General features: G+C 47.3%; 2 protein-coding genes across 2 annotated transcripts; one reads left to right on the top strand and one right to left on the bottom strand.

The window, feature by feature from the left end:
- Positions 1-33,744: 33,744 nt before the first annotated feature.
- LOC149435353 (uncharacterized) lies at positions 33,745-47,518 on the bottom strand. The gene is made up of 7 exons (XM_089662753.1): positions 47,439-47,518; positions 38,513-38,622; positions 38,276-38,392; positions 38,066-38,189; positions 37,714-37,961; positions 37,459-37,600; positions 33,745-37,359 (listed from the first exon to the last, which is right to left on the bottom strand). Exons 2-7 carry the CDS (start codon positions 38,594-38,596, stop codon positions 36,125-36,127), a joined length of 1,950 nt encoding a protein of 649 aa, XP_089518879.1. The 5' UTR covers positions 38,597-38,622; positions 47,439-47,518; the 3' UTR covers positions 33,745-36,124.
- Positions 47,519-47,662: 144 nt separating this feature from the next.
- On the top strand, positions 47,663-128,179 carry LOC149435352 (uncharacterized). The gene is given in 4 exon segments (XM_089662746.1): positions 47,663-47,847; positions 81,854-83,965; positions 84,070-84,151; positions 126,662-128,179. Coding segments are annotated over 3 exon segments (3,009 nt in total). The 5' UTR covers positions 47,663-47,847; positions 81,854-82,556.
- Positions 128,180-136,479: the final 8,300 nt, after the last annotated feature.

Below are 136,479 nucleotides of genomic sequence, written 5' to 3'. Positions count from 1 at the left end.
GTTCCCACAAAGTTGGGAGCATGAAATTGTCCAAAATGTAACCTTAAGAGCTCCCTTCACTGGAACTAGGGGGCCAAGCCCAACCCCTGAAAAACAACTCCACACCATAGTCCTCCTCCACCAAACTTTACACTTGGCACAATGCAGTCAGGCAAGTACCGTTCTCCTGGCAACCATCAAATTTAGACAGAGAAGTGTGATTGGTCACTCCAGAGAACACATCTCCTCTGCTCTAGAGTCCAGTGGCGGCGTGCTTTACACCACGGCATCCAACGCTTTGCATTGCACTTGGTGATAGAAGGCTTGGATGCAGCTGCTCGGCCATGGAAACCCATTCCATGAAGCTCTCTACGCACTGTTGTTGGGCTCATCTGAAGCCCACACCAAGTTTGGAGGTCTTTAGCTATTGACTCTGCAGACAGTTGGTGACTTCTGCGCACTGTGCGCTTCAGCATGCGCTGACCCCGCCCTGTCATGTGACGTGGCCTACCACTTGGTGGCTGAGTTGCTGTTGTTCCCAGTTGCTTCCACTTTGTTATAATCCCACTAACAGTTGAGCGTGGAATATTTAGTAGACAGGAAATGTCACGGATGGACTTATTGCACAGGTGACCACCTATCACGGGACCACGCTGGGAGTCACTGAGCTCCTGAGAGCGACCCATTCTTTCACCAATGTTTGTAGAAACAGTCTGCATGCCTAGGGGCTTGATTGTATACACCTGTGGGCATGTAGGGGATTGGAACACCTGAATCACATGATTTGGAGGGCGGAGCCAATACAGTATGTGTGCAGGACCTACATGTGTGTTTACATTTATATTTCTTTTTTTTCACACTTATTTTTTTTTTACTTTATTGATATCACAAGTGGTGAACAAAACCTCTTATGATAGCTGAGGGCAGTGACAGGTACTCTTTACTGAGGCTTCAAGAGTCTATTAACCCCGGATACCTCTCCTGCCCTTCAAAAGCAGCTAATCAAGCTCAGATAGTGTTTGATCATACGCTTCCCAAGCCGTACCGGACAGCATGGACACTGGAGGTGATGAAATCCTCGCCGTGCCCCTGCTTCATTCATAACAGTGGAGATCGGGGACCAGATGTTCCTCCATCTCCTCCATGTACAGCTGACCCGAGTTCCTACCATGATGGAAGAGGAAGAGAGCCAGAGAATGGTGGCAGATGGGGGAGGGGAATATCTGTTCTGAGAACTGTAAAGGTGATTGGGAGGTTGTAAAGCCACTCGGATCACTTTTACAGTAAAGCTGATTGCTGGCTCTAATAAATGATACCAGAATCATGGATGCAGCTAGGATCCAGATATAGATCACTACCCAGGATGTCTATAGACATATTATGGGCAGCAGGCGGCAAGACATTCAGATTTGACCCTCACATTACAATGTACACAATACCCGGTACACCCAGGAATGATGCTTCCTTCATAGAATCCCATAGACTTGTATAGAGCTGTGATCTGCACCATTACTCTACAATCTGCCTGATCACTTCTTGTCTGGGTGTGACAATATCACCTGACTCCGCCCTACGCGTTACGTCACATCATGTGACTTCTTCAGGAACACTTAAGGAGTGTATTGATGTGGATCATAGTGAACATTGGATATTTATGAATTAATTTGGACTCTTCATTGAAGACAATACATTTAAGGAAGGAGGTAGGTGATCTGTGTGTGTAGCGGGGTAGGTGATTGGTGAGTTGGAGGGAGGAAGTAGTTGGTCTGTTTGTGAGTGGGGGAAGGTAAGTGTCGGGGGGAGGTAGATGATCTATGTAGGGGGAGAGGGAGGTGATCTGTGTGGGGGGGAGGGAGGTGGTCTGTGTGGGGGGAGAAGGGGTGAGTGAGCTGTGTGTTAGGTGGGAGGAGGTAGGTGATCTGTGTGGGGGGAGGTAGGTGATCTGTGTGTGGGGGACCTAACACACAGCTCACTCACACCACCCCCCCCACACAAATCACCTACCTCCTCCACACCTACATGGAGATCATATCCCCCCTTATGTATTATACACGGAGATCATATCCCCCTTATGTATTATACACGGAGATCATATCCCCCTTATGTATTATACACGGAGATCATATCCCCCCTTATGTATTATACACGGAGATCATATCCCCCCTTATGTATTATACACGGAGATCATATCCCCCCTTATGTATTATACACGGAGATCATATCCCCCCTTATGTATTATACACGGAGATCATATCCCCCCTTATGTATTATACACGGAGATCATATCCCCCCTTATGTATTGTACACGGAGATCATATCCCCCCTTATGTATTGTACACGGAGATCATATCCCCCCTTATGTATTATACACGGTGATCATATCCCCCCTTATGTATTATACACGGAGATCATATCCCCCCTTATGTATTATACACGGAGATCATATCCCCCCTTATGTATTATACACGGAGATCATATCCCCCCTTATGTATTATACACGGAGATCATATCCCCCCTTATGTATTATACACGGAGATCATATCCCCCCTTATGTATTATACACGGAGATCATATCCCCCCTTATGTATTATACACGGAGATCATATCCCCCCTTATGTATTATACATGGAGATCATATCCACTACCACCCCACTGTCCATGGTTTTGCTCGCCTCCTGATAACAATAAATCATATTTGTTTGATTCAGATTTCTAATATTAGAGGAGAGGACGGCACTATTGCAGTACAGGGAAGGGAGGGGAGGGTGCAGTACAATGGATGGGGGTCATGTGATCAGACGGATTATTTATTTCAGGTACGCCGTCAATTTACACAGCGCTTTACAGTATATATATTGTACATTCACATCATTCCTATACCCTCAAGGGGCATACAATCTAAGGTCCCTAACTCACATTCATACATACACATATTGGGGACAATTTAGACAGGAGCCAATTAACCTACCAACAGGTCTTTGGAGTGTGGGAGGAAACCAGAGTACACAGAGGAAACCCACACAGGCACAGGGAGAACATACAAACTCCAGGCAGGAGGTGCCATGGCTGGGATTCCAAACAACGACCCGAGTACTGCCAGGTGGAAGTGCTGACCATTTATCCAATGTTTCTGTCTGGTGACGTCCTGTATGAAAAGTTTTCCATCACCAGATTGTCGGTCTTTCCTGTATTGCCCCTCCCAAAAATGGTGCCCCCCCCCCATCTCAGTGTCACCCCTGTACTCCCTCCATGCTGCCCCATCTTACCTGATCTCTCCAGAAGTTTGTCCTTCAGATTCTTGTCTGTGTCTGCCTACAGCTGCATGGGAGAGGGGGAGGGGTGTCCTCCATTGTCTTGTAGCTCAAAGAGGGGGAGGGGTGTCCTCCATTTTCTTGTAGCACAAAGGGGAGGGGTGTCCTCCATTTTCTTGTAGCTCAGAGTGGGGGAGGGGTGTCCTCCATTTTCTTGTAGCACATAGAGGGGAGGGGTGTCCTCCATTTTCTTGTAGAACAAAGGGGAGGGGTGTCCTCCATTTTCTTGTAGCTCAAAGTGGGGGAGGGGTGTCCTCCATTTTCTTGTAGCTCAGAGTGGGGGAGGGGTGTTCTGTGGGAGTCAGTCTTCCTATAATGACAGGATGCTTTCTCATTGTTTAGAAACAATTGCGTCCTGTACGTGATACTTTTTTATTTGCACTAACATACAATTTTCAGGACAGGCTACAAGTCCCGGCATGTCCCGTATACATTGTATATTATACACCGGAGGACTACAAGTCCCGGCATGTCCCGTATACATTGTATATTATACACCGGAGGACTACAAGTCCCGGCATGTCCCGTATACATTGTATATTATACACCGGAGGACTACAAGTCCCGGCATGTCCCGTATACATTGTATATTATACACCGGAGGACTACAAGTCCCGGCATGTCCCGTATACATTGTATATTATACACCGGAGGACTACAAGTCCCGGCACGTCCCGTATACATTGTATATTATACACCGGAGGACTACAAGTCCCGGCATGTCCCGTATACATTGTATATTATACACAGGAGGACTACAAGTCCCGGCACGTCCCGTATACATTGTATATTATACACCGGAGGACTACAAGTCCCGGCATGTCCCGTATACATTGTATATTATACACCGGAGGACTACAAGTCCCGGCACGTCCCGTACACATTGTATATTATACACAGGAGGACTACAAGTCCCGGCACGTCCCGTATACATTGTATATTATACACAGGAGGACTACAAGTCCCGGCACGTCCCGTATACATTGTATATTATACACCGGAGGACTACAAGTCCCGGCACGTCCCGTATACATTGTATATTATACACCGGAGGACTACAAGTCCCGGCATGTCCCGTATACATTGTATATTATACACAGGAGGACTACAAGTCCCGGCACGTCCCGTATACATTGTATATTATACACCGGAGGACTACAAGTCCCGGCATGTCCCGTATACATTGTATATTATACACCGGAGGACTACAAGTCCCGGCACGTCCCGTACACATTGTATATTATACACAGGAGGACTACAAGTCCCGGCATGTCCCGTACACATTGTATATTATACACAGGAGGACTACAAGTCCCGGCACGTCCCGTACACATTGTATATTATACCCCGGAGGACTACAAGTCCTGGCATGTCCCGTACACATTGTATATTATACACCGGAGGACTACAAGTCCCGGCATGTCCCGTACACATTGTATATTATACACAGGAGGACTACAAGTCCCGGCACGTCCCGTATACATTGTATATTATACACAGGAGGACTACAAGTCCCGGCACGTCCCGTATACATTGTATATTATACACAGGAGGACTACAAGTTCCGGCACGTCCCGTATACATTGTATATTATACACAGGAGGACTACAAGTCCCGGCACGTCCCGTACACATTGTATATTATACACAGGAGGACTACAAGTCCCGGCACGTCCCGTACACATTGTATATTATACCCCGGAGGACTACAAGTCCCGGCATGTCCCGTACACATTGTATATTATACCCCGGAGGACTACAAGTCCCGGCACGTCCCGTACACATTGTATATTATACACAGGAGGACTACAAGTCCCGGCATGTCCCGTATACATTGTATATTATACACAGGAGCACTACAAGTCCCGGCAGATCCCGTATACATTGTATATTATGCACAGGAGGACTACAAGTCCCGGCACGTCCCGTATACATTGTATATTATACACCGGAGGACTACAAGTCCCGGCACGTCCCGTATACATTGTATATTATACACAGGAGGACTACAAGTCCTGGCAGATCCCGTATACATTGTATATTATACACAGGAGGACTACAAGTCCCGGCATGTCCCGTACACATTGTATATTATACACAGGAGGACTACAAGTCCCGGCATGTCCCGTATACATTGTATATTATACCCCGGAGGACTACAAGTCCTGGCACGTCCCGTACACATTGTATATTATACCCCGGAGGACTACAAGTCCCGGCATGTCCCGTACACATTGTATATTATACACAGGAGGACTACAAGTCCCGGCACGTCCCGTATACATTGTATATTATACACAGGAGGACTACAAGTCCCGGCATGTCCCGTATACATTGTATATTATACACCGGAGGACTACAAGTCCCGGCATGTCCCGTACACATTGTATATTATACACAGGAGGACTACAAGTCCCGGCATGTCCCGTATACATTGTATATTATACACAGGAGGACTACAAGTCCCGGCACGTCCCGTACACATTGTATATTATACACAGGAGGACTACAAGTCCCGGCACGTCCCGTATACATTGTATATTATACACAGGAGCACTACAAGTCCCGGCACGTCCCGTATACATTGTATATTATACACTGGAGGACTACAAGTCTCAGATGCTTCTTCATTAACCTCCCTGGCGGTAATCCCAAGTGTGGCTTGGGGTTAATTTTCAGTACCAAAAGCAATAACCCCGAGCCACACTCAGGATTACACTCCCCCGATGTTCTCTCACTGTGTCCTCCAGCCAATGTCCTCCTGCTGTGTCCTCCGACCAATGTCCTCCATGTGATGTCCTCCCGCTGTGTCCTCCAGCCGATGTCCTCCAGCTGTGTCCTCCGGCCGATGTCCTCCAGCTGTGTCCTCCGGCCGATGTCCTCCCACTGTGTCCTCCGGGTGATGTCCTCCCGCTGTGTCCTCCGGCCGATGTCCTCCCACTGTGTCCTCCGGCCGATGTCCTCCCACTGTGTCCTCCGGCCGATGTCCTCCCACTGTGTCCTCCGGCTGATGTCCTCCAGCTGTGTCCTCCAGCCGATGTCCTCCAGCTGCGTCCTCCGGCCGATGCCCTGCAGCTGCGTCCTCCGGCTGATGTCCTCCAGCTATGTCCTCCGGCCGATGTCCTCCAGCTGTGCCCTCGGCCGATGTCCTCCCGCTGTGTCCTCCGGCCAATGTCCTCCCGCTGTGTCTTCAGGCCAATGTCCTTCCACTGTGTAATCCGGTCGATGTCCTCCCGCTGTGTCCTCCAGCCAATGTCCCTCTGTGAGGAACTGTCCCTGTGTGATAACATTTTTACTCGGGTATGATTTCCTCGGAAGATCCTGACCGACCAAGGCACGCAGTTCACGGTCGAGCTTACCCAACAACTTTTGAAGTTGTGTGGGATCAGACCGCTGTACAGCTCTCCCTACCACCCCAGACCAATGGGCTCTGCGAACGGTTTAATGGTACGCTGAAGCAGTTACTCTGAACGTTCACCATGTCCCATAAGGACTGGGAGCGGCATCTTCCCCACCTCCTGTTCGCCGACCGAGAGGTACCGCAGGAGTCCACTGGGTTCTCTCCCTTCGAGCTGCTGTACGGACGGAGGGTTCGGGGACCCCTGGATCTCCTACGCGAACACTGGGAGGGAGCAGTGGCCAAGGAGGGGACCTCGATGGTGGCCTATGTGCTGGAGCTCAGGGAGAGGCTACAACAGTTGACGACCCTAGTAAGAGACAACCTTGATGCCGCCCAGAGCAGACCGAAACTGTGGTACGACCGGTCTGCCCGAGACCGAACGTTTCAATTAGGACAGAAAGTGTTGGCCTTGAAACCAGTCAGGCATGACAAATTACAGGCTGCCTGGCAGGACCTGTACCAAGTGGTGGAGCAACTCTGTGATACCACATACATTGTAGTTCGGATGGAAGGATCCGGCGAACCTTCCATGTGAACATGCTGAAACTGTTCATCGAACGACAGGAGGAGAGTGTAGCTGCTATTTGCGCTCCGGCTACCGATGACTCAGAAACGCTTCTTCTGCCGGGGATGCCGAGGGACGGACAGTCCCAGCTGAGTGTAGCGGATGTAGATATCAGCACACGGCTGCCTCCCAAGGCCCAAGAACAGGCCCGCCAACTGCTCCAAGAGCACCGAGGGCTGTTCTCGTCTCTGCCCAGTTACACCACCACAACTGCCCACCGTGTAGGCACGCAGGGTCAGGCCAACCTGAAACAGGCAGCCTACCGAGTGCCCAAGTTCATCAGAGAAGGGATGAGAAGAGAGATTAAGGAAATGTTAGATTTAGGTGTGATAGAACCCTCTGACAGTCCCTGGGCCTCCCCAGTAGTCCTGGTACCCAAGAAGGATGGAACCGTCCGGTTCTGTGTGGACTACCGCAGGCTCAATGACCGGACCGTGACCGATGCATACCCCATGCACCGGATAGATGAGCTGCTGGACTGGATGCCCAGAAGTAATTTCCTTACCACTATTGATCTCTGCAAGGGGTACTGGCAGATTCCGCTGGATGCGGACGCGGTACCAAAGTCAGCATTAATCACCCCTTTCGGCATGTACCAGTCCAGGGTCATTCCGTTTGGGATGAAGAAGGCCCCGACTACCTTTTAAAGAATGGTAGATAAGCTGCTGGAAGAGCTGCAGGACTTCTCCTGCGCCTATCTAGACGATATAGCTATCTACAGTGATAGTTGGGAGGATCACCTCCGACACCTCCAGGAAGTGCTTGATAGCACTGGGCAAGCAGGGCTGACCATCTGACCTGACAAATGCCATGTTGGGGTGTCCAAGGTCCAATATCTAGGACATTGGGTAGGATGTGGGAAGCAACGACCGGCACCGGCAAAGGTGGAAGCGGTAGCAAATTGGCCCACTCTGCAAACCATGCCCCAGGTCCTTGCCTTCCTAGGCACTGCAGGGTACTACCATAAATTCATCCCCAACTACAGCGCCATTGCTAAACCCCTAATGGATCTGACCTGGAAGAATCTGCCCCGACAGGTTGTGTGGTACCCAGAGTGTGAAACGGCTTTCCAAAAGCTCAAACATGATCTGATCCATGCTTCCGTTTTGGCTGCTCCTTACCCTTCCAAACGATTTTGTGTTCACACAGATGCCTCCACCTTTGGATTGGGCGCTGTTCTGAGCCAAATCGGGGACGACGGGAACGACCATCCAGTGGCCTACCTAAGTAGAATGTTGTTACCCTGGGAGGTGGCCTATGCTGCTGTGGAGAAAGAGTGTCTTGCCTTGGTATGGGCCCTCAAGAAATTGCAGCCCTACCTGTACGGGCGCTCCTTCACCGTACTCACCGATCACAACCCCCTGGTATGGCTAAACCAGGTCTCTGGGGACAATGGTCGTCTGCTGCGGTGGAGCTTGGCCCTCCAACCCTATAACTTTACAATCCAGTACCGACCGGGGAAGCAAAATGCCAATGCGGATGGGTTGTCCCGGCAAGCCGAGTTGGAGAAGTGACCCTCCGAACCGACCAGTCCCAAGCGGACCCGTTTGAAGGTCTCGCCGGGTCTGGCGGGTGTTACACAATGGGGGAGCCTTGTGAGGAACTGTCCCTGTGCGATAACATTTTGCCCTTTCTGTTCCAGCTTTCTCCCCTTTGTAAAGATGTATATGTTTCACAGACATTCTACACTGTTTGTTTAGGGAAATGTGACCTTGTAGTCTTTCACTTCTAATAGAGTTCCTACTGTATTGTTGTATTGTAGGGTTTGTTGTGGGTGGGGAAAACCCGGTGCCAGGCTGTCTGGTGGGGGTGAAGTTGTATATAATAAGCTGTGTTTAATAAAGAGTCATTCATTTTCACCCTACACGAAGTTCCGACTCGTGGTTTGGGAGAGCAGGGAAGGGAGTGTTTTGAGCTATAATACCTGCCTTGGCAGAGTGCTGGAAGACTTGCTGGAAAAGGGGACCATTGGCTGGGACGCACTGCTCCACATGAGGAAGCCTAGACGGAACGGTTCCTCCACATCCTCTCACTGTGTCCTCCAGGCGATGCCCTCCCTCTGTGTCCTCCGGGTGATGTCCTCCCGCTGTGTCCTCTGGGGTGATGTCCTCCCGCTGTGTCCTTTGGGTGATGCCCTCCCGCTGTGTCCTCCTGCCGATATCCTCCCCCTGTGTCCTCCGACCGATGTCCTCCCTCTGTGTCCTCTGGCCGATGTCCTCCCTCTGTTTCCTCCTGCCAATGTCCTTCCACTGTGTCCTCCAGCCGATGTTCTCCTACTGTGTCCTCCAACTGATGTCCTCCAACTGTGTCCTCCAACTGATGTCCTCCCGCTGTGTCCTCCGGCCAATGTCCTCCCACTGTGTACTTTGGGTGATGTCCTCCCACTGTGTCCTCCGGCCAATGTCCTTCCGCTGTGTCCTCCGGCTGATGTCCTCCCACTGTGTCCTCCGGGCGATGTCCTCCCGCTGTGTCCTCCGATCGATGTCCTTCAGGCGATTGTCTTCCTTCCAGATAAACCCAAAGCAAAATAATAAATAGTCGGAGGGCTACATGACAAGGGGGAAAGGGGATACAAGGCAGGACAGGGTTAAGCTATAGTTGGTCAGAAAGGCAGTCACTTACCGGATTAGGAGTTGCAGAGAGTAGGTGGAGCTGCTGGGAGGGTACACGAGGAGGAGACCCAAAGAGCATCAAAATTCTTGGGAGAAGCAGACATGTAGGAATCTTCCCACCCTCCCGTTGTTTGTTTTGTTCGGGCCCTAGGGCCTTTGGTGGTTGGGGTCTTTGGAGGTGTAAACATTTCAGAACAGTTCATAGCAGTGACCCATCTAAGGTTTGGCGTCCTCTGTTGGATTCCAGTTAATGGGGCCTTTGGCAGTTGGGGTCTTTGGAGGTGTAAACATTTTCAGAACAGTTCATAGCAGTGACTAGAGATGAGCGAATCGAACTTGGCGAAGTGGAATTCGTTTCGAAGATTAGGAAAAATTCGCGAATCAAAATTTTCCAAAAATGGCGGCGACATGTGTGGCGACGGAGCGGGGATCTCTGGGAAGGGCGCAGACAAGGCGCGCTGACCCATAATGCATTCATTCATGACATGTGATCGCATTAGCCAATCAGCAGCCAGCCAGCACTGTGTAATGGTCGAGCTATAAATTGCGGCCATCTTAGAATTCTCCATTAGCCTCCGGTCATTCAAGAGAGACAGACCTCTCTGTATTAGGGACAGAGTTAGGGCCAAAGAGACTTTAGGGCCACAGAATTGTTACTCAGGGACACAGAACTGTTACTCAGGGACACAGAATTGTTACTCAGGGACAGACACAGAATTGTTACTGAGGGACACAGAATTGTTACTCAGGGACACCGAATTGTTACTCAGGGACACCGAATTGTTACTCAGGGACACCGAATTGTTACTCAGGGACACAGAATTGTTACTCAGGGACACAGAACTGTTACTCAGGGACACAGAATTGTTACTCAGGGACAGACACAGAATTGTTACTGAGGGACACAGAATTGTTACTGAGGGACACAGAATTGTTACTCAGGGACAGACACAGAATTGTTACTGAGGGACACAGAATTGTTACTGAGGGACACAGAATTGTTACTGAGGGACAAAGAATTGTTACTCAGGGACACAGAACTGTTACTCAGGGACACAGAATTGTTACTCAGGGACACAGAACTGTTACTCAGGGACACAGAATTGTTACTCAGGGACAGACACAGAATTGTTACTGAGGGACACAGAATTGTTACTGAGGGACACAGAATTGTTACTCAGGGACAGACACAGAATTGTTACTGAGGGACACAGAATTGTTACTGAGGGACACAGAATTGTTACTCAGGGACACAGAATTGTTACTCAGGGACACAGAACTGTTACTCAGGGACACAGAATTGTTACTTAGGGACACAGAACTGTTACTCAGGGACACAGAATTGTTACTCAGGGACAGACACAGAATTGTTACTGAGGGACACAGAATTGTTACTCAGGGACAGACACATAATTGTTACTGAGGGACACAGAATTGTTACTCAGGGACACAGAATTGTTACTCAGGGACACAGAACTGTTACTCAGGGACACAGAATTGTTACTCAGGGACACAGAACTGTTACTCAGGGACACAGAATTGTTACTCAGGGACAGACACAGAATTGTTACTGAGGGACACAGAATTGTTACTGAGGGACACAGAATTGTTACTCAGGGACAGACACAGAATTGTTACTGAGGGACACAGAATTGTTACTCAGGGACACAGAATTGTTACTGAGGGACACAGAATTGTTACTCAGGGACACAGAATTGTTACTCAGGGAAACAGAATTGTTACTCAGGGACACAGAACTGTTACTCAGGGACACAGAATTGTTACTCAGGGACACAGAACTGTTACTCAGGGACACAGAATTGTTACTCAGGGACAGACACAGAATTGTTACTGAGGGACACAGAATTGTTACTGAGGGACACAGAATTGTTACTCAGGGACAGACACAGAATTGTTACTGAGGGACACAGAATTGTTACTGAGGGACACAGAATTGTTACTGAGGGACACAGAATTGTTACTCAGGGACACAGAATTGTTACTCAGGGACACAGAACTGTTACTCAGGGACACAGAATTGTTACTCAGGGACACAGAACTGTTACTCAGGGACACAGAATTGTTACTCAGGGACAGACACAGAATTGTTACTGAGGGACACAGAATTGTTACTGAGGGACACAGATTTGTTTCTCAGGGACACAGAATTGTTACTGAGGGACACAGAATTGTTACTCAGGGACACAGAATTGTTACTGAGGGACACAGAATTGTTACTCAGGGACACAGAACTGTTACTCAGGAACACAGAATTGTTACTCAGGGACACAGAACTGTTACTCAGGGACACAAAATTGTTACTGAGGGACAGACACAGAATTGTTACTGAGGGACACAGAATTGTTACTGAGGGACACAGAATTGTTACTCAGGGACAGACACAGATTTGTTACTGAGGGACACAGAATTGTTTCTGAGGGACACAGAATTGTTACTCAGGGACACAGAATTGTTACTCAGGGACACAGAACTGTTACTCAGGGACACAGAATTGTTACTCAGGGACACAGAACTGTTACTCAGGGACACAGAATTGTTACTCAGGGACACAGAACTGTTACTCAGGGACACAGAATTGTTACTCAGGGACAGACACAGAATTGTTACTGAGGGACACAGAATTGTTACTGAGGGACACAGAATTGTTACTCAGGGACAGACACAGAATTGTTACTGAGGGACACAGAATTGTTACTGAGGGACACAGAATTGTTACTCAGGGACATACACAGAATTGTTACTCAGGGACAGACACAGAATTGTTACTCAGGGACACAGAATCGTTACTCAGGGACACAGAATCGTTGAATTAAAGAGTATGTCAGACAACATGCAGAGGAGTGGCAGAGGAGGCAATGTTTCAGGAGCGAGCAGACGTGGCAGCAGAGGAAGGGGTCGAGGCAGCACTAGTCGCAGCCAGAGGCCAGTGCTCCCGGTGTCATCCAGCGGTCGTGTCTCCACCGACAACCCTGCCGTCATCGATTGGTTGGCTCGGTCGTCTTCCTCTTCCCAGGTCACCTCTGACACCTACAGCCAACGGTCGGTGGGTACGTCAGACACAACCGTTAGTTGGCATGGCCCGGGAGCAAGCCCACTGAAATCACGTGTCCTCTACCTGCCCCTGTCCTTTGGTGTTCCCTCACCAAGCGAAGTATCGCATGCTGTGGGCTCAGCCCCACTGTACAGTGAGGAAGAGCTAACAGAGGGCGGTCAGGAACGGGGGGAGACATCCGCCTCTTCAGCAGCCAGGCGAAGAAGTACTGGCGAGGAGAGTGGCTCGGTAGCCGGTCTAGAGACAGGTCTGTCTCCTGACCCACACGCAGCCAAGGGGGCTAGTAGTGAGGCGGAGACCCTAATTGATGATGATGAGGCTGATCGCACTTGGCAGCCTCGTCGTCATCAGGCTATTGCTTCCGCATCATCAGGAGAAGAGGGTGCCAGCTTGGCAGCGAGCAAAACAGTCGGTGGGTTGCCCAGGAGGCAGCAGGGTCGCAGCAGTGTCAGTGGAGGCAAACGGCCACGGAGTAGAGCACCAGCTCCACTGCAGCCTACCACCACGGCCAGTAGTGGTGCCGGTGTGCACGGAGGAAGCAGCAGTCAGCCAGTGAGGAGTAGCGGGGGCAAAGTTTCCTACTCGGCGGTGTGGCAATTTTTCGTCAAGCCGCCCAAGGAAGTAAACGTAGCCGTATGTCGACTATGTGGCCAGAAAGTCAAGCGTGGCCAGGGGGCCCATGTCTCCATCACCACACTCTGCCATGTGCCACTTTCAGGTCTCCTCACACTGCTGGTGGGTTCCATTTTGTCATAGGGTGCTGGCAGATTACGGGCCTCCCATTGCTGCTGCCAGGCCCGTAATCTGTCATGGGTCCCTGTACGGCCTCCCATTGCTGCTGTCTCCATCGCCACACTCTGCCATGTGCCACTTTCAGGTCTCCTCACACTGCTGGTGGGTTCCATTTTGTCATAGGGTGCTGGCAGATTACGGGCCTCCCATTGCTGCTGCCAGGCCCGTAATCTGTCATGGGCCCCTGTACCGCCTCCTCATGCTGCTGCCAGGCCTGTAATCTGTCATGGGTCCCTGTACGGCCTCCCATTGCTGCTGTCTCCATCGCCACACTCTGCCATGTGCCACTTTCAGGTCTCCTCACACTGCTGGTGGGTTCCATTTTGTCATAGGGTGCTGGCAGATTACGGGCCTCCCATTGCTGCTGCCAGGCCCGTAATCTGTCATGGGCCCCTGTACTGCCTCCTCATGCTGCTGCCAGGCCCGTAATCTGTCATGGGTCCCTGTACGGCCTCCCATTGCTGCTGTCTCCATCGCCACACTCTGCCATGTGCCACTTTCAGGTCTCCTCACACTGCTGGTGGGTTCCATTTTATCTTAGGGTGCTGGCAGATTACGGGCCTCCCATTGCTGCTGCCAGGCCCGTAATCTGTCATGGGCCCCTGTACCGCCTCCTCATGCTGCTGCCAGGCCCGTAATCTGTCATGGGTCCCTGTACGGCCTCCCATTGCTGCTGTCTCCATCGCCACACTCTGCCATGTGCCACTTTCAGGTCTCCTCACACTGCTGGTGGGTTCCATTTTGTCATAGGGTGCTGGCAGATTACGGGCCTCCCATTGCTGCTGCCAGGCCCCTAATCTGCCATGGGCCCCTATACCGCCTCCTCATGCTGCTGCCAGGTCCAGAGTCTCTCATGGGTCCCTGTACGGCCTCCCATTGCTGCTGTCTCCATCGCCACACTCTGCCATGTGCCACTTTCAGGTCTCCTCACACTGCTGGTGGGTTCCATTTTTTGTCATAGGGTGCTGTATGGCCTCCCATTGCTGCTGCCTCCACCGCCACACTGTGGCTCCACACTCTGGTTTTGGCCCCGTGACTGCCCAAATGAGTGAAGTGTGCGGTGATTCTAAGATCGACGGCACTCATCTGCATGTCATACTGACTGACAGTATTATTTCTCTTCCCCAGCAGACTCCAAGGGCATTTAAATTAAAGGTACAGTGTTCTGCACTAATATAAAGGCTCTCTGAAGCCTAGAAACACCCTTTTTATAAGTTAAATTCGCAGCGAATATATTCGCCTCGAATCGAATTTATTCCTCGAATTCGCCAAATCAGCCGAATCGAATTTTTGAATACTTCGCTCATCTCTAGCAGTCACCCATCTAAGGTATGGTGTCCTCTGTTGGATCCTAGTTAATGGGGTATTATCTGGGAATCGGTAACAAGTTGTTATCTGCAGAGAAGTGGGTTTGACCCTGAGCCGGTGTTTTGAGGCTGGGGATCGTGAAGTAGTAACACAGATACACAACCAGATGTTGGTCCTCAAGTGCCACCCAAGACCGGCAACCTGTATGTGTGACGGATAGCAGAAATATGATTTTATTTTTGTGTTCTTTTGTTGAACTCAACAAGTGTGTCAAATCTAGGAGTTCCTGTGCCCCAGAGGGGGTGGGAGATGAGGTCGATCTCAGCGGGAGGCACAGACAGCATGGTGTCCTGTGGCTGTGAAAAGCCAGACGTGTCGGCACCGAGTGTTTGAGGTTGGGTTGAATTGAAGGAACAATATATTTTCCCTATGCTGGCAGAAAGGTTCAGACCTTTTTCTGAGTGAACACACAGGAGCTGAGGGTTCCAAGTCTTCCTAGAAGGAAGTTAGAAGATAAGCAGAACTGCTGAGAAAGATAGTTTTGTGTGGGCTGAGCTTCACTTTCTGAACTGCTGGGAATTGTAGCCACATATGGTCTATGTGGCTTCCTGGACACTGGGACTCTGCTGTCCTCTCTGCTCTTCCTGCAATTGTTGCCTGTGTGGTCTTGAAGCTGCGGCCAGGACACCACAGCCCTCTGAAGACCAGTGATGAGTAGGTGAAGTCCCTGAATTGCTGCCCTGTGCCCCTGGACTTTGCTGTACCAGTCTATGGCCTGCGACTCACTGTGCCTGGATGGATTGTTGCTTTTGACTCTGGACCTAACCCTATCCTGCCCAGAACCTGTGTGCTGGACTTAACGCTGCTCTGCCTGGAACCCTTTTGCCCTGCGTGCTGGACTTAACCCTGTTCTGCTTGGACCTTTTGCCCTGCGAGCCGGACTTAACTCTGCTTGGACCTTTTGCCCTGCGTGCTGGACTTAACTCTGCTTGGACCTTTTGCCCTGCGTGCCGGACTTAACTCTGCTTGGACCTTTTGCCCTGCGTGCCGGACTTAACTCTGCTTGGACCTTTTGCCCTGTGTGCTGGACCTAACCCTGCTCTGGTTGGACCTTTTGCCCTGCGTGCCGAACTTAATTGTGCTTGGACCTTTTGCCCTGTGTGCTGGACTTAACTCTGCTTGGACCTTTTGCCCTGCGTGCAGGACTTAACTCTGCTTGGACCTTTTGCCCTGTGTGCTGGACCTAACTCTGCTCTGGTTGGACCTTTTGCCCTGCGTGCCGGACTTAACTCTGCTTGGACCTTTTGCCCTGTGTGCTGGACTTAACCCTGCTCTGCCCGGAACCCTTTGCCCTGCGAGCTGGACTTAACCCTTTGTCTGCTGGAGTCCTGCCATCCCTGCAGTGTGTTCAGCCCTGTGTTACAGATTTCTCCTTTGCCTACCAGAACTCTGCTTTCCGTGCCTTTCAGTAAACAGATTTTAAAATAGCAAACTGCGCATTTGCTCTGGAAGCAATAATCTGCGGACAGGTAACCACGGCAACAAGACTCCACTATACCCTACTCCTCTTTAATAGGCTCAAAGGAAAGAATGCAGCCAGAGAGAAGGAGAAATGTTTGATTTTACAGCCTTTATGGGTGTAAAAGCAATCAGTGTAAAAAAAAAAGAAAAATCTTCATCACCCCCCACAAGTAGTACAGTGTCACCATGTACTGCTAGGGTGACAGTATGTAAAAAAACAAACAAAATAAAAACAAATAATAATATAGAAAAATAAAATAAAAATGTAAAACAAAATTTTGAAAAATTATAATTTTTGGTTATACACTAATTTGGTTTTTTTTTTTTTTACTAAAAAGATAACTGAATACATTTTGTCCAAGATTTATGAAGAAAGATTATTTATTTGCAATTTTTTAAAAGAAAGACACTTTCAAAATTTTGGGCTTTTTCATTTATATAGCAAAAAAAAAAAAAAAAATCCCAGCAGTGAATAAATACCACCAAAATAAAGTTGTATCTGTCTAAAAATTTTTTTTTTAAATTCATATGTGTACAGTGTTGCATGACCGCGCAATTGTCATTCAAAGTGTGATAGCGCTGAAAATTGGCCTGGGGGCAGGAAGGGGGCGAAGTGTCTGGACTGGAAGGGGGTGAATGTGTCCGGACTGGAAAGGGGTGAAAGTGTCTAGACTGGATGGGGGTGAAAGTGTCCAGACTGGAAGGGGGGAAAGTGTCCAGACTGGAAGGGGGGGAAAGTGTCCGGACTGGAAGGGGGGGAAAGTGTCCGGACTGGAAGGGAGTGAAAGTGTCCGGACTGGAAGGGGGGGAAAGTGTCCGGACTGGAAGGGGGGAAAGTGTCCGGACTGGAAGGGGGTGAAAGTGTCCGGACTGGAAGGAGGTGAAAGTGTCCGGACTGGAAGGAGGTGAAAGTGTCCGGACTGGAAGGGAGGGGAAAGTGTCCGGACTGGAAGGGGGGGAAAGTGTCCGGACTGGAAGGGGGGAAAGTGTCCGGACTGGAAGGGGGGAAAGTGTCCGGACTGGAAGGGGGTGAAAGTGTCTGGACAGGAAGGGGGAAATTGTCCGGACATGAAGTGGTTAAGATCAATATCAATATTTAACCCTTGAGGTCTCAGGGTATCTACAGTAAGTTATAAATCCAATGAGTTTCCCTTCTAGAAACCTCCTTTAACATATCTATTGCTCTCCAATGTTGATCAGTTTTATCAATACCCCAGAAAGTCAGTAAAATTTGGATCACAATTATGATGCAACTTAAAGTGTCTGGAGACACTATGTTTATCAAATCCTTTTTTTAATATTATTGATATGTTCTCCTATTCTAGTTTTCAAAGACCTCACTGTTCTTCCTACGTACTGAAAGTCGCAAGGACATTCTAAAATATAAACCACATGCGTAGAGTCACACAATATCAGTGATTTCATCTTATACTCTCTATTTGTTGAAGTCGATCTAAATTGCTTTATCATTCTATTCCTATTTTTTTAAGTATTTTTACACGCCTTACATTTTTTTTGCAGTAATAAAACCCTTCTAAGCCTGGGAAAAAGACTAATAGGTTTTGCTGGTTCTATAATATTATGCATCATTTTTGCTCTTAATGATTTATTTTTCCTGTAGACAAAATTCGGTCTATTCGGAATAATATTCTTTAACCACTTCAAGTCCGGCCACTTTCACCCCCTTCCAGTCCGGCCACTTTCACCTCCTTCCAGTCTGGCCACTTTTACCTCCTTCCAGTCTGGCCACTTTCACCCCCTTCCAGTCCGGACACTTTCACCCCCTTCCAGTCCAGACGCTTTCACCTCCTTCCAGTCTGGCCACTTTCACCCCCTTCCAGTCCGGACACTTTCACCCCCTTCCAGTCTGGACACTTTCACCCCCTTCCAGTCCGGACACTTTCCCCCCTTCCAGTCCGGACACTTCCCCCCCCCCTTCCAGTCCAGACACTTTCCCCCCTTCCAGTCCGGACACTTTCCCCCCCCTTCCAGTCCGGACACTTTCCCCCCCCTTCCAGTCCGGACACTTTCCCCCCCTTCCAGTCCGGACACTTTCCCCCCCTTCCAGTCCGGACACTTTCACCCCCTTCCAGTCCGGACACTTTCACCCCCTTCCAGTCCAGGCCAATTTTCAGCTTTCAGCGCTATCACACTTTGAATGACAATTGCGCGGTCATGCAACACTGTACCCATATGAATTTTTTAGCATTTTTTGAGACAGATAAAAGCTTTATTTTGGTGGTATTTATTCACCACTGGGATTTTTGCATTTTTTTTTGCTATATAAATGAAAAAGTCCAAAAATTTTGAAAAAAAGTTTTTTTCTTATAAAATTTTGCAAATAAATAATATTTCATCATAAATCTCGGCCAAAATGTATTCTGTTATCTTTTTAGTAAAAAAAAAATAAATAACCCAAATTAGTTTATAACCAAAAATTATAATTTTTTTTAAAAATTTGTAAAAATTTTTATTTTATTTTTTTATATTATTATTTATGGGTTTTTTTTGACACTGGTGACACTGTACTACTTCTGGGGGGTGATGAAGATTTTTTTTTTTACACTGATTGCTTTTACACCCATAAAGGCTGTAAAAGCAATCATTTCTCCTCTCTGGCTGCATTCCTGCAGCCATTGAGGAATACTGTGTGAGCTGTCATTGGTCACAGCTTGTCACATGGTACAAGGCTGTTGTGAATGGCCCTGTACCATGTGATCTCTGTGATCATTCGCAGATTTCACACGTAGTAAGCAATGATGCCAGAAGTGACATCTTGCTTACTACTCAGCATGTGATCACTGATTGGCCAATGAGTGATCGCATGATCGGGAACTCGCACAGAGGTCCCGTCCAACGATTGGTGTTTAACTGTGTCTAGAGGACACAGCGGGCACCAGATCGCGGTGCTGCGCACTCCCAGGGAGCGCGCACAGTCCAGAATGGCGGGCGCAGTTTATGAATGGCAATCCGCCCCTGGACTGCCACCGTCCGGCCGTTTATATACAGTGGCCGGACGGCAAGTGATTAAAGTTTCATCCCTCATTAGAATCGGCCAATATTTTTTTTTAAAGTTTTTCTATATCTTTGTATTGGGCATTGAAATCTGTAATAAACATAACTCCTTTATTAATTTTGCTGTCATTCTTATTTTTCTCAAAAAGGGACTCTCTACTTTTATATACCCGTACCCGATCTCTTTCTTTCTCTAAAAATGTATCTTTGTATCCTTTCTCAATAAATCTGTCTATCAGTGTGTCAGTTTGTACCAAGAAATCCGATTCCAAGTCACAGTGTCTCCTAATTCGAGTAAATTGACTCCTAGGGGTCCTATAGAGCCACCTCGGATGGTGACAGCTGGATACGGGTCTATAGCTATTCCTGTCCACAGCTTTAAAAAATGTTTTAGTGTAAGTTTGACCTTCACACTTGAACAAAGCGAGGTCCAAAAAAATCTACTTGATTCAAATCGCTGGTCTCCGACTTTTGAGACGGCCTATGTGTTTTGTGCGGTTCATGCTGGTGTCGGCTTGTGACACTTTACCATGTGAGTGGTTTGGAGATGTTTTTATGAAGAATAAACCTGCTATACAGTATTACATCATCGCCTGCTTTGTTTCTCTTCCCTTTGAGCCTATATACAGTGAAGGAAATGCGTATTTGCTCCCCGGCTGATGTTGAATGTTCGCCCCTCACACAGAAATGATCGGTCTAACAATGGAATGTTCGGTGTAACACTGAGAGACAGAATACAACAACAAATTCAGCAGAAATGCGTCTAACAAATGATGACTGATCTGCATGTTCATGAAGGAAAGAAGGATTTGATCCCCTATCATTCAGCAGGATTTCTGGCTCCCAGGTGTCTTTCATACAGGTAACAAGCTGAGATTAGAATCAGTCTATTAAAGGGAGTGCTGCTAATCTCATTGTGTTACCTGTATAAAAGACACCTGTCCCCAGGAGCAATCAAACAATCAGATTCCAAACTCTCCACCATGGCAAAGACCAAAGAGCTGTCCAAGGATGTCAGGGACAAGATGGTAGACCTACACAAGGCTGGACTGGGCTACCAAACTATGGCCAAGCAGCTTGGTGAGAAGGTGACAACAGTTGGTGCAATCATTCACAAATGGAAGAAACACAAAACAAGTGTCAGTCTCCCTAGGTCTGGTGCACCATGCAAGATCTCACCTCGTGGAGTGTCAATGATCATGAAAACAGTGAGGAATCATCCCAGAACTACACGTGAGGATCTTGTCAATGATCTCCAGGCAGCTGCGACCACAGTCACCAAGAAAACAATTGGTAACACACTACGCCGACAAGGACTGAAATCCTGCAGTGCCCGCAAGGTCCCTCTGCTCAAGAAAGCACATGTCCAGGCCCGTCTGAAGTCTGCCACTGAACATCTGAATGATGCAGAGGAGGACTGGTGGAAAGTGCTGTGGTCAGATGAGACCAAAATTGAGCTCTTTGGCATCAACTCAACTCGCCGTGTTTGGAGGAGAAGGAATGCTGCTTATGACCCCAAGAACACCATCCCAACTGTGAAACATGGTGGTAGAAACATTCTGCTTTGGGGGTGTTTTTCTGCCAAGGGGACAGGACAAATGCACCGCATCAAAGGGACGATGGATGGGGCAATGTACGATCAAATCTTGGGTGAGAACCTTCTTCCCTCAGCCAGGGCATTGAAAATGGGTGGTGGATGGGTGTTCCAGCATGACAATGACCCAAAACACACGGCCAAGGCAACAAAGGAGTGGCTCAAGAAGAAGCACATTAAGGTCCTGGAGTGGCCTAGCCAGTCTCCAGACCTTCATCCGATTGAAAATCTGTGGAGGGAGCTGAAAGTGTGAGATGCCAAACGTCAGCCACCAAACCTTAATGACTTGGAGAGGATCTGCCAAGAGGAGTGGGCCAAAATCCCTCCTGAGATGTGTGCGAACCTGGGGGCCAACTCCAGGAAACGTCTGACCTCTGTGATTGCCAACAAGGGATTGGCCACCAAGTACTAAGTCATGTTTTGTGAAGGGGATCAAATCCTTCTTTCCCTCATGAACATGCAGATCAGTCATCATTTGTTAGACGGATTTCTGCTGAATTTGTTGTTGTATTCTGTCTCTCAGTGTTACACCGAACATTCCATTGTTAGACCGATCATTTCTTTGTGAGGGGCGAACATTCAACATCAGCCGGGGAGCAAATACACATTTCCTTCACTGTAAGAGGAGTCGGGTATATTGGAGAGCCTTGTTGCCGTGGTTACCTGTCCGCAGATCATTGCTCCCAGAGCAAACGCACAATTTGCTGGTTTATAATATTACTAGCCACTTGCTCTGGTGAGTTCATTTATTTCTACCGGTGAAGGATTGTTACACATTGGTGATGGATTTCTTCACATCGCATTATTTGAATTGAAAGATATCAGAGACTTTTTTTTGCAGCACATTTATTAATGATATTCACAAATATATATATATATATATCTATATCTATATTTATTATATTATTTTATCACTGTCACAAATATGATTTATTTATTTATTTTGTGATTATTATTGATTTAAATAAGCGCTAATTTTTTTGATTTATACGGTTACCTTTTTTTTTAGAGGCTGAAGTTTAGCAGCTTAGCGTTATCATTTAGTTTTTTTGGCGCTGTATTCACTGACATGTTATTTTATAATAAAAGATTTGTGTGTGCTCCTGCTCCCCTTGTGTGTTCTGTTCTCCTCCGGCACAGTAGGTTATGGCAATTGGTTTAAGTATATCAATTAAATGGGGGTGGACTCCTGCGCTGCCAAACATCCTCACAAGGGATGAAGTAGCTGCTAACACCCGAAGGAAATGAGCTGAAAATTTTATTTTGAACAAATGGTGAAATACATTCCAAAGCAAGTTTAAAATCAAAGTGACCAATTATAAAACCGTGACATATATCAGTTGATATAAATAAATAAAAAAAAGTCCCAAGAAGTTAAGAAATAAGTCTCAACTAGTGAAAAAAAAAATTATTATAGCACAAAAAAATATATAATATAAAAATCCAGATTTTTCAATTCTTCAACTTTTATATTCCCACTTTTTATTGCGTGCTCATATTTATGGTGCCAGTTATATCCATCACCTTCTAGTGTGTGCGCTCACCTCAAAAATTCGACCCTCAAGGAGTCAGAGAGCAATCAATATCCCCGGATGATCCCTGGTTGGATAGATCTCTCCCTTTAAGTCAGTGTTTCTCAACTCCAGTCCTCATGGACCCCCAACAGGTCATGTTTTCAGGATTTACCTCAGATGAAACAGCTGTGGTAATTACTAAGGCAGTGAAACTGATCAAATCACCTGTGCAAAATAATGGAAATCCTGAAAACATGACCTGTTGGGGGTCCATGAGGACTGGAGTTGAGAAACACTGCTTTAAGTGGACACAGGAACAGCTCCAACCGAAATCATATAAATGATCAAACACATATTTAAGGGGTCTTCAGATGGCTCAAAAAGAAGTCAAAGCTAGAACTTCCATAGTTTAGTACTTAAGATATTTATTTAAAAAATTTAAAAACTGCCAAATGGCTACTCACATAAAAACAAGGGTCACAGACCCAGCAGGCATGTACTGTGTAACCCACAGTATATGTTTTCCGTTTTAAGGAATGTTATTTTTTGGTTTATTTGGTAATAAACGGCCAAGCTGGCCAATTTTCTCCAGATCGGGTCTTTGGTCATTTGTTAAGTTGGGAAGGGTATGTATGGTGAGATGTAGAAGGACTTGGAGACATATGGGTTACCCTAGTCAAGTGGTAGGTCAACAATTTATTAGCGCCCCTTCCAATCTGAATTGGAAGTTGCAGTTGCAAGCTTCCCGAATGGTAAAGCCCTAGGGGTAGATGGTATCCCGATTGAAATCTATAAGAGTTATGGAAGAGTGCTGCTACTGTCCCTACTCCACACGTTTACCATGGCTTTGTTGGAGAGTCACCTTCCTGATCCAATGTGTTAGTAGCTGTTGACATCAGGGGGGCACACTGTACCTTTTTATGCCGATACCAGTTACCAACTCAACAGATCGCACTCTTTTTGGCCTTGGATGCCAATAGGCCGTCGACATGTAGAATGGCCTTATCTATGGGCTGTTCTAGAGAAATTTGGTTTTGGTTCCACTTTTCGTCAATGGGTCCAACTATTGCTATGCAGCCCCTAAGGCGTCCATTAGGGTCAATGGCCTGCAGTACTCTCCCATTTTAAGCTTTTTTGTGGCACTAGGTAATAAACAGCCAAGCTGGCCAATTTTCTCCAGATCGGGTCTTTGGTCATTTCCTAATTAATATAAGTTGGGAAGGGTATGTATGGTGAGATGTAGAAGGACTTGGAGACATATGGGTTGCCCTAGTCATGTGGTACATCAACAATTTCTTAACGAGCCTTCCAATCTGAATTGGAAGTTGCAGTTGCAAGCTTCCCGAATGGTAAAGCCCTAGGGGTAGATGGTATCCCGATTGAAATCTATAAGAGTTATGGAAGAGTGCTGCTACTGTCCCTACTCCACACGTTTACCATGGCTTTGTTGGAGAGTCGCCTTCCTGATCCAATGTGTTAGTAGCTGTTGACATCAGGGGGGCACACTGTACCTTTTTATGACGATACCAGTTACCAACTCAGCGGATCGCACTCTTTTTGGCCTTGGATGCCAATAGGCCGTCGACATGTAGAATGGCCTTATCTATGGGCTGTTCTAGAGAAATTTGGTTTTGGTTCCACTTTTCGTCAATGGGTCCAACTATTGCTATGCAGCCCCTAAGGCGTCCATTAGGGTCAATGGCCTGCAGTACTCTCCCATTTTAAGCTTTTTTGTGGCACTAGGTAATAAACAGCCAAGCTGGCCAATTTTCTCCAGATCGGGTCTTTGGTCATTTCCTAATTAATATAAGTTGGGAAGGGTATGTATGGTGAGATGTAGAAGGACTTGGAGACATATGGGTTGCCCTAGTCATGTGGTAGATCAACAATTTCTTAACGAGTCTTCCAATCTGAATTGGAAGTTGCAGTTGCAAGCTTCCTGAATGGTAAAGCCCTAGGGGTAGATGGTATCCCGATTGAAATCTGTAAGAGGTATGGCAGGGTGCTGCTACCGACCCTACTCCACATGTTCAACTTGGCTTTGTTGGAGGGTCACCTTCCTGAAATAATGTGTGAGTAGCTGTTGACATCAGGGGGGCACACTGTACCTTTTTATGCCGACACCAGTTACCAACTCAACGGATCGCACTCTTTTTGGCCTTGGATGCCAATAGGCCGTCGACATGTAGAATGGCCTTATCTATGGGCTGTTCTAGAGAAATTTGGTTTTGGTTCCACTTTTCGTCAATGGGTCCAACTATTGCTATGCAGCCCCTAAGGCGTCCATTAGGGTCAATGGCCTGCAGTACTCTCCCATTTTAAGCTTTTTTGTGGCACTAGGTAATAAACAGCCAAGCTGGCCAATTTTCTCCAGATCGGGTCTTTGGTCATTTCCTAATTAATATAAGTTGGGAAGGGTATGTATGGTGAGATGTAGAAGGACTTGGAGACATATGGGTTGCCCTAGTCATGTGGTACATCAACAATTTCTTAAAGAGCCTTCCAATCTGAATTGGAAGTTGCAGTTGCAAGCTTCCCGAATGGTAAAGCCCTAGGGGTAGATGGTATCCCGATTGAAATCTATAAGAGTTATGGAAGAGTGCTGCTACTGTCCCTACTCCACACGTTTACCATGGCTTTGTTGGAGAGTCGCCTTCCTGATCCAATGTGTTAGTAGCTGTTGACATCAGGGGGGCACACTGTACCTTTTTATGCCGATACCAGTTACCAACTCAACGGATCGCACTCTTTTTGGCCTTGGATGCCAATAGGCCGTCGACATGTAGAATGGCCTTATCTATGGGCTGTTCTAGAGAAATTTGGTTTTGGTTCCACTTTTCGTCAATGGGTCCAACTATTGCTATGCAGCCCCTAAGGCGTCCATTAGGGTCAATGGCCTGCAGTACTCTCCCATTTTAAGCTTTTTTGTGGCACTAGGTAATAAACAGCCAAGCTGGCCAATTTTCTCCAGATCGGGTCTTTGGTCATTTCCTAATTAATATAAGTTGGGAAGGGTATGTATGGTGAGATGTAGAAGGACTTGGAGACATATGGGTTGCCCTAGTCATGTGGTACATCAACAATTTCTTAACGAGCCTTCCAATCTGAATTGGAAGTTGCAGTTGCAAGCTTCCCGAATGGTAAAGCCCTAGGGGTAGATGGTATCCCGATTGAAATCTATAAGAGTTATGGAAGAGTGCTGCTACTGTCCCTACTCCACACGTTTACCATGGCTTTGTTGGAGAGTCGCCTTCCTGATCCAATGTGTTAGTAGCTGTTGACATCAGGGGGGCACACTGTACCTTTTTATGACGATACCAGTTACCAACTCAGCGGATCGCACTCTTTTTGGCCTTGGATGCCAATAGGCCGTCGACATGTAGAATGGCCTTATCTATGGGCTGTTCTAGAGAAATTTGGTTTTGGTTCCACTTTTCGTCAATGGGTCCAACTATTGCTATGCAGCCCCTAAGGCGTCCATTAGGGTCAATGGCCTGCAGTACTCTCCCATTTTAAGCTTTTTTGTGGCACTAGGTAATAAACAGCCAAGCTGGCCAAATTTCTCCAGATCGGGTCTTTGGTCACTTCCTAATTAATATAAGTTGGGAAGGGTATGTATGGTGAGATGTAGAAGGACTTGGAGACATATGGGTTGCCCTAGTCATGTGGTACATCAACAATTTCTTAACGAGCCTTCCAATCTGAATTGGAAGTTGCAATTGCAAGCTTCCCGAGTGGTAAAGCCCTAGGGGTAGATGGTATCCCGATTGAAATCTATAAGAGTTATGGAAGAGTGCTGCTACTGTCCCTACTCCACACGTTTACCATGGCTTTGTTGGAGAGTCACCTTCCTGATCCAATGTGTTAGTAGCTGTTGACATCAGGGGGGCACACTGTACCTTTTTATGCCGATACCAGTTACCAACTCAACAGATCGCACTCTTTTTGGCCTTGGATGCCAATAGGCCGTCGACATGTAGAATGGCCTTATCTATGGGCTGTTCTAGAGAAATTTGGTTTTGGTTCCACTTTTCGTCAATGGGTCCAACTATTGCTATGCAGCCCCTAAGGCGTCCATTAGGGTCAATGGCCTGCAGTACTCTCCCATTTTAAGCTTTTTTGTGGCACTAGGTAATAAACAGCCAAGCTGGCCAATTTTCTCCAGATCGGGTCTTTGGTCATTTCCTAATTAATATAAGTTGGGAAGGGTATGTATAGTGAGATGTAGAAGGACTTGGAGACATATGGGTTACCCTAGTCATGTGGTACATCAACAATTTCTTAAAGAGCCTTCCAATCTGAATTGGAAGTTGCAGTTGCAAGCTTCCTGAATGGTAAAGCCCTAGGGGTAGATGGTATCCCGATTGAAATCTGTAAGAGGTATGGCAGGGTGCTGCTACCGACCCTACTCCACATGTTCAACTTGGCTTTGTTGGAGGGTCACCTTCCTGAAATAATGTGTGAGTAGCTGTTGACATCAGGGGGGCACACTGTACCTTTTTATGCCGACACCAGTTACCAACTCAACGGATCGCACTCTTTTTGGCCTTGGATGCCATGAAGGCCTTCAACGGTGTAGAATGGCCGTATCTATGGGCTGTTCTAGAGAAATTTGGTTTTGGTTCCACTTTTCGTCAATGGGTCCAACTATTGCTATGCAGCCCCTAAAGCGTATATTAGGGTCAATGGCCTGCAGTCCTCTCCATTTTAAGTGTTTTTGTGATACTAAGCAAGGGCGCTCTTTTGTCACCGTTGCTTTTTGCCGTTGAACCCTTGTCTTGTCTTTTACGGGCTGCTCAGGATGTAGCTGGTTTGATCAGAGGAAATGTGGAAGAAAAGATAGCATTGTGCGTAGGCGACGTTCTTTTATTTTTATCTATTCTTTAGTCATCTCTGCCAGCTGTTACGAAATATATACTGGAGATGAGTTTGCTAGATTCTTGGGGTTAGCTATTAACCACTTTCCCGCTGCCCTATAGTAGAAGTACTGCTACAGGGCTGCGCAAAATCATATATACAGTGGATATAAAAAGTCTTCACACCCCTGATAAAATGTCAGCTTTCTGTGATGTAAACAAATTTGACAAAGATAAATCATTTCAGAACTTTTTTCACCTTTAATGTGACCTATAAACTGCACAACTCAGTTGAACAACAAACTGAAATCTTTTAGGTGGAGGAAAGTAAATATAAAAAACTAAAACAATCTGGTTGCATAAGTGTTCACACCCTTACACTAATCCTTTGTTGAAGCCCCTTTTGATGTGATTCCAGCACTCAGTCTTTTTGGGGAGGAGTCTATCAGCATGGCACATCTTGACTTTGCAAGATTTGCCCGCTCTTCCAAATCTGTCAGATTGCGAGGTCATCTCCTGTGCACAGCCCTCTTCAGGTAACCCCACAGATTTTCCATTGGATTCAAGTCTGGGCCTTTCCAAAACTTTCATTTTCTTCTGGTGAAGCCATTCCTTTGTTGATTTGGATGTATGCTTTGGGTGGTTGTCATGCTGAAAGATGAAGTTCCTCTTCATGTTCAGAAGCCGGAAGGTTTTGTGCCGATATTGACTGGTATTTGGAACTCTTCATAATTCCCTCTACCTTGACTAAGGCCCCAGTTCCAGCTGAAGAAAAACAGCCCCAAAGCATGATGCTGCCACCACCATGCTTCACGGTGGGTATGGTGTTCCTTTGGTGATGTGCAGTGTTGTTTTTGTGCCAAATGTATCTTTTGGAATTATGGCCAAAAAGTTCCACCTTGGTTTCATCAGACCAGAACACTTTTTTCCACATGATTTTGGGAGACTTCAGATGTGTTTTTGCACAATTTAGCCAGGCTTGGATGGTTTTCTTCATAAGAAAAGTCTTCCGTCTTGTCACTCTACCTCATAGCCCAGACATATGCAGAATACAGGAGATTGGTGTCACATGGACCACACAGCCAGGACTTGCCACATATTCCTGCAGCTCCTTTCATGTTGTTGTAGGTCTCTTGGCCGCCTCCCAGACCAGTTTTCTTCTCACCTTTTTCATCCATTTTGGAGGGATGTCCAGTTCCTGGTGATGTCACTGTTGATGATGTCACTGTTGATGTCACTGTTGCGTCATATTTTCTCCACTTGATGATGACTTTCTTCACTGTGTTCCATGGTATATCTAATGCCTTGGAAATTCTTTTGTACCCTTCTCCTGACTGATACCTTTTAGCAATGAGACCCCTCTAAAGCTTTGGAAGCTCTCTGCGGACCATGGTTTTTGCTGTAGGATGTGACTAAAAAAAATGTCAGGAAAGACATACTAGAACAACTGATCTTTATTTGGGGTTAATCAGAGGCACTTTAAATGATGGCGGTGTGTACTGACTCCTATGTAACAAGATTTTGAATGTGATTGCTTCATTCTGAACACAGCTACATCCCCAGTTATAAGAGGGTGTGTACACTTACGCAACCTCATTATTTTAGGTTTTTGTGTTTACTTCCCCCCCAAAAAGATTTCAGTTTGTTTTTCAATTGAGTTGTACAGTTTATACGTCACATTAAAGGTGGAAAAAGTTCTAAAATGATTTATCTTTGTCTAATTTTTTGACATCACAGAAAGCTGACATTTTAATAGGGGTCTGTAGAATTTTTATATCCACTGGGTATACGTGATTTGCATTTCCGGGTTAGGGTGCATGCGCACACGCTGCCTTGCCCGAGGCACCATTGGGGCTAGGGATGTCAATCACCTGGTCCCGGCTGGAGATTTCCCCCCGGCACAAGGCGATCGCCGAGTAAAACTGACAGGGGAGAGATCTGTGTGTAAACAACTCTCCTGGCTCTCTCCTTTCAGCAAGGACATGCTGCTTTGTATCTCTCTGCACAGCAGCATGTCTCCCTAGTAAACCACACACAGCACACAGTTAACCCTTTGATCACCCCAGATGTTAACCCCTTCCCGGCCAGTGCCATTAGTACAGTGTCAGGGCTTTTGATTATTATTATTATACAGGATTTATATAGCACCAACAGTTTGCTCAGCACTCAGGAGACAATACAGCAATGATACAGTTCAATACAAAAGGGATAGGAGGGCCTTGCTCCTTGGAGCTTACAATGCCGATAAGAGGGAGGGGCTGGTGGTACAAAAGGTAGTAACTCTGGGGGATGGAGTGGTAGGAGGAAGAGAAGATTCCGTTATTAGCTGAGGGCAGGATAGGCTTCCCTGAAGAGATCGGTTTTCAGAGATTGCCCAAAAGTGAGCAGAGTAGGCGATTGTTGGATAGATTGGGGTAGAGAGTTCCAGTGGATGCGAGAGGCTCTGGAGAAGCCCTGGGGAAAGCATAGGAAGAGGAGACAAGGGAGCTAGAGAGTAGGAGGTTGTGGGAGAAGTGGAGAGTACGGTTTGGGTGATATTTGGAGAAAAGATTGGTGATGTAATTTGGGGCAGTGTTATAAATGGCTTTATATGTTATTGTTACTGTTTTAATTTTATTTGTTGTGCAATGGGAAGCCAGTGGAGGGATTAGCAGAGAGGGGTGGAGGACACTGAATGGAGGTCAGTGGAGGGATTGGCAGAGAGGGATGGAGGACACTGAGTGGAGGCCAGTGGAGGTATTGGCAGAGAGGGGTGGAGGACACTGAGTGGAGGCCAGTGGAGGGATTAGCAGAGAGGGGTGGAGGACACTGAATGGAGGTCAGTGGAGGGATTGGCAGAGAGGGGTGGAGGACACTGAGTGGAGGTCAGTGGAGGGATTGGCAGAGAGGGGTGGAGGACACTGAGTGGAGGCCAGTGGAGGGATTGGCAGAGAGGGGTGAAGGACACTGAGTGGAGGCCAGTAGAGGGATTGGCAGAGAGGGGTGGAGGACACTGAGTGGAGGCCAGTAGAGGGATTGGCAGAGAGGGATGGAGGACACTGAGTGGAAGCCAGTGGAGGGATTGGCAGAGAGGGGTGGAGGGCACTGAGTGGAGTCCAGTAGAGGGATTGGCAGAGAGTGGTGGAGGGCACTGAGTAGAGGCCAGTAGAGGGATTGGCAAAGAGGGATGGAGGACACTGAGTGGAGGCCAGTAGAGGGATTGGCAGAGAAGGGTGGAGGACACTGAATGGAGACCACTGGAGGGATTGGCAGAGAGGGATGGAGGACACTGAGTGGAAGCCAGTGGAGGGATTGACAGAGAGGGGTGGAGGGCACTGAGTGGAGTCCAGTACAGGGATTGGCAGAGAGCAGTGGAGGGCACTGAGTAGAGGCCAGTAGAGGGATTGGCAGAGAAGGGTGGAGGACACTGAATGGAGACCACTGGAGGGTTTGGCAGAGAGAGGTGGCATATACAGAATGGTTAGTAAGGTGGATGAGTCTGGCAGCAGCATTCATGATAGACTGAAGAGGGGATATCCTGCGATTAGGTCGGCCAATGAGGAGGGAGTTACAATAGTCAAGGCGTGAGATAGCCAGGGAGGGAATACGTTGCTTAGTGGTTTCAGAGGTTAAGAACGGTCGTATCTTGGAGATGTTGCGGAAGTAAAGTCTACAAGATTTGGACAGTGATTGGATTTGGGGCTGAAAGGACAGATGGGAGTCCAGGATTACACCTAGTACCCTGGCATGGGGGGAGGGACTTATGGTTGTATTATTGATCTTGATGGAGAAGTCAGGGGAGGGGCACGGGCTGGAGGGAACAGTATGAGCTCCATTTTGGAAATATTTAGTTTGAGGAAGTGGAGTGACATCCATGCCGATACGTCACTTAGTAGGTTAGTAATGCAAGAGGAGAGTGAAGGGGTGAGGTGAGGGGTAGAGAGATAGATTTGTGTGTCATCAGCATAGAGATGGTACTTAAAGCCATGGGAGTTTATCAAGTGACCAAGGGAGGAGGTGTAGATGGAGAAGAGAAGAGGTCCAAGGACAGAACCTTGAGGGTCCCCTACAGAAAGAGGAAGTGGAGAGAAGGAGACAGTTATAGGTAACACTGAAGGAGCGCTGCGGTAGGAGGAGAACCAGGAGAGAGCAGAGTCTCGGAGGCCAAGAGAGTGGAGTTTTTTGAGGAGGAAGGGATGGTTAACAGTATCAAAAGCCACAGAGAGGTCACGTAGTAAGAGTACGGAGTAGTGGTCATTGGTTGGGATGAGTATGGAGCAGTGGCCATTGGATGGGAGGAGTACGGAGTAGTGGCCATTGGTTGGGATCAGTATGGAGTAGTGGCCATTGGTTGGGATGAGTATGGAGTACTGGCCATTGTTTTTAGCAGTTAATAAATCATTAGTGAGTTTTAGTAGGGTGGTTTCAGTGGAGTGTAGTGAGTGAAAGCCAGACTGTAAAGGGTCAAGAAGGTTGTTGTCGGTGAGGTGGGAGCTCAGGCCATTGTAGACTAAGCGTTCTAAGAGTTTAGAGGTAAACTGGAGCAGGGAGATGGGTCTTATGTTGTTCAGGTTGTTGGGGTCCCGGGAGGGCTTTTTAAGTATGGGAGTGATGTGTGCATGCTTTAGAGGGGAGGGGAAGGCACCAGTAGAGAGGGAGAGATTGAAGATGTGAGTGAGGGAGCATATATATGGTATACTCCTGACCACCGCAATCTGTACCCTAGGTTGTATATGATATACTCCTGACCACCGCACTCTGTACCCCATGTTTTATATGATATACTCCTGACCACCGCAATCTGTACCCTAGGTTGTATATGATATACTCCTGACCACCGCACTCTGTACCCCATGTTGTATATGATATACTCCTGACCACCGCAATCTGTACCCTAGGTTGTATATGATATACTCCTGACCACCGCACTCTGTACCCTGGGTTGTATATGATATACTCCAGACCACTGCACTCTGTACCCTAGGTTGTATATGATATACTCCTGACCACCGCACTCTGTACCCCATGTTGTATATGATATACTCCTGACCACCGCACTCTGTACCTGGGTTGTATATGATATACTCCAGACCACCGCACTCTGTACCCTAGGTTGTATATGATATACTCCTGACCACCGCACTCTGTACCCTAGGTTGTATATGATATACTCCTGACCACCGCACTCTGTACCCCATGTTGTATATGATATACTCCTGACCACCGCACTCTACACCCTGGGTTGTATATGATACACTCCTGACCACCACACTCTACACCCTGGGTTGTATATGATATACTCCTGACCACCGCACTCTGTACCCCATGTTGTATATGATATACTCCTGACCACCGCACTCTGTACCCCATGTTGTATATGATATACTCCTGACCACCGCACTCTGTGCCCCATGTTGTATATCATATACTCCTGACCACCGCACTCTGCGCCCCATGTTGTATATAATATACTCCTGACCACCGCACTCTGTGCCCCATGTTGTATATGATATACTCCTGACCACCGCACTCTGTACCCCATGTTGTATATGATACACTCCTGACCACCGCACTCTGCGCCCCATGTTGTATATGATACACTCCTGACCACCGCACTCTACACCCTGGGTTGTATATGATATACTCCTGACCACCGCACTCTGTACCCCATGTTGTATATGATATACTCCTGACCACCGCACTCTGTACCCCATGTTGTATATGATATACTCCTGACCACCGCACTCTGTGCCCCATGTTGTATATGATATACTCCTGACCAACGCACTCTGTACCCCATGTTGTATATGATACACTCCTGACCACCGCACTCTGTGCCCCATGTTGTATATGATATACTCCTGTCCACCGCACTCTGCACCCCATGTTTTATATAATATACTCCTGTCCACCGCACTCTGTGCCCCATGTTGTATATGATATACTCCTGACCACCGCACTCTGTGCCCCATGTTGTATATAATATACTCCTGACCACCGCACTCTGCGCCCCATGTTGTATATGATACACTCCTGACCACCGCACTCTGTACCCCATGTTGTATATGATACACTCCTGACCACCGCACTCTGCGCCCCATGTTGTATATGATACACTCCTGACCACCGCACTCTACACCCTGGGTTGTATATGATACACTCCTGACCACCGCACTCTGAGCAATGTTTTGGGATCCCACAGTTGTCATTGCACCGACACACAATATTTTTGTTCAATACATTTTTTATTACAGTTTTATTTATTTACAAGATTGCAGCCAAAACCAGGGAACAAAGCAGAAGATGAAGCCGGATATTCTGGTGAAATGTGTGTGCCGTTGTATTCTCCAGGGCCTCTGCTGTCAGGAAATGATATATTTGGGGGTTTAGCTAATCTTCAGGCCCAAAAAAGGAAAAAAAAAAAAAAAAAGCAGAAACATCTCCGGCAGTGAAAGGGTTAAGGTGCGCTAGATGGAATCACAGTCCTGTGGTCACCACAGCTCCCCCTAGCTGCAGGCCGGTAATAACATTGCTAGGAGGTCTATTCGTTCAGCTGCTGAATACTTCCCATGTTTAACCACTTGCTGACAGGCTACAGCGCGGTCGCCCAGATCTGGGAGGGCGTCATATGACGTGCGCACCCGGCGCTCTCTGGGTCCTTTGGACACGGCTGCAAAGGGCCAATCACAGCTGCCTTTTACCACATGATCAGCGGTGTCCAAACACCTACACTACTAGATGCTGCTGATGACCGGCAAGTGTGAAAGGAGAAATCTACACTGATAGCCAGGGCACTGATGATCAGTGCAGCCCCAAAGGTGCCCGTCAGTGCTGCCTATCTGTGCCCATCAATACTGCCTGTGCCCATCAATGCTACCTGTGCCCATCCATGCTGCCAATCTGTGCCCAGCAGTGCTGCCAATCTGTGCCTGTCAGTACAGCCATTCTGTATACATCAGTGCTGCCAGTCTGTGTCCAGCAGTGCTGCCTAGCTGTGCCCGTCAGTGCTGCCCATCAATGCTGCCAATCTGTGCCCATCAGTGCTGCCAGCCAGTGCCACTTATCAGTGCCCAGCAGTGCTGCCAATCTGTGCCCAGCAGTGCTGCCAAGCTGTATACATCAGTGCTGCCAATCTGTGCCCATCAATTCTGCCAATCTGTGCCCGTCAGTGCAGCCAATCTGTGCCTGTCAGTGCAGCCAGTCTGTATACATCAGTGCTGCCAATCTGTGCCCATCAATTCTGCCAATCTGTGCCCGTCAGTGCAGCCAATCTGTGCCTGTCAGTGCAGCCAGTCTGTATACATCAGTGCTGCCAATCTGTGCCCATCAATTCTGCCAATCTGTGCCCAGCAGTGCTGCCAATCTGTGCCTGTCAATGCAGCCAATCTGTGCCCGTCAGTGCTGCCAATCTGTGCCCGTAAGTGCTGCCAGTCTGTGCCTGTCAGTGCTGCCAGTCTGTTCCGCTCATCAGTGCCCTTCAGTGCTGCCTATCAGAGCCCTTCAGTGCCATCTATCAGTGCCTCCTCATCAATGCCCACCAGTGCTATCTCATCAGTGCTGCCAAAGTGCGACAGCGCTGAAAATTGTCCCTGGGCAGGAAGGGGGTGACAGTGCCCGGTAGACGAGGGGTTAAATGTCTCCTGACATTTCCGGGGTCCCCTTTGGGGAAGGAAGGGGCTGATAAATGTGACATTTTCCCAGATCCTTCCTCTACTCTCCATCCTGAAGGATCCTTTGGTGTGCTGCCAGTGAGAAGGAGAGGAGGGAAGCCGGCAGCACAGCAGGGCACACGGGGGGCTGGGCAGCAGGGGGAAACGTATGGTGCACAGGGAGGGCGATGGGTGTGGCAGGAGGGGCAATTACTGGAACCGATCCCCTGTACGGCTCATCTCTGCAGCAGCTGAAACCAGTGGGAGGGAGAGGAGAAGAAGCTGGCTTTCAGCTGCTGCAGAGAAGATCCATACAGGGGATTGTTTCCAGTCATTTCCCCCCTCCTGCCGCACCTCTGCAGCAGCTGAAAGCCAGTAAGAGGGAGAAGCCGGCTTTCAGCTGCTGCAGAGAAGAGCCATACAGGGGATCGGTTCCAGTAATTGCACCTCCAGCCATGCCAATCGTCCTCCCTGACCCCTGATGTCCAGCAACATTCCTATAGAAGACATTTCCCGCACTCCAAGAACTAATACACCTCGAGGGCTGTGTGTGATCCCTGACGTCCAGCAACATTCCTATAGAAGACATTTCCCACACTCCAGGCACTAATACATCTTGAGGGTTGTGTGGAACCCCTGATGTCCAGCAACATTCCTATATAAAACATTTCCCATACTTCGGGCACTAACACACCTTGAGGGTTGTGTGGTATCCCTGATGTCCAGCAACATTCCTATAGAAGACATTTCCCGCACTCCAGGCACTAATACACAACCACAGCCTGCCCTTCTGCTGTGTGCTCGGACTTAACCCATTGTCTGCCAACCTGCCCCTCTATAAAACTTATCAGAAAAACATTTCCCACACTCAGGGCTACGGCACCTACGGCTTCTCCCCCGGCCTGAGATCTCAGATGTCTGTAAAGATGAGACTCATTGGAAAAACATTTCCCGCACTCAGGACAGGGCTACAGCTTCTCCACCGGTGTGAGATCTCTGATGTCTGTAAAGATGAGACTTATCGGAAAAACATTTCCCGCACTCAGCACAGGAATACGGCTTCTCCCCCGTGTGAGATCTCTGATGTTTGTAAAGACTGGACTTCTGTGAAAAGCATTTCCCGCACTCGGGGCAAAAATGTGGCTTCTCCCCCGTATGAGATCTCTGATGTGTGTAAAGATTGGATTTCTGCGTAAAACATTTCCCGCACTCAGGACAGGTATATGGATGCTCCCCCGTGTGAGATCTCTGATGCTTGCAAAGGCTGGACTTATCTGAAAAACACTTCCCACACTCAGCACAGGAATATGGCTTCTCACCCGCGTGAGATCTCTGATGTCTGTAAAGATGAGACTTATCGGAAAAACATTTCCCGCACTCAGCACAGGAATACGGCTTCTCCCCCGTGTGAGATCTCTGATGTTTGTAAAAACTGGATTTGTCTGAAAAACATTTCCCGCACTCAGCACAGGAATACGGCTTCTCCCCCGTGTGAGATCTCTGATGTTTGTAAAGACTGGACTTCTGTGAAAAGCATTTCCCGCACTCGGGGCAAAAATGTGGCTTCTCCCCCGTATGAGATCTCTGATGTGTGTAAAGATTGGATTTCTGCGAAAAACATTTCCCGCACTCAGGACAGGTATATGGCTGCTCCCCCGTGTGAGATCTCTGATGCTTGCAAAGGCTGGACTTATCCGAAAAACATTTCCCGCACTCAGGACAGGAATACGGCTTCTCCCACGCGTGGGATCTCTGATGTGCGTAAAGATTATACTTCTGTGAAAAACATTTTCGGCACTCAGGACAGAAATAAGGCTTCTCCCCCGTGTGAGACCTCTGATGTTTGACGAGTTCTGACTTTTTTACAAAACATTTCCCGCACTCAGAACAGGAATACAGCATCTCCCCCGTGTGAGATCTTTTATGCACATTAAGATGGGATTTAAAACGGAAACACTTCCCGCACTCAGTACAGGAGAAGCTCTTCTCTGTTGGAAGGTCCCGCACAGTCTGAGGTTCCTCAGGATATGAGGAATCCGATGGTCCATCTACAGTGTGTGGTGCCGGACGGACATTGGAGGGAGCCGGGTTTTCTCCTGGACTGGACTGTGTGATGTCCTCATCTTCTACTCTACAGTCTGGAGACAAAGTGAGACAATCCTCAGAGGTTTTCCTCGTCTCCCGGCCATGGACTACAATAGAAAGACAAAGAGGATTATTACACAGGAGCAGATTGGTTCCCCTAGACCAGGAGTATGGGTGGGGGAATGTATTTGGTGGTAATGCCCCACCTGTGCTCATCTCTGTAGGAGTGTCCTCCTCTATAAATGTCCCCGTTATTCCATCCTCCTCCATAGACTGCTGATCATCCCTCACATACTTCTCGTCTTCTTCAGCTTCACCCTCAACTCCTCTCTCGCTCAGATCTTCACCCTAAACCAGGACAATGATAGAAAAGATCAGCTTTAATATTGTGACATCACATCCAAAAAAAATCCACACATCACCTCCACCAGTCCACGGTCTAAATTCTCTGTCCCACCAACCTTGTAATGTTGAGGGATCTCCTGATCTTCCTGTGTGGAATCCCGGGAATACAGAGGACGGGGACATCTCTCTGGGGGGTTTTGGAAGCTGGATGACTCCACCATGGTGTCCTGGTACAGATCTTTGTGTACGTTCTCCATCACCCCATCCTCCTCTTTTATCTCTTCTTTAATATTGATCTGTGTGGAATCCCGGGAATACAGAGGACGGGGAGATGTCTCTGGTGGGTTCCCATTCCTGGATCCATCTGTAGGAAACACACACACTGACTGAATACATTTTATCAGATGATGGGGGATCTAGGTGGACCCTCCGTACTTGTCTCTCCTTTACAATAAAGTCTCCTCTTACCTGGTGATGTGAGGGGCGGATGATTGTCCATCATGACGTCCTTGTAGAGATCCTTGTGTCCTTCTAAATACTCCCACTCCTCCATGGAGAAATAGACAGCGACGTCCTGACACCTTATAGGAACCTGACACACACAATGATACAGTCACCATCCAGACACATCCCTTGTCTGTTACTGGAGAATGTCCCAGAATTCCCGTCACCGCTCACCTCTCCCGTCAGCAGCTCCATCATCTTCATGGTGACTTCTAGAACCTTCTGCATGTTGCGTCTCTCGGGTTTTAGGGAGTCCCATGGAGGCACTGTGATGGTCGTATGGTCACCTGACTTCAGAAGAGGAAAACCAATAGAGACATCATGTCACCCTCCCAAAAACCTCCTCACCTCTACTGTCAAAATTTGGGTTTTATCATTTTATGTCATGTGACCTCACAAAATCTTTCTCACCTCTCCGGTCAGCAGGTAGATGATCTCCAGGGTGAGGTTTAGTATCCTCTCAGTCACATGACTCCGGCTCCCCTTCATTCTCATTGGTCATGTGGTCTACACCGAATTCCCTGTGAACCAGTAATGGATAACAGAGAATTATCTGGACTGTACAATGTTAGGATGGGGGTGTAAAATATGAGGGTTTCTATCGTGTAAGAACAGCCCACAGTAGGGAACAGTTTGGCGTTCGCTCTGCTCAATGTAAACCTATTTTGTTTTTTTTATTGGTTCATGTTTAGTTTTTGATCTGCTGGCAAAGAAAGCCGAATAAGATCCCTTTATGTTGAAAACAAACTGGATTTGTGACTTACTGTAAAAAAAAAAACATTTCTTGGAATATATCACAGGACATAGTCGGCCTTATAAATCCTTACTCATAGGGTTTATGTGCCACCTACAGATGATTGGACCCTCCAAAGAAGACAGGAAGTCCTCTCCTATATAACCCCTCCCATACAGTACATCAGTTTGGTAGAAAGCTTTGAACCACAACATGGGGGGGATCTCTTCGTCCTGTGATGCACTCCAAGAAATGGATTTTACAAGGAAGTCACAAATCCAGTTGTCTTTATCGGACGTCACAAGGACATAGAGCTGTCTTATTAATCCTAACCAGGGGCGGACTGACCATTCGGAAACTCCCCGAGGGCCCGAGGTCAGTAAGGGGCCCCATGAGATGCCCCTGGTACCTTTCCTAGGCTTTTTAGGGTGTGGTTTGAGTGTGGGCGAGGACACAGGGGCCCCATGATCCCCTATTGCCCGGGGGCCCCATGAGTTGTCAGTCCACTCCTGATCTTTACTCATAGGAATGTCCTAAAGCAATGCTCATGGGGGAGGGTGACACAAAAACAACCAACAAGCCAAAAAAGACCTCACACAGCAGCCTGCAACAAAAAAACCCCCAAAAAAACATCTCGGCGGCTCTATCATCCACCTGGCAAAAGCTTGGAAAAGTGTAACCGAATACCAGGTTGCTGTCCTGCAGATCTAAGCGACTGAAGTTGGATGGTGGACAGCCCAGGAAGCATCTATACTTCTGGTAGAAAGAGCCATTACTGGGAAAGGCAGTCTTTTTTTCACCCCATAAGCTTGAAAGATTGGCTGATGGAAGCAAATAGTAGATTTTGTAGTCACTTGACCCTTCTTTGGTCCTTCAAGAGGAGCAATAGAAAGTCTAACCGCCAGACCGCAGCAGAAATGTGGAATTGTGTTCCCCGGTGGCTGAGACCTAGGAAAAATATCCGGTCAAACACTCTCCTGGTTGAAAAGAAAAGCTGAAAATGCTTTAGACAAAAATGACGGCTGAAGTCAAAGGACCACCTTGTCATGGAAATGGATCAGGAATGGCTTCCAGCAAGAAAGAACTGTCGCAAAAGCGCGTATCAGAGATGGACGCAGTTCAACCATTTTGGTTTCAACCTCCATCTTGGCGAAGGGACTAACCATCCTGAAATATATTTTCCTGCATCCTCCCCCCTTCCCTCTCTGTTCAGCTACAGTGATATCTGGGTGTGGGTCACTAGCAGGCTAGAACAGCAGGGGGCCCAGAGCTACAAAGCCCCCCATGAGAGACAGGGCCGCTCTGCCCAAAAACCTGTGGAATCTCTCACCTCGTAACAGAGATAAGGCAGCTTCTCCCAGAACTTGAAAGAGGTTTTAACCTCATAAAACCTAGCAGCGTAGTTGACAGAATTATATGAACATTCCTCAAGTCAGTTTTTCCCCTATGTTTCATATCTTGAACTAAGAAAGATGTTGGTTCTAATTCAGAGTTCCGCCCAACGATCCCTCCCTAAACAGAGTATTGGTCAGTTACCCAGAGCCACCCCCCTGCTGGGGGACTTTAAAAAACAGGCTAGCAGGCCTAAAAAGTAAGTTAAAGACATCTCCCAATTCTTAACATCAATATACCACCTGGGGAGACCTTTCGCTCTGAAACGTGATCTGCTTCCATTCAAGGCTTAAATGGCAAGTAACTTAACCCTTTAACTTCTCCCTGTTATCTCTTTGCTGTGCTGTTTTCTATATATATATATATATATCTTAGTTACATCTTCTTTGTAAATATTTTTTATTGCACCTGTTTGACCCTTTTAGTAATAAATCTTTCTTCTGAAAGTGTTGAACTGTTCCTATAGTTCTTAATTGCAATTTATGAATCCCTGCCATTGAAGAGACGCTACTGTTTGTTTTAATCTCTGTATAACCGGCCTGCGGACTGTTTTATACAGACGATTATTTCAATCATTATAGTGTATTAACTGATAACGTGAGTTTCCGCTTTCTCTGTACAAAAGGAGGTGGTGGCAGTAGAGGGTTAGTTGCGTAATTAACCCGACCCAGTAACAAGCGCATTCAGGCTGCAGGCACAGTTTTTAGTCCATTAGCTAGAAAATCGTTGTGCAGGGTGCAGCTGTTTGTGGCATTGTTACGCACGTCACATCGAGATTTCTGACTGGCCGGTCCTTCGGTCGTGAGTTTGGTGAGAAGGTCTGGGGTCTGACTCCGCGATTGTGACAAGAACCACCAGTTCGGAAAGCCTTGAGGCAATTACAACCAGGACACCGACTTCCATATCTAAAAACTAAGGGAAGGTCCCAAATAAACTAAAAATGGAGGTCTTTGTAGAACAGAAAAACAAAAAAAATAAAATCAACAATATGTATAACATTTTGGACAAAGGCACACGCCAAAGCTATTAAGCTCTGAAAGAGGACTGCCAAGGCTGACCTCTGACTTATGATTGTTCTTAGAGCCAAAATCATATCAACCCTTATTTGGGGAAAAGCTAGGACACAACCCACAACATACTTGTGAGGATGAACTTCCTAGCCTCACTTCAGGCCACATAGAATTTTCAAGTCCTGTGGTAAATCTTGCTTGAAGTAGCCTTTGATGGCCCTCATAAGCATGGTAATAATGGCTTCAGATATACCCTCGTCCTTCAGGATTCTGGCTTCAATAGTCATGCCACTAAAGTCAGAGACTGGAAAAGAGGATGGAAGGTTGGCCCTTGTGAGAGGAGATCTGGGCAAAAATCGTAAGAGTCAAAAGATCGGCCACCAACATGTTAATGCTGTGGGAACACCATGTCCTCCTGGGCCAGGCTGGAGCCACCAGAATCACCGGCATTACACATGTGAAGTAGAAGCAGAAGAAACTACGTCAGTGAAAGACATAAATCAGAGACAGCCGATCCCATAGCTGCAACACCTGCAGATCCCTGGCCCTGAAATTAAACTCGTCTAGTTTTGTACTGAATCCAGATGCCAACAGATCCATATCCAGTGTACCCCACCTCTGACAGAGTGCCTCAACACTCTTGAGTACAAATCCCATTCCCCCAGAGACAACTGCTCAAAGTTGAGGAAAGTGAACTGTGGACAGAACAGTGACCTGAAGATCTGCCCAAGACAGAATGAGGTCCACCTACTGATGGGCCACTCACCTCCTGGTGCACCTTATTTATGCCACAGCCTTACAATTGCCTGACTGAATTCTTACAGAGAGACACTGCAACTGAACTGAGCAATGCAGGCAAGCTGAGGATCCCCCCCATAGTTCTATAATTTTAAGGAGAACTAAGAATAATACTTCTCTATAAAAATAAGCAGTAACTTCATGAGAGATCCCTCACCCCCCAAAAACTGTTAAGCTGGCATCTGTTGTCAGCACCCTAGGGGGAGGAAAACTTTTCTGCTCTCAACTGCTCAGGATCCCTAGAATCCTTACTCCTCAGCCTTTTAGACACCAGTCTAAAAGGCTCAGGAGAAAGGATGCTAGGGAGTTCAACTACAGCATTCTCCTGTCCCATACCACCAGAATATTTCCCTGCAGGAGACTAGAATATAATTGCACCAAGGGAACTGCCTCGAATAAGACACCATCTTCCCCAAAACTCTCAGAAGAGATGATTCGAGAGATAACACATGCCCCCCCCCCCCAAAAAAAAAAAATTCTTGAGGGTAAAATCACCTTCACATGAGCAAATTTTGCTCTGAGCTGGCAACAATGCTGTTTTCTGGAGACTGAGCACCCTTGAGTGCATATTGTAAGAGATAAGTTTTACTCCAATGCTTCATGGATTGCTCCTCAAGCAGGAAAGCATGTAGGCATCCCAGAATAGGCACCCCATGGGTCCTTGGAATACATAAAAATGGCGCCAGGAGATTTGAAAACAAAAAACCAAGGTCAAAATAGCAATGCCATAAACTTGGTTTACAGCTAGTCTTCTCTACAGTCTTGCGGCCAGGTCCTGGGTCTCCTGGTGCCAAAAACTTTCACAGCATCTGGTGATGAAGAAAAAAATTGGGCATACAGATAGTCATCTTTATGTCCACCTACACCCAGGAATCCACTGGACGGAGAGCAGCCAACTGATTGATGAGATACTGTATGTGAGCTCCTATATGGGATTAACACTGGTGTAGAACATGAACCTTATGTGTTCTAGAACTGGAATGATCGAGAGCCTGCAAAAACAATAGTCTTCTTTGTGGATTCACATAACATGTTAAACAAAAAACAAAAAAAACAAGTTTTTTTGTTACTCAACATAAAATCCTTTTCTCTGAGTTTATAGATGGACACAGCTCTTCTATTCTTGACCATAGGGTTTATAGTGCCAGCCATAGGAGTAAGACACTGGGCAGAAAAAGAACAAAAGAGGGGTGGGTGCCGTCTTCATCAATGAACTCAGAGAGAGGGATCTTATGGGGAGTAACAAAAAACCCTGTTTTCTCTCACATTCATTGACACAGTTCTTCTATTCTTGACCATGGCAACATTCCAAAGCAGTGCCCCAATGAGGGATAGGCAGCCAAAGAAACTGGAGCAACCAGAAAAAAACAAGCCACCCACCCACACAAAATTGCCCTCTGGGGAACAAGGAACCTAAAACAGCGGCCTGTAAAACCAAACGAGCATCCGAAGGGGCAGACACAGTAACTGTGCAGGAGGTGGTAAAGGTTTGCACAGATGACGGGGTAGCTGTCAGCCTTCACTTCAAGCTGAATACCAATTACATTTATGTACTTGAGATTAAGCTGGACTGAGATGATTCAACCACACTGGCTCATTAGCCCTCAAGCTTCATTATTATTAGTCTGTCAGCCTTCACGTCAAGCTGAATATCAATGACATTGATGTCTATAACTGGATTTGGATACCATCCAGGGGCGGACTGACAACTCATGGGGCCCCGGGCAATAAGGGATCATGGGGCCCCTGTGTCCTTGCCCAAACTCAAAAAAGCCTATGAAAAAGGTACCAGGGGCATTTCATGGGGCCCGCTACTGACCCTGGGCCCTCGGGCAGTGCCTGAGTTTCCAAATGGTCAGTCCGCCCGATACCATCATCTTTCAAATACCTGTGGTCAGGTTAAACGGGCATTAGCCCTTATTTTCAACTGTACACCATTGACATTGCTGTCCACTGATGTCCATTGAATTTGGATACTATTGGTATTGGTGGGTTAACTGGCTGAACTGACCAATAAGCTTCCTTCTAACTGTGAGCTTTTGCTCAATTGCTCATCTAAGCATATCTCTGTGGCTAATAGGGGATACAAAACGCACCGAAAGTTCATTCTTCACCCATTACAGTGGGTAATGTCTCCAACGACCTTCAGGGACTTGATCCCCCTGCTGGGGTACACTGCCCTGGATCTGTATACACCCTACCAGGAACACCTCGTCAGCTTTTGCTATGCAGGGTTCCGCAAGGTCCAGCGCTGATCGGCAACTCTAAAGGCTTTCCCATCCAGTGTGGGGTCCGGGTACCGTTCTTCTAAGCAGAGGTAGCTGTAGGAATGGATCCAGATAGCACCAGTCTGCTGATCCTAAACAGGACCGCTAAGAATCTGGTAACATTGTGGAGAGACCATCATCATCTTCAGACACTGGCGAAAAATCTGATTATGGAAGGGGATATATAGGTGAGGACTTCCTGCCTTTTTTTTTTTTTGCCAGTGTCCAATCATCTGGAGATGGAACAGATCTCCTATGACACAAGCGCCAAACTGGTGGCCCTCCAGCTGTTGCCAAACTACAAGTCCCATGAGGCATTGCAAGATTGTCAGTTATAAACATGGCTCCGAAAGGCAGAGGCATGATGAGACTTGTAGTTTTGCAACAGCTGGAGGGCCACCAGTTTGACACCCCTTGTCCTAGGGGTAAGGAATAATAAGGCTTCTCCGTGTCCCATTACGTTCAATAGAGAAAAAGCCTCATCACTGCACCCAGTGATGTACGTAGCTTTTGTGCTACCCTAGGAAACACTAAAATTGAGTCCCAAATTGGGAAGCCCAAATCCCAAATAAACATATTTCCTGTAAATGGGAAGATAAATTCTTTCCTCTCCTACTTGCACCATCGAACAACGCTGTGATGGAGACCGAATGCTGGATGGAGTCTTATAAAATGGCCACCAGCGGTCAGTGGTTTACCTGCCAACGTTAATACGGTTTTCTTGAATTCTATCCTGTAATGTGTCCCTCTTCCCCATCCTTGAACAGTGTCCTATACTATGTCCCTTCACTGTGTCCTGAATCATCTGTCTGAACTGTGTCCTTATATCATCTTCCTGTTATTTGTCCTGTACCATCTCATTGAACTGTGCCCCTATATTGTGTCCCTGTACTGTATCCTGTAGTATCTCCCTGTACTGTGTCTTCATACCTTGTCCATGTATCCTTTCCCTGTACCATCTCCGTGTACTGTATCCTGTACAGGCCTCTCTGTACCATCTCTCTGAACCGTCTTCTTGTACAGTCTCCCCAAACCGTCCTTTTGTAGTCTCCCCAAACCGTCCTTTTGTAGTCTCCCCAAACTGTCTTCCTGTACCATCTAATCGAACCATCTTTTTGTACCGTCCTACTGTACCATCTCCCTGAATCGTCTTCCGGTACCATCTCCCTGACTTGTCTCTCTATACCTTCTGCCCAAACTGCCTTCCTGTACCATCTAATCGAACCATCTTTTTGTACCGTCTTACTGTACCATCTCCCTGAATCGTCTCCCTGTACCTTCTGCCCAAACTGCCTTCCTGTACGATCTCCCCAAACCATCTTCCTGTACCATCTCCCCAAACCATCCTTTTGTACAGTCCCTTCAAACTGTCTTTCTGTACCATCTAATCGAACCATCTTTTTGTATCGTCTTACTGTACCATCTCCCTGAATCGTCTTCCTGTACCATCTCCCTGAATCGTCTCCCTGTACCTTCTGCCCAAACTGCCTTCCTGTACGATCTCCCCAAACCATCTTCCTGTACCTTCTGCCCAAGCCATCCTTTTGTACAGTCCCTTCAAACTGTCTTTCTGTACCATTTCTCCAAACTGTATTTGTGTACCGTTTCCCCCAACCGTGTTCCTTTACCAGCTCCCTGAACCGTGTTCCTGTACCATCTCCAAGAACCGTCTTCCTGTACCATCTCCCCATACTGTCTTCCTGTACCGTCTCCACATACAGTCTTCCTGTACCATTTCCTCAAACCATCCTTTTGTACAATGTCCCCAAACTGTCTTCCTGTACCGTCTCCCCAAACTGTCTTCTTGTACCATCTATTCGAACCGTCTTTTTTGTACCGTCTCCCCAAACCATCTTTTCTGTACCGTCTCCCCAAACTGTCTTTCTGTACTATCCCCCAAACCGTCTTTTTTTGTACCGTCTCCTTCAAACTGTCATCCTGTACCATCTACCCAAAGTGTCTTTTTGTACCATCTATCCAAACCATCTTCCTGTACTGTCTCCCCAAACTGTTTTCCTGAACTGTGCCCCTATATTGTGTCCCTGTACTGTGTCTTCATACCTTGTCCATGTATTCTTTCCCTGTATCATGTCCTTGTACTGTATCCTGTACAGGCCTCTCTGTACCATTTCTTTGAACCGTCTTCCTATAGTTTCCCCAAACCGTCCTTTTGTACAGTCTCCCCAAAATGTCTTCTTGTACAGTCTCCCCAAACCATCTTCCTGTACCATCTCCCCAAACGGTCTTCCTGTACCATCTCCCCGAACCGTCTTCCTGTACCATCTCCCCAAACCATCTTCCTGTACCATCTATCCAAACGGTCTTCCTGTATCATCTCCCAAAACAGTCTTCCTGTACCATCTCCCTGAACCGTCTTCCTGTACCATCTCCCCAAACCATCTTCCTGTACCAACTCCCCGAACCTTCTTCCTGTACGATCTCCCCGAACCTTCTTCCTGTACCATCTCCCCGAACCGTCTTCCTGTACCATCTCCCCAAACCATCTTCCTGTACCATCTATCCAAACGGTCTTCCTGTATCATCTCCCAAAACAGTCTTCCTGTACCATCTCCCTGAACCGTCTTCCTGTACCATCTCCCCAAACCATCTTCCTGTACCAACTCCCCGAACCTTCTTCCTGTACGATCTCCCCGAACCTTCTTCCTGTACCATCTCCCCAAACTGTCTTTTTGTACCATCTATCTGAACCTTCTTCCTGTACCATCTCCCCGAACTGCCTTTCTGTACCATCTCCCTGAACCGTCTTCCTGTACCACCTTCCTGAACCTTCGTCCTGTATCATGTTCCTATGTTCCATGTCCTTTTAATTTATGTCCCTCTATTATCTGGGGTTAATGTTTGGTGACAATGTGATCAGTTAAACCCAATTATGTTTTATTCCACTGTTACTTTTTTTTTTATGCCAATGTTTTCACTTCAATACGTGACGTAATCTTAAATCTGTGGAAAAATTGAGAGTGATATGAAGACGTTTGGGGCCATTATGTAGAATATTCATAGGTCTGTATGTACATCAGACTGAAAAAAGGGAGATTTAAAGGGCAAAGAGGGACAGAGAAATATGATGTCCCACAAGGGAGAGTGAGGGGAGATATGATAAAATATAATCTCATTACCTCCTTTGCGCACACTTCCAGCAACGCCTCTTCTATATTTCTTCACACATGGAGCTTTTTGTCTGTGCCTGACATCACTTCCTGTCTGTACCTGGCATCATTTCCTCTCTGTACCTGGCATCACTTCCTGCCTGCCATAGAGACTTCCTGTCTCAATATAACTGAGATCACCACCTTGTGGAGCTCAGAGGAACTGCGGCTTCGAGAAACGTCACACAGCGTGAGCCCGTCTGTATGGAGATGCGGTGTGCATGGATCCAGCACCAGCAGGGGGGAGCAGTTCAGTGTGGCTGGAATTAGGAAACTGAAACCAGACTGTATGATTTATTAATAATGAAACAAAAACCCATTCAACACCAACAAACAGCATACCCAGCAAAAGTGAAGGCCTACAGGATCCATAAACCAGGTGACAAAATACCGAACTAGCAATCTAAATATAATGTTTTAATAAATGTTCAATATTTTATATAGTATATGTATGGTGTTTATATAATAAATGTACAATGTTTTCTATAGTATATGTATGATGTTTTATATAGTATATGTATGATGTTTTATATAGTATATGTACGGTGTTATATACACAGCTCAAAAAAATTAAAGGAAGACTTTACAATCCGAGTCTAGCATCAAGTCGATGAAACTCCTGGGATATTGATCTGGTCAGGTAAGTCGCAGAGGGGGTTGTTCATCAGTTTCAGCTGCTTTGGTGTTAATGAAATGAACAACAGGTGCACTAGATGGGCAACACTTAGACGACCCCCAAAACAGGAATGGTTTTGCAGGTGGAGGCCACTGACATTTTTTCCCTACTTATCTTTTCTCACTCCTTTTGCCTTTGGCTAGGGTCAGTGTCACTACTGGTAGCATGAGGCCATACCTGGACCCTACAGAGGTTGCACAGGCAGTCCAACTCCTCCAGGATGGCACATCAATACGTACCATTGCCAGAAGGTTTGCTGTGTCTCAAGAGCATGGAGGAGATTCCAGGAGACAGGCAGTTACTCCAGGAGAGCTGGACAGGGCCGTAGAAGGTCCTTAACCCATCAGCAGGACCGGTATCTGCTCCTTTGTGCAAGGAGGAGCAGGATGAGCCCTACCAGAGCCCTACAAAATGACCTCCAACAGGCCACTGTTGTGAATGTCTCTGACCAAACAATCAGAAACAGACTTTATGAGGGTGGCCTGAGGGCCCGACATCCTCTAGTAGGCCCTGTGCTCACTGTCTGGCACCATAGAGCTGGATTGGCATTTGCCATTGAACCCCAGAATTGGCAGGTCCACCACTGGCGCCCTGTGCTTTTCACAGATGAGAGCAGGTTCCCCCTGAGTACATGTGACAGACATGAAAGGGTCTGGAGAAGCCGTGGAGAACGTTCTGCTGCCTGTAACATAGTTCATCATGACCGTTTTGGTAGTGGGCCAGTGATGGTCTGGGGAGGCATATCCATGGAGGGACACACAGACCTCTACAGGCTGGACAATGGCACCCTGACAGCCATTAGGCAACGTGATGAAATCCTTGGACCCATTGTCAGACCCTACGCTGGTGCAGTGGGTCCTGGGTTCCTCCTGGTTTGGTGGGTCCTGGGTTCCTCCTGGTGCGGTGGGTCCTGGGTTCCTCCTGGTGCGGTGGGTCCTGGGTTCCTCCTGGTGCGGTGGGTCCTGGGTTCCTCCTGGTGCGGTGGGTCCTGGGTTCCTCCTGGTGCAGTGGGTCCTGGGTTCCTCCTGGTGTACAACAATGCCTGGCCTCATGTGGGGAGAGTATGCAGGCAGTTCCTGGAGGATGAAGGAATTGACACCATTGAATAGCCCCCACGCTTGCCTGACCTAAATCCAATAGAACCCCTCTGGGATGTCATGTTTCAGTCCATCCGACGCCGCCAGGTTGCACCTCAGACTGTCCAGGAGCTCAGTGATGTCCTGGTCCAGATCTGGGAGGAAATCCCCCAGGACACCATCCGTGGTCTCATTAGGAGCATGCCCCGACGTTGTCAGGCATGCATACAAGCACGTGGGGGCCATACAAACTACTGAGGCCCATTCTGAGTTGCTGCAATGACATTTCACCAAAATGGACTCGCCTGCTGCATCATTTTTTTGATTTTCGGGGTGTCTTTGAATTCAGTCCTCTGTAGGTGGTTTATTTTCATTTCCATCAAACAATGGGACATCCTTATGTTCCTCACCCATCCCCCGTCCATGTCAGTATAGAGATCCAGCAGGAGATTTATCCCCATTGAAATCTGATGGGTTTTCAAAGTCTTCCTTGCATTTTTTTGAGCCGTGTATGATAAATGTGGAGTCTTATATAATGAATGTACAGAGTTTTAAATACTGTGCAATGAGGATTCCTAATTCTTTCTGAGCGCCATTTCCTGGAGGACCTGCTAATTGCTTTCTGGAAAATGTGGAGATCCAGATCCCTAGTGATGATTAGGATCTGAGTACATCTGGAGAGGTCCGGAGAGCTGTTGCAGCCTGGGTAAAGGGAAAGGCGCTTGTACATACATGACTGAGGTGAGCTGTTGGTGTGATTGTGTATTTTGGAAACACAAGGCAAACACGCATCACGCTTGCGTTGCCATTTATGCTGCGGTCGCATCTGCGCATTTTTGAACAAACAACAACCCACACATTAAACATGCGCTTCTCTGTGTGTTTTGGAAATGCGTGACAAATGTGCGTCACGCTTGTGTTGCCATTTAGGCTGCGTTTGCATCTGTGAAGCGACACCAATAATAGAACAGCACTGACTGACACCAATTCCGGTATATAGAGAATATAAATTCTCCTAGCAGACCCCATATTGTCACATGTATGGTGGTCATAAATGGTTCACATGACTCCTTACTGTTCTGTATGAGGTGGACATAGTTTGTCCCGTGTGGCTCCATATTGCCTTGAAAATGGTAGACTTGGTTTGTCCCATGGGACTCTATATTGTCTATGTTGTCCATAAATTGTTCCAAGAGATTTTAAATTATCCTGCATTCTCCATCAAAACATTGTCCCATGGAACCACGTATTTTGGTGCATATGGTAGGCAAGGTTTGTCCCATGGGACTTGGCTTGTCCATTGACTCCTCTTCCACCTGATCCCATCCAGCTACTGCTCGTTACTGACCTTTAGGCTTGTTCACTGTCTATACTTCTGCGTGTTCCCTATCAGCTTCATTTGCTACGTGACCCCACTCACTCTCTTCCTGTTGGGGCAATCCAGAGGGCCGTGACCTGAAATTAGAACACACCAAAACCTATCTCCACCATCAGGAGGTCTGGTGAAGACGGGCTAGTGCTTAGACCCCATGCCTTAGGTGAGCCCTCTTCATCCGCTTTGGGGATCCTCTTGTATATTTCCAGCTGACTACTCATGAACCTGTCTACTGCTACAGCCATTGGTCTCCGAGCCTGATCCCAGACTGGGACTGACACTGACATAGATTGTCCTACATGACTCCACATTGTCCTTTACATGACTCCATATTTTTCTGTATATGGGGGACATAGATCTTCCTATGGAACTCCATATTTTCCTGCACATGGCGATAGAGATTATCCCAAGGGACTCCACATTTTCCTGAATATGGTGGACATAGATTGTCAGAGACGACTCCATATTGTTCTGCATATGGAGGACACAGATCGTCCCACATGACTCCATATTGTTCTGCATATGGAGGACATAGATTTTCTTACATGACTCCATATTGTTCTGCATATGGAAGACACAGGTCGTCCCACATGACTCCATATTGTTCTGCATTTGGAGAACACAGGTCATCCCACATGACTCCATATTGTTCTGCATATGGAGGACACAGATCGTCCCACATGACTCCATATTGTTCTGCATATGGAAGACATAGATCGTCCCACACGACTCCATATTGTTCTGCATATGGAAGACACAGGTCGTCCCACACGACTCCATATTGTTCTGCATTTGGAGAACGCAGGTCGTCCCACATGACTCCATATTGTTCTGCATATGGAGGACGCAGGTCGTCCCACACGACTCCATATTGTTCTGCATATGGAGGACGCAGGTCGTCCCACACGACTCCATATTGTTTTGCATATGGAGGACGCAGGTCGTCCCACACGACTCCATGTTGTTCTGCATATGGAGGACGCAGGTCGTCCCACACAACTCCATATTGTTCTGCATATGGAGGACGCACGTTGTCCCACACGACTCCATATTGTTCTGCATGTAGAGGACGCAGGTCGTCCCACACGACTTCATATTGTTCTGCATATGGAGGACGCAGGTCGTCCCACACGACTCCATATTGTTCTGCATTTGGAGAACACAGGTCAACCCACATGACTCCATATTGTTCTGCATATGGAGGACGCAAGTCGTCCTACACGACTTTATATTGTTCTGCATATGGAGGACGCAGGTCGTCCCACACGACTTTATATTGTTCTGCATGTAGAGGACGCAGGTCGTCCCACACGACTCCATATTGTTATGCATATGGAGGACGCAGGTCGTCCAACACGACTTCATATTGTTCTGCATGTAGAGGACGCAGGTCGTCCCACACGACTCCATATTGTTCTGCACACGGAGGACGCAGGTCGTCCCACACGACTCCATATTGTTCTGCATGTAGAGGACGCAGGTCGTCCCACACGACTTCATATTGTTCTGCATATGGAAGACGCAGGTCGTCCCACACGACTTCATATTGTTCTGCATATGGAAGACGCAGGTCGTCCCACACAACTTCATATTGTTCTGCATATGGAGGACACAGGTCATCCCACATGACTCCATATTGTTCTGCATATGGAGGACACAGGTCATCCCACATGACTCCATATTGTTCTGCATATGGAGGACGCAGGTCGTCCCACACGACTTCATATTGTTCTGCATGTAGAGGACGCAGGTCGTCCCACACGACTCCATATTGTTCTGCACACGGAGGACGCAGGTCATCCCACATGACTCCATATTGTTCTGCATATGGAGGACGCAGGTCGTCCCACACGACTTCATATTGTTCTGCATATGGAGGACGCAAGTCGTCCTACACGACTTTATATTGTTCTGCATATGGAGGACGCAGGTCGTCCCACACGACTTCATATTGTTCTGCATGTAGAGGACGCAGGTCGTCCCACACGACTCCATATTGTTCTGCACACGGAGGACGCAGGTCGTCCCACACGACTCCATATTGTTCTGCATGTAGAGGACGCAGGTCGTCCCACACGACTCCATATTGTTCTGCATATGGAGGACGCAGGTCGTCCCACACGACTCCATATTGTTCTGCATACGGAGGACGCAGGTCGTCCCACACGACTCCATATTGTTCTGCATGTAGAGGACGCAGGTCGTCCCACACGACTCCATATTGTTCTGCACACGGAGGACGCAGGTCGTCCTACACGACTCCATATTGTTCTGCATGTAGAGGACGCAGGTCGTCCCACACGACTTCATATTGTTCTGCATATGGAAGACGCAGGTCGTCCCACACGACTTCATATTGTTCTGCATATGGAAGACGCAGGTCGTCCCACACAACTTCATATTGTTCTGCATATGGAGGACACAGGTCATCCCACATGACTCCATATTGTTCTGCATATGGAGGACGCAGGTCGTCCCACACGACTTCATATTGTTCTGCATGTAGAGGACGCAGGTCGTCCCACACGACTCCATATTGTTCTGCACACGGAGGACGCAGGTCATCCCACATGACTCCATATTGTTCTGCATATGGAGGACGCAGATCGTCCCACATGACTCCATATTGTTCTGCATATGGAGGACGCAGGTTGTCCCACACGACTCCATATTGTTCTGCATATGGAGGACGCAGGTCGTCCCACACGACTTCATATTGTTCTGCATGTAGAGGACGCAGGTCGTCCCACACGACTCCATATTGTTCTGCACACGGAGGACGAAGGTCATCCCACATGACTCCATATTGTTCTGCATATGGAGGACGCAGGTCGTCCCACACGACTTCATATTGTTCTGCATATGGAGGACGCAAGTCGTCCTACACGACTTTATATTGTTCTGCATATGGAGGACGCAGGTCGTCCCACACGACTTCATATTGTTCTGCATGTAGAGGACGCAGGTCGTCCCACACGACTCCATATTGTTCTGCACACGGAGGACGCAGGTCGTCCCACACGACTCCATATTGTTCTGCACACGGAGGACGCAGGTCGTCCCACACGACTCCATATTGTTCTGCATACGGAGGACGCAGGTCGTCCCACACGACTCCATATTGTTCTGCATGTAGAGGACGCAGGTTGTCCCACACGACTCCATATTGTTCTGCATATGGAGGACGCAGGTCGTCCCACACGACTCCATATTGTTCTGCATATGGAGGACGCAGGTCGTCCCACACGACTCCATATTGTTCTGCATGTAGAGGACGCAGGTCGTCCCACATGACTCCATATTGTTTTGCATATGGAGGACATAGATTGTCCCACATGACTCCATATTGTTCTGCATATGGAGGACGCAGGTCGTCCGACATAACTCCTTATTGTTCTGCATATGGAGGACGCAGGTCGTCCCACACGACTCCATATTGTTCTGCATATGGAGGACGCAGGTCGTCCCACACGACTTCATATTGTTCTGCATATGGAGGACGCAGGTTGTCCCACACGACTTCATATTGTTCTGCATATGGAGGACGCAGGTCGTCCCACACGACTCCATATTGTTCTGCATATGGAGGACGCAGATCGTCCCACACGACTCCATATTGTTCTGCATATGGAGGACGCAGGTCGTCCCACACGACTCCATATTGTTCTGCATATGGAGGACGCAGATCGTCCCACACGACTCCATATTGTTCTGCATATGGAGGATGCAGGTCGTCCCACACGACTCCATATTGTTCTGCATATGGAGGACGCAGGTCATCCCACACGACTCCATATTGTTCTGCATATGGAGGACGCAGGTCGTCCCACACGACTTCATATTGTTCTGCATATGGAGGACGCAGGTCGTCCTACACGACTCCATATTGTTCTGCATATGGAGGACGCAGGTCGTCCCACACGACTCCATATTGTTCTGCATATGGAGGACGCAGGTCGTCCCACACGACTCCATATTGTTCTGCATATGGAGGACGCAGGTCGTCCCACACGACTCCATATTGTTCTGCATATGGAGGACGCAGGTCGTCCGACATAACTCCTTATTGTTCTGCATATGGAGGACGCAGGTCGTCCCACACGACTCAATATTGTTCTGCATATGGAGGACGCAGGTCGTCCCACACGACTCCATATTGTTCTGCATATGGAGGACGCAGGTCGTCCCACACGACTCCATATTGTTCTGCATATGGAGGACGCAGGTCGTCCCACACGACTCCATCTTGTTCTGCATATGGAGAACGCAGGTCGTCCCACACGACTTCATATTGTTCTGCATATGGAGGACGCAGGTCGTCCTACACGACTCCATATTGTTCTGCATATGGAGGACGCAGGTCGTCCCACACGACTCCATATTGTTCTGCATATGGAGGACGCAGGTCGTCCCACACGACTCCATATTGTTCTGCATATGGAGGACGCAGGTCGTCCCACACGACTCCATATTGTTTTGCATATGGAGGACATAGATTGTCCCACATGACTCCATATTGTTCTGCATATGGAGGACGCAGGTTGTCCCACACGACTTCATATTGTTCTGCATATGGAGGACGCAGGTCGTCCTACACGACTCCATATTGTTCTGCATATGGAGGACGCAGGTCGTCCCACACGACTCCATATTGTTCTGCATATGGAGGACGCAGGTCGTCCCACACGACTCCATATTGTTCTGCATATGGAGGACGCAGGTCGTCCCACACGACTCAATATTGTTCTGCATATGGAGGACGCAGGTCGTCCCACACGACTCCATATTGTTCTGCATATGGAGGACGCAGGTCGTCCGACACAACTCCTTATTGTTCTGCATATGGAGGACGCAGGTCGTCCCACACGACTCAATATTGTTCTGCATATGGAGGACGCAGGTCGTCCCACACGACTCCATATTGTTCTGCATATGGAGGACGCAGGTCGTCCCACACGACTTCATATTGTTCTGCATATGGAGGACGCAGGTCGTCCCACACGACTCCATATTGTTCTGCATATGGAGGACGCAGGTCGTCCCACACGACTCCATATTGTTCTGCATATGGAGGACGCAGGTCGTCCCACACGACTCCATATTGTTCTGCATATGGAGGACGCAGGTCGTCCCACACGACTCCATCTTGTTCTGCATATGGAGGACGCAGGTCGTCCCACACGACTTCATATTGTTCTGCATATGGAGGACGCAGGTCGTCCTACACGACTCCATATTGTTCTGCATATGGAGGACGCAGGTCGTCCCACACGACTCCATATTGTTCTGCATATGGAGGACGCAGGTCGTCCCACATGACTCCATATTGTTTTGCATATGGAGGACATAGATTGTCCCACATGACTCCATATTGTTCTGCATATGGAGGACGCAGGTCGTCCCACACGACTTCATATTGTTCTGCATATGGAGGACGCAGGTCGTCCGACATGACTCCTTATTGTTCTGCATATGGAGGACGCAGGTCGTCCCACACGACTCAATATTGTTCTGCATATGGAGGACGCAGGTCGTCCCACACGACTCCATATTGTTCTGCATATGGAGGACTCAGGTCGTCCCACACGACTTCATATTGTTCTGCATATGGAGGACGCAGGTCGTCCCACACGACTCCATATTGTTCTGCATATGGAGGACGCAGGTCGTCCCACACGACTCCATATTGTTCTGCATATGGAGGACGCAGGTCGTCCCACACGACTCCATCTTGTTCTGCATATGGAGGACGCAGGTCGTCCCACACGACTCCATCTTGTTCTGCATATGGAGGACGCAGGTCGTCCCACACGACTCCATATTGTTCTGCATATGGAGGACATATTTTGATCTTCTTGACACCATACTGTCTTGCACATGGAAGGTTTGATTTGCACCATGGAGCTCCATTTTGTGCTGCATTTGGTAGACATGGCCACTGGCCATATGGTCATACTGTCCTGCATAATGCAAAAGAAGACCATCCCACAGAAATACTGTATATGTTTTTTCTTGCATATGGTGGCCATGAATTGTGACATGGGACTTCATATTGTCCTGCAGATGGTGGACATAGATTGTCCCATGAGTGTCACAGATACCAAGTGTTTGGTTTCCTGTGAAACAGGCGTGGCCAGAAATGTGTGGACTTGCACAGAGGACTCCGGACACAGGTATAATGTAAAATATGATTTATTAAGAACGTATCAGAACTGCAGAAATCAAACCAGAGAATCTAATAAGTGAGTGAGCAAACAACGAACAACTACCTAAACCAAATATATACAGATAGCAAGATCTGAGAAGTGGATACACGGGAGATCAGGCAAAAGGAGCAGGGAGCAAGCCAGGACAGGGAGAAGAGAAACGGGGAAGGAACAAGTAAGCAGGTAAGGGATCAGGCTGCAGGGTCAGGATCAGAATCAGGCTGCAGGGCCAGGGTGGAGGGTCAGGATGCAGGGCCAGGGTGAATGGTCAGGATCAGAATTAGGATCAGGCTGCAGGGCCAGAGTGCAGGGTCAGGATCAGGCTTCAGGGCCAGAGTGCAGGGTCAGGATCAGGCTCCAGGGCCAGAGTGCAGGGTCAGGATCAGGCTCCAGGGCCAGAGTGCAGGGTCAGGATCAGGCTCCAGGGCCAGAGTGCAGGGTCAGGATCAGGCTCCAGGGTCAGAGTGCAGGGTCAGGATCAGGCTCCAGGGTCAGAGTGCAGGGTCAGGATCAGGCTCCAGGGTCAGAGTGCAGGGTCAGGATCAGGCTGCAGGGCCAAGGTGAATAGTCAGGATCAGGTTGCAGGGCTAGGGTGCATGGTCAGGATCAGGCTGCAGAATCAGGGTCAGGGTACAGAGTCAGGATCAGGATGTAGGGCCAGGGTGAATGGTCAGGTTCAGGCTGCAGGGTCAGGATCAGGCTGCAGGGCCAGGGTGCAGGGTCAGGCTGCAGGACCAGGGTCAGGATCAGGCTGCAGGGTCAGGATACAGGGTTAGGTTGCAGGGCCAGGGTGAATGGTCAGGTTAAGGCTGCAGGGCCACGGTCAGGATCATGCTCCAGGGCCAGGGTCAGGATCAGGCTGCTCTTCCAGGGTCAGGATCAGGCTACTGGATCAGGATCAGGCTGCAGGGTTAGGATCTGGGTGCAGGGTCAGGATCAGGCTGCAGGACCAGGGTCAGGATCAGGCTGCAGGGTCAGGATACAGGGTTAGGTTGCAGGGCCAGGGTGAATGGTCAGGTTAAGGCTGCAGGGCCATGGTCAGGATCATGCTCCAGGGCCAGGGCCAGGATCAGGATCAGGCTGCTCTTCCAGGATCAGGATCAGGCTGCAGGGTCAGGATCAGGATGCAGGGTCAGGGTGAATGGCCAGGATCAGGCTGCAGGGCCAGGGTCAGGATCAGGCTGCAGGGCCAGGGTCAGGATCAGGCTGCAGGGCCAGGGTCAGGATCAGGCTGCAGGGTCAGGGTCAGGATCAGGCTGCAGGGCCAGGATTAGGATCAGGCTGCAGGGTCAGGGTACATGGTCAGGATCAGGATCAGCCTGCAGGGCACATGGACAAACACCAAGGCAAAGAGGAGAAGTGCAGGCAAGGCTTAAATACACTTTCAGCACCGAGCATCAGGTTGATGCCTGATTACCATGAGCTTCTACCTGCTGAGAGACACCTGCTGGTGAACACCAGAACTGCAGTCTATAAGTCTTGGAGCCCCAGTGCCATTGGCAGGTGAATCTGTTCCTGACAATGAGACCCCACATTGTCCTGCATTTGGTGAGCATGATTTGTACTGTCCCTTATATAACGGATATAAATTGTATCAAAGGACGTGTCTGCCTGTGTCCTGCAGATTATCGCACAGTACTCCATATTGTTTTTCAAAATGCAAACTGAGATTGTCACACAGGAGCAGGGCCGCTATCAAGGGGGTACAGCCCATACATATGTAGGGGGTCCAGGCCCCAACCAGGGCTGCAGGGGGGTTCCCAGGAGAGTCTCCCAGTACACAGTACCTTTGTCCCGATGAACCTGTGCTAAATCCCGGAACAAGTTCTGGCGTTGGGCTCTGTTGGGCCTGAAAGGGGAACGCTAGTGAGGGCACCCGCTCCACATCTCTTGCAGGGATCCCGGAGGTTCCTCACATGGTGATGGTCCCTCTTTGGCAGCATCTCTCCCCACTGAAGGTCCACATGCCTCCCTGAGGACCCTTCCACCTGACCTCCGCTCCAATGGTCCCATCTATAAAGACGGGAGGGGGAGGAGGGACATTTCGCTGTTCTGAGCCAGGTTGGTGTTCAGTTTATGGATGGACAGGGAAGGGGGTAGGTAATGAGGATGCAGGGAGGGGGTTAGAAGATATGTGCTGGGGGGTGCTTTGGGACTGGGAGGGGAGAGGACTGGTGCAGGAAGGTGGGGTGGGGGTATTTCAAATCCAACTCCCCCCACTAGCACAAGTCCACTTCCCTCCCGAAGCATCCCCCAACGTGTATTCTCTCCCCCCCCCCAAATCAAATCTGCCACAGAGGGGCAATGGACAAGGGGAATGTGAGCAGGTTAACTATCTGTCCTAATCTCAGGGGGCCCTCTCTGTCCTCATCCCAGGGGTCCCTCTCTGTCCTCATCCCAGGGGTCCCTCTCTGTCCTCATCTCAGGGGTCCCTCTCTGTCCTCATCTCAGGAGTCCCTCTCTGTCCTCATCTCAGGAGTCCCTCTCTGTCCTCATCTCAGGAGTCCCTCTCTGTCCTCATCTCAGGAGTCCCTCTCTGTCCTCATCTCAGGAGCCCCTCTCTGTCCTCATCTCAGGAGTCCCTCTCTGTCCTCATCTCAGGGGCCCTCTCTGTCTTCATCTAAGGGGGCCCTCTCTGTCCCCATCTCAGAAGTCCCTTGCTATCCCCATCACAGGGGTCCCTCGCTGTCCCCATCACAGGGGTCCCTCTCTGTCCTCATCTCAGGGGTCCCTTTCTGTCCTAATCCCAGGAGCTCCTCCCTATCCTCATCTCAGGGGTCCCTCTCTGTCCCCATCTCAGGGGTCCCTCTCTGTCCTCATCTCAGGGGTCCCTCTCTGTCCTCATCTCAGGGGTCCCTCTCTGTCCTCATCTCAGGGGTCCCCCTCTGCCCTCATCTCTGGGTTCCCTCTCTGTCCTCATCTCAGGAGTCGATTTTTGTCTTCATCTCCGGGGGCCCTCTCTCTCCTCATATAAGGAGTCACTCTCTGTCCTCATCTCAGGGGTCCCCCTCTGTCCTCATCACAGGGGTCCCTCTCTGTCCTCATCCCAGAAGTTCCTCTCTGTCCTCATCCCAGAAGTTCCTCTCTGTCCTCATCTCAGGAGTCCCTCTCTGTCCTCATCCCAGGAGTCCCTGTCTGTCCTCATCTCAGAAGTCCCTCTTTGTACTCATCTCTGTTGTCCCTCTCTGTCCTCATCTCTGGAGTCCCTCTCTGTCCTCATCTCAGGAGTCCCTCTCTGTCCTAATCTCAGAGGTCCCTCTCTGTCTTTATCCCAGGAGTCCCTCTCTGTCTTTATCCCAGGAGTCCCTCTCTGTCCTCATCCCAGGAGTCCCTCTCTGTCCTCATCCCAGGAGTCCCTCTCTGTCCTCATCCCAGGGCTCCCTCTCTGTCCTCATCCCAGGGGTCCCTCTCTGTCCTCATCCCAGGGGTCCCTCTCTGTCCTCATCCCAGGGGTCCCTCTCTGTCCTCATCCCAGGGGTCCCTCTCTGTCCTCATCCCAGGGGTCCCTCTTTGTCCTCATCCAAGGGGTCCCTGTCTGTCCTCATCTCAGAAGTCCCTCTTTGTACTCATCTCTGTTGTCCCTCTCTGTCCTTATCTCTGGAGTCCCTCTCTGTCCTCATCTCAGGGGCCCTCTCTGTCTTCATCTCAGGGGCCCTCTCTGTCTTCATCTAAGGGGGCCCCCTCTGTCCCCATCTCAGAAGTCCCTTGCTATCCCCATCACAGGGGTCCCTCGCTGTCCCCATCACAGGGGTCCCTTTCTGTCCTCATCTCAGGGGTCCCTTTCTGTCCTAATCCCTGGAGCTCCTCCCTGTCCTCATCTCAGGGGTCCCTCTCTGTCCTCATCTCAGGGGTCCCTCTCTGTCCTCATCTCAGGGGTCCCTCTCTGTCCTCATCTCAGGGGTCCCTCTCTGTCCTCATCCCAGGAGTCCCTCTCTGTCCTCATCTCAGTAGTCCCCCTCTGCCCTCATCTCTGGGTTCCCTCTCTGTCCTCATCTCAGGAGTCGATTTTTGTCTTCATCTCAGGGTCCCTCTCTGTCCTCATCTCAAGGGGCCCTCTCTGTTCTCATATAAGGAGTCACTCTCTGTCCTCATCTCAGGGGTCCCTCTCTGTCCTCATCTCAGCTGTCCCTCTCTGTCTTCATCTCAGGGGCCCTCTCTGTCCTCATCCCAGGGGACTCTCTCTGTCCCCATCTCAGAAGTCCCTCGCTGTCCCCATCACAGGGGTCCCTTGCTGTTCCCATCACAGGGGTCCCTCTCTGTCCTCATCTCAGGGGACCCTCTCATTCTTCATCTCATGGGTCCCACTCTGTCCTCATCTCAAGGGTCCCTCTCTGTCCTCATCCCAGAGGTCCTTCTCTGTCCTTATCCTAGGGGTCCCTCTCTGTCCTCATCCCAGGAGTTCCTCTCTGTCCTCATCCCAGGAGTTCGTTTCTGTCCTCATCCCAGGAGTCCCTCTCTGTCCTCATCCCAGAAGTTCCTCTCTGTCCTCATCTCAGGAGTCCCTCTCTGTCCTCATCCCAGAAGTTCCTCTCTGTCCTCATCTCAGGAGTCCCTCTCTGTCCTCATCCCAGAAGTTCCTCTCTGTCCTCATCGCAGGGGTCCCTCTCTGTACTCATCCCAGGAGTCCCTCTCTGTCCTCCTCTCAGGAGTCCCTCTCTGTCCTCCTCTCAGGAGTCCCTCTCTGTCCTCCTCTCAGGAGTCCCGCTCTGTCCTCATCTAAGGAGTCCCTCTCTGTCCTCATCTAAGGAGTCCCTCTCTGTCCTCATCTAAGGAGTCCCTCTCTGTCCTCATCTAAGGAGTCCCTCTCTGTCCTCATCTAAGGAGTCCCTCTCTGTCCTCATCTAAGGAGTTCCTCTCTGTCCTCATCTCAGGGGTCCTGTCACGTACCTGTATAGTGAGCCTGATGTGAAGAGGCAGGCCTCCCGTACAACTCCGACTCAAGGACCGCTGATGGTGAGACAGCGGTCACAGGGGCACGGTGGGGTATGGGTGCCTGTGATCAGTCCGGTAATAGCAGGTGAGCTGATTAGTTGTAGGCGGGGAGCAGGGTTCTGATGTAGCCGTGCAGGATGGATGGATACTCGAGCGCAGCGTGCTGAGGATGCAGGGTCAGATGAGCCGGGTTCGGTATCGGTCAGGCAGATCAGGCTTACAGCGGCAGGAGGAAGAGTAGTCGGGTCACAGGCCAGGTCAGCAACGGAAGATCAATCAGACAGGAGAGGAGACAGAAGAATAATCGAAGACAAGCCAGAGGTCAGGGCAGGATGCAATCAAGCGGAGATCAGGAACAGGCTGGTTCAGTATCAGGAGACAATCACAGGAATCAGGGGACATGAGCAGGGAAAAGACCATACGGCAATGGGACAACTACTGCAGCCAGTTTAAATAGCCCTTTTGGTGCCAGCATTAGTGACAGGCGCGCGCCCGAATGCGGGAGCGTGCATGCGCGCACGTGCGCCGATGTCCAAGTACCTGCACATCTGTTTGACTCGTAAGGTATCTGCGCATGCGCATAATTGTTCTCCGCGGAACTTCACCTACACTATGGGCAGGCCTTCCCTGACATTGCCCCCTCCCTATGGGCAGCCTCCGGATGCCCAATTGGTTCCTTCTTTGTGGGTGATTGAGAAAGAACTCACAAATTAAATTTGTAGCATGCACATTCTGTGCAGGTTCCCAGGAATTCTCCTCTGGCCCATACCCCTTCCATTTGATTAGATATTGCGTCTGGTCCCTCCTTTTCCTACAGTCCACAACAGCCTTGACTTCAAATTCCTCCTCTCCATCCACAATTATAGGCTCAGGAGGCCTTGACCTTCGATCAGAAAAGGGGTCTGGTACTGCAGGTTCTAGTAATGACACATGGAAAACTGGGTGGACTTTAAGGGATTCCGGTAATGCTAATTCGTAAGAGACATTGTTCATTTTTTGTCTTACCGGAAATGGTCCCACAAAGTTAGGTGCTAGTTTCCTTGAAGGACACGCCATCTTCAGGTTGGTTGTGGCGAGCCAGACCTGGTCTCCTGGGTGCAGGATCAGTTCTCCCCTTCTCCTTCTATCGAAGACCCTCTTGTTGTCCTCCTGGGCTTTTGTGAGTCCCTGTAACAATTTGTTATTAGTAGAAAAAAAACTTATAGAAATAAATAGGAATGTGCTAAATAATAAACAGTGATTAACCATTTGCCGCCCGCCCTATGGCCGAATGTCATCAGCATTCCGGGTGGACGCATTCCTGGTGGACGCCGTCCTGACGTCACATCCATTAGGCTCCGCCGCTCCATGAGGACGTCGTATTGATGAAACACGTAGGGCGGAGCCTAATGGATGTGACGTCAGGACGTTCCCTGTGACTGTTGGCTGTTCGTCCACGGTGAGCGGAGCTCGTCCATTCATGTGTTTATGCTGACTTATGCTGGTGTCGGCCGGGACACCTTGTTTGTGAGTGCTATTTCGTTTTTAAAGCTGAGACTTTCTGCGGGTCCATCTCAATTCCAGCTGTGGAGATGATCAGCCCAAGAAATGGAATATTCTCTTGCTCAAATTTGCATTTCTCAGCCTTGGCGTAAAGTCCGTGCTGACTAAGTCGTCTAAGACATTTTTAACATGCTCTCGATGGATCTCCAAGGTTGTGGAAAATATTAGAATGTCATCCAGGTAGACTATGACAAAGATGTCAAGGTAATCTCTGAAGATATCATGGATAAAATGTTGGAAGGTAGCAGGTGCATTGCACAATCCGAAGGGCATGACCAAATACTCGAAATGGCCAAATCGGGTACAAAAAGCAGTCTTCCATTCGTCCCCCTCCCAGATACGGAGCAAGTTATAGGCTCTTCTTAAATCTAATTTTGTAAATATGACTGCAGTTTTTGGAAGACTTCGGGAACCAAGGGAAGGGGGTAACGATTCTTTTCCGTAATTTTGTTTAGTTCCCGATAATCCACACAAGACCCTAGGGAGTCGTCTTTCTTTTCCACAAAGAATATTCCCGCTCCTGCTGGAGATGTGGAAGGGCGAATGAATCCCTTTTGAAGGTTTTCTTCAAAATATTCCTTTTAATACCCCTAATTCCCGTTCAGATAGGGGAAAAATGCGCCCGAAGGAAATTTCAGATCCTGGAAGCAGATCGATCGGGCAATTGTAAAGTCGATGAGGAGGAAGGTTATCTGCTCCTCGCTTGCTAAAGACATCCAGGTATCCATGGTAGGCTTACGGGACTATTTAGGCAAGTTTAGTATCTGAGTCTATGCAAAGTAGTGTAGAGGTGGATGGAGGTGCTATGGACAGGCAATGTTTTTTGCAATATGGGGATGAAAACTGGATTTTCTCGATCTTCCAATCAATCTGTGGGTTATGAGCCTGTAGCCATGGTAGGCCCAAGACGACAGGAAACAAGGGAGAGGCGATCGCATCTAGGCGTAATAGTTCCTGATGGAGAGTAGTGATGGTAGTCAGTAGTGGCGGGGTCTCTTTATTTACCAGCCCACATTTGATGCAGGACCCATCAGCTAAAAATATATTAAGTCCTTGTTCCTTTAGCTGCAGAGGGATGTGTTGCTGGGCTGCAAAGGATAGATCGATGAAGCAGCTACAGGCCCCAGAATCAATAATTGCGGTCACCGATACGGTTCTTCCGGTAAGGTGGAAGGAAATAGGAACAGCCATATGAGTTGAGCTGGCAGGTAATGATGAATGATTACGCAGCTTGGCAGGGCAGGAACGCACATAATGGCCAGCTTCTCCACAGTACAGGTAGAGATTGTTTACTCGGCGGCGTTGGTGTTCCTCAGGGGTTAGCGACAGATGAATCGGACCAAGCTGCATAGGTTCGGGTGTGTCTGATGTCACAGGATCAGAATTTCTGGGTAATGTACTGGGCTGGATCGGAATTTTGGGTTAGCATCCATGTAGGCCTAGGAACTTGGGTGGCCCTCTCTAACCTGCGTTCACGTAGGCGACGGTCAATCTGAATGGATAGTGTGATCAAGTCCTCTAGAGAATTGGGTATGCCCACTCGGGCAAGTTCATCTTTGAGGGCCTCAGTAAGACCCAAGCGGAACTGTCACAACGCTCTTTCAGCGTTACCTATAATGCTACCACCTCCCCCTCACTCCCCCTCTCTGTTGGGGTCCCTCAAGGCTCCGTCCTAGGGCCCCTTCTCTTCTCCATCTACACCTCCTCCCTTGGCCAACTCATACACTCTCACGGCTTCAACTACCACCTATATGCCAACGACACACAAATCTATCTCTCAACCCCCCACCTCACCCCCTCAGTCTCTGCCCGAATCACACACCTACTGAGCGACATATCTGACTGGATGTCGCTCCACTTCCTTAAACTGAACCTCTCCAAAACCGAGTTTCTTGTCTTCCCCCCAGCCCAGTCACCACCCCCCATTGACTTCTCCATCACATCCAACAACGCCACCATCAAATCCACCCCGCAAGCCAGAGTACTTGGTGTCATTCTGGACTCCAACCTATCCTTCCAGCCCCATGTCCAATCTTTAACAAACTCATGCAGACTCCACCTCCGCAACATGCAGACTCCACCTCCGCAACATCGCCAAAATCCGCACGTTCCTAACCCCAGAAACCACTAAACAGCTCATCCACTCCCTCATCATATCACGACTGGACTACTGCAACTCCCTCCTCACTGGCCTGCCTCGCCGCTGGCTATCCCCGCTTCAGTCCATCCTGAATACGGCTGCCAGACTCATTCACCTTTCCAACCGCTCCGTTTCCGCCACCCCCCTCTGCCAATCCCTCCACTGGCTTCCGATTGCGCAACGAATCAAATTCAAAATCCTAACACTGACTGCCAGGGCAGGGCTGTGGAACGGACAGGTAGGCCTAGTGGCAGGATAACGCACTGACTGACGACAACCACCACCAACAGACCGAAGTCCCTCGGGGCGTGGAGTCTAAGTCCCAAGCTGCCCTTCACCAGGGCCCCTGATGGTGGGGATGGACTTGACGCAGCCAGGAACCAGGTCGCGGCCCTCGAGACACCCCGGCTGCGGTAATGGCCACCGCCAATGGCGTGTAACTGGTAGGAATGACAATAGCGTAGTCAGGCGGGCCGGGTCGACAACAACGGGACAAAACGGTACAGAACAGTAGGCAAGAATCACAGGTCACGGGCCGGGTTCAGCAACGGAAGGTCAGATCAAAGGAAAACACAAAGAATGGTCTAGTCACAAGCTGAGTCAGATTCCAGGAGAGTCACGAGAGTATACACAGAGCTGTAACAACACAAAGACACAAGTGCAAAGAGCATGTGCGGATCGCAGGCTTATATGTACTCAGCCACACCCCTCTGGGGGATGGACCTCAGAGACCTGAAGGCATAAAAGACTCCCACCATGCTCTGCAGAAACCCAAGATGGACGCCAGTACATGAAGCCGCACAATCTCTGGGAAAAGGTAGGACCTTGACACTGACGTACAAAGCCGTCCACCACACTGCCCCGAACTACATCACTGACCTAATATCCAAGTACCGCCCAGCACGCACACTCTGCTCCTCACAAGACCTCCTTCTCTCTAGTTGCCTGGTCTCCTCCTCCCATGCCTGCCTCCAGGACTTCTCCAGGGTGTCACCCATCCTCTGGAACTCCCTGCCCCAACCCATCAGATTATCACCTACTCTCCTCTCCTTTAGGCGCACCCTGAAAACCCACCTCTTCAGGGAAGCCTACCCCACCCCCTGCTAACTTGCCGACCTCCTCCACTCTTCCTACCACCCCATCCCCCACAGCTATCTCCTCCTGTGCCACCATCCCCTCCCTCCTAGATTGTAAGTTCGAAAGAGCAGGGCCCTCAATCTCCTCATGTTTTGCATTGTATTGGTATTGTTCTGTCACATGTTCTGTCCCCCTCTGTAATGTACAGCGCTGAGCGAACTATTGGCGCTTTATAAATACTGTATAATAATAATAACTGATGACGCAGGGCAGCATCATTCCAATTAGTGTCTGCACTCCAACGTCCAAAGTCCGTGATATAGTCCTTGGCGACCCTGTTGGAGTGCATGTAAGGCTGCTTCTGCTGTGGCAGTCCGCTGTGGATCGTCATACAGCTGGGCCATTGAGTCAAAGAAAGTAGTCATAATATTCAGGTGTGAGTGATTACTTTCCAGCAGACGATGGGCCCAAGCTTGTGGCTCCCCTTGGAGCAGAGAGATAATGAACCCCACTTTAACATTTTCCATGGAGAAGGTTCTTGGCTGGTGGTGGAACTAGAGCTGGCATGCGTTGCGGAATGCTCTAAACTTGCTTCGGTCTCCAGCGAATCGCTCAGCAGTGGGTACACGGGGTTCAGGAGGTGGCATCATGCCAACAGTATTAGTGAGAGGTTCTGTGGGAGCCCCAGCCGTGGTTGGGACAGAGGGAGCTGCAGACACAGGAGCAGGTGAAGCCAGCGTCTGCATGCGTTCCAGGTGCACATATCCTTCCTGCAGAGTTTTGACTGCTTGGGTCAGTGCTGCCAGATGCTGACATGTTTCATCCAGAGGCGAAGGTCCTCTTCCAGGCTCAGACATGGCCGTATGGTACTGTCACGTACATGGATAGTGAGCCTGATGTGAAGAGGTAGGCCTCCCGTACAACTCCGGCTCAAGGACCGCTGATGGTGAGACAGCGGTCACAGGGGCACGGTGGGGTATGGGTGCCTGTGATCAGTCCGGTAATAGCAGGTGAGCTGATGAGTTGTAGGCAGGGAGCAGGGTTCTGATGTAGCCGTGTGGGATGGATGGATACTCGAGCGCAGCGTGCTGAGGATGCAGGGTCAGATGAGCCGGGTTCGGTATCGGTCAGGTAGATCAGGCTTACAGCGGCAGGAGGAAGAGTAGTCGGGTCACAGGCCAGGTCAGCAATGGAAGATCAATCAGACAGGAGAGGAGACAGAAGAATAATCCAAGACAAGCCAGAGGTCAGGGCAGGAGGCAATCAAGCGGAGATCAGGAACAAATACGATATTGGTATAGTGAGTGCTCTTTAAAAGATAGCAGATAAAGCACTAAAGGAGACGACAGTAACCTCCGAATAACAATAAATAAGTCCCTCTCTGTCCTCATTCCAGGAGTCCCTCTCTGTCTTCATCTCAGTAGTCCCTCTATGTCCTCATCTCTGGGGTCCCTCTCTGTCCTCATCCGAGGAGTCCCTCTCTGTCCTCTTCTCAGGGGTCCCTCTCTGTCCTCTTCTCAGGGGTCCCTCTCTGTCCATCTCTGGGGTCCCTCTCTGTCCTCATCACAGGGTCCGTCTCTGTCCTCATCCAAGGAGTCCCTCTCTGTCCTCATCCCAGGGGTCCCTCTCTGTTCTCATCTCAGAGGGCCCTCTCTGTCCCCATCTCAGGAGCCCCCTCTCTGTTCCCATCACAGGGGTCCCTCTCTGTTCCCATCACAGGGGTCCCTCTCTGTCCCCATCTCAGGGGTCCCTCTCTGTCCTCATCTCATGGGTCCCACTCTGTCCTCATCTTGGGGGTCCCTCTCTGTCCTTCCTAGGGATCCCTCTCTGTCCTCATCCCAGGGGTCCCTCTCTGTCCTCATCTCAGGAGTCCCTCTCATTCCTCATCTCAGGGGTCCCTCTCTGTCCTCATCTCAGGAGTCGATTTTTGTCCTCATCTCAGGGGTCCTTCTCTGTCCTTATCTCAGGGTCCCTCTCTGTCCGCATCTCAGGTGGACCTCTCTGTCCTCATCCAAGGAGTCCCTCTCTGTCCTCATCCCAGGGGACTCTCTCTGTCCCCATCTCAGGAGTCCCTCTCTGTCCCCATCACAAGGGTCCCTCTCTGTCCCCATCTCAGGGGTCCCTCTCTGTCCCCATCTCAGGGGTCCCTCTCTGTCCCCATCTCAGCGGTCCCTCTCTGTCCCCATCTCAGGGGTCCCACTCTGTCCTCATGTCAGGGGTCCCTCTCTGTCCTCATCTCAGGAGTCGATTTTTGTCCTCATCTCAGGGGTCCTTCTCTGTCCTTATCTCAGGGTCCCTCTCTGTCCGCATCTCAGGTGGACCTCTCTGTCCTCATCCAAGGAGTCCCTCTCTGTCCTCATCCCAGGGGACTCTCTCTGTCCCCATCTCAGGAGTCCCTCTCTGTCCTCATCCAAGGAGTCCCTCTCTGTCCTCATCCCAGGGGACTCTCTCTGTCCCCATCTCAGGAGTCCCTCTCTGTCCCCATCACAGGGGTCCCTCTCTGTCCCCATCTCAGGGGTCCCTCTCTGTCCCCATCTCAGGGGTCCCTCTCTGTCCCCATCTCAGGGGTCCCTCTCTGTCCCCATCTCAGCGGTCCCTCTCTGTCCCCATCTCAGGGGTCCCACTCTGTCCTCATCTCAGGGGTCCCTCTCTGTCCTTCCTAGGGATCCCACTCTGTCCTCATCCCAGGGGTCCCTCTCTGTCCTCATCTCAGTAGTCCCTCTCATTCCTCATCTCAGGGGTCCCTCTCTATCCCCATCTCAGGAGTTGATTTTTGTCCTCATCTCAGGGGTCCTTCTCTGTCCTCATGTCAGGGTCCTGCTCTGTCCGCATCTCAGGGGGCCCACTCTTTCCTCATCACAGGGGGCCCTCTCTGTCCTCATATAAGGAGTCCCTCTCTGTCCTCATCTCAGGGGTCCCTCTCTGTCCTCATTTCAGGGGTCCCTCTCTGTCCTCATTTTAGGGGTTCCTCTCTGTCCTCATCTCAGTAGTGTCTCTCTGTCATCATCTCAGTATCCCTCTCTGTCTTCATCTCAGGGGTCCCTCTCTGTCCTCATCTCAGGGGTCCCTCTCTGTCCTCATCTCAGTAGTCCCTCTCTGTCATCAACTCAGGGGTCCCTCTCTGTCCTTCCTAGGGATCCCTCTCTGTCCTCATCCCAGGGGTCTCTCTCTGTCCTCATCCCAGGGATCCCTCTTTATCCTGATCTCAGGAGTCTCTCTCTGTCCTCATTTCAGGGGCCCCTCTCTGTCCTAATTGCAGGCGTCCCTCTCTGTCCTCATCCCAGGGGTCCCTCTCTGTCCTCATCTCTGGGGTCCCTCTCTGTCCTTATCTCTGGGATCCCTCTCTGTCCTCATCTCTGCGATCCCTCTCTGTCCTCATCCCAGGAGTCCCTCTCTGTCCTCATCTCTGGGGTCCCTCTCTGTCCTCTTCTCAGGGGTCCCTCTTTGTCCTCATTTCAGGGGTCCCTCTCTGTCGTCTTCTCAGGGGTCCCTCTTTGTCCTCATCTCAGGGGTCCCTCTCTGTCCTCATCTCTGGGGTCCCTCCCTGTCCTCTTCTCAGGGGTCCCTCTTTGTCCTCATCTCAGGGGTCCCTCTCTGTCCTCTTCTCAGGGGTCCCTCTCTGTCCTCTTCTCAGGGGTCCCTCTTTGTCCTCATCTCTGGGGTCCCTCTCTGTCCTCATCAAAGGGTCCGTCTCTGTCCTCATCCATGGAGTCCCTCTCTGTCCTCATCAAATGGGTCCCTCTCTTTCCTCATCTCAGGGGGCACTCTCTGTTCCCATCTCAGGAGTCCCTCTCTGTCCCCATCACAGGGGTCCCTCTCTGTCCCCATCTCAGGGTTTCCTCTCTGTCCCCATCTCAGGGGTCCCCCTCTGTCCTCATCTCAGGAGTCAATTTTTGTCCTCATCTCAGGGGTCTTTCTCTGTCCTCATCTCAGAGTCCCTCTCTGTCCTCATCTCAGGGGGCCCTCTCTGTCCTCATCTCAGGGGGCCCTCTCTGTCCTCATCTCAGGGGTCCCTCTCTGTCCTCATCTCATGGGTCCCACTCTGTCCTCATCTCAGGGGTCCCTCTCTGTCCTTCCTAGGGATCCCTCTCTGTCCTCATCCCAGGGGTCCCTCTCTGTCCTCATCTCAGGAATCCCTGTCATTCCTTATCTCAGGAGTCCCTCTCTGTCCTCATCTCAGGGGTCCCTCTCTGTCCTCATCTCAGTGGTCCCTCTCTGTCATCATCTCAGTGTCCCTCTCTGTCTTCATCTCAGGGGGCCCTCTCTGTCCTCATCTCAGTTGTCCCTCTCTGTTCTCATCTCAGTTGTCCCTCTCTGTCCTCATCCCAGGGGTCCCTCTCTGTCCTCATCCCAGGGGTCCCTCTTTGTCCTGATCTCAGGAGTCTCTCTCTCTGTCGTCATCTCAGTGGTCCCTCTCTTTTCTCATCCCAGGTGTGACAGGAGTCACTTTGGGTGGGGGGCCCATGAAACCCAGCTCACTTTGGAGAGGTGGGGAGACCCCTGTCTCAGCGCCCCATATCCCTCTTATGTTTGAGTCACCCTGTGCCTGCTAGGGGTACAGGGTGATCTGTCCTAATATTGTGTAGACATGTATAGGTGGGGTGTGGGGGGTTGTTCATTGTTTAATGCCATGTGGTTGTATCCCATTGTTCTATTGTGTGTTTGGCTTGGGAGCAAACTATTATGGGATGTATGTGTTTGTGTGTATTGGCTTGGTGGGAGGTGTCTGCTGATGTGTCTCTTGTTGCTAGATTTGGTTTGCCCCGCCCTGTGTCATTATGCAGGGAGGGGGGATTGAATGTATATATCTTGTATCTGTGTTAAAATAAAGCTATTTCCTGATTTACTTCAAGACTGGTGTCGTCTAGTCTTGTATGGTTAGCGGTGGTGTCCGTGGTCAGTGTTCGGACTAGGAAGCGGTATTATAACGGAAATACCCAAGCGCAGACTGGGTCCGGTTCCGTTACATTGGTGGCAAGCGGTGGGATTGTGCTTCCTGGCTGTGAACACGTTCAAACCACCATCGGGATTCAAGATCAGGAAAGTAGACGTCAGTCACCCCAGTGGAGATATGGACCTGGCACCAGAGTTCCCAGGGCTTCTGCAGACCGTTCTTGCAACATACCCTAGGACTGTGTCTGCGGATGAGTACCTGGAGCTCAGGCAGTGGATTTGGGAGGTGCTTTGGAGTGGAGCCCTCCAGGTTGCTGGTATGTACAAGGGCAAGTGCTATCCAACCCCAGGGGAATGGGCCAGGGACCTGTCAAGGTCCTACCTTTTCCCAGAGGTTATGTTACTCCATGTGCGGGCATCCATCTTGGATTTCTGCTGAGCATGGTGGGAAGCTTTTATGCCTTCAGGTCTCTGAGGTCCATCCCCCAGAGGGGTGTGGCTGAGTACATATAAGCCTGTGATCCGCACATGCTCTTTGCACTTGTGTCTTGTGTCTTTGTCTTGCTACAGCTCTGTGTATACGCTCGTGACTCTTCTGGTATTCTGACTTGGCTTGTGACTAAGACCATTCTCTGTGTTTTCCTTCGATCTGACCTTCCGTTGCTGATCCCGGCCCGTGACCTGTGATTCTCTGTCTACTGTTCTGTACTGTTTTGTCCTGTTGTTGTCGACTCGGCTTGCCTGACTACGCTATTGTCATTCTCACCAGCTACACGCCATTGGCGGCGGCCATTACCGCAGCCGGGGTGTCTTGGGGGCCGCGACCTGGTTCCTGGCTGCGTCAAGTCCATCCCCACCATCAGGGGCACTGGTGAAGGGCAGCCTGGGACTTAGACTCCGCGCCCTGAGGGACTTCGGTCTGTTGGTGGTGGTTGTCGTCAGCCAGTGCGTTACCCTGCCACTAGGCCTACCTGTCCGTTCCACAGCCCTGCCTGACAGTACCATCCGATGTTACGGATGCCATTCCTAGGAGAGCGACCCCAGGAGCAATGGGTGACTGAGTTGGACAGGCTGGTCCAGCGGGAGATATCAGGTTTTTCAATGGTACGCAGAGCAGAAATATTTAGGGGTGACAACAGAATGCTCTCCGGAGGGATATGACTTTGGTGGTCCTGGATTGCTGTGGGAGAGCCTTACAGATCATTTTGTGTTTGGCGATGAAGGAGAACCTACCCTTGAGGACCTGCAAGAAGACAGAGAGGTTATGTTTGGTCTCACAGGGGTCTCAGAGCTTGAACCAGATCTGGAATACCTGCTGATGAAAGAACAGCATCTGGAAAGGGCATACAGGCAACTACTAAAACATGTTCATCAGCATGCCCAAGAATCGGCAGAGGAAATTCCAGAGATTGCCGTCCCCAAAACTGAAGTGCAGACAAAAGGGCAGAGCTCTGCTAGCCTCTGTCCAGAACTGGTAACATCTTCTGGGTTCCACAGACAGGAGATGGTGAACCCCTATCCCCAGACACCAGTTCCAGAAACTGGGGATTTGATTGACTTTTCTGCTGAGGAGGAACCAGCCGGAGCTCCTCCAGCAGAAGCTGGCATCAGGGCATGGTGTTGTTGACCTCTGCCACACACCTGTGGTAGTTTCAGAGGCCCGGGGGAGAAGGGAGAGGAGGTTGTTGTCCTCCCTCCCCCACAGTCAGCCAAAATGGACTAAACTGTCTTCCCTCCCAAGCTAGGATCTGTGCACCAGGGTGTCAGAGTCCTGTCCACGGCAGAGGCTCTGGAGGATCTGGCATTTCTGCCAGTACTCTGCATGGTCGCAGAAGGACACATCAGCCTCAGTCTGGTGCCAGACGGCCTTTATAAGGAGGCTCATCACTTCCTCAAGTTGCTGGATGATCTCTAGCTCCCCATGCCCTGTTCCTGTTTCCTGTGACTTTGACCCGTGATTTCCTGTTACCGACTCGGCTTGCTCCTGGACCTGTCTACTCTGCCTTACCCCTGATCTGACCTCGGCCTGGCTTATGGATACTCTCTCTCTCTATCTCGCTCCTCTGTTTATGACCTCGGCTATCCCATCTGACTATGTCTGCTCTGATTCCCACCTGGTACCTGACCTTGGCTTCAACCGACTACCCAGTAAACATCTAAATCCCAGAAGGGCTTGCATACCATCTATAGGCACCTCCTGTCTGCAGACCTATCTCTATGCACCAGCTGTGATTCTGAGTGGACCACTAACCAGCACTCCTACAGGCAATCTGTGCAACTTTGGGCCAGACTCCCCCTATCCCATTCTCAGGGGAGTCCAGAACTTAGCCGCAAGGGAAGCCCTCTCTCCATTGGCCTCCATCACCAGGTACGTGATACAGGGGGACAGTGACAGAGGAATGTCATCCCAGCAACAGATCCACAGTCTGGGAGTGGAGGAAGCCGGCCTCCCTCCCCCATGGTTAGCCGGAGCAGATGTGGGGTCCCCAGCAGAAGTGCTGGCAACAGAACAGAGCGCCACTGACCTCTGCCTAGCAACTACAGTCACCACCTGGATACCCCCAGGGATGCTGGGCAGTCGGCCCAGATCCCCAACACCATGATGGAGTTGGCCCAGCCACCCTGTCTTCGCGGCTGAGAAGACTTCAGGGAGAAGGACCAGTCCGTACTTCTCCCCAGCGGCGGGTATGTTCTACGAGAGAGACAGAGGTTGGTTGGGTGAGTAATACTTTGTGTGGGACAATTTGCTTGGGGTACTGTGTGGGTGCTGGCATTGGGGGACTGGAAGTACAGACTAACTTCAGAGTCCACCCGTCTGGGGTTTACTCCTGCGTTAGTCTCCTGCTGAAAGGGGAGATATGTGATGGGAGTCACTTTGGGTGGGGGACTGTCAGGAATCTAGGAATGACCAGAAAGGTGTGGACTGACACAGGGAAACGCAGGTTTCAGGTATAGTATAATACAGTTTATTATTAGCCACCCAGATATATATATATAAACGCACAGTGAACAAACCAACCTTCCACTAATCTTAGTAGGTGCAGGAACACAGGCGTAGTCAGGGCTGGAGAGGTGGAATGGTCAGGCCGGCCGTAGGGTTCTGTAATGACCGTTTGGTGGTACCTCTAGCGGTCCTCAGGACAGGATTCCCCAGGGCGCGGAGTCTAAGTCCCAGTCTGCTATTCACCAGGGCCCCTGATGGTGGGGATGGACTTGGAGCAGACAGGAACCAGGTCGCGGCCCCTGAGTACACCTGCTAGTGGTAGAGGGATCCGCCAGAGGTATGTGCAGGTACGGCTGGATCCGTGCAGGATGGATGGATGGCAGAGTAGTTAGCGTGGTCAGACGGGCCAAGTCAGTAACGTGCGGGCAGCAAGGTACCAAAGGAGCTGGCAGAGAATGGTCAAGGTCACAAGCCGGGTTCAGTAACTCACAGGCAGCGCGGTACAGGGGATCAGGCAGAAGGATGGTCAGGCAAGCCAGGGGTTCAACAGGAGACGGACAGCAGAGGTCAGGATCAAGCCGGGTCAGCAACGAAGCAGGAACACAAGATACCAGGTACAGAGGCTCATGGGAAAACATACACCAAGGCCCAGATCACAGGCCTGGTCATGCCTTAAATACACCTTTCTGCAATCAGCCCCAGGTTTGGCTGATTGCACGTGTGAGCTTCTGGCTGCTGAGAGCACCCGCTGGTCAGCTCTGGTACTGCAGCCCACACGGCAGATGAGTCCCACCACCAGTGCTGAGTCCATTCCTGACAGGGACCCATGGAACACAGCTAACTTTGGAGGGGTGGGGAGACCCCTGTATCAGCTCCCCATATCCCTATTATGTGTAAGTCACCCTGTGCCTGTTAGGGGTACAGGGTGAAATGTCCTAATATTGCGGTGGGGGGTTGTTCATTGTTTAATGCCATGTTGTTGCATCCCATTGTTCTATTGTGTGTCTTGCTTGGGAGCAAACTATTATGAGATGAATGTGTTTGTGTATTGGCTTGGTGGAGGGTGTCTGCTGATGGGTCTCTTGTTGCTAGATGTGCTTTGCCCCGCCCTGTGTCATTATGCAGGGAGGGGGGAATTGTTCCCTTGAATGCATATATCTTGTATCTGTGTTAAAATAAAGTTGTCTATTTCCTGGTTTCCTTCAAGACTGGTGCTGTCTCGTCTTGTATGGTCAGTGGTGGTGTCCGTGGTCGGTATTCGGACAGGGAAGAGTTTAACAGAAATACCCAAGTGCAGACGGGGTCCGGTTCTGTTATACCCACCCAGATTAATCCTCTCCTCATCCAGCTGTACTGGGTCAATTCCTGGGCAAGGGGACCCAGAATCTGTCTCTGCGAATCAACAGTCCCAGATGGGGACTATTTAGGTTTCCCACCCAAATGCCTTTTTCCTGAACTGGCCCAGGGGATGTAGGACTACTCACTCTTCCTCTCCTATGAGCTTGTTGCATTGGTGGCTGCCTTCCACTGGGCTGACTCCTTCCCTGCTGCACAGGGGACTGCTGAGATTGAGAGATCCTCCTTTCAGCTTCAGCCTGGAGGTAGGCCCCTTTCCCACTGAGCCCCCTCCCAGGCTCCTGCATCCCAGCCTCTCACTTTGTCTCCCATCCGAACTTTCCTGCTGCTGAGCAGACTCAGTCATGCTTAAGCGCTGACCTGACCTCATGCCAATAAGACCCAGGAAGGATCCCTTAAGTATGAGGATCAGCCCCTCCTCATCCCTATTGCCTTCTAGAAACCTCTCAAGTCTCTAGAGCAGGGGGAGGTCTCAGGGAACTGATCTGCAGAGCCCTCAGCTCTAACCTAAATTTACCTGGCTGACTCATGCCCAGGTCGCTACTCAGCCTTTCTTTCTACAATAAAAAAAAAACTCCACCTGCCTATCTAGAGCGGTGCTACATATGTTTAAAAATGTTCTTTCTTTTTATAGTCATACCATCCCTCCTCATCAGTAATCATGGGCATGCAATCTGGCAGCCACCTTAAAAAAAAAAAAGAAACCTGAGGCCTAACCCCAGGGTCCTGTCCACGGCAGAAGTTCTGGAAGATCTGGCATTTCTGCCAGTACTCTACAGGGCCGCAGAAGGACACATCAGCCTCAGTCTGGTGCCAGACTGCCTTTATAAGGAGGCTCATCACTTCCTCTGGTTTCTGGATGATCTCTAGCTCCCCGTGCCCTGTTCCTGGTTCCTGTTTCCTGTGATTCTGACCCGTGATTTCCTGTTACCGACTCGGCTTGCTCCTGGACCTGTCTACTGATTTACCCCTGATCTGACCTCGGCTTGGCTTACGGATACTCTCTCTCTCGCTCCTCCGTGTATGACCTCAGCTATCCCATCTGACTACGTCTGCTCTGATTCCCACCTGGTACCTGACCTTGGCTTGAACCGACTACCCAGTAAACATCTAAATCCCAGAAGGGCTTGCATACCATGCACAGGTGCATCCTGTCTGCAGACCTATCTCCATGCACCAGCTGTGCTTCTGAGTGGACCACCAATCAGCACTCCTACAGGCGACCTGTGCAACTTTGGGCCTGACTCCCGCTGTCCCACTCTCATTGGAGTCCGGAACTTAGCCACAAGGGAAGCCCTCTCTCCATTGGCCTCCATCACCAGGTACGTGATACCCCACCATGCCTCTGTACAAAAATTTTGAATAAAAGGTTACTTGTCCCACCTTGTAGGTGAGAACTGAGATGCGTTTTTTATACATTACAAAATATATGAAAAATATCTTTAAAAATATATATTTTTTTAAATATATGTATAAAAAAGTAATTTTAACATATAATTTTACATATATTTGTAAATTCAGTCTAAAAATGCAGATGAGTTTTTTTAAAGACATACAGTATATTGGAAATGTATTTTAAAAAATATTTTTCATATATTTTGTAATAAAAACGTATTTCAACATACAGTATATAGTATGTGTATATATAAATATATATATATATATATATATATATATATATATATATATATATTTTTTTTTTTTTTTTTTTTTTTAAATATATTGAATGCGGACAAAATTGTATTTCAAATATATGTCAATATATTTGGGAAGAATATTTTTAATATATACTTCAAATATATTTTTCTTCCATGTGGGTTGGCCCGCAGGGGGTGGCTTTTAGTGGAAGCCTCTCTCAGTCGGGGTGTGGGGGGGGTTGGTGTCTGTTAGCGAAAGGCTCTCAGCTGGGAGGGTTGATCAGTGTCAGGCTCTTTTGGTGAGGGGGGGGGGTGCTGTTGTATTGGTTGGTGTCAGGCTTTCTGCAGGAAGTACTGTGGAGTTGGTTGGTGGCAGGCTCCCTTAGCAAGGGGGGATGGGTGCTGTGGAGTTGGTCAATGCCAGGCTGTTTCGGGGGATGGGGGAATGCTGTTGTATTGGTCGGTGTCAGGCTCTTTCGGAGGGGGGGTACTGTGGAGTTGCTTGGCGGCAGGCTCCCTTGACAAGGGGGGATGGGTGCTGTAGAGTTGGTCAATGCCAGGCTGTTTCGGGGGATGGGGGAGTGCTGTTGTATTAGTCGGTGTCAGGCTCTTTCGGAGGGGGGGTACTATGGAGTTGCTTGGTGGCAGGCTTCCTTGGCAAGGGGGGATGGGTGCTGTGGAGTTGGTCAATGCCAGGCTGTTTCGGGGGATGGGGGAGTGCTGTTGTATTGGTCGGTGTCAGGCTCTTTCGGAGGGGGGGTACTGTGGAGTTGCTTGGTGGCAGGCTTCCTTGGCAAGGGGGGATGGGTGCTGTGGAGTTGGTCAATGTCAGGCTGTTTTGGCGGGGGGTGCTGTTGTGTTGGTCGGTCTCAGGCTCTCTTGGCTGGGGCCAAGGTGGCATAGGTGGAAGGTGAATGATTTTCGTGTTGCCTAGGGCAGCACAAAACCTAAATACACCGCTGGGTACATGTCCCACCCGTTAGTGCCCAGCATCCTGTTCCCTTTGTTTGACAATCCCTCACCTATTAACCTTGAAAATGGAGAAAATTGATTTCCAAAATTTGCCTTCTATCAGCTTCAGTGGGGTTTGCATTGAACTTTGCAATCTTGGGATTCTTACATGCCCTTGCTAAACGCACCCTCAAATCGATGCCAAGCACATTTGCCCGTCACTATGCAGCCCAATGCTCTTAGTAGAACAAACAAATGAGCTTCTATTGCAGGAAATTGTAATAATATTTCAAGTTAAGCCTTGCGTGGCTGCGTCCTTTTCGTAGCGGGCTTTGTGGGTGTAAATTCTACCCCTACGTGATGACGTCATTCTGACGAAACACGTCAGGGGTGTCATGCATGTGACGTCATCATGCTTCGATCGATAGCGATCAGGGATTTTTGTTATCAGCCTGTTACTTTAATTTTCGAGGCTCTTACATCTGCTATACGGCCTTGCTACTTTTGGATTGAACCGCTGCTCAAAATTTGCGAGTTGTTTTCATGAGATCCAAAAATATTTGGATTTCATTTTGTATGTACTCATGCTGAGCTGATGCCACCTGTGGAGGAGGTTGGAGAGTGTCTGACCATTCGGAGCTTGATAGTCTATCCGTTTGGAGTGACCCCTATGTGTATGCCGATGTCATCTGTGGATGAGCTATGTAAGCGCGTTCGACCAATGTGGTCCACCATTTCTGGTAAGGAGCCTCAGACGACACGGTGATCCGGTTTAGGAGTCTGTCACTTCACCTAGCAGCAGTGGCTTCCTGTTCACATGTGGATTGCTTTTCTTTTGGCACTATACCAATGGACTTATTCACTTTATTTGTGTAATATGGGCTTTTTCACCCACATACATATTTATATACAGGGCTCAAAATTTCAAGTTCTGAGCTACTAGCCAGGCCTTAAGAGTTACTCGCCACCAGTTGTCCCACCCAACCCCTACCCTGCCCCGCCCCTAATTCCGCCTCTACTCACGTCCTCATAAATTCTCATGAATTGACACTGTTAAGTGTTTTATGCAGAATAAAGGTACAAAAATAAATATTAACAAGCACTTTAGCTATATTATCCAAAAGCAATGTAAACATAACAGGAAAACAAGTGCTTTACATCTACAGGGAAATAAAGTGACGCACAGTGCAGAGGATGCAGGGAGAGCAGTACAGATTGGAGGGAGGAAGGAATGAAAGAAGGAAGGGAGGAAATAAAGAAAAAAGAGTGAGAAAAGAAAGGAGGGAGGAAAGGAGGAAAGAAAGAAAGGAGGGAGGAAATAAAGAAAGAAGAGTGAGAAAAGAAAGGAGGGAGGAAAGGAAAGGAGGAAAGAAAGGAGGGAGGAAATAAAGAAAGTAGGGAGAAAAGAAAGAAAAAAGAGTGAGGAAAGAAAGGAGGGAGGAAAGGAGAAAAGAAAGAAAAAAGAGCGAGGAAAGAAAGAAGGGAGGAATGAAAAAAAAAGAGTGCGGAAAGAAAGGAGGGAGGAAAGAAAGAAAGCAGAGAGGAAAGGAGGAAAGAAAGGAGGGAGGAATGATAGAAAAAAGAGCGCGGAAAGAAAGGAAGGAGGAAAGAAAGAAAAGAGGAAAGAAAGGAGGGAGGAATGATAGAAAAAATAGCGCGGAAAGAAAGGAGGGAGGAGAGAAAGAAAGGAGGAAAGAAAGGAGGGAGGAATGATAGAAAAAAGAGCAAGGAAAGAAAGGAGGGAGGAAAGAAAGAAAGGAGGAAAGAAAGGAGGGAGGAATGATAGAAAAAAGAGCAAGGAAAGAAAGGAGGGAGGAAAGAAAGAAAGAAAGAAAGAGAAAAAAAAGCGAGGAAAGAAAGGAGGGAGGAAAGAAGGAAAGAAAGAAAGGAGGAAGGGAGGAAAGAAAGGATGGAGAAAAGAAAGAAAGGAGGAAAGAGAAGGCAGGAAAGAAAAGAGGAAAGAAAGAAAGGAGGGAGGAAAGAAAGAAAGGAGGAAAGAAAGAAAGAAAGAAAGAGAAAAAAAAGCGAGGAAAGAAAGGAGGGAGGAAAGTAGGAAAGAAAGAAAGGAGGAAGGGAGGAAAGAAAGGATGGAGAAAAGAAAGAAAGGAGTAAAAAGAAGGCAGGAAAGAAAAGAGGAAAGAAAGAAAGGAGGGAGGAAAGAAAAAAGCGAGGAAAGAAAGGCAGGAGGAAAGAAAGAAAGGAGGGAGGAAAGGAGAATAAAGGAAGAAGGAAAGAAAGGAGGGAGGAAAGAGGGAAAGAAAGGAGGAAGGGAGGAAAGAGAAGGAAGGAAAGAAAAAGAGGGAGGAAAGAAAGAAGTGAGGGAGGAAAGAGAAAGAAGGGAGGAAAGAAAAGAGGAAAGAAAGGAGGAAGGGAGGAAAGGAGGAAAGAGAAAGAAGTGAGGAAAGAAAGAAAGGAGGGAGGAAGGGAGGGAGGAAAGAAACAAAGAAAGGAGGAATAGAGGGAAGAAAGAAAGAAGGGAGGAAAAAGAGAAAAGAGGGAGGAAAGAAAGAGAAAAAAGAAAGAAGGGAGGAAAGGATGAAAGAAAGGATGGAGGAAAGAAACAAAGAAAGGAGGAAGAGAGGAAAGAAAGGAGGGAGGAAAGAGAGAAAAGAGGGAGGAAATAATGAGAAAAAAGGAAGGGAGGAAAGAAAGAAAGAAGGGAGGAAAGAAAAGAAGAAAGAAAGGAGGGAGGGAGGAAAGATAGAAAAAGAAATAAAAGAGCGAGGAAAGAAAGGAGGGAAGAAAGAAAGCAAAAAAGAAAGAACAAAAGAAAGACGTGAGGGAGGCAAGAAAGAGAGGGAGGAAAGGAAAGAAGGAAGGACTCACAGGGTTCTGTCATCACAGGGATGCTGGCTGCTCTGTATATTTCCCACTCGTCCTCCTCTGAGAAGCTGCATGATCTGGAGTGTGGGAGGGGACAGGGGATAGCAGAGCAGTGTGGAGAATGGGGGGAGGGGCTGGTCACTGAGGAGAACACAGGGGCCCCAAAAAGAAACTGAAGAAAGGGGGATGATCGGTGCAGCAATGGGAAGCCGTTTCTCCTCTCCCTCCCGCAGTTTTCAGCTGCTTCATTGAAAGCCATACAGGGAGATCACTGCCTGTCACTGCCCCCGCACACTCCTAGTCCCGACGCTGCTCGCCCCCCCAAGTAATTTTCACTCGCACAATGCCAGTGGACAAGTGGAAATTTTGAAGGCTGTTATATGGTATGTATTTTTGAAGCACTTGCACTTTTTTCATTTAGTGCTGTTTTATTTATGTTTATGATGCAGGAAATTGTAATAAACCGTCAATTTTATCATCCATAGTGTCCTCAATAATATAAAATACAAAAATACCTTTTGTCCCACCAGCTCTTCTCTATTAGATTGGAGGGCCTTTTGCTCCTAGGAGCTTACAAACCCTTCTTGTTTGGAATTGTACCATTGCTGTATTGTCTCCCTTTTATATGAGCAAACTGTTGGAGCTATGTCAATCCTGTATATTATTATATTTAATAATGAACGTTAAAAATAGAAAGCAACTTTATTTAGCCCTTTATATAAAATTCTGCCTTTTTTATTTATATTTTTCTGTACAGGTGGATTGATGATCCAGGTTTTCCGTCACGTTTGTCTTCATAAATACCAAATGAACCAAATGGGTGTCTTAAGTGGCTAAAAGTCTTTACAGCAGTTCACTGAAGGATTCACACAGGACAGAAGACCTATCGGTGTTCTAAATGTTTTGGATCCTCTTCAACATTGATCAAGCCTATGAGGACAACAGGAGAGAAAAAAAAGAGAAAGTAAAAAAAAGGCCGGACTTTACTGGTACTAAGGAACACTCTATCCATCAATAAAAATATGTATTTTTATTAAAAAATTTAAAACCAACATTCACAAAAAGAAAACCCAACAAAACCCCACTCCGTAGTCGTCCTACAATGATACATGGTTTGTTCGATTCAGTGTGGCTTTTTCGTGCCAGATCATCCGAAGAGGTCAACGCGTTTCGCTTATCTGCTTCCTCAGGACTCTTAGTTGGATTTACAGGAAATTGACCCGACTACAGAAAACATATATTTAGACATTTTATTTATATCTAGTACCATATACTTTTAAAATTGAAATCACTTAGGGGAGGTGGCAATATACATGCTTAAAAAAAAAGACAACAGGCGAGAAGTCATTTCAGAAGTGACAATCACTTTGCAGTAAAGTCCAACCCATGTATACGTGAGAGGAGCCATTTCAGAAGCGATTTTTTGTTTGGAATGTAACAAAGGTTTTTTTTTCTTTACAATGGAGGCCGAACGTATCCCACACCAGAAGACTCATGATGGAGAGAAGTCTCATCGATGTTCTAAATGTGACAAAGGTTTCGCAGTGAGGGGCCAGCTTACCATACACATGAGAACTCACACTGGAGAGAAGCCGTACCAGTGTCCCGAATGTGACAAAGTTTTCAAAACCAAGAAAGAGCTTATCATGCACCAGCGGGTTCACACCAGGGAGAAGCCGTATCAGTGTTCCGAATGTGACAAAGTTTTTGAAACCAAGAAAGAGCTTATCAAGCACCTGAGGATTCACACTGGAGAGAAGCCGTATCAGTGTTCCGAATGTGACAAAGCTTTTACAATTCTGCAAGATCTCAGCAAACACATGAGAACTCACACCGGAGAGAAGGCATATCGGTGTTCGGAATGTGACAAAGCTTTTACAATTAAGGCAAATCTTATCGAACACCAGATGATTCACACCGGAGAGAAGCCCTATGAGTGTTCCGAATGTGACAAAGCTTTTAAAACCAAGAAAGTGCTTATCGCGCATCAGAGGATTCACACCGGAGAGAAACCATATCAGTGTTCCGAATGTGACAAAGCTTTTACAATGAAGCCAAATCTTATCATACACCAGAGGATTCACACTGGAGAGAGGCCATATCAGTGTTTGGAATGTGGCAAAGATTTTACAATGAAGTCAAATCTTACCGCACACCAGATGATTCACACCGGAGTGAAACCGTATCAGTGTTCAGAATGTGGCAAAGCTTTTATAATAAAGAAAACTCTTATCAAACACCAGAGGATTCACACCAGAGAGAAGCTGTATCAGTGTTCCAAATGTGACAAAGTTTTTAAAACCAAGAAAGAGCTTATCGCACACCAGAGGAAGCCAAATCTTATCACACACCTGAGGGTTTACAGCGGAGAAAAGCCATATGAGTGTTCCGAATGTAACAAAGTCTTTAAAACCAAGAAAGAGCTTATCACGCACCAGAGGATGCACTCCACAGAGAAGCCATATCAGTGTTCCGAATGTGACAAAGCTTATAAAACATTGTCACAGCTTATCACACACAACATGGTTCACACCAGGCAGAGGCCATATCCGTGTCCCAAGTGTGACAAATCTTTTAAAGAGAAGAGAGATCTCATCTCGCACCAGATGCTTCACACTGGAGAGAAGCCATATCAATGTTCTGAATGTGACAAAGCTTTTACAGACAACAGAGGGCTTAACAGACACCAGGGGGGTCACACCGAAGACAAACCACATAAATGTTCTGAATATGGCATTGCTTTTGCACAAAAGGCAACACTTACCAGACACCAGAAGATTCACACCGGAGAGAAGCCCTATCAATGTTCTGAGTGTGATGAAGCTTTTACACTTAATTCTGAGCTAATCAAACACCAGAGGATTCACACGCTTTAACTGCAAAGAGGAATCTCTGGAAGAAGGGAAGGGGGGGGGGGGTTGTTAAAGAGGTAGCAGCTAAGCCGTAATGAAAGATTTGCTGGTGTTTCATTAGTTTCACATCTCGTGTCATCTCACAAGCTCGTAAAAAAGCGAAAAAAGGTATAATGCTACTTTTGAAGAACAAACTAAAATCTGTGAGCAAAAAAAGGAATGTAATGAATGGAGCATGGAGTTTAGTGCTTAGAAAGTCCTTGAATATTTTACTTTTTTTTTTAACAGAAATGGAAAAAACGCCTCTGAGTGTAATACCATCAATGTATTTATTAGAAACAATGTAGGCTCACAAATGGCAACTTACGTGCTCTGGAAGAATAGGGCTACATTCACACTAGCTGAAGTCGTCAGACAGGTGTTTGGGAAGCGTTTTAACGTTTCTCAAATGCCTATGAAAATTCTGCACATGGCAGCACACAGTGCTGTTCACATGGAAGCGTTAGTGTCGCGTTGCGGCAAAACTGACGCCTAGTGTCCAGTCAGGAGGAATTGAAGCCTCCCATTCAAGTCTATGGCGCCGCTCCGCAAATGCCTGGCAGGCATTTGCAGTGCGGCTGCGGAGCATTAATAGCATTTAACTTTATTATAGGAGTTTGTGGTGCGGTTTTAATGCTTGACAAATGCCTATCAACTGCCTCAAAACCACGCATAGGGCATTTTGGGAGCATTTGAGGAGCATTACAAATGCTTCCCAAACGCTTGTCAAATGCTATAGGGGCGTTTGGCAAGAGTTAGAAATAAATCAAGTGTGAATGAGCCCTAAAGGGCACAAAATAAAGTCCATGATTGGTGAAGTAGTCTGGCCGGGGATCACTTCGGAATGGCAGGAGATGGATCTCAAGCAGCCGCTCAGTGGAGAAGACAAAACCGGTAGCTCTGGAGGCTTGTGGAGCCAAGCATGGACTGCAATGCTGGACCAGAGGTTTGCTGAGAGCTGGCAGTGACACAACACGTCTCGGAGCATGCACGGGACCAGTGGCATATTTACAGTGAGGCAAACAAGGCATTTGCCTGGGGTAGCCATTTTTTATTTTGGGGGGGGCGCCACCTGGTGACCTGGTGAGCCTTTGCCATGGAATCCAAGGAGGCTGTTGGAAGGTGTAAGCTTCTGGCACAAAGAAGGAAGACACTGGGTTTGGCTCCAGAGAGGTTAAGGTTAGTGCTTGACTAACTCTATCTCTCTGCAAGCGGCAGCGAGGGCCGGGAGGGATTGTTTGGCAGAGAGTGGAATTGGCAAACAAGGCATTTGCCTGGGGCAGCAATTTTTTTTGGGGGGGTCGCCACCTGGGGACCTGGTAAGCCTCTGCCATGGAATCCAAGGAGGCTGTATGCTGCTGGAAGGTGTAAGCTTCTGGCATAAAGAAGGAAGACACTGGGCTTGGCTCCAGAGAGGTTAAGGTTAGTGCTTGACTAACTCTATCTCTCTGCAAGCAGAGGCGAAGGGCCGGGAGGGATTGTTTGGCAGAGAGTGGAATTGGCAAACAAGGCATTTGCCTGGGTCAGCAATTTTTTTTTTTTTAGGGGGGGCACCACCTGGGGACCTGATGAGCCTCTGCCATGGAATACAAGGAGGCTGTACACTGCTGGAAGGTGTAAGCTTCTGGCACAAAGAAGGAAGACACTGGGCTTGGCTCCAGAGAGGTTAAGGTTAGTGCTTGACTAACTCTATCTCTCTGCAAGCGGAGGCGAAGGGCCGGGAAGGATTGTTTGGCAGAGAGTGGAGGCAGCTGGCCCCGGGGGGGTGCTGCTGCTGCTGCCCAATTTTAGTGATGACAGGGGCTGCACGAGGAGGTGAGGGTGCTGGTGGTGGTGGGGGGTGCTCAACTTTAGTGGCAGCTGGGGCGCCCAGTTTTAGTGGTTGACAGGGACTGGGGGGGTGCTGGTGGTGGTGCCCAATCTTAGTGTTGTCTAGGGTGAGCTAAATACAGCACATTGGGGGACACCACCAGGGTGCGCAGAATTGCTCCTCCCTCAAGCTTCACTATCCAGGACCCCTCACAGGCTTTATTTTGTGCCTTTTACTCTTTTAGAGCACTTCAGTTGCTATTTGTTAACCTACATTTTTAGTGGCGGCAGGGGCTGGGGGAGGAGATGAGGGCGGTAGTGGGGGGTGCCCAATTTTAGTGGCGGCAGAAGCGCCCAGTTTTAGTGGTTGGCAGGGACTGGAGGGGTGCTGCCCAATTTTAGTGTTGCCTAGGGCGAGCTAAATGTAGCACATCAGGGGACACCACCAGGGTGCGCAGAATCGCTCCTTTCCCAAGCTTCACCATCCAGGACCCCGCACGGGCTTTATTTTGCACCTTTTACTCTTTTAGAGCACTTGAGTTGCCATTTGTTAACCTACATTGTTTTTAATAAATACATTTGTGGCATTACACTTAGAGGCACTTTTTCCATTTCTGTTTACCATTGTGCGCATCTAGAGAGCCGTCTTCTACTCTGGAAACCAGCTGCCCAAGTGGACCATCTTATCTCTAACTCCCCTCCCCCTTTTTTATCATGGACTTTTAATGGACTTTTAATTCCATATGCGTGAACCAGTCCTACCAATCATTCTCCTATTGGCGCATACGGTTTTGTGCTTTGGCTTTTTCCTTTTTTTTTTTTCGGAGAAGGATCGATGAATGAACTGTGTTTCCTCATGATCCTCATCTGTATCTTTTTTATGGAGCTTTGACTGAACATGTAATGCGTTTGCATCCGTTCTAACTGATCTGTTCCCAAATGTTTTCTTCATTGACAGATCCTGAGTTAATGCTCGATTAACACTGCCTCAGTACAGAGACTGGGTTGCAATCAAGAAGCATCTTGCCGAGCCTCTGAAACTTCAGAGAGGAGAGTCTTTTCCAGGTTCTGCTGACTGTTGTTATTGCAGCCAAGTTTGAGGACTCCAGCTAAGCCCACCTCCCGATATATGTTCCACCTCTGTTCCCACGATCCATGCCTCATTTCCAATGTTCCACCTCCTCTTATGGATGACAGGTTTGTAGGCAGGTCTGAGGATGGGACACTGGCCAGGGAGAAGCCTCGGAGAAAGCAACTTCCTAAGCCGGCGTAGACCTTCCAACAGAGAGTTGCAGCTGTTTTTTATGGGATGTGTTCAATGGGACCACTTAAGCCCACATGGTCACTTGTTTCATTTGGTTCTGCCACAAGTCTAAGGGATTTCATCAGGTGAAGATTGGATGTCCTCATTATCTTGCTTCTCTGTTCATCTACTCCTCCTCTCCATAGACTGATCACAAAGTACAACTGCAAGAGATCTGAACTTACAAACTGCTAAGTGTGCAGTCATATTCCTACAACTTCTTCTGCAGGACTGAAATTCCTCTGATTGGGGTTCTCTTTAATGACTCTGAGTGGACAGATCTCTTTTATTTGGGGGGTAAACTTTATTTTTATTTTCATTTCATTTTATTTTTATATTTATTTTTATTTTATTTTTATTTTATTTTAAGTTAATTTATTTTTATTGTTGAGTTTTGCATTTCATTTAAAATGATTATGGATAAAATTATATATCTGATATGGACATATATACAATTATGTGTGCATATTTCCATTGCTATTATATACCGTATTTTTCGCTCCATAAGACGTACCTGACCTAGACGCGCCTAGGTTTTAGAGGAGAAAAAAAGAAAAAAATATTCTGAACCAATGGACTGCAGACATAGTACAGGAGATGACCAGAGACTGTGGACATAGTACAGGAGATGACCAGAGACTGCGGACACAGTACAGGAGATGACCAGAGACTGCGGACACAGTACAGGAGATGACCTGTACTGTGAGATGACCAGAGACTGCAGACGTAGTACAGGAGAAGAACAGAGACTGCAGACATAGTACAGGAGATGACCAGAGACTGCAGACACAGTACAGGAGATGACCAGAGACTGCGGACATAGTACAGGAGATGACCAGAGACAGCCGACATAGTACAGGAGATGACCAGAGACAGCCGACATAGTACAGGAGATGACCAGAGACTGCGGACATAGTACAGGAGATGACCAGAGACTGCGGACATAGTACAGGAGATGACCAGAGACTGCGGACACAGTACAGGAGATGACCAGAGACTGCGGACACAGTACAGGAGATGACCAGAGACTGCGGACACAGTACAGGAGATGACCAGAGACTGCGGACATAGTACAGGAGATGACCGGAGACTGCGGACACAGTACAGGAGATGACCAGAGACTGCAGACATAGTACAGGAGATGACCGGAGACTGCGGACATAGTACAGGAGACTGCAGACACAGTACAGGAGATGACCAGAGACTGCGGACATAGTACAGGGGATGACCAGAGACTGCTGACATAGTACAAGAGATGACCAGAGACTGCGGACACAGTACAGGAGATGACCAGAGACTGCAGACATAGTACAGGGGATGACCAGGGACTGCGGACACAGTACAGGAGATGACCAGAGACTGCGGACACAGTACAGGAGATGACCAGAGACTGCGGACACGGTACAGGAGATGACCAGAGACTGCGGACACGGTACAGGAGATGACCAGAGACTGCGGACACGGTACAGGAGATGACCAGAGACTGCGGACATAGTACAGGGGATGACCAGAGACCGCTGACATAGTACAAGAGATGACCAGAGACTGCGGACACAGTACAGGAGATGACCAGAGACTGCAGACATAGTACAGGGGATGACCAGAGACTGCGGACACAGTACAGGAGATGACCAGAGACCGCAGACACAGTACAGGAGATGACCAGAGACTGCGGACACAGTACAGGAGATGACCAGAGACCGCGGACACAGTACAGGAGATGACCAGAGACCGCGGACACAGTACAGGAGATGACCAGAGACTGCGGACACAGTACAGGAGATGACCAGAGACTGAGGACACAGTACAGGAGATGACCAGAGACTGCGGACATAGTACAGGAGATGACCAGAGACTGCGGACATAGTACAGGAGACTGCGGACATAGTACAGGAGATCACCGGAGACTGCAGACATAGTACAGGAGATGACCAGAGACTGCGGACACAGTACAGGAGATGACCAGAGATTGAGGACACAGTACAGGGGATGACTAGAGACTGCAGACACAGTACAGGAGATGACCAGAGACTGCGGACATAGTACAGGAGATGACCAGAGACTGCGGACACAGTACAGGAGATGACCAGAGACTGCAGACATAGTACAGGAGATGTCCAGAGACTGCAGACAGTAAAGGAGATGACCAGAGACTGCGGACACAGTACAGGAGATGACCAGAGACTGCAGACAGTAAAGGAGATGACCAGAGACTGCGGACCTTTGGGGAGGGAGGGGGAGCTGACATCTGAATTTGACAGATACCCGCTCCCACTTCCTAGGAGTAATCTTCCTTTTAGTGTGGGCACCCGGCTCTGTGCTTTGTGAATGGCCCCATTTTTGGGGGGGGGGGGGGAAAGTGCATCTTATGGAGTGAAAAATACGGTAAGTAAAATTTGTAATAAGTATATTAATCAGTAAGAGAGTAATTAAATACATTTCTGTAAAATCCTATAAAATTCTAAATGTCAATAATGGTGTTTATATATATCGTGATGTATCCAATGATAAGTAATGTATGATCGTATACACATTGTTTTGATATTATATATATATATATATATATATATATATATCATGATGTATCCAATGATTAGTAATGTATGATCGTATACACATTGTTTCTATATTATATATATCGTGATGTATCCAATGATAAGTAATGTATGATGGTATACACATTGTTTCATTATTATATATATCATGATGTATCCAATGATAAGTAATGTATGATGGTATACACATTGTTTCGATATTATATATATTGTGATGTATCCAATGATAAGTAATGTATGATGATATACACATTGTTTTGATATTATATATATATATCATGATGTATCCGATGATAAGTAATGTATGATCGTATACGCATTGTTTTTATATTATATATATCGTGATGTATCCAATGATTAGTAATATATGATGGTATACACATTGTTTTGATATTATATATATATCATGATGTATCCGATGATAAGTAATGTATGATCGTATACACATTGTTTTGATATTATATATATATCATGATGTATCCAATGATTAGTAATATATGATCGTATACACATTGTTTCATTATGAGTAATATTATATAGGTTGTCATTGTATATGACATATGATATTGTCATTATGGTTACAATGGGGTTTATTTACTAAAGCTGGAGAGTGCAAAATCCGACTCCCTTCTGCATAGAAACCAATCAGCTTCCAGGTTTCATTGCCAAAGCTTCATTGAACAAGCTGAGGTTAGAAGCTGATTGGTTTCTATGCAGAAGGGAGTCTGATTTTGGACTCTCCAGCTTTAGTAAATAAACCCCATAGTGTCATTAGGGAAGTGAATAATGTTTTAGCAGTGGTGTTATGTAATAATATATTTTGGATGTAAACTATTATAATGTGATTGTCGTTATGTGTTCTGCCCTCTTTTGAGTAAAAGTATGGAGCCTAGTTGTTGCCAGTAACTGACATCACTTCCTGCGAGATGGAGGTGAATGAATAAAGCATGATTATCAGTCTGGTGATTCTAATTATTTTCTCCTGATATAAGCGGTAAGCCGCACCGCACCATCACCCCTATAAGTCAGGATATGACGAAACGCATCAGGGCGTGATGGTGCTGCAGACCCGTAAGTGACGTAGATCCGTAACCGGAAGTGACGAGACTCATTATTTGGGCTTGTTGATGTTTTGAACATTGTAAGTGCAATACTTGGAGTAAATAAATGTACCTATCTCGGGTAATATACTATTGGAGCGGACTCTTTGTTCTTCTCTTTTCATGATATGGTGGAGTGGAGTTTTGAATTATCCTGGCAGCCAATCATTGAGTGGGCTGTCCTTGGAGGAACCTCCTGGTCTAATTAGTGGATATCCTCTTGAGTATGCTATAACAAAGGCAATATCTGGTGAGTGCAGACCTGAGCGATAGACTTTTGATTTATTACTTTTGTGAGTGCATTTTCTTTTGTACCTGAATACAGTGTTCATATTTTATGGGGTTCCTTTTATTTTTGATCATACACACCTTAAAGGTCCAATGGAGGAATAAACCATGGAAGGAACATGTCACGAATCAGAAATTTGGAGACACCTATTCCTTATAAAGCGTGTTTGGCCTGTTATGATTTATAGGTCATTGGTCAAGGTGAGCAGGGAGTGGGGCCACAATTCAATCCCGGTGTTGAATATTGCTGGATGCTAACACAACATATATTGGATTGGACGTTTTATTATCACATTATTTTTAGTTATATATAATTTTTTTTCGACTGTCACTATATGTTTTTCAAAGCTTATGGTTTTGCAGTGAAGGAAATGCGTATTTCATCCCCTGCTGATGTTGAATGTTGGCCCACTCACAAAGAAATGATCGGTCTAAAAATCGAATGTTCGGTGTATTGTAACACTGAGAGACAGAATAGCAACAACAAATTCAGCAGAAATGCGTCTAACAAATGATGACTGATCTGCATGTTCATAAAGGAAATAAGTATTTGATCCCCTTCACAAAACATAACTTAGTACTTGTTGGCAATCACAGAGGTCAGATGTTTCCTGGAGTTGGCCCCCAGGTTTGCACACATCTCAGGAGGGATTTTGGCCCACTCCTCTTGGCAGATCCTCTCCAAGTCATTAAGGTTTGGTGGCTAACGTTTGGCAACTCGAACTTTCAGTTCCCTCCACAGATTTTTAATCAGATTAGGGTCTGGAGACTGGCTAGGCCACTCCTGGACCTTTAATGTGCTTCTTCTTGAGCCGCTCCTTTGTTGCCTTGGCCGTGTGTTTTGGGTCATTGTCATGCTGGAACACCCATCCACGACCCATTTTCAATGCCCTGGCTGAGGGAAGAAGGTTCTCACCCAAGATTTGAGGGTACATTGCCCCGTCCATCGTCGCTTTGATGCGGTGCAGTTGTCCTGTCCCCTTAGCAGAAAAATGTCCCCAAAGCAGAATGTTTCCACCACCATGTGTTACAGTTGGGATGGTGTTCTTCGGGTCATAGGCAGCATTCCTCCTCCAAACACGGCGAGTTGAGTTGATGCCACAGAGCTGGATTTTGGTCCCATCTGACCACAACACTTTCCACCAGTCCTCCTCTGCATCATTCAGATGTTCAGTGGCAGACTTCAGACGGACCTGGACATGTGCTTTCTTGAGCAGAGGGACCTTGCGGGCACTGCAGGATTTCAGTCCTTGTCGGCGTACTGTGTTACCAATTGTTTTCTTGGTGACTGTGGTCCCAGCTGCCTGGAGATCATTGACAAGATCCTCACGTGTAGTTCTGGGATGATTCCTCACTCTTCTCATGATCATTGACACTCCACGAGGTGAGATCTTGCATGGTGCACCAGACCTAGGGAGACTGACACTTGTTTTGTGTTTCTTCCATTTGGGAATGATTGCACCGACTGTTGTCACCTTCTCACCAAGCTGCTTGGCGATAGTTTGGTAGCCCAGTCCAGCCTTGTGTAGGTCTACAATCTTGTCCCTGACATCCTTGGACAGCTCTTTGGTCTTTGCCATGGTGGAGAGTTTGGAATCTGATGGTTTGATTGCTCCTGTGGACAGGTGTCTTTTATACAGGTAACACAATGAGATTAGCAGCACTCCCTTTAAGAGACTGCTTCTAATCTCAGCTTTTTACCTGTATGAAAGACACCTGGTAGCCAGAAATCCTGCTGAATGATAGGGGATCAAATCCTTCTTTCCCTCATGAACATGCAGATCAGTCATCATTTGTTAGACGCATTTCTGCTGAATTTGTTGTTGTATTCTGTCTCTCAGTGTTACACCGAACATTCCATTGTTAGACCGATCATTTCTGTGTGAGGGGTGAACATTCCATTGTTAGACCGATCATTTCTTTGTGAGGGGCGAACATTCAACATCAGCCGGGGAGCAAATACGCATTTCCTTCACTGTATGTATGAGGAGGTAGTGCACCACATTTTTTTGTTTCATTTATAAAGGCTTTCAGGTACAGTAGTTTGTCGCCAATTGCACACAATTTTAAGTCATGTTTGGTGTTCCAGCATGACAATGACCCAAAACACACGGTCAAGGCAACAAAGGAGCGGCTCAAGAAGAAGCACATTACGGTCCTGGAGTGGCCTAGCCAGTCTCCAGACCTTCATCCAATTGAAAATCTGTGGAGGGAGATGAAAGTTCGAGTTGCCAAACATCAGCCACCAAACCTTAACCGCTTCCATATCGGGCACTTTTTCCCCCTTCCTGCCCAGGCCATTTTTCAGGTTTCAGCGCTCTCACACTTTGAATGACAATTGCGCGGTCATACAACATTGTACCCAAACTAAAATTTTATCATTTTCTTAACACAACTAGAGATTTCTTTTGGTGGTATTTAATCACCGTTGGGGTTTTTATTTTTTGCTAAATTAACAAAAAAAGACCAAAAATTTAAAAAAAAACACGTTTTCTTTGTTTCTGTTATAAAAGTTTGCAAATAAATAATTGTTCTTCATAAATTTAGGCCGAGATGTATTCTGCTACATGTCTTTGGTGAAAATAACCCAAATCAGTATTTATTATTTAGTTTGTAGGAAAGTTATAGAGTTCACAAACTATGGTATAGATCTGAATATTGATCAATCCTGAAGTACTGACAGCCAATCTAATTTCTTGAGGTCCAAAAATGTCAGAACAGTACAGATATCCCCCAAATGTCAGGACAGTACAGATATCCCCCAAATGTCAGGACAGGACAGATATCCCCAAATGTCAGAACAGTATGGATATCCCCCAAATGTCAGAACAGGACAGATATCCCCCAAATGTCAGGAAAGGACAGATATCCCCAAATGTCAGGACAGTACAGATATCCCCCAAATGTCAGAACGGTACAGATATCCCCCAAATGTCAGAATGGTACAGATATCCCCCAAATGTCAGGACGGTACAGATATCCCCCAAATGTCAGGACAGTACAGATATCCCCCAAATGTCAGGACAGTACAGATATCCCCCAAATGTCAGGACAGGACAGATATCCCCCAAATGTCAGAACAGGACAGATATCCCCCAAATGTCAGGACAGTACACATATCCCCCAAATGTCAGAATGGTACAGATATCCCCCAAATGTCAGGACAGTACAGATATCCCCCAAATGTCAGGACAGTACAGATATCCCCCAAATGTCAGGACAGGACAGATATCCCCCAAATGTCAGAACAGGACAGATATCCCCCAAATGTCAGGACAGATATCCCCCAAATGTCAGGACAGGACAGATAACCCCCAAATGTCAGGACGGTACAGATATCCCCCAAATGTCAGGACAGGACAGATATCCCCCAAATGTCAGGACAGGACAGATATCCCCCAAATGTTAGAACAGTACAGATATCCCCCAAATGTCAGGACAGGACAGATATCCCCAAATGTCAGAACAGTACAGATATCCCCCAAATGGCCCCTTTTTGCAAAGTAGACAGTCCGACGTATTTCATAACAGGCATGGCGAGTTTTTTGAAGTTGTAACTTTGCTATTACTTTGCTATAAGCAAGCATATACCTGAATGAAATTGATTCATTCAGGATTTTTTTTTTCCTTAACTGTGATTTGGCCACAGCTAATCACATGACACAGCTGGGCTGTGATTGGCCCAGCTTGTGCATGTGATCACTGTGACCATTTACAGCTAGACACACTTGTATACAATGGATGGCATGATAGGAAGCCATCCATTGTATACAACTGTCATGTGACCTGCTGTGATTGGTCACAGCAGGTCACATGGTACCGGCAACGGGGCCGGTACACAGATCTGTCATCGGCCGCTGCGTGGCTCTGCGGGCATTAAAACTGCGCATGCCCAAAAGGACGCCATATGGCGTCCACCCGGAACTGTGAGGGTTTTTGCTAGCCATAGGCCAGGCGGGAACCGGTTAATGACTTGGAGAGGATCTGCCAAGAGAAGTGGGCCAAAATCCCTCCTGAGATGTGTGCAAACCTGGAGGCCAACTCCAGGAAACGTCTGACCTCTGTGATTGCCAACAAGGGATTTGCCACCAAGTACTCAGTCATGTTTTGTGATGGGGATCAAATCCTTCTTTCCCTCATGAACATGCAGATCAGTAATCATTTGTTAGACGCATTTCTGCGCATTTCTGCTGAATTTGTTGTTGCTATTCTGTCTCTCAGTGTTACACCGAACATTCAATTTTTAGACCGATCTTCTTTGTGAGGGACGAACATTCAAAATAAGCAGGGGATCAAATACGCATTTCCTTCACTGTATATTTATTGAAATATATTTTGAAATATATTGAATAAGGCCAAAAATTGTAGTATTTCAAATATATGTCAATATATTTGGGAAGAATATTTTAAAAATATATTTAAAATATATTTTTCTTCCATGTGGAAATGTAGGTCAGGAGCTTCAGTTACTGATCACATCAAACATCAGAATGGGGAAAAATGTGATTGGTGCAAAACACCAAAAACATCGAGTGAGCTGCAGTTCATGGGACATACAGTTGTGCTCAAAAGTCTGCATCTCCTGGCAGAAATTGTGAAATTTTGGTATTGATATTGAAAAGATGACTGATCATGCCAAAAAATGCTCTTTTATTGAAGGATGATGACATTAGGAAGCCATTTATTATCAAATAGTTGTTTGGCCCTTTTTTAAATCGTAATGATAACAGAAATCACCCAAATGGCCCGGATCAGAAGTCTCCGCCCCCGGATCAGAAGTCTCCGCCCCGGATCAGAAGTATCCGCCCCCTGGATCAGAAGTATCTGCCCCCTGATCAAAATTCTCCTCCCCCTATGAATGTTTGGCCTTGGTACAGACACACAAGGTGACACACACGGGTTACAATGCCAATTAGAGGTTAATGTCCCACATCTGTGGCTTTTTAAATTGCAGTTAGTGTCCGTGTATAAGTAGTCAATGAGTTTGTTAGCTCTTACGTGGAAGCACTGACTAGGCTAGATACTGAGCCATGGGGATCAGAAAAGAACTGTCAAAAGTCCTGCGTAACAAGGTAATGGAACTTTCTAAATATGAAAAAGGAAATAAAAAGATGTCCAAAGCCTTGAATATGCCAATCAGTACTGTTAAATCACCTATTAAGTGGGAAGTTCGAGGATCTCTTGATACCAAGCAAAGGTCAGGTAGACCAAGAAAGATTGCCAGAAGAATTGTCCAGGATTCAAAGAAAAACCCACAGGTAACATCAAAAGAAATCCAGGCTGCTCTGGAAAAAGATGGTGTGGTTGTTTTTAAGGAGTACAATACGGTGATACTTGAACAAAAATGAGCTGTTTGGTGGAGGTGCCAGAAAGAAGCTTTTACTGCACCAATGCCACAAAAAAGCCCGGCTACAATATGCCTGACAACACCTTGACATGCCTAACCGGGCCTTCTTGTGTCATTGGTGCAGTAAAGGCTTCTTTTCGGCACCTCCACCATGCAGCTCATTTTTGTTGAAGTGTCATCATATTGTGCTCCTTCAAAACAACCACACTGTCTTTTTCCAGAGCAGCCAGGATTTTTCTTGTGGTTGCCTATGGGTTTCCCTTTGTATCCCGAACAATTCTTTTGGCGGTTATGGCTGCAATCTTTCTTGGTCTACCTGACCTTGGCTTCGTATCAAGAGATCCCTGAACTTTACACTTAATAGGTGATGTAACTGTACTGATTGGCATATTCAAGGCTTTGGACATCTTTTTATTTCCTTTTCCATCTTTAGAAAGTTCCTGTAACAGAACCAGAACCCGACTGCACTTGGGTACTTCTGTTAAACTCCCACCCCCGTCCGAACACCGACCACAGACACCACCGCTGACCATACAAGACGAGACAGCACCAATCTTGAAGGAAACCAGGAAATAGACTACTCCTAGATACAAGATATATACATTCAAGGGAACAATTCCCCCTCCATGCATAATGACACAGGGTGGGGCAAACCACATCTAGCAACAAGAGACACTTCAGCAGACACCCTCCACCAAGCCAATACACAAACACATACATACCATAATAATTTGCTCCCAAGCAAAACACACAATAGAACAAAGGCATGCAACCACATGGAATTAAACAATGAACAAACCCCCACCCCAATATTAGGACATTTCACCCTGTACCCCTAACAGGCACAGGGTGACTTACATATAATAGGGATATGGGGAGCTGAGACAGGGGTCTCCCCACTTCTCCAAAGTGAGCTCTGTTCCATGTGCCCCCCACCCAAAGTGACTCCCGTCACAGAGCCATTACCTTGTTACGCAGGACTTTTGACAGTTCTTTTCTGATCCCCATGGCTCAGTATCTAGCCTAGTCAGTGCTTCCACGTAAGAGCTAACAAACTCATTGACTATTTATACACTGACACTAACTGCAATTTAAAAAGCCACAGATGTGGGACATTAACCTCTAATTGGCATTGTAACCCGTGTGTGTCACCTTGTGTGTCTGTACCAAGGCCAAACATTCCAGGGGGCGGAGACTTCTGATCCGGGGGGCGGAGATGTCTGATCCGAGGGGTGGAGACATCTGATTAGGGTGATTTCTGTTATCATTATGATTTGAAAAGGAGCCACACAACTATTTGATAATAAATGGCTTCATATGATCATTATCCTTCAATAAAAGAGCATTTTTGGCAGATCTGTCATATTTTCAATATCAATGCCAAAATTTCACAATTTCTGCCAGGGGAGGAAAACTTTTGAGCACAACTGTATCGGCAGAGTATAGACTTGTTATCTGTCTGTGGAATAAGAGAAATGGATATGGCTCTTTAACCACCTCCCGTCCGGCCCATGGATATAAACGGCCGGACGGTGGCAGTGCAGGGGCGGGTGGCCGTTTATAAACGGCCTCCCCACCCCCTGCTTGTGCGCTCTCCCTGGGAGTGTGCAGCACCGCGATCCGATGCCCACTGTGTCCTCCAGACACAGTGGAACATCAATCGTTGTATGGGACCTCTGTGTGAGGTCCCGATCATGTGATCACTGATTGGCCAATCAGTGATCACATGAATAGTAGTAAGCAAGATGTCACTTATGACATCATTGCTTACTACGTGTGAAATCTGTGAATGATCACAGAGATCACATGGTACAGGGCTATTCACAACAGCCTTGCACCATGTGACAAGCTGTGACCAATCACAGCTCACACAGTATTTCTCAATGGCTGCAAGTATGCAGCCAGAGAGAAGGAAAAATGATTGCTTTTACAGCCTTAATGGGTAACAGTGTAACAAAAATAAATCTTCATCACCCCCCACAAGTAGTACAGTGTCACCATGGTGACAGTGTACCACTAGGGTGACCGTATGTAAAAAAAAAACAAAAAAAAACATAAATAATAATATAAAAAAATAAAATAAACATGTAAAAAACATTTTTTAAAAATTATAATTTTTGGTTATAAACTAATTTGGGTTATTTTTTTTTACTAAAGATTTTTTTGGCCAAGATTTATGAAGAAAGATTATTTATTTGCAAAATGTTATAAGAAAAACACTTTTTCAAACTTTTTGGACTTTTTCATTTATATAGGAAAAAAATAAAAATCCCAGCGGTGAATAAATACCACCAAAATAAAGTTTTATCTGTCTCAAAAAAATTCTAAAACATTCATATGGGTACAGTGTTGCATGACCGCGCAATTGTCATTCAAAGTGTGATAGCACTGAAAGCTGAAAATTGGCCTGGACAGGAAGGGGGGGGGGAGTGTCCGGACTGGAAGGGGGTGAAAGCGTCCGGACTGGAAGGGGGTGAAAGTGTCTGGACTGGAAGGGGGTGAAAGTGTCCGGACTGGAAGGGGGTGAAAGTGTCTGGACTGGAAGGGGGTGAAAGTGTCCGGACTGGAAGGGGGGGAAAGTGTCCGGACTGGAAGAGGGTGAAAGTGTCCGGACTGGAAGAAGGTGAAAGTGTCCGGACTGGAAGGGGGGGAAAGTGTCCGGACTGGAAGGGGGGGAAAGCGTCCGGACTGGAAGGGGGGAAGTGTCCGGACTGGAAGGGGGGGGGAAGTGTCCGGACTGGAAGGGGGGGGAAGTGTCCGGACTGGAAGGGGGGAAAGCGTCCGGACTGGAAGGGGGGAAAGCGTCCGGACTGGAAGGGGGGAAAGCGTCCGGACTGGAAGGGGGGAAAGCGTCCGGACTGGAAGGGGGGAAAGCGTCCGGACTGGAAGGGGGGGGAAGTGTCCGGACTGGAAGGGGGAAAGCGTCCGGACTGGAAGGGGGGAAAGCGTCCGGACTGGAAGGCGGGAAAGCGTCCGGACCGGAAGGGGGGGAAAGTGTCCGGACCGGAAGGGGGGGAAAGCGTCCGGACCGGAAGTGGTTAAGGAAAATCATGTTGTGCTTTCAGAGGGGATTGTGGGGGAAAGAGTCAAACCCTTCTTCTTGTTTTATGACGTTTTTCAATGATTCCTGTAAATCGATGTATTTTCTCCCTCACAGCTAAAACTGATCAATACTGAATGTTTATTCCAGCCAATGAAGCTGCGGTCATCATCTCCTGTTTGCTGATATTACGAATGTTGATCAAGTGCTGGACTTTGATTTCCACGAGTTCTAAAAATGAGCCAAACTTGTAAGATACGAACAACGATTAGAATGAGACCATCATGAAGAGTAGCCTTAGTTGTAATATTCTGATTGGCCGAAGTGTCATTGGTTGTAATGTTCTGATTGGATGGAGGGATATCCCTCCCTTAGTACCTGTTTGTATTTAGTCCCGACTCACGTGACCATTATACAAACACATGTAGAGTCCACCTGTGTCCTAGTCTTCATTGTGTGTTCCCAAGGATCCTTGAAAGGGGTCTCACGGATCATTCGAGGAACACAGATTTAACCCTTTGCTATCACTCATCATCGCTGATCCCCGTGTGGTAAAACCGAAAGCCATCAAACCAGGCTCTGGGTTCTCCATCCAACTAGCAGGTGGTGCCAGGCATTCCCAGAGCTTCAGTACGTGTCGACTATGGATTTGGGGAAAGGCGCTGCCAGACTGGAGTTGTGAGCGGGCTCCCCGCAGATGTCCTGCTTGGAAATGGATTAGGGGAGGTGCGGTGCCAGTAAGTTAGGGCTGTGACCAGGAGCCAAGCCAGTCGAGGTCTGCCAGCTGAAGATGCCCACCTGGAACCCCTTCCCACCCGGGATCCAGTGAGTGCTCCCAACCCTGGCCTACATACCACTCTGACCTGCCAGAGTCTGTCTTCTGCTGTGTGCCCGGACTTACCCATTGCCTGCCAGTCTGTCTTCTGCTGTGTGCCCGGACTTACCCATTGCCTGCCAGTCTGCCTTCTGCTGTGTGCCCGGACTTACCCATTGCCTGCCAGTCTGCCTTCTGCTGTGTGCCCGGACTTACCCATTGCCTGACAGAGTCTGCCTTCTGCTGTGTGCCCGGACTTACCCATTGCCTGCCAGTCTGCCTTCTGCTGTGTGCCCGGACTTACCCATTGCCTGCCAGTCTGCCTTCTGCTGTGTGCCCGACCTTACCCATTGCCTGCCAGTCTGCCTTCTGCTGTGTGCCCGGACTTACCCATTGCCTGCCAGAGTTTGCCTTCTGCTGTGTGCCCGGACTTACCCATTGCCTGCCAGAGTCTGTCTTCTGCTGTGTGCCCGGACTTACCCATTGCCTGCCAGAGTCTGCCTTCTGCTGTGTGCCCGGACTTACCCATTGCCTGCCAGAGTCTGCCTTCTGCTGTGTGCCCGGACTTACCCATTGCCTGCCAGTCTGCCTTCTGCTGTGTGCCCGGACTTACCCATTGCCTGCCAGTCTGCCTTCTGCTGTGTGCCCGGACTTACCCATTGCCTGCCAGTCTGCCTTCTGCTGTGTGCCCGGACTTACCCATTGCCTGCCAGAGTCTGTCTTCTGTTGTGTGCCCGGACTTACCCATTGCCTGCCAAAGTCTGTCTTCTGCTGTGTGCCCGGACTTACCCATTGCCTGCCAGAGTCTGCCTTCTGCTGTGTGCCCGGACTTACCCATTGCCTGCCAAAGTCTGTCTTCTGCTGTGTGCCCGGACTTACCCTTTGCCTGCCAGAGTCTGTCTTCTGCTGTGTGCCCGGACTTACCCATTGCCTGCCAAAGTCTGTCTTCTGCTGTGTGCCCAGACTTACCCATTGCCTGCCAGTCTGCCTTCTGCTGTGTGCCCGGACTTACCCATTGCCTGCCAGTCTGCCTTCTGCTGTGTGCCCGGACTTACCCATTGCCTGCCAGTCTGCCTTCTGCTGTGTGCCCGGACTTACCCATTGCCTGCCAGTCTGCCTTCTGCTGTGTGCCCGGACTTACCCATTGCCTGCCAGAGTCTGTCTTCTGTTGTGTGCCCGGACTTACCCATTGCCTGCCAAAGTCTGTCTTCTGCTGTGTGCCCGGACTTACCCATTGCCTGCCAGAGTCTGCCTTCTGCTGTGTGCCCGGACTTACCCATTGCCTGCCAAAGTCTGTCTTCTGCTGTGTGCCCGGACTTACCCTTTGCCTGCCAGAGTCTGTCTTCTGCTGTGTGCCCGGACTTACCCATTGCCTGCCAAAGTCTGTCTTCTGCTGTGTGCCCAGACTTACCCATTGCCTGCCAGTCTGCCTTCTGCTGTGTGCCCGGACTTACCCATTGCCTGCCAGTCTGCCTTCTGCTGTGGGCCCGGACTTACCCATTGCCTGCCAGTCTGCCTTCTGCTGTGTGCCCGGACTTACCCATTGCCTGCCAGTCTGCCTTCTGCTGTGTGCCCGACCTTACCCATTGCCTGCCAGTCTGCCTTCTGCTGTGTGCCCGGACTTACCCATTGCCTGCCAGTCTGCCTTCTGCTGTGTGCCCGGACTTACCCATTGCCTGCCAGTCTGCCTTCTGCTGTGTGCCCGGACTTAAACGTTGCTATACGTATCTAGCGCCCTCCAAATCACTCAATAAAAGCCTTGTGTTCCCCACTGCTCTCTGCATGTGTTCTGTCCCACCTACACCTCCATAACAGTCCTCATCCCAGGAGTCCCTCTCTGTCCTCATCTCAGTGGTCTCTCTCTGTCCTCATCTCAGTGGTCCCTCTCTGTCCTCATCTCTGGGGTCCCTCTCTGTCCTCATCCCAGGAGTCCCTCTCTGTCCTCATCTCAGTGGTCTCTCTCTGTCCTCATCTCAGTGGTCCCTCTCTGTCCTCATCTCTGGGGTCCCTCTCTGTCCTCATCTCTGGGGTCCCTCTCTGTCCTCATCTCTGGGGTCCCTCTCTGTCCTCATCTCTGGGGTTCCTCTCTGTCCTCATCTCAGTAGTCCCTCTCTGTCCTCATCTCAGGGGTCTTTCCCTGTCCTCATCTCAGGAGTCCCTCTGTGTCCTCATCCCAAGGGTTCCTCTCTATCTTCATCTCAGGGGTCCCTCTCTGTCCTCATCTCAGGAGGCTCTCTCTGTCATCTCAGGAGTCCATCTCTGTCCTCATCTAAGGAGTCCCTCTCTGTCCTCATCTCAGGGGTCCCTCTCTGTCCTGATCTCAGGAGTCCCTCTCTGCCCTCATCTCAAGGTCCCTCTTTGTCCTCATCTCAGGGGTCCCACTCCATCCTCATCTCAGGGGTCCCACTCCGTCCTCATCTCAGGGGTCCCACTCTGTCCTCATCTCAGGGGTCCCTCTCTGTCCTCATCTCAGAGGTCCCTCTCTGTCCTCATCTCAGGGGTCCCTCTCTGTTCTCCTCTCAGGGGTCTCTCTCTGTTCTCTTCTCAGGGAGACAAAATGTAGGTGGTCAGTTCCAGAGAGGCCAAGGCCTTAAGCTGTGTAAGGGAACCCAAAATGGCTGTCCTGTACAGGAGTCCATGTTGTCCTGCATAAGGTGGACTTAGATTGCTCCATGGGACTCTAAACTGCCTGCTGCTCGATCGCTTCCACAATCCCCGGTACTAAAATGTTGCGTTTCCTGGACCCCTGCGGTAATATCGTGCGACATGAAGAATTGGGACTACCGCCATTTTATTTTCTGGGGTCTCTGCTTTCAGAAAATATATCATGTTGGGGGGTTTGTGTCATCGCCAGGCCTGAAAGGATTTTATAAACATCCGTGTATTTCTTTGGGTGGGGGGTCTGCTTTTTAGTTTTTCATTTTTCTTTTTTTTTCCTTTGCTGTTTTATACTTTTCGGATAGATAGACCAGCGCCATCTAGTGTCTTCTCTCCATACTGCAGTTGGGCTGTTTTATTGCTCCTCCCTAGGGGACAGATCCAGGAAGTCCCGACTTGAGATTGAAACAACTTGTTACTTCCTATCTATCTAAACGTGTCCTCTTGTCGTTCTAACGGGACCAACAGATTCTCAGTCCCCGTCCTGAACACACGGCCATCATAGGGACAGCATGGCATTTATTCCAGGTCACACCACACAGGTGAGTCAGGATTATATCCTATTCATGGTACAGGGCTCCTCCACACTCCTCTCCTACATACTGCCCACCGTCATACCCCCCACTCTTCTCCTACATACTGCCCATCGTCATACCCCCCACACTCCTCTCCTACATACTGCCCATCGTCATACCCCCCACACTCCTCTCCTACATACTGCCCACCGTCATCCCCTCCACACTCCTCTCCTACATACTGCCCACAATCATACCCCCCACACTCCTCTCCTACACACTGCCCACCGTCATCCCCCCCACACTCCTCTCCTACATACTGCCCACCGTCATCCCCTCCACACTCCTCTCCTACATACTGCCCACTGTCATCCCCTCCACACTCCTCTCCTACATACTGCCCACCGTCATCCCCTCCACACTCCTCTCCTACATACTGCCCACTGTCATCTCCTCCACACCCCTCTCCTAAATACTGCCCACCGTCTTACCCTCCGCACTCCTCTCCTACATACTGCCCACCATCATACCCCCACACTACTCTCCTACATACTGCCACCGTCATCCCCTCCACACTCCTCTCCTACATACTGCCCACCATCATCCCCCCCACACTCCTCTCCTACATACTGCCCACCGTCATCCCCTCCACACTCCTCTCCTACATACTGCCCACTGTCATCTCCTCCACACCCCTCTCCTAAATACTGCCCACCGTCTTACCCTCCGCACTCCTCTCCTACATACTGCCCACCATCATACCCCCACACTACTCTCCTACATACTGCCACCGTCATCCCCTCCACACACCTCTCCTACATACTGCCCACCATCATACCCCCCACACTCCTCTCCTACATACTGCCAACCGTCATCCCCTCCACACTCCACTCCTGTACATATCGATCACCGTCATCCCCCCCACACCCCTCTCCTACATACTGCCCACCATCATACCCCCCCACTCCTCTCCTACATACTGCCCACCGTCATACCCCCCACTCTTCTCCTACATACTGCCCATCGTCATACCCCCCACACTCCTCTCCTACATACTGCCCACCGTCATCCCCTCCACACTCCTCTCCTACATACTGCCCACCGTCATCCCCTCCACACTCCTCTCCTACATACTGCCCACAATCATACCCCCCACACTCCTCTCCTACATACTGCCCACCGTCATCCCCTCCACACTCCTCTCCTACATACTGCCCACCATCATACCCCCCACTCTTCTCCTACATACTGCCCACCGTCATACCCCCCCCACACTCCTCTCCTACATACTGCCTACCGTCATCCCCTCCACACTTCTCTCCTACATACTGCCCACTGTCATCCCCTCCACACTCCTCTCCTACATACTGCCCACCGTCATCCCCTCCACACTCCTCTCCTACATACTGCCCACTGTCATCTCCTCCACACCCCTCTCCTAAATACTGCCCACCGTCTTACCCTCCGCACTCCTCTCCTACATACTGCCCACCGTCATACCCCCACACTACTCTCCTACATACTGCCACCGTCATCCCCTCCACACACCTCTCCTACATACTGCCCACCATCATACCCCCCACACTCCTCTCCTACATACTGCCAACCGTCATCCCCTCCACACTCCACTCCTGTACATATCGATCACCGTCATCCCCCCCACACCCCTCTTCTACATACTGCCCACCATCATACTCCCCCACTCCTCTCCTACATACTGCCAACCGTCATACCCCCCACTCTTCTCCTACATACTGCCCATCGTCATACCCCCCACACTCCTCTCCTACATACTGCCCACCGTCATCCCCTCCACACTCCTCTCCTACATACTGCCAACCGTCATCCCCTCCACACTCCACTCCTGTACATATCGATCACCGTCATCCCCCCCACACCCCTCTCCTACATACTGCCCACCATCATACCCCCCCACTCCTCTCCTACATACTGCCCACCGTCATACCCCCCACTCTTCTCCTACATACTGCCCATCGTCATACCCCCCACACTCCTCTCCTACATACTGCCCACCGTCATCCCCTCCACACTCCTCTCCTACATACTGCCCACCGTCATCCCCTCCACACTCCTCTCCTACATACTGCCCACAATCATACCCCCCACACTCCTCTCCTACATACTGCCCACCGTCATCCCCTCCACACTCCTCTCCTACATACTGCCCACCATCATACCCCCCACTCTTCTCCTACATACTGCCCACCATCATACCCCCCACTCTTCTCCTACATACTGCCCACCGTCATACCCCCCCACACTCCTCTCCTACATACTGCCCACCATCATCCCCTCCACACTTCTCTCCTACATACTGCCCACCATCATACCCTCCACACTCCTCTCCTACATACTGCCCACCGTCATCCCCCCCACACTCCTCTCCTACATACTGCCCACCATCATCCCCTCCACACTCCTCTCCTACATACTGCCCACTGTCATCCCCTCCACACTCCTCTCCTACATACTGCCCACCGTCATCCCCTCCACACTCCTCTCCTACATACTGCCCACTGTCATCTCCTCCACACCCCTCTCCTAAATACTGCCCACCGTCTTACCCTCCGCACTCCTCTCCTACATACTGCCCACCGTCATACCCTCCACACTCCTCTCCTACATACTGCCCACCGTCATATCCCCCACACTCCTCTCCTACATACTGCCCACCATCATACCCCCCACACTCCTCTCCTACATACTGCCAACCGTCATCCCCTCCACACTCCACTCCTGTACATATCGATCACCGTCATCCCCCCCACACCCCTCTCCTACATACTGACCACCGTCATCCCCTCCACACTCCTCTCCTACATACTGCCCACCGTCATCCCCCCCACACTCCTTTCCTACATACTGCCCACCATCATCCCATCCTCACTCCTCTCCTACATACTGCCCACCGTCATCCCCTCCACACTCCTCTCCTACATACTGCCCACCGTCATCCTCTCCACTCTCCTCTCCTACATACTGCCCACCGTCATACCTCCCACACTCCTCTCCTACATACTGCCCACCGTCATACCCCCCACACTACTCTCCTACATACTGCCCACCGTCATCCCCTCCACACTCCTCTCCTACATACTTCCCACCATTATACCCCCCCACTCCTCTCCTACATACTGCCCACCGTCATCCCCTCCACACTCCTCTCCTACATACTGCCCACCATCATCCCCCCCACACTCCTTTCCTACATACTGCCCACCATCATCCCCTCCTCACTCCTCTCCTACATACTGCCCACCGTCATCCCCTCCACACTCCTCTCCTACATACTGCCCACCGTCATCCTCTCCACTCTCCTCTCCTACATACTGCCCACCGTCATACCTCCCACACTCCTCTCCTACATACTGCCCACCGTCATACCCCCCACACTCCTCTCCTACATACTGCCCACCGTCATCCCCTCCACACTCCTCTCCTACATACTTCCCACCATTATACCCCCCCCACTCCTCTCCTACATACTGCCCACCGTCATCCCCTCCACACTCCTCTCCTACATACTGCCCACCATCATACCCTCCACACTCCTCTCCTACATACTGCCCACCGTCATACCCCCCCACTCCTCTCCTACATACTGCCCACCGTCATCCCCTCCACACTCCTCTCCTACTTACTGCACACCGTCATACCCTCCACACTCCTCTCCTACATACTGCCCACCGTCATACCCTCCACACTCCTCTCCTACTTACTGCCCACCATCATACCCCCCACACTCCTCTCCTACATACTACCCGCCGTCATCCCCTCCACACTCCTCTCCTACATACTGCCCACCATCATCCCCTCCACATTCCTCTGCTACATACTGCCCACCGTCATCCCCTCCACACTCCTCTCCTACATACTGCCCACCGTCATCCCCCCCACACTCCTCTCCTACATACTGCCAACCGTCATCCCCTCCACACTCCACTCCTGTACATATCGATCACCGTCATCCCCCCCACACCCCTCTCCTACATACTGACCACCGTCATCCCCTCCACACTCCTCTCCTACATACTGCCCACCGTCATCCCCCCCACACTCCTTTCCTACATACTGCCCACCATCATCCCATCCTCACTCCTCTCCTACATACTGCCCACCGTCATCCCCTCCACACTCCTCTCCTACATACTGCCCACCGTCATCCTCTCCACTCTCCTCTCCTACATACTGCCCACCGTCATACCTCCCACACTCCTCTCCTACATACTGCCCACCGTCATACCCCCCACACTACTCTCCTACATACTGCCCACCGTCATCCCCTCCACACTCCTCTCCTACATACTTCCCACCATTATATTCCCCCACTCCTCTCCTACATACTGCCCACCGTCATCCCCTCTACACTCCTCTCCTACATACTGCCCACCATCATCCCCCCCACACTCCTTTCCTACATACTGCCCACCATCATCCCCTCCTCACTCCTCTCCTACATACTGCCCACCGTCATCCCCTCCACACTCCTCTCCTACATACTGCCCACCGTCATCCTCTCCACTCTCCTCTCCTACATACTGCCCACCGTCATACCTCCCACACTCCTCTCCTACATACTGCCCACCGTCATACCCCCCACACTCCTCTCCTACATACTGCCCACCGTCATCCCCTCCACACTCCTCTCCTACATACTTCCCACCATTATACCCCCCCACTCCTCTCCTACATACTGCCCACCGTCATCCCCTCCACACTCCTCTCCTACATACTGCCCACCATCATACCCTCCACACTCCTCTCCTACATACTGCCCACCGTCATACCCCCCCACTCCTCTCCTACATACTGCCCACCGTCATCCCCTCCACACTCCTCTCCTACTTACTGCACACCGTCATACCCTCCACACTCCTCTCCTACATACTGCCCACCGTCATACCCTCCACACTCCTCTCCTACTTACTGCCCACCATCATACCCCCCACACTCCTCTCCTACATACTACCCGCCGTCATCCCCTCCACACTCCTCTCCTACATACTGCCCACCATCATCCCCTCCACATTCCTCTGCTACATACTGCCCACCGTCATCCCCTCCACACTCCTCTCCTACATACTGCCTACCGTCTTACCCTCCACACTCCTCTCCTACATACCGATCACTGTCATATCTCCCACACTCCTCTCCTGTACATACCGATCACTGTCATACCTCCACACTCCTCTCCTGTACATACCGATCACTGTCATACCTCCACACTCCTCTCCTGTACATACCGATCACTGTCATACCCCCCACACTCCTCTCCTGTACATACCGATCACTGTCATACCCCCCACACTCCTCTCCTGTACATACTGATCACTGTCATACCCTCCACACTCCTCTCCTATACATACCGATCACTGTCATACCTCCACACTCCTCTCCTGTACATACCGATCACTGTCATACTACCCACACTCCTCTCCTGTACATACCGATCACTGTCATACCTCCACACTCCTCTCCTGTACATACCGATCACTGTCATACCCCCCACACTCCTCTCCTGTACATACCGATCACTGTCATACCTCCACACTCCTCTCCTGTACATACCGATCACTGTCATACCTCCGTACTCCTCTCCTGTACATACCGATCACTGTCATACCCCCCACACTCCTCTCCTGTACATACCGATCACTGTCATACCTCCACACTCCTCTCCTGTACGTACCGATCACTGTCATACCTCCACACTCCTCTCCTGTACGTACCGATCACTGTCATACCTCCACACTCCTCTCCTGTACGTACCGATCACTGTCATACCTCCACACTCCTCTCCTGTACGTACCGATCACTGTCACACCCTCCACACTCCTCTCCTGTACGTACCGATCACTGTCACACCCCCCACACTCCTCTCCTGTACATACCGATCACTGTCACACCTCTGTACATACTGATCACTATCATACCCCCCAAACTCCTCTCCTGTATGCACTATAGGTAGTATAGAATCCAAAATATATCTTTATATATATATATACAGTCATGGCCGAAATTGTTGGCACCCTTGATATTTCTCCAGGAAATCATGTATTTCTCACGAAACGTATTGCATTAACACATGTTTTGCTATACACATGTTTATTCCCTTTGTGTGTATTGGGACAAAACAAAAAAAGGGAGGAAAGAAAGCAAATTCGACATAATGTCACACAAACCTCCAAAAATGGGCTGGACAAAAGTATTGGCACCCTTTCACAACTGCGGATAAATAAGAATGTTACAAGCATGTGATGCTCCTGTAAACTCACCTGGGGCAAGTAACAGGTGTGGGCAATATAGAAATCACACCTGAAAGCAGATAAAAAGGAGAGACGTTCACTTAACCTTTGCATTGTGTGTCTGTCTGTGCCACACTAAGCATGGACAACAGAAAGAGGAGACGAGAACTGTCTGAGGACCTGAGAACCAAAATTGTGGCAAAATATCAACAATCTCAAGGTTACAAGTCCATCTCCAGAGAACTAGATTTGCCTTTGTCCACAGTGCGCAACATTATCAAGAAGTTTGCAACCCATGGCACTGTAGCTAATCTCCCTGGTCGTGGACGGATGAGGAAAATTGATGAAAGATTGCAACGCAGAATAGTCCGGATGGTGGATAAGCAGCCCCAAACATGTTCCAAAGACATTCAAGCTGTCCTGCAGGCTCAGGGAGCATCAGTGTCAGCGCGAACTATCCGTCGACATTTAAATGAAATGAAACGCTATGGCAGGAGACCCAGGAGGACCCCACTGCTGACACAGAGACATAAAAAAGCAAGACTACAGTTTGCCAAAATGTACTTGAGTAAGCCAAAAGCCTTCTGGGAAAACGTCTTGTGGACAGATGAGACCAAGATAGAGCTTTTCGGTAAAGCACATCATTCTACTGTTTACCGAAAACGGAATGAGGCCTACAAAGAACAAAACACAGTACCTACGGTAAAATATGGTGGAGGTTCAATGATGTTTTGGGGTTGTTTTGCTGCCTCTGGCACTGGGTGCCTTGACTGTGTGCAAGGCATCATGAAATCTGAGGATTACCAAAGGATTTTGGGTCGCACTGTAGGGCCCAGTGTCAGAAAGCTGGGTTTGCGTCCAAGATCCTGGGTCTTCCAGCAGGACAATGACCCCAAACATACGTCAAAAAGCACTCAGAAATGGATGGCAAAGAAGCGCTGGAGAGTTCTGAAGTGGCCAGCAATGAGCCCAGATCTAAATCCCATTGAACACCTGTGGAGAGATCTTAAAATTGCTGTTGGGAAAAGGTGTCCTTCCAATAAGAGAGACCTGGAGCTGTTTGCAAAGGAAGAGTGGTCCAAAATTCCGGGTGAGAGGTGTCAGAAGCTTATTGATGGTTATAGGAAGCGACTGATTTCAGTTATGTTTTCCAAAGGGTGTGCAACCAAATATTAAGTTAAGGGTGCCAATACTTTTGTCCAGCCCATTTTTGGGGTTTTGTGTGACATTATGTCATATTTGCTTTTCTGCCTCTGTTTTATATTTGTTCCAATACATACAAAGGGAATAAACATGTGTATAGCAAAACATGTGTTAATGCAATACCTTTTTTGTGTGAAATACTTGATTTTCAGGAAAAATATCAAGGGTGCCAACAATTTCGGCCATGACTGTATATTCACTACAATATTTTTCGGCAGTTTTCAGTAAAATAAATTTTAATGTAGATTTTTTAATATTAGAAGATGTGTAGTGTGGGTTCTGTTCGAAGTGCGGTCTTGTGGGATCATAACAAAGTGGAAGCCACTGGAAACAACAGCCACTCAGCCACCAAGTGGTAGGCCACATCACATGACAGGGCGGGGTCAGCGCATGCTGAAGCGCACAGTGCGCAGAAGTCACCAACTGTCCGCAGAGTCAATAGCTAAAGACCTCCAAACTTGGTGTGGCCTTCAGATGAGCCCAACAACATGCATAGAGAGCTTCATGGAATGGGTTTCCATGGCCGAGCAGCTGCATCCAAGCCTTACATCACCAAGTGCAATGCAAAACGTTGCATGCCGTGGTGTAAAGCACGCCGCCACTGGACTCTAGAGCACTGGAGATGTGTTCTCTGGAGTGACCAATCACGCTTCTCTGTCTGGCAATCCGATGGACATGTCTGGGTTTGGCGGTTGCCAGGAGAACGGTATTTGCCTGACTGCATTGTGCCAAGTGTAAAGTTTGTTGGAGGGGGGATTATGGTGTGGGGTTGTTTTTCAGAGGTTGGGCTTGGCCCCCTAGTTCCAATGAAGGGAACTCTTAAAGCATCAGCATACCAAGACATTTTTGACCATTTCATGCTCCCAACTTTGTGGGCAGAGTTTGGGGATGTCCCCTTCCTGTTCCAACATGACTGCCCACCAGTGCACAAAGCAAGGTCCATAAAGACATGGAGGAGCAAGTTTGGGGTGGAGGAACTTGACTGGCCTGCACAGAGTCCTGACCTCAACCCCATAGAACACCTTTGGGATGAATTAGAGCGGAGACTGCGAGCCAGGCCTCCTCCCCCGACATCAGTGCCTGACCTGACAAATGTGCTTCTGGAAGAATGGTCCAACCTTCCCATAGACACCCTCCTAAACCTTGTGGACGGCCTTCCCAGAAGAGTTGAAGCTGTTATAACTGCAAAGGGCGGGGCCAACTCAATATTGAACCCTACGGACTAAGACTGGGGGGCCATTAAAGTTCATGTTTGTGGAAAGGCCGGCCGACCAATACTTTTGGCAATGTAGTGTTTTTTGTGTTATTTTGCAGTAAACTTTTGCTGATTTCTTGGTTGAAACCCGACTGATGTGGGACCTATGAGGCTTCGCACAAATAGTGTAGCACACAACAGTTTGAGGACTAGGATTGCCACCTCATCCCTTTAAAACCGAACACATATTAATGACACGGGTTCTCTGGCTGGTTAAGTTGATAATTAAACTCACTTGGTGCCTCATCTGCATTCATTCAGCCCCAGAACCTCTGTAATTAATCTGTTCGGTTTTAAAGGCATGAAGTGGCAACCCTATGGAGGACTTTTCACTGACCCCCCCGTACCTCCAGTTATTCCAAAAATATTCAAAATATAGATTTCAGGTATGGCAGACATTGGCTAGGATCAGGATCGTACCCGAGGACATGGATAGGCAGCAAGTTGAAAGCATTGCAATGTTGGTCTCTGCTCATGAAGATCATATCCCCCCTTATGTATTATACATGGAGATCATATCCCCCCTTATGTATTATACATGGAGATCATATCCCCCCTTATGTATTATACATGGAGATCATATCCCCCCCTTATGTATTATACATGGTGATCATATCCCCCCTTATGTATTATACATGGAGATCATATCCCCCCTTATGTATTATACATGGAGATCATATCCCCCCTTATGTATTATACATGGAGATCATATCCCCCCTTATGTATTATACATGGAGATCATATCCCCCTTATGTATTATACATGGAGATCATATCCCCCCTTATGTATTATACATGGAGATCATATCCCCCCTTATGTATTATACATGGAGATCATATCCCCCTTATGTATTATACATGGAGATCATATCCCCCTTATGTATTATACATGGAGATCATATCCCCCTTATGTATTATACATGGAGATCATATCCCCCCTTATGTATTATACATGGAGATCATATCCCCCTTATGTATTATACATGGAGATCATATCCCCCCCTTATGTATTATACATGGAGATCATATCCCCCCTTATGTATTATACATGGAGATCATATCCCCCCTTATGTATTATACATGGAGATCATATCCCCCCTTATGTATTATACATGGAGATCATATCCCCCTTATGTAATATACATGGAGATCATACCCCCCTTATGTATTATACATGGAGATCATATCCCCCCTATGTATTATACATGGAGATCATATCCCCCCCTTATGTATTATACATGGAGATCATATCCCCCCTATGTATTATACATGGAGATCATATCCCCCCTTATGTATTATACATGGAGATCATATCCCCCCTTATGTATTATACATGGAGATCATATCCCCCTTATGTATTATACATGGAGATCATATCCCCCCTTATGTATTATACATGGAGATCATATCCCCCCTTATGTATTATACATGGAGATCATATCCCCCCCCCCTTATGTATTATACATGGAGATCATATCCCCCCTTATGTATTATACATGGAGATCATATCCCCCCCCCCTTATGTATTATACATGGAGATCATATCCCCCCCCCCTTATGTATTATACATGGTGATCATATCCCCCCTTATGTATTATACATGGAGATCATATCCCCCTTATGTATTATACATGGAGATCATATCCCCCCTTATGTATTATACATGGAGATCATATCCCCCTTATGTATTTTACATGGAGATCATAACCCCCTTATGTATTATACATGGAGATCATATCCCCCCTTATGCATTATACATGGAGATCATATCCCCCTTATGTATTATACATGGAGATCATATCCCCCTTATGTATTATACATGGAGATCATATCCCCCCCCTTATGTATTATACATGGAGATCATATCCCCCTTATGTATTATACATGGAGATCATATCCCCCCCCTTATGTATTATACATGGAGATCATATCCCCCCTTATGTATTATACATGGTGATCATATCCCCCCTTATATATTATACATGGATATCATATCCCTCTTATGTATTATACATGGAGATCATATCCCCCTTATGTATTATACATGGAGATCATATCCCCCCTTATGTATTATACATGGTGATCATATCCCCCCTTATGTATTATACATGGAGATCATATCCCCCCTTATGTATTATACATGGAGATCATATCCCCCTTATGTATTACACATGGAGATCACATCCCCCCTTATGTATTATACATGGAGATCATATCCCCCCTTATGTATTATACATGGAGATCATATCCCCCTTATGTGTTATACATGGAGATCATATCCCCCCTTATGTATTATACATGGAGATCATATCCCTCCTTATGTATTATACATGGAGATCATACCCCCCCCCCCCTTATGTATTATACATGGAGATCATATCCCCCCTTATGTGTTATGCATGGAGATCATATCCCCCTTATGTATTATACATGGAAATCATATCCCCCCTTATGTAATATACATGGAGATCATATCCCCCCTTATGTACTATACATGGAGATTATATCCTCTTTATGTATTATACATGGAGATCATATCCCCCCTTATGTATTATACATGGAGATTATATCCCCCTTACGTATTATACATGGAGATCATAACCCCCTTATGTATTATACATGGAGATCATATCCCCCTTATGTATTATACATGGAGATCATATCCCCCCTTATGTATTATACATGGAGATCATATCCCCCCTTATGTATTATACATGGAGATCATATCCCCCCTTATGTATTATACATGGAGATCATATCCCCCCCTTATGTATTATACATGGTGATCATATCCCCCCTTATGTATTATACATGGAGATCATATCCCCCCTTATGTATTATACATGGAGATCATATCCCCCCTTATGTATTATACATGGAGATCATATCCCCCCTTATGTATTATACATGGAGATCATATCCCCCTTATGTATTATACATGGTGATCATATCCCCCCTTATATATTATACATGGAGATCATATCCCCCCCTTATGTATTATACATGGAGATCATATCCCCCCTTATGTATTATACATGGAGATCATATCCCCCCTTATGTATTATACATGGAGATCATATCCCCCTTATGTATTATACATGGAGATCATATCCCCCCCTTATGTATTATACATGGAGATCATATCCCCCCTTATGTATTATACATGGAGATCATATCCCCCCTTATGTATTATACATGGAGATCATATCCCCCCTTATGTATTATACATGGAGATCATATCCCCCTTATGTATTATACATGGAGATCATATCCCCCCTTATGTATTATACATGGAGATCATATCCCCCCTTATGTATTATACATGGAGATCATATCCCCCTTATGTAATATACATGGAGATCATACCCCCCTTATGTATTATACATGGAGATCATATCCCCCCTATGTATTATACATGGAGATCATATCCCCCCCTTATGTATTATACATGGAGATCATATCCCCCCTATGTATTATACATGGAGATCATATCCCCCCTTATGTATTATACATGGAGATCATATCCCCCCTTATGTATTATACATGGAGATCATATCCCCCTTATGTATTATACATGGAGATCATATCCCCCCTTATGTATTATACATGGAGATCATATCCCCCCTTATGTATTATACATGGAGATCATATCCCCCCCCCTTATGTATTATACATGGAGATCATATCCCCCCTTATGTATTATACATGGAGATCATATCCCCCCCCCCCTTATGTATTATACATGGAGATCATATCCCCCCCCCCTTATGTATTATACATGGTGATCATATCCCCCCTTATGTATTATACATGGAGATCATATCCCCCTTATGTATTATACATGGAGATCATATCCCCCCTTATGTATTATACATGGAGATCATATCCCCCTTATGTATTTTACATGGAGATCATAACCCCCTTATGTATTATACATGGAGATCATATCCCCCCTTATGCATTATACATGGAGATCATATCCCCCTTATGTATTATACATGGAGATCATATCCCCCTTATGTATTATACATGGAGATCATATCCCCCTTATGTATTATACATGGTGATCATATCCCCCCTTATGTATTATACATGGTGATCATATCCCCCCTTATGTATTATACATGGAGATCATATCCCCCCTTATGTATTATACATAGAAATCATATCCCCCCTTATGTAATATACATGGAGATCATATCCCCCCCCTTATGTATTATACATGGAGATCATATCCCCCCTTATGTATTATACATGGTGATCATATCCCCCCTTATATATTATACATGGATATCATATCCCTCTTATGTATTATACATGGAGATCATATCCCCCTTATGTATTATACATGGAGATCATATCCCCCCTTATGTATTATACATGGTGATCATATCCCCCCTTATGTATTATACATGGAGATCATATCCCCCTTATGTATTACACATGGAGATCACATCCCCCCTTATGTATTATACATGGAGATCATATCCCCCCTTATGTATTATACATGGAGATCATATCCCCCTTATGTGTTATACATGGAGATCATATCCCCCCTTATGTATTATACATGGAGATCATATCCCTCCTTATGTATTATACATGGAGATCATATCCCCCTTATGTATTATACATGGAGATCATATCCCCCCTTATGTATTATACATGGTGATCATATCCCCCCTTATGTATTATACATGGAGATCATATCCCCCCTTATGTATTATACATGGAGATCATATCCCCCTTATGTATTACACATGGAGATCACATCCCCCCTTATGTATTATACATGGAGATCATATCCCCCCTTATGTATTATACATGGAGATCATATCCCCCTTATGTGTTATACATGGAGATCATATCCCCCCTTATGTATTATACATGGAGATCATATCCCTCCTTATGTATTATACATGGAGATCATACCCCCCCCCCTTATGTATTATACATGGAGATCATATCCCCCCTTATGTGTTATGCATGGAGATCATATCCCCCTTATGTATTATACATGGAAATCATATCCCCCCTTATGTAATATACATGGAGATCATATCCCCCCTTATGTACTATACATGGAGATTATATCCTCTTTATGTATTATACATGGAGATCATATCCCCCCTTATGTATTATACATGGAGATTATATCCCCCTTACGTATTATACATGGAGATCATAACCCCCTTATGTATTATACATGGAGATCATATCCCCCTTATGTATTATACATGGAGATCATATCCCCCCTTATGTATTATACATGGAGATCATATCCCCCCTTATGTATTATACATGGAGATCATATCCCCCCTTATGTATTATACATGGAGATCATATCCCCCCCTTATGTATTATACATGGTGATCATATCCCCCCTTATGTATTATACATGGAGATCATATCCCCCCTTATGTATTATACATGGAGATCATATCCCCCCTTATGTATTATACATGGAGATCATATCCCCCCTTATGTATTATACATGGAGATCATATCCCCCTTATGTATTATACATGGTGATCATATCCCCCCTTATATATTATACATGGAGATCATATCCCCCCCTTATGTATTATACATGGAGATCATATCCCCCCTTATGTATTATACATGGAGATCATATCCCCCCTTATGTATTATACATGGAGATCATATCCCCCTTATGTATTATACATGGAGATCATATCCCCCCCTTATGTATTATACATGGAGATCATATCCCCCCTTATGTATTATACATGGAGATCATATCCCCCCTTATGTATTATACATGGAGATCATATCCCCCCTTATGTATTATACATGGAGATCATATCCCCCTTATGTATTATACATGGAGATCATATCCCCCCTTATGTATTATACATGGAGATCATATCCCCCCTTATGTATTATACATGGAGATCATATCCCCCTTATGTAATATACATGGAGATCATACCCCCCTTATGTATTATACATGGAGATCATATCCCCCCTATGTATTATACATGGAGATCATATCCCCCCCTTATGTATTATACATGGAGATCATATCCCCCCTATGTATTATACATGGAGATCATATCCCCCCTTATGTATTATACATGGAGATCATATCCCCCCTTATGTATTATACATGGAGATCATATCCCCCTTATGTATTATACATGGAGATCATATCCCCCCTTATGTATTATACATGGAGATCATATCCCCCCTTATGTATTATACATGGAGATCATATCCCCCCCCCCCTTATGTATTATACATGGAGATCATATCCCCCCTTATGTATTATACATGGAGATCATATCCCCCCCCCCTTATGTATTATACATGGAGATCATATCCCCCCCCCCTTATGTATTATACATGGTGATCATATCCCCCCTTATGTATTATACATGGAGATCATATCCCCCTTATGTATTATACATGGAGATCATATCCCCCCTTATGTATTATACATGGAGATCATATCCCCCTTATGTATTTTACATGGAGATCATAACCCCCTTATGTATTATACATGGAGATCATATCCCCCCTTATGCATTATACATGGAGATCATATCCCCCTTATGTATTATACATGGAGATCATATCCCCCTTATGTATTATACATGGAGATCATATCCCCCTTATGTATTATACATGGTGATCATATCCCCCCTTATGTATTATACATGGTGATCATATCCCCCCTTATGTATTATACATGGAGATCATATCCCCCCTTATGTATTATACATAGAAATCATATCCCCCCTTATGTAATATACATGGAGATCATATCCCCCCCCTTATGTATTATACATGGAGATCATATCCCCCCTTATGTATTATACATGGTGATCATATCCCCCCTTATATATTATACATGGATATCATATCCCTCTTATGTATTATACATGGAGATCATATCCCCCTTATGTATTATACATGGAGATCATATCCCCCCTTATGTATTATACATGGTGATCATATCCCCCCTTATGTATTATACATGGAGATCATATCCCCCTTATGTATTACACATGGAGATCACATCCCCCCTTATGTATTATACATGGAGATCATATCCCCCCTTATGTATTATACATGGAGATCATATCCCCCTTATGTGTTATACATGGAGATCATATCCCCCCTTATGTATTATACATGGAGATCATATCCCTCCTTATGTATTATACATGGAGATCATACCCCCCCCCTTATGTATTATACATGGAGATCATATCCCCCCTTATGTGTTATGCATGGAGATCATATCCCCCTTATGTATTATACATGGAAATCATATCCCCCCTTATGTAATATACATGGAGATCATATCCCCCCTTATGTACTATACATGGAGATTATATCCTCTTTATGTATTATACATGGAGATCATATCCCCCCTTATGTATTATACATGGAGATTATATCCCCCTTACGTATTATACATGGAGATCATAACCCCCTTATGTATTATACATGGAGATCATATCCCCCTTATGTATTATACATGGAGATCATATCCCCCCTTATGTATTATACATGGAGATCATATCCCCCCTTATGTATTATACATGGAGATCATATCCCCCCTTATGTATTATACATGGAGATCATATCCCCCATTATGTATTATACATGGTGATCATATCCCCCCTTATGTATTATACATGGAGATCATATCCCCCCTTATGTATTATACATGGAGATCATATCCCCCCTTATGTATTATACATGGAGATCATATCCCCCCTTATGTATTATACATGGAGATCATATCTCCCCTTATGTATTATACATGGTGATCATATCCCCCTTATGTATTATACATGGTGGTCATATCCCCCTTATGTATTATACATGGAGATCATATCCCCCCTTATGTATTATACATGGAGATCATATCCCCCCTTATGTATTATACATGGAGATCATATCCCCCCTCATGTATTATACATGGAGATCATATCCCCCCTCATGTATTATACATGGTGATCATATCCCCCCTTATGTATTATACATGGAGATCATATCCCCCTTATGTATTATACATGGAGATCATATCCCCCTTATGTATTATACATGGAGATCATATCCCCCCTTATGTATTATACATGGTGATCATATCCCCCCTTATGTATTATACATGGAGATCATATCCCTCCTTATGTATTATACATGGAGATCATATCCCCCTTATGTATTATACATGGAGATCATATCCCCCCTTATGTATTATACATGGAGATCATATCCCCCCTTATGTATTATACATGGAGATCATATCCCCCCTTATGTATTATAAATGGAGATCATATCCCCTCTTATGTATTATACATGGTGATCATATCCTCCCTTTTGTATTATACATGGAGATCATATCCCCCTTATGTATTATACATGGAGATCATATCCCCCCTTATGTATTATACATGGAGATCATATCCCCCTTATGTATTATACATGGAGATCATATCCCCCTTATGTATTATACATGGAGATCATATCCCCCCTTATGTATTATACGTGGTGATCATATCCCCCCTATGTATTATACGTGGAGATCATATCCCCCCCTTATGTATTATACGTGGGGATCATATCCCCCCTTATGTATTATACATGGAGATCATATCCCCCCTTATGTATTATACATGGAGATCATATCCCCCCTTATGTATTATACATGGTGATAATATCCCCCCCTTATGTATTATACATGGAGATCATATCCCCCCTTATGTATTATACATGGAGATTATATCCCCCCCTTATGTATTATACATGGAGATCATATCCCCCCTTATGTATTATACATGGTGATCATATCCCCCCTTATGTATTATACATGGAGATCATATCCCCCCTTATGTATTATACATGGAGATCATATCCCCCTTATGTATTATACATGGAGATCATATCCCCCCCTTATGTATTATACATGGAGATCATATCCCCCATTATGTATTATACATGGAGATCATATCCCCCTTATGTATTATACATGGAGATCATATCCCCCCTTATGTATTATACATGGAGATCATATCCCCCCTTATCTCACTCTCTGGAGTCTATATCTCTCCTTATACAAGAGAGGATGTTGCTCGCTTTAGAACTCACAGCTTGGCATTGCATTCCATTATTAAGCTTCTGATCTACCAGAACTCCCAGATCCTTCTCCACCATTGATTCCTCCAGTTTTACCCCCCCCCCCCCCACTAGTATGTTTGATGCATATTCTTTGCCCCTAAGTGCAGAACCTTACATTTATCAACATTAAACCTCATTGGCCCCATAGTCCCCCAATTACACAGAGCATTGAGGTCAGCTTGTCAGTTGGAGACATCCTGTAATGACGTTATTCCCGGCACAGCTTGGTGTCATCTGCAAACACTGGAATGGGATTTATAATCTCCGACCCGATATTGTTTATAAATGTATTAAAAAGTAAGGGTCCCAACACTGAACCTTGGGGTACCCCACTAATAAAACTGAACCTTGGGGTACACCACTAAAAACACTGAGCCTTGAGGTACTCCACTAACACTGAACATTGGGGTACCCCACTAATAACATTGAACTTTGGGGTACACCACTAATAACATTGAACTTTGGGGTACACCACTAACACTGAACCCCTTGTACTCCACTAATAACACTGAGCCTTGGGGTACACCACTAATAACATTGAACTTTGGGGTACGCCACTAATAACACTGAAACTTGGGATACCCCACTAATAACACTGAAACTTGGGGTACCCCACTAATAACACTGAACCTTGGGGTACACCACTAATAACACTGAAACTTGGGATACCCCACTAATAACACTGAGCCTTGGGGTACACCACTAATAACACTGAACCTTCGGGTACACCACTGACACTGAACCTTGGGGTACTCCAGTAATAACACTGAACCTTGATGTACACCACTGACACTGAACCTTGGGGTACACCACTAATAACACTGAACCTTGGGGTACACCACTGACACTGAACTGTGGGGTACCCCACTAATAACACTGAACCTTGGGGTGTCCCAATAATAACACTGAACCTTAGGATACCCCACTAATAACCCTTAAACTTTGATACCCCACTAATAACACTGAGCCTTGGGGTACCCCACTAATAACACTGAACCTTGGGGTACTCCACTAATAACACTGAGCCTTGGGGTACGCCACTAATAACACTGAACCTTGGGGTACCCACTAGTACCACTTATCCTTGGAGTATGTCACTAATAACACTGAACCTTGGGGTACACCACTAATAACACTGAACCTTGGGGTACCCCACTAATAACACTGAACCTCGGGGTAGCCCACTGACACCCCTAGTCCATTCAGAGTATGAATCATTAACCACTACTCTCTGAATACGATCTTTCAGCCAGTTTTCTATCCATTTACATTCGGATTTTTCCAGCCCGTAGACTTTACCTTACACATTAGCCGTGTGTGGGGAACTGTGTCACACGCTTTTGTAAAATCCAAGTATACCACGTCCACCGCCACCCCTCTGTCCAAGTATACCACATCCACCTCTCTGTCCAAGTATACCACATCCACCGCCACCCCTCTGTCCAAGTATACCGCGTCCACCACCACCCCTCTGTCCAAGTATACCACATCCACCTCTCTGTCCAAGTATACCACATCCACCGCCACCCCTCTGTCCAAGTATACCGCGTCCACCGCCACCTCTCTGTCCAAGTATACCGCGTCCACCGCCACCCCTCTGTCCAAGTATACCACGTCCACCGCCACCCCTGTGTCCAAGTATACCACGTCCACTGCCACCCCTCTGTCCAAGTATACCACGTCCACCGCCACCCCTCTGTCCAAGTATACCACATCCACCACCACCCCTCTGTCCAAGTATACCACATCCACAGCCACCCCTCTGTCCAAGTATACCACGTCCACCCCTCTGTCCAAGTATACCACATCCACCGCCACCCCTCTGTTCAAGTATACCATGTCCACCACCACCCCTCTGTCCAAATATACCACGTCCACCGCCACCCCTCTGTCTAAGTATACCGCGTCCACCGCCACCCCTCTGTCCAAGTATACCGCGTCCACAGCCACCCTTCTGTCCAAGTATACCATGTCCACCACCACCCCTCTGTCCAAGTATACCACATCCACTGCCACCTCTCTGTCCAAGTATACCACGTCCACCGCCACCCCTCTGTCCAAGTATACCACGTCCACTGCCACCCCTCTGTCCAAGTATACCACGTCCACCACCACCCCTCTGTCCATGATTTTGCTAACCTCCTCATAAAAAGAAATGAGATTGGTTTGACAACTTCTGTCTTTCATGAATCCATGCTGTCTGTTGGTAAAAATATTTTTTTCCAGCAAGAACTCCTCTATGTGGTCTTTTATTAAACTCTCCAGTATCTTCCCAACTATAGAAGTTACACTAACAGGTCTATAATTACTTGGTAAAGATTTTGACCCTTTTTAACTATTGGCCCCACATTGGCCTTACATCAATCCAGTGGTACTATGCCAGTCATTAAAGAGTCCCTGAAATTAGAAACTATGGCTGTGAAATGACAGAGCTCAATTCTTTTGTAGAATGTTTTGTGGCCATCCTTCCCCTTCAGCTCACCCCTGAAGAAAGACTTTTGTTCTGAAATGCGTCTTTTCAGCTGAAGTTTACTCGCCCTTCACTTTCTTCTGGCTTACAGGAGAGGGTGAACACCAACCTTCAGCCTACGGCAAGTTTACAGGCATTTTCTCTATTTCCTTCCATGTATGATTTTAAACATTTGTGTAACGTGCCAAATTATGATGTTTCACAACAATTTTGTAATAAACCTATTTGCATGTTTATATAATTTGTCTTGAGTTGCCATAAAAGTCCCAGTACAAATTGTCGGGGGACATATCTTTGGGTACATAGCCTTTGGGATGTTGGCAGCTAGAGAATGAACCCTGTGCTGGATCTACATACTTTAGTTATATTAGGGGCATTGAACTTAGATGGGGTTGGGGGGGTGTATGGGATGCCCAAGGGAACCGCAACTGAGGACAACTCCTTGGCAACTATGTACAAGTCTCTACAGCAAACAGGGCTTCTTCCTGGAGAGCTCTCCAGCCTCTTCTAATGTACCACCCCAGATGAATCCTCTCCTCATCCAGCTGTACTGGGTCAATCCCTGGGCAAGGGTACCCAGAATCTGTCTCTGCAAATCAACAGTCCCAGATGGGGACTATTCAGGTTTCCCACCTGAATGCCTTTTCCCCTTAATTGGCCCAGAGGATGTAGAACTACTCACTCTTCCTCTCCTATGAGCTTGTTGCATTTGTAGCTACCTTCAGACCTTCCACTGGGCTGGCTCCTTCCCTGCTGCACAGGTTGTCTTCTCTCAGGGGACTGCTGAGATTGAGAGATCCTCCTTTCAGCTTCAGCCTGGAGGTAGGCCTTCTTCTCACTGTGCCCCCTCCCAGGCTCCTGAATCCCAGCCTCTCACTTTATCTCCCACCCAAACTCTCCTGCTGCTGAGCAGGCTCAGTCATACTTAAGGGCTGACCTGACCCCATGCCAAGCCTCCTGCCTGGGTCAGGATCTCTTAAGTATGAGGATCAGCCCCTCCTCATCCCCTCCCATTGCCTTCTAGAAACCTCTCAAGTCTCTAGAGCAGGGGGAGGTCTCAGGGAACTGATCTGCAGAGCCATCAGCCCTGACCTAAATTGTCCTGGCTGACTCATGCCCAGGTTGCTACTCAGCCTTTCTTTCTGCAATAAATCTAGCTCCACCTGCCTATCTAGAGGGGTGCTACGTATGTTTAAAAATGTTCTCTCTTTTATAGTCATGCCATCCCTCCTCAGAAGCAAACATGGGCATGCAATCTGGCAGCCACCTTAAAAAAAGAAATCTGAGGCCTTAACCCCACTATGCCTCTGTACAAAAATTTAGAATAAAAGGTTACTTGTCCCACGTTGTAGTGAGAGCTGAGATGAGAATGTATCTAATGTTTAAAAATAAATGTTTTTGCAGTGCAGAAAGGACCAGATTAGGACTTCTGATTCCAGGAGCTAAATAACGGCCCATTTATCTCCTGCCTTCAGCTAATAACCAAATCTTCTATTTCTCCCATCAGTTTATTCCTCACAATTATTACCTTTTGTCCCACCAGCTCCTCTCTATTAGATTGTAAGCTCCCAGGAGCCAGGCCTTCCAAACCCCTCTTGTATTGACTTGTACTGTCGCTGGATTGTCTCCCTTTTACATGAGCAAACTGTTGGAGCCATATACCCACATGGAAGACAAATATATTTTAAATATATTTTAAAAATACATTCTTAATATATTTTTCCCAAATATATTGACATATATTTCAAATACTACAATTTTGGTCGTATTCAATATATTTCAAAAATATATTTCAATATATTTGTGAATAAATTATTAAAAATATATTCAGAACACACGCTGCAATATATATCAAAGTGTCATTTGGAATGCATTTACAAGTATATTTAAAAATCTATGTTTAAATGCATTTTTTTTAGATGTTCAAAAAATATCTGGAAAGTATATTTAGAAAAATATATTTTTAAATATATGCCTTTGGAAAATATATTTTAATTTACATTTTTGGAATACATGTTAAAATATATTTGCGTAGGCCAATGTATTGTAAATATATGTTGCATTTATAATTTGATTTTCTAAATATATTGAAAATATATTTCTCTTCCATATGGGTAAATCCTGTATATTATTATATTTAATAATGAATGTTAAAAATAGAAAGCAGCTTTATTTAGCCCTTTATATAAAATTCTGCCCTTTATTTTTTTTTCTTTACAGGTGGATTGATGAACCAGGTTTTCCGTCACGTTTGTCTTCATAATACCAAATGAACCATATGGGTGTCTTAAGTGGCTGAAAGTCTTTACAGCAGTTCACTGAAGGATTCACGCAGGACAGAAGACCTATCAGTGTTCTAAATGTTTTGGATCCTCTTCAACATTGATCAAGCCTCTCAGAACAACAAGAGAGGAAAAAAAGAGAAAGTACAAAAAAAGGCCGGACTTTACTGGTACTAAGGATCGGTCTATTCATCAATAAAAATATGTATTTTTATTACAAAATTTAAAACCAACATTCACAAAAAGAAAAACCTAACAAAACCCCACTCCGTAGTCGTCATACAATCATACATGGTTTGTTCGATTCAGTGTGGTTTCTTCGTGTCAGATCATCCGAAGAGGTCAACGCGTTTCGCTTATCAGGATTCTCAGTTGGATTTTTACAGGAAATTGACCTGACTACAGAAAATATATATTTAGACATTTTATTTATATCTAGTACCATATACTTTTAAAATTGAAATCATTTGGGATTGGCAACAATATACATGCTTTAAAAAAAAAAGACAACAGGTGAGAAGTCATTTCAGTGTTCTACAAGTGACAATCAAGTCCAACCCTTGTATACGTAAGAGGGGCCATTTCAGAAGTGATTTCTTGTTTGGAATGTGACAAAGGTTTTTTTTTTTACAATGGAGGCCAAACATATCACACACCAGAAGGCTCGTGATGGAGAGAAGCCGCATCGATGCTCTAAATGTGACAAAGGTTTCGCAGTGAGGAGACGCCTTATCAGACACATGAGAACTCACACTGGAGAGAAGCCATATCAGTGTTCAGAATGTGGCAAAGCTTTTCCAAATAAGTCAAATCTTATCATACACATGAGAACTCACACCGGAGAGAAGCCATATCAGTGTTCGGAATGTGACAAAGCTTTTACAATGCTGCCAAATCTTATCAGACACGAGAGGGTTCACACCGGAGAGAAACCGTACCAGTGTTCAGAATGTGACAAAGCTTTTACATCGAAGTCAAATCTTATCACACATGAGATGACTCACACCGCAGAGAAACCATATCAGTGTTTGGATTGTAGCAAAGCTTTTGCATCGAAGTCAAATCTTATCACACATCAGAGGATTCACACCGGAGAGAAGCCGTATGAGTGTTCCGAATGTGACAAAGTTTTTAATACCAAGAAAGAGCTTACCACGCACCAGAGGGTTCACACCGGAGAGAAGCCGTATCAGTGTTCCGAATGTGACAAAGCTTATAAAACATTGTCCCATCTTAACACACACAACATGGTTCACACCGGGCAGAGGCCATATTCGTGTTCTGAGTGTGACAAAGCTTTTAAAGAGAAGAGAGAGCTCATCTTGCACCAGATGCATCACACTGGAGAGAAGCCATATCAATGTTCTGAATGTGACAAAGCTTTTACAGACAAGAGAGGGCTTAACAGACACCAGAGGGGTCACACCGAAAACAAACCACATAAATGTTCTGAATGTGGCACTGGTTTTGCACAAAAGGCAGCACTTACCAAACACCAGAAGATTCACACCGGAGAGAAGCCACATCAGTGTTCTGAATGTGGCAAAGCTTTTAAAGAGAAGTCCGAACTTATCAAGCATGAGAGGGTCCACACAGGAGAGAAATCGTACATTTGCTCTGAATGTGGCAAAGGTTTTTCAGGGAAGTCAACTCTTGATGAACACAAGAGGGTTCACACCGACGAGAAACCACATAAATGTTCTGAATGTGGCATTGCTTTTGCACGAAAGGCAAGACTTACCAGACACCAGAAGATTCACACCGGAGAGAAGCCACATCAGTGTTCTGAATGTGACAAAGCTTTTGCAGACAACAGAGGGCTTAAAAGACACCAGAGGGGTCACACCGAAGACAAACCACATAAATTTTCTGAATGTGGCAAAGCTTTTGCATGAAAGGAGATACTTACCAGACACCAGAAGATTCACACCGGAGAGAAGCCACATCAGTGTTCTGAATGTGGCAAAACTTTTAAAGAGAAGTCAGAACTTATCGTACATGAGAGAGTCCACACAGGAGAGAAACCGTATCTTTGCTCTGAAAGTGGCAAAGGCTTTTCAGGGAAGTCAACTCTTAATGAACACAAGTGGGTCAACACCGGAGAGAAACCACATCTGTGCTCTGAATGCGATTAAAGCTTTCACACAGATGCAGTATCTTATCATACGCCAAGCGGTTCACACCGGAGAGAAGTCCTATCAGTGTTCTGAGTGGGATGAAGCTTTTACAGTTAATTCTGAGCTAATCGAACACCAGAGGATTCACAAGAAACTGTGGAAGAAGGGAAGGGGGGGTGTGTGAAAGAGGTAGCAACTGAGCCGTAATGAAAGTTTTGCTGGTATCTCATTAGTTTTACATTTCATGTCATCTCACAAGCTCATAAAAAAAACAAAAAAGTATAATGCTACTTTGAAGAACAAACTAAAATCTGTGAGCAAAAAGGAATGTAATGAATGGAGCATGGAGTTTAGTGCTTATCTCCATCAGGCACAGATCTAGAAAGTCCTCGACTATTTTACCTTTTTTTTTTAATCAGAAATGGAAAAAGCGCCTCTGAGTGGAATACCATCCATGTATTTATTAAAAACAATGTAGGCTCACAAATGGCAACTTACGTGCTCTGGAAGAGTAAAGGGCACAAAATAAAGTCCGTGCGAGGTCCTGAATGGTGGAGTAGTCTGGCCAGGGATCACTTCGGAATGGCAGGAGATGGATCTCAAGCAGCCGCTCAGTGGAGAAGAGAAGGCCGGTAGCGTTGGAGGCTTGTGGAGCCAAGCATGGACCAGAGGTTTGCCGAGAGCCGGAAGTGACGCAACACGTCTCAGAGCAGCGACATATTTACAATGAGGCAAACAAGGCGTTTGCCTAGGGCAAATGAAACACAAATGATGCAGCGCTACTACCATAAAAATTCTTCACACATAAATGAATAAGTGAAACAGTGCAAAATTAGTGACACAAATAACATAAACACACAATATTAAATAGTGCCAAAAACCTCATAAATAATCATGTGTGACAAGTGTCAATACGAGGTCCCAAAAAGACCAAATAGCACAAATGGTGCCCCAAGTAATCCAATAGGATCCAATAGTGCTCCAAATCGCAAGAGGGAGGTGAGCGAGCAATTCAGCCATTTTTGGATATCTCTGCACATTTATCAGCACAATTATAATTTTTTTTTTCTTCTTCAAGAATTGCTGTGGACTTTATATATGTTTTTTGTATATTGTCAGGTGTTTTACACCTCACGGGACGTTATATATTTATTCATTTATTCATGTTTGTTTGCATGATCAGTTCTTAGGTTATGCGTTTATTGGGATGCACGTGCATTTTGTGTTATATGGTGGGAACTGTTTTTTAGTTCCGGTTTGAGGTTTTTTAGCACATTGAGTCCTGTTGTGACTCACTTGTTTGATTTGGAGCACTATTGGATCCCATTGGATTACTTGGGGCACCATTTATGTTATTTGGTCCTTTTAGGACCTCCTATTGACACTTGTCACATGTGATTATTTATCAGTTTTTTGGCACTATTTAATATTGTGTGTTTATGTTATTTGTGTCACTAATTTTGCACTGTTTCACTTATTCATTTACGTGTGAAGAATTTTTATGGTAGTAGCGCTGCATCATTTGTGTTTCATTTATATTTTTTGTCTATGGGTATATGACTGTATGTAGCAGCTTTACCTTTGTTGGTTGGTATTAGTTTTTAGGTAGGAGCGCAGGAGTTTGTCACATTGTTTGCCTAGGGCAGCAATTTTTTTTTTGGGGGGGTGGGAGCGCCACCTGGGGACCTGGTGATCCTCTGCTATGGAATCCAAGGTGTATGCTGTTGGAAGGTGTAAGCTTCTGGCACAAAGAAGGAAAACACTGGGCTTGGCTCCAGAGAGGTTAAGGTTAGTGCTTGACTAACTCTATCTCTCTGAAAGTGGCAGCGAGGGCCGGGAGGGATTGTTTGGCAGAGAGTAGTGGCAGCTGGCCCCAGGGGGGTTTGTAGGGGTGCTGGTGCCCAATTTTAGTGGCGGCAGGGGTCGCGGTGCTGGATGCCCAATTTTAGTGGTGGCAGGGGCTGGGGGGCGGGGGTGAGGGTGGTGGGGGGTACTCAATTTTAGTGGCAGCGGGGGTGCCCGGTTTTAGTGGTTGGCAGGGACTGGGGGGGGGGTGTGCTGGTGGTGGTGCCCAATTTTATTGTTGCCTAGGGTGAGCTAAATAAAGCACATCAGGGGACACCACCAGGGTGCGCAGAATTGCTCTTTTCCCAAGCTTCACCATCCAGGACCCCGCACGGGCTTTATTTCGCGCCCTTTACTCTTCTAGAGCACTTGACTTGCCATTTGTTAACCTACATTGTTTTTAATACATACATTTGTGGCATTACACTTAGAGGCACATTTTCCATTTCTGTTTACTATTGTGTGCATCTAGTGAGCCTTCTTCTACTCTGGAAACCAGCTGCCCAAGTAGACCATCTTATCTCCAACTCCCCTCCCCCCTTTTTATCATGGATTTATAATGGACTTTTAATTCCATATGCCTGCACCAGTCCTGCTGATCATTCTCCTATTGGCGCATACGCTTTTTGTACTTTACCCTTTTCCTTTTTTTTTTGGAGAAGGATCGATGACTGAACTGTGTTTCCTCATGATCCTCATCTGTATCTTTTTTATGGAGCTTTGACTGAACATGTAATGCGTTTGCATCAGTTCTAAATGATCTGTTCCCAAGTGTTTTCTTCATTGACAGATCCTGAACTAATACTCGATTAACACTGCCTCAGTACCAGAGACTGGGTTGCAATCAAGAAGCATCTTGCCGAGCCTCTGAAACTTCAGAGAGGAGAGTCCTTTCCAGGTTCTGCTGACTGTTGTTATTGCAGCCAAGTTTGAGGACTCCATCTAAGACCACCTCCCGATATATGTTCCACCTCGGTTCCCACGATCCATGCCTCATTTCCAATGTTCCACCTCCTCTTATGGATGAGAGGTTTGTAGGCAGGTCTGAGGATGGGACACTGGCCAGGGAGAAGCCTCGGAGAAAGTAACTTCCTAAGCTGGCGTAGGCCTTCCAACAGAGAGTTGCAGCTGTTTTATGGGATGTGTTCAATGGGACCACTTAAGCCCAGATGGTCACTTGTTTCATTTGGTTCTGCCGCAAGTCTAAGGGATTTCATCAGGTGAAGATTGGATGTCCTCATTATCTTGCTTCTCTGTTCATCTACTCCTCCTCTCCATAGACTGATCACAAAGTACAACTGCAAGAGATCTGAACTTACAAACTGCTAAGTGTGCAGTCATATTCCTACAACTTCTTCTGCAGGACTGACATTCCTCTGATTGGGGTTCTCTTTAATGACTCTGAGTGGACAGATCTTTTTTTTTGGGTAAACTTTAGAACTTAAAAAAAAGAACATTTTGTTGACCCTGGAAACAATACACCATAAAGCGTAACTATGGGAAAAATCAATAATTACATGAATGCTGTAATCTGTCATTAACCACTTTAATCCCCGGGCCTTTCCCTCTCTATATACCAGACAGGGCCATCTTAATAGCATCATGGGCTCCTGGGCAAAGTAATACATCGGGACCCACACCAGTCTGTCCCAATTTACGCACCTACTCTGAATAATTAAAGCTTCATTCGTTGATAAAATTAAACCTATATTTGTATTTGTTAGTACTTTCAATAAAATTTAAACAATAGGAAAACATTCCATAAATCAAATACGGGGGGGCGGGCAGAAGGGCACAGTAGAGGGGGGAGTCAGGAGGGCACAATACAGGGATCAGGAGGGGACAGTACAGATTCTTGGACACTGCCCAGGCCACCCCGGGACAGCTTAGTAAAAAGTGTGACTGTCCCAGCAAATCCAGGACAGTTGGCAAGTATGTTGTAATACAAGATTATCATGGGGCCCCTGGGCAGTGCCCATACATTAGGACATCCCTGGTCCCAGAACGTTTGTATTTATGGCAATATCTCAGTTCTGTGCATTTTTTTTTAACGAGAATACTTAGTCAAAAGTTAAGCATTTTCCTGTAATTTATCCAAATTCAGCATTTTTAACCTCCTCGTAATAACAATAAAGCTAGATGGAAAAAAAAGTTATAAAAATACATTAAAAAAATTAATAAAAATCATTAAAAGTAAAAAAAAAATTGTTAAAAATCCCCCATGCACATACACACAAATTCACATAAAAGCATGGGTAATGTAAACAATGATTGCACCACAATTGTTAGGTATGGCTACAAATCTCAGAGTGAGAGCAATATTTCTAGGGCTATTAGTCATGATTAACTGCAAATTTGTAAAGGCTTTTAGGTACAGTAGTTTGTCGCCATTTCCCGGGTGCATACAATTTTATGTTTGGTATCTATTTACTCGATGCAACCTAATCTCTTATATTTTACCAAAAATTTGGGTATTATTTTACAGTATTAGGCAGCAATTGAACATGTTGGCCCTGAAGTTGATGTAATAAAAACAGAAAACATTTTCACTGCCGTTTGTTGTGTATGGGGCTATATAGCCGCAGATTAGTCAGGGTGCCCATGCTGACCCATGTCCACAACCAAAAGGGACTACAATGGGCATGTGAGCATCAGACCTGGACCAAGTTTTCTTTGACATGATGAGGCTGGCCTGGGTGCTTGGCACCATTATGCAGGGAAAGAAGACAAGCCGGCAGAGGCAGTGTGATGATTTGGGGAATGTTCTGGAAACCTTGGCTCCTGCCATTCATATGGATGTTACTTGACATGTGCCACCTACCTGAACATTGTTGGTAACCAAGTCCACCCCTTCATGGAAACGGTATTCCCTGATGGCAGTGGTCTCTTTCAGCAGGATAATGCTCCCTGACACACTGCAAATAATGGTTCATGAATGGTTTGAGGAACACAACAAAAAGTTCAAGATGTTGACTTGGCCTCCAAATTCTCTAGATGTGAATTCAATAGAGTATCTGTCTGATGTGCTGGAAAAACAAGTCCAATCCATGGAGGTCCCACCTAGCTACATTCAGGACTTAAAGGACTCGCTACTGATGGCTTGGTGTCAGATAACACAGCATACCTATTTCCCTTATTCAGACAACTATTTTGAAAACTTGATCTCTATGACTTCTGGCTAGAGATAGGAAGGCCTGGAAAAAAACAGAATAATTGAAAATAAATCTGTTTTTTTTTCAGTTTCTTTCCAAAGTCAAGACAATTTGAAAAAAAAATATAAACAAGTATAGAATATGTTCTTTTAAAATGATAAATATTATATAGTATTTAAACTACTGTATATAACATGAAGACCTTAATGAAAGGTTTCTGACACTTTTTATGAAAAGTTCAGCTGAAGACACTCAAAGCCTGGAATACAATTCAAGTAACACTGTTCTTCTCAGTTCAGTTCTCAGACAAGAGAAATCTGCCACTAGGGGTCACTGCAGGGATAAGGTTCCAATTTAGTTTGCTTGTGGGCTCCATCATGTACCTCCTACAGTTGACTGAGTGTTGGGATACAGTAGATGATAGTTTCTGTCCTCCTCTCAGGCCTTAATTGACAGGTAAGAGGGTAAATTTGACAAATTAGTTTATCTTTATAACATTTAAACTTCCTATTGATGTTCTCCACCATCACAGTATAATTTTTTCTTATAGTCTGCTCATTAAAGTGGTATTTCTTTTCCTCCTCTCAATAAAATGGTGAGACCAACATCTAGAACAGTGTTTCTCAACCGAGGTTCCGTGAGAGGTCCCCAATGGCTCCACCAGGATCTGCCCATCCATCACAAGCAGAAGACGGGTAGATCGCATCCCCACATAGCTAATAGTCAAGCTGCAGAGTTGCAGAAGGAACAACTTGCATCCCTGTCAAGTCCCGATCCCAGCCAGCCCTCCCCTTCTATCTGTCCCAGGTGCCTGTGTATAACATCACTTAGGAAGGACAAGAGAGGAGGGCAGGTGGGGGTCAGCACACCAGATATGATCCAGCAGCTTTCCTGAGCTATTCTGCATGAGGAAAACCACTGCAACCCTTCAGTACTGTTTCCTCCTGGCCTCCTTGTACCCCTTCTGATGGAAAGGGAGATCATGGAGGACCCTCTGGGGTCCTCTGTGCTCTATTTCCCCCCTATACTGTTCCTTCCTGGCCCCCTATACTATTACTTCCTGGCCCCCCTATACTGTTACTTCCTGACCCCCCTATACTGTTCTCTTGTGGCCCCCATGTACTATCTTCTTGACCCATTGTTTTCTCTCCTGGCACCCCCGTACTATTCCCTCATGACCTCCCTGTACTATGCTGTGCTCTTCTGGCCCCCTTATACTGTTCCTTCCTGCCCTCCCCTGTACAGTTCTCTCCTGTCCCCCCTATACTGTTCTCTCATGGCCCCCATATACTATCCTCTCCTTGACCCCCATACTGTCCTCTCCTGGCACCCCTGTACTATTCCCTCATGACCTCCCTGTACTATGCTGTGCTCTTCTGGCCCCCTTATACTGTTCCTTCCTGCCCTCCCCTGTACAGTTCTCTCCTGTCCCTCCTATACTGTTCTCTCATCGCCCCCATATACTATCCTCTCCTTGATCCCCATACTGTCCTCTCCTGGCACCCCTGTACTATTCCCTCATGACCTCCCTGTACTATGCTGGGCTCTTCTGGCCCCCTGATTCTGTTCCTTCCTACCCTCCCCTGTACAGTTCTCTCCTGTCCCCCCTATACTGTTCTCTACTTGCCACCCTGCACTGTTCTCTCCTGAATCCCCTGTGCTCTGCCTTGCTGATCTCCCGTACACTACTTATCTCACATTTGACCCAGAATTGAGCATCCCCCCCACATCCAAGATTACCTGAACTAAATTGGTCTTTCTCAGCTGAAAGTCATAGATATCATGCAACTTAACCGTCCAATAACTCTGGAGGAGATAGCAGCCACTGTAGACCTACAGGACCTCTCCATAAATCTCCTGCCACTGACAGACTTCCATATCTTTGTTATAAAACTTTGTCTCACACCTTGATCCCTCATATGACAAATCGGTTTATTAGATTTTTGAAAGATTTTTGAAAGGTCACCTGATCTTGATTATGATGTCACACTCTTAGGTTATGTTGTTCCTTAAACTGGACAAAGACCCAGAAAACAAAGCTAGTTATTGCCTGTAGTAGTTCTGGCTACTCGGTTTGGTTCCTTCCTGCCCTACATTATATGGAAGCACCAGGTTGGGTTTATAATATTCTGCCGGGCTGGAAACAACACCAGGACTATGGATAACAAAGGTGTTCTTGTTCTCCACATATGTATTGGAGACCCTTTAGTCTTTGAGCCATCCACTCTCTCTATACAACTCCTACAGCAGAGCTGAAACTACAACATATGTCTTCACCAACCACCTCTGTTCTTAATGGCACAAAGCAGGGCTGCCTTCTATCTCCCTTCCTCTTGGCATGTTGGCCTCAGTTGGCTGTACCCAAGGTAGGTTGCCACAATCTTCCTATAAGCACTCTTCAGGTGGTCGGTGACTGCCTCCTTTCTGAACTCCCTTTCAACCCCTTTCTCTAAATCACCCTCCACCTGGTTATATCCAAGTAGATATGGGCACTCCCAGTACATTGTGTACTTTTTGGCAGACATTTTAACCATTTCCTGTCCTATTTGAAACAAAAAATGATGCTTTCCATGAGAAAGTCCAAAAAGCACCACATGAGGTGCTTCAAAAATAGATCAGTGTTTTCAATGAGCTGATTTTCATGGTCTGTGCTCAACCCAGAGTCACAATAAAGGAGATGAAAGTAAATAAATGAATAAATAACATTTTATTGTAACCTTGGTTTAGTATTTGAAGCAAACATGTGCTAAAAAATACAGCTTTGGTAACTGAGGTCTTTTCTGTGATGAAACCAGTAGTGATCTTATTTTCCCAGTTGTCTGATGACTTTGTAGACTGCAGTCCTGATCTCCTTGGTCTTCACACCATAAATGATGGGGTTTATAACTGGTGGAATGATCAGGTAAAAGACAGCCATTATGATGTGAATACGTGGTACAATGTTACCTATTCTGTAGGTCACACAAGATAAGGCCCCCAGGGTGTAGGATGTGAAGAAGACGCAGACATGGGATGTACAGGTGAAACTCGAAAAATTTGAATATGGTGCAAAAGTTCATTTATTTCAGTAATGCAACTTAAAGAGTGAAACTAATATATGAGACTCATTACATGCAAAGCAAGATAGTTCAAGCCGTGATTTGTCATCATTGTGATGATTATGGCTTACAGCTCATGAAAACCCCAAATCCACAATCTCAGAAAATGAGAATATTCCATGCAATCAATAAAACAAGGATTGTACATAGAACAATATCGGACCTCTGAAAAGTAGAAGCATGCATATGTACTCAGGACTTGGTTTGGGCCCCTTTGCAGCAA

The sequence above is a fragment of the Staurois parvus genome, unplaced genomic scaffold (assembly GCF_062004578.1).
Source record: "Staurois parvus isolate SC_StPar_1 unplaced genomic scaffold, SC_StPar_1.0 ptg001532l, whole genome shotgun sequence".
NCBI lineage: Eukaryota > Metazoa > Chordata > Amphibia > Anura > Ranidae > Staurois > Staurois parvus.
The sequence above is the reverse complement of the archived record's forward strand: the minus strand, read 5'-3'. Positions and strand labels throughout refer to the sequence as shown.

What these genes read in the sequence shown, in the direction of transcription:
- LOC149435353 (XM_089662753.1), bottom strand. Translation starts at nt 38,596, where the DNA reads ATGAGAATGAAGGGGAGCCGGAGTCATGTGACTGAGAGGATACTAAAC. An exon ending in TCTACCTGCTGACCGGAGAG is followed by an intron (nt 38,393 to 38,512) that starts GTGAGAAAGATT and finishes CCTCTTCTGAAG; the next exon opens with TCAGGTGACCATACGACCAT. An exon ending in AGATCCCTCAACATTACAAG is followed by an intron (nt 37,601 to 37,713) that starts GTTGGTGGGACA and finishes GTCCTGGTTTAG; the next exon opens with GGTGAAGATCTGAGCGAGAG.